At 39.5% G+C, this 144,179-nt stretch overlaps 2 protein-coding genes, 1 long non-coding RNA gene and 1 pseudogene across 5 annotated transcripts; 2 read left to right on the forward strand and 2 right to left on the reverse strand.

The window, feature by feature from the left end:
* Positions 1–448: 448 nt before the first annotated feature.
* On the reverse strand, positions 449–60,263 carry LOC138737619 (protein disulfide-isomerase A6-like). Of its 3 annotated transcripts, XM_069888258.1 has the most exons (13): positions 60,103–60,258; positions 41,417–41,555; positions 41,275–41,332; positions 41,053–41,179; positions 40,856–40,962; positions 34,675–34,799; positions 29,077–29,191; positions 28,119–28,256; positions 27,063–27,150; positions 26,898–26,970; positions 19,807–19,965; positions 10,883–10,976; positions 449–910 (listed from the first exon to the last, which is right to left on the reverse strand). In XM_069888258.1, the coding sequence occupies exons 1-13, from the start codon at positions 60,119–60,121 to the stop codon at positions 845–847; spliced, it is 1,308 nt and encodes a 435-aa protein (XP_069744359.1). In that variant the 5' UTR covers positions 60,122–60,258; the 3' UTR covers positions 449–844. The 3 variants fall into 3 exon arrangements, with proteins under 3 accessions (XP_069744359.1, XP_069744360.1, XP_069744361.1); XM_069888259.1 differs by lacking the exon at positions 19,807–19,965 and having other exon boundaries at positions 60,103–60,260; XM_069888260.1 differs by lacking the exons at positions 29,077–29,191; positions 34,675–34,799 and having other exon boundaries at positions 60,103–60,263.
* A 34-nt stretch (positions 60,264–60,297) lies between these two features.
* Positions 60,298–63,357, forward strand: LOC138737620 (uncharacterized). Its single transcript, XR_011341072.1, has 3 exons — positions 60,298–60,350; positions 61,720–61,777; positions 63,197–63,357. It is a non-coding gene; the product is annotated as an uncharacterized lncRNA (long non-coding RNA).
* Positions 63,358–70,358: 7,001 nt separating this feature from the next.
* kcnf1b (potassium voltage-gated channel, subfamily F, member 1b) lies at positions 70,359–72,120 on the forward strand. Its single transcript, XM_069888261.1, has one exon. It carries the CDS (start codon positions 70,536–70,538, stop codon positions 71,973–71,975), a length of 1,440 nt encoding a protein of 479 aa, XP_069744362.1. The 5' UTR covers positions 70,359–70,535; the 3' UTR covers positions 71,976–72,120.
* Positions 72,121–78,041: 5,921 nt separating this feature from the next.
* LOC138737345 (actin-like protein 7B) lies at positions 78,042–78,953 on the reverse strand (annotated as a pseudogene).
* Between the last annotated feature and the right edge of the window lie 65,226 nt (positions 78,954–144,179).

Raw genomic sequence — 144,179 nt, forward strand, 5'->3', positions numbered from 1 at the left:
CGATCCTTGCATACGATGAAATGGTGCAGCCGAGATAGGTAAACTGGTTGACCGCTTTGAGTTTTGTGTGCCCGATGGAGATGTGGGGGGGCTGGTAGTCATGGTGGGGAGCTGGCTGATGGAGGACCTCAGTATATCTATCTATATATATAAATAAATAAAGTTTCCCCAACTGTACTCTATATACAAAATATATGTAAGCTCTGATGGTGAACAGATCTGTATGTATGGAAGGAGATGGGGGAGGGAGAGAGGGAGGGACTGTTTTGTTTTTGTTGTGTTTGTGAGAAAAAGCTTAATATATTGTATATTTAAATATTACTATGTATATTTTTTTGAAAAAAAAAGCAAAAATAAAATATTCAAATAAAGCTGCATTCTCCCATGAAGTATTCTAAGGATATGTAATTCAAATTTAGGTGTTTTTCAATGAGTAGCTCAAAATGTATTGCATCAAAATAATTTTTATTCTGTAAATGAAGTACAGCATTTCCAAAGAATACAGAAAAGAGAAACTTTCTTGTGTAAATTGTGGATAAATGTTCTGAATGTAAAAAGAGCACAAAGACTCGACAGGACAGAATTGCCTTATGAATTTCCACTCCACTGAGCTTAATACATTTCATGGGTTACATTAAAAATAAACAAAAGCCAAAGAATTTGAGCTGAAAGATACCAAATTCAATGAAAATATGATGACTGGAAAAATCTGTTTAGTGATAAATATTTGCTTAATCAGATAAAGAAATTATTATCTTTTAACTAACAAGGCTTTGAAAGAGTCAAAACAATATTGTATTGATTTTCTCTGGAAGCTGAAAGTCTTGAAGTGGTAAGTGTTGACTCACAACTCATCATTTTCTAACTCTTGAAAACTTGGACCACTTAGGATAGAATCTTCTTTAGGCAACTTTAAAACAGAAATATGCATATATTAACTCCAATTATTTCACTATATTGTATTAAAATAGAAAATGGCAATATACATATCAAGACTGAAATACTTTGGGTGTTTTGCACATCTCCAGCAATAATTTGGGAAAAGAATTTGTGGAATGATTTTTCCACCAAAATGGCATTAACTCTTGCTGAACCCAAAAAATGATGTGCAAGTCTTGGAATTGGCTCATAATATGGAACAATTAAACTAAATGGTTTACAAAAGTGAATTTTAAAAAGCATCAGGATACTTAATTGAAACATACAAGATCACGAGGCTTCTTGTATGAAATGTTTCCTACTGTGGGAGAATTTCGAACAAGGGGTTACTGTTTAAAAATAAAGTGTCCCCTATTTAAGAGAGAGAAAAAAACAAACAATTTTTCTCTCTCAGAGTTATGAATTTTTGGATCTTCAACAAATGGTCATACACCAAGTCATATCGCACAATTGCAGATATACTTTGCATTACAAAACTAGAGTGTTCTTATGAAACCTTTAGTAAGCTGAAGTGGCGTAAAGTGAAGACCCATTCACTACTATTAAAGGCTATTTTCATAAAAGTGAAAACCCATTCAAAACCCATTCAAATCCTTTGTAAAAGTGAACATAGGTCTCTTTGTAAAAGTGAATTTTTGTAAAGTGAGTATTTGTAAAATGAGGTATCTAAACCTAGATTCCTTTGAACATTTCAGTCCAAAATATATAAAAGAAAGTTGAGATCCGACTTTAATACAAAGAATAGAAAGATTATTTCACACCAAATGCTGAAATTTGATTGAACAACATTCTGACAGGGAATGCTAATAAAATGCAGTCCCTTATGGATTATTTTATCTTTGCTCCTTAAAATCTCATCTAAGACTTTGCAAGAGCATATATTAGCTCTTCACATCACTAAATAACATATAGGTTGAAAGGATACATCTGCCAGTCAAAAAAGTTTTTGAAAAATTTGGACAGAATTCAATGTTATATGAGAAATCTTCATTCCAAAGTGCCTCAGGAAAGCTAAGATGGGGAATTTCTCAAATCATAAGGATCCAAAGCAAGAATCACAAACAAGGCAAAAAAAAATCATACCATCTATGCAATTCCGATGTTAATACTTTTTCCTTTCATTGGTGGTAAAGTGCATCATACAGTGCCTATTAGTATTAAAGGAAAGCAAGTGTACTAAAGAGCTCCAAGCTCATGATTAATATCTGAATTAAAATTAGGTTTATTGGCATGAACATGTGTCATGAAACTCGTTTTCATGGCAGCAGTATTGTGCATAACAGGTGCAAAATTGCTACTGGAGTTCTGTAAATATAATATTTAAAAATAAATAATTAGTGCAAAAAAAAAAGTGAGGTAGTGTCTATAGATTCAGCATCTGTTCAGAAATCTGATAGCAAAGGGGAAGTTGCTTTTGTAACTGTGGGTCTTTGTCTTCAGGTTCCTGTATCTCGTTCCTGATGATAGCAATGAGAAAAGGGCATGGCCTGGGTTGTGAGGGACTTTGATTATAGAGGCTGCTTTCGTGAGAGACTGCTTCTTAAAGATGTCCTTAATGGAATGAAAACTAATGCTCATGTTGGCGCTGGCCAAGTTGACGACCCTCTTTAACTTTTTCCTGTCCTGTCATTGGCAGTTCCATACCGGTGATGCAACAGTCTGAGTGCTCTCCAGTGTACAACTCCAGAAATTTGCAAGAGTCTTTGGTTCATAACAAATCTCCTCAAACTTCCAATGAAATACAACCGCTGATGAGCCTTCCTCATGACTGCATTGACATAATGGCCCCAAAATAGATCTTCAGAGATATTGACATCCCGGAATTTGAAGTTCTTTATCCTCTCCACTGCTGACCCATCAATGAAGACTGGTTTGTTTTCTCCTGATTGCCCCTTCCTGAAGTCTGCAATCAATTTCTTAATTTTGCTAATGTTGGGTGCAAGGATCCATCACTCCTGTACGCTTCCTCATTGCTGTCATGGTGTCATTGGTAAGTTTGCTGATAGCATTTGAATTGTGCCTAGCCAGATAGTTATGGGTGAAGCAAGAGTAGAGCAGTGGAATAACCATGTATCCTTGAGGTGCACCTGTGTTAATTGCCAGTGAGGAGATGTTGTTGTTATCAATCCACACTGACTGTGGTCTTCTGATGAACTCAAGGATCCAGTTGCAGAGGAAACTGCAGAGGCAATGCAAAAAAGCAGTCAACATTGTGAAGGATCCCCAGCAGCCAAGTCATAACCTTCAGGAAGAAAGTACAGATGGCTGAAGTACAAGAACAGCCCCCCCCCCCCACCCATGGGAATCTCTTGAATCTCTTCAATAGATATCTTCAATGGATGAGTGAAGGTATCCTATGATGGAATTGGCTTTATTTACTACTTTCGGTAGCTTTTTACATTCCAGGACATTCAAATTACAAATCTAGGCTGTGACAAACCAGCCAGTATGCATTCTACCATGCACCTGTAGAAGTCTGTAGAGTTCTCAACATGCCAACTGTCCTCAGCCTTCATGAAAAATAAAGGTGATGGTGTGCTTTTTTCACATTTGCCTCGATGTGCTGGGTCCAGGAGATATGTGGACTCCCAGGAACTTGAAGTACTAATCTATTCAATCAACGTCCCACCAATGCAGCAAGGTGCCTAGTCCCTGGACTTCTTTCTAAAATCCATCGCTCCTTCTTTTGTTGACGTTGCTCTGGAACTACCCTGCCAGATTCTTGATCTCCATCTTGTGTTCTAAATCATCATTTGCATTTATTCAGCCAATAAGCCATTGTCTGTGAATTTATAGATTGTGTTGGAGTCAAACTTGGTGACACAATCAAGAGTATACAGGGAATAAAGCAGGAGACCAAGCACACAGTCTTGAGATGCCTTTCTTGAGAGTCAGTGTGGAGATGATTGGGGTCTTCCAATAAGAAAGTCAGATCCAGTTGCAGAGGAATGACCAGGGTCCCAGATTCCTTAGTTTGATTTTTGCTGGTACAATGGTGTTGAATGCTGAACTTTAGTTTATGAACATAGCCTTACATAGGTGCTCTTGTGGCCCAGGTGATCTAAGGTAGAAGGCCAATGAGATGGAATTTGCCAGAGATTTGTTGTGACCATAAGCAAATTGAACTGTGTTCAGGTTCTTCCTGATATAGTTGATTTGCATCAAAACCAACCTCTCAAAACACTTTGTCACAGTAGACACAAGTGTTACTGGCTGATAGTCGTTGAAGCAGGTCACATTGCTCTTCTTGGCACTAATATAATGGATGTCGTTTTGAAGCAGTTGAGGATCTCAGACTAAAGCAGTGAAAGACTGAAAATGTCTACAAAATCTCCAGCCATTTGGTCCACGCAGTATGTGAGTACACCATTTGGACAAGACATTACGAGAACTCACCTCGAAGATTCTTTTCATGTCAGCCTCAAAAACTGAAATAAGAATCACCAGGACTTGTTGGGTTTGGGGGGGGGGGGAGTGAGGGTGCGTGGCGTGAGGGGTATCATTGTTTTGCCTTTCCTTTTTCAATATTTTTATTGGATTTTACTGAAGTAGTACCTAAGTAAAAGCCATTAATCAGTAATATATAAAAAAGAATATTCAGAAAAAAATTATGAAAAATAAAATGTATATATAAACTCAATATCATAAGTTAAATAGAAAAAAAAGTAGCAAACACTTAAACAATTACAATATATGGCTAATTGAAAAAAGATTTTTAAAAAAGTACTGTAACTATCATACTATACTACAAATTCTAACCCCTTCGCTTTTAAAGTTATCTGGTAAGTACATACAATTTTATAACCATTAAAAGAAACCACAAACTCACAAAACAAGATCCAAGTGATCTTATAAATTACAAAAATAATTAATAAAAAACGCCAGAGAAAATTTAAATCCATTACAATAGAAGAACATCTGATTTTTTTTCCAAAGTTAGCCATGCCATGATATCTGATAGCCATTGAGTATGAGAAGGAGGGACAGAATCTTTCCATCTCATCAGTACTGAATGTCTAGGAATAAGGGAGGCAAAAGAGACTACATGGTTTTGAGACATAGTTAGATTCAAATCAGTTGTCTTAGTTGATGCAAAAAGGGCAATTATAGGATTAGGTATCAGATTCACACTGAGAACTAAAGATAAGGTACTGTGGTGCAACAAGCAGACACAAAACACAGAAAAGATCTGCGTCAGTGCCCTGATAACAGTAGTGGTGGAGGTGTCAGGGCAAGGGAAAATTGGAGTATTTATCTACAACTGCGAGGAAGTAGACATTCTTGTTCGTGGAAGGTAGGGGGCCATTGAGGTCGATGCTGAGCCACTTAAAGGTCCTTGATGACATGGGCCTATGGCGGGCGGAAGAAGAGCGGTTTGCACTCTGCACAGACCCTGCATGACTCGGTCATGGTCCGTACTTCCTGGACTGTGAACGGAAGGTTCCGGGACTTAATGAAATGATATAGGTACATGACACTTGGGTGGAAAAGGGTGTCGTACAGCTCCTACAGTTGGTCGGATTGTAGGCTGGCTCAGGTCCAGGACAGGGCATCAGGGGAGTCATTGAGCTTCCCCAGCCTATACTGGATGTCGTAGTTGAACGTGACCAGCTCAACTCTCCAGTGCAAGAACTTGTCATTTTTGATCTTGCCCCTGTGGGTGGTGCTGAACATGAATGTCACTGCATGCTGGCCAGTGAGAAGGGTACACCTCCTGCCTACCAGGTAGTGGCACCACTGGGGGACAGCTTCCACAATCACCAGGGCCTCCTTTTCAATGGCAGAGTGCCTGAGCTCAGAACTGTGGAAGGTCCTGGAAAAGAAGGCCACAGGTCTGCACCCTTGGTTGGGGGTAGCCGTGAGGGCAACATCAGAGGCATCACACTCCACCTGGAATGGGGTGTCCTTGTCCACGGCATGCATTGTGGCATTGATAATGTCTTGTCTGATGTGGGTGATCGCCACTTGTGCCTCGGGGGGGGGGGGAGGGGAAAGGTAGTAGCTTGGGCCAGTGTGCGGTCCTTGTTCAAGAAGTAGGGGACCTACTGGGAGTAGTAAGAAGAGTCCTAGGCACCTGTAGAGAGCCTTGAGCATGTGAGGGAGGGGCAGTTCCATTAGGTGTGTGTGCATTTGGGGTCGGGACCGATGAATCATGCTCCACGATGTACCTCAGGATGGCAAGGTGGGTAGTGCTGAACACGGACTTTTCCTTGTTGTAAGTGAGGTTCAGCTCCTCAGCCGTCCGGAGAAATCTCTCCAATTTGGTATTGTGGTCCTGCTGGTCATGGCTGTAGATGGTGACATTGTCCAAGTACGGGAAGGTCGCTCTTAGATTGTGCCGGTCTACCATGTGATCCATCTCCTGCTGGATCATGGAGACCCCATTTGTGACCCCAAAGGGAACCCGGCGGAACTGGTAGAGGCACCATCTGCCTCAAAAGCAGTATAAGGTTTATCCCAGGTGTAGATGGGGAGTTGGTGGTAGGCATACTTCAGGTCATTCGTGGAGAAGACCTTATAGTGGGCTATCTCAATGACCATGTCAGCTATTCGGGGTAGAGGGTAGGCATCCAGCTGGGTGTTCCAGTTGATGGTCTGGCTATACTCTATGACTGTCTTTGGTTTGCTGCCCCCTTTTACAACCAGGATCTGGGCTCTCCAGGGGCTGATGCTGGGCTCTATGATACCTTCCGCCAGAAGCTGCCTCAACTCTGCCTTGATAAAGGTCCTGTCGGCCGCACAATAGTGCCTGATCTTAGCAGCTATGGGCTTGCAGTCTGGCGTTAGGTAGTTGAAGAGGATCTGCAGTGTGGAGAGGCCGCAGGTGGACTGAGAGTGGTTGCTGGTCTTTGTGCTGTGGACGGCGAGCAGGAGGAGTGGGTCACCGAAGGCAAGGGTGAGGCTTTGGAAGTGGCACTGGAAGTCCAGCCCTAAGATGACAGGGGCACAGAGCTTGGGCATGACCAGGAGCCTGAATCCTTGATATGCTTCCCCACCCACTGTCAGATCTGCTGAGCAGCACCCGAGCACTGTGATAGAAGTGGAGTATACCTTTAATTTCAGCATCCAGGCCACTTTTGTGTGTACAACGCTCTCAGTACTGCCGCTATCAAATAGGTATTTTGTACCTTCGCATTGACAGTGATGTCATCATCGAGCGCCCGAGTCCATGGGGAATGCCCTTCTATAGTGTGGTGGACACTAGGACCATCTTGGGGTCTGAATCACTGCTCCCCAATGGTTGTGGCGAACAGCAACTTCCCTCTGGAGCATGGGGCGTGTTGGGTGCACGATTGTGTGAGGCACATGTTGACCACATTGTCCCGCTGGCGAGGTGAGTGAATTGTGCCTGGAGGCCAGCTGGATCATGATAGTGGAACCCAGTGGATGCACGAGGCATGCAGGCATCTTGGAGGAGTCGCTCCACCTCCCCTTCGGTCACCCTGGTCTCGGATGGGCAACCCAACCGGAAGTGAGGCTGGAGGTGATGTAATCTGTGCAGGTGGAAGTTGGGTGGAGGAAGATGGCAGTGACTGTGGTGAGCATATAGCAGTGGTGCAGGAGGGTGGCCAGACCGGAAGTGATGTCAGCATTGAAGGTGGAAGTGGTGGGCCAAGTAATGGCATTACCTGGTCTTCACACATGGCTGCGGTGGGGGGTGGGGTCTCCCAGCTGATCATGGAGAGCCGCAGCATTCCCGCTGGGTCTGGACAGACACACCTTAACGAAGTGGCCTTTCTTACTGCATTGGGAGCAATGCGAGTTCCTTGCTGGGGATTTCTTTTGGGAGTGCCTGTCCAACCCACACTGGGAACTGCAGTACTTACAGCAACAGGCTGCATCAGCAGTGGCAATTGTCTCCTCTCTGTAGGGCTCCTCAGTGACAGCAGTTGTCGGCATCGGCCGTTGGGGGAGTCGGGCACCGAAAACTTCTATAGGGTGGGCTGCAGCTTCCAGAGAGAAGACTAGCTCCATGATTCAGGTAAGGGTGGTAGTACTTTCTTCCAGCAGCCTGTGCTGGGTAGCCCTCGATCGCAACCCTCGCATGCAGGCATCTCGGAGGAGTCGTTCCACCTCCCATTCGGTCACCCTGGTCTCGGTCAGGCACGAGTGAACTAGCCCACGCAGAGCCCCCAGATAGGCATCTGTCATCTCACCCTGATGCTGATCAGGTACAGTGCATAGAGCACATTCAATGGGGGCCTGTATATGCTTTCCAGGACGGCCATTGCAGGTTCGTAGTCCAAGCAGTCTCTGATGGCCTGGAAAGCATGAGGGCCCAATTTGGTGTGAAGTACCATGAGTCTCTTTTGGTTCATGTTAATCACCTCAGCCTGCATCTGGATGATCGTCTCAATTGCATGCTTCCAGATCTCGAAGCGCGTCATGGCATCCGGGTGTTAGGGGTCAATTTCCAGACTCCCGATGGTGAGGATCTTCTCCATGGTCTTTAAATAGTTTACTCCCAAAAACCTGAAGTTCGCTACCATCTTTGCCTCAGCACCATTAATGCAGAGTGTATTTCCCCATTTCCTGAAGCCAGTGATCAGCTCCTTCAGTTTCCTGACATTGAGGAAGAGGCTGCTATCCTGACTCCTTGCTGCCCTTCATCTCATCATTATTGAGATCCTGCAAACCTGTGATTGCAGATAGCACAATCACATGTATAGGAATTATAGAAAGCCACTGATGTTCAGGATTAACGTGGAGGAGGAATTGTCAGCAATCCTCTTTAATTGTGTTCTGAAGGTCAGGAAGTAAAGGATCCAGCTGCAGAGGCAATGTTGATCCCTAGGTCTCAGAGTTTGGCAATTAATTTTTTGAGACTACGGCACTGAAATCAGAGCTGTTGTCAAAAGAAGGGAGTCTGACGAAGGTGTCCTTGTTATCCAGGTGTCCAAGGGCAAAGGGCAGGACCAGGGAAATGGTATCTGGCATAGACTTGTTGTGACAGAATGCAAATTGAATTGTGGTAGATCAAGGCTGTCTGGATAGGTAATGTGGGCCATTCCCAGCCTTTCAAGGCACTTCATAATGATGAATGTCAAAGATATTATTCATTAAGGCATGTTGCTTGGGTTTTCTTTGGCACAGAGATTGGACTTCTTAAAGCAGTTGGGAGAGGTTAAAGATGTCAGTGAATAGTCCTTTAAGCTGGTTTGTGCAAGTTATCAGTAAACAGCCAGCAGCACTGTCCAGACTAGTCACCAGTCTGACATCTGTGATGATGGCATTAGGCACAGGTACACATGAAGCTGTTGAAGTTAACTCACTGACCTTCTGTTCAAAGTGAGCATAGAATGCATGGATCTCATCAGGGAGGTAGTCATTGTTACTTACAATTCTTCCCAACTTCAGCATGCATTCCAACATTAATCAATATTGTTCTTGAAGTTCATCTGGGACTCTAACTTGGTCTGATATTGCCTCTTGGCATCCCTGATGTTCTCTGCAAGGCCATCAGGGATGTTAAGAGACAATTACAATGATGAATTACATTTCAGCTTGTTATTCAGATGAGTTTTTAAACAGTACAACTCTTAATTAAATGAAGTCAGATTCTCTAAAATCTTCAATTATTCAAATTTTTTAAAAAAATTGGTTAAATGAGGATATCCTAAACAAATCAGAAATCATCATTTATCTAAATTTATTTTCAGAGCTGAACTGACTGGCAACCTTAGGCTCCCAGCGGCAGCGGGGATGTCGGGCTCCCAGTGGCAGCAGCAGACGTCGGGCTCCTAGCAGCAGTGGGGATCTTAAGCTCCCAGGCAGCTGCAGGAACCTTGGCTCTGGGCAGGAGGGGGGCCTCAGTGGGGAGGTGAGAATTAAACATTAATCTAATGCTTTAAAAGCCTTCCCTTCTTGTCTGTTGCTGTATAAGCTGTTGCTACTGGGCTGTTTTTACAAAATGACCAGTTCTCTGAAAAATCGTTTATCTGAATTAGGCCGGTCCCAACCATTTCGGATAATCAAAGTTGTACTGTATTTGAATGAGATTCCTGAGGGCTTAAATTTATTTCCTGCTACCATCTCTGATATCGATTTGGGGCTTGTTATAGCAGAGAAAGCTGGATGCTTGATGGAATGTCCATCTCAACATTCTTTTGAAACCATTCCACAATCTCCAATAGCAATAGTTAAACAAGAGTGCTTTAAGAACTTCAGCCAAAATATCATATATTGCAGTCACTAAATTATGCACCAAACATTATAAAATCATACTGCTTACATGAACCAGTCTTGTGCAATGTACACTAATGAAAATTATTCACTTGTGGCATCAGAGTTAACTGGCAAGTGTCCTATGCACAACATCTTGTATATTTTCTTTCAAATATGAATTTTTATGCCTCACATTTAAATGAGGGAAAAAAATGTAGTATTTAAAACATGGTCAAATAGTGAATAAAAGGGCAGGTAAGGGAAATTCAAATCCCATGCATGTTATTTAGACAACCATGTGTCAATTTGCCTTTTTGATTTTGTATAATTTACTGGCAGGTGAGATTCCACTCAAGGTATATTGATTAGCAGGAGCCGGATTCACAGGCCACCATCCTGTTCAGATACCATCAGTGTTTTGAACATTTTACCACTTGACATTAGGCTGCAATAGATATCCCACTTTTTCAATTCTAAATTACATCAAGTACATGGAGTTTGGTACACTGAAAGTTGATTGTAACACGCAATACCTGTTGTTAATGTATAAGGCATGCCAATAATGGTTTTTTTTGGCAGCGTTTGACCTTTGAGTTTGTGAATTTATAGTTTTTTTTAATAATTGCTAATAAATGCCCACATGTGAATTGCATTGTTTTGTTAGCAATAAAACTAAGTTAGGTAATGTTTACTTATTTATACAAAAAAATAAAATATACCAATATATTTTAAGTAATTTATTTTCATATCTAGGGGTAGTGAAATAAAAGAAACTTACTTCTCCTCCCATGCTATCCCAGCGTTTCACTGTTTTGACTTTAGAGAAATCATTACTTATTGGTATTCTGGATACATGTCCCAGTGATAGTTTTCTATTAATTAGCAATAATTAAAACACAAATGTCACTTAAGTAAATTGAAGGAGAAACTTCTTCACAGTTATTTAATTGTTAAAGCATGTAAATAAATCACCACAATTTTAAATCCCGACAAAATATTCATTACGTTATTCAACATGTTGTGCACTTATTTTAATTATTTTAAGATTCAATTTGACATTTTTCAGTGTGTGTTCCAGGTAACACCTTTGCATAATCTTGCTTAGTTCATCATCAGTCATTATTGTGTTTGTGAAGTCCTTAAAGAAGAATAACTATATTTCACCGTCTCTTTTAAAGAAGCAGTAGACCACATTTTTTCAACAATTGTGCAGACTCTGCCATGATATAGAGCAGCAGAGTGAAAAATACTGAAACTTAAACCAGAATATAAAAACCGGTGTTCAATGGCAACCTGTCACCCAACACCAGCGATCGGAAGCAGGGTTCGAATCCCGCGCTGTCTGTAAGGAATTTGAACATTCTTCCCGTGTCTGTGCAGGTTTTCCCAGGGGGCTCCGGATTCCTCCCACTGTTAAGAAATGTAACGGGGGTTGTAGGTCAATCGTGTATAATTGGGCAGCATGGGCTTATAGCTTGTTACCGTGCTGTACGTCCAAATTTAAAATAAAAAAAAATTAAATAAAAAATTTAAATTTAAACAAATTCTTCCTTCTGGCTTCCACCTCCTTCCTTTTTTTCTGATCTAATGTCCTCTCCTATCTGTTGTGTTTGAAAATAGGTTTGAAAGGTTCAAAGAAAATCAAGAAAGGACACATATTATGAACAAACAGTGACCTTTACTTACACACAGGGGAATTCACAAAAAGGGTACACACTCACACAGACTAATATTTACAGCACACAGGCACAGTGTACCAAGAAACAAGGATTTAACTTGTTCAGCACCCAACATGCACAGGCACGGTATTTTTCTTTGGCTTGGCATTGCGGACAAAGATTTATGGAGGGGTAATGTCCACGTCAGCTGCAGGCTCATTTGTGGCTGACAAGTCTGATGCAGGACAGGCAGACATGGTTGCATATATTATACTGTGTAACTAAATGAGGAAATACACGTTTCACTGATCTCCAGTTTTGACGTAGCTTGGGATCTGGGATGGGCCCACTGCAATCATCCCTCCGGAGCTGCCCTTAACTTGCAGCCTGGAGTTCAGCAATGGTCACAACTAACAAACACATACACAGCAATAATAATTAACTACACATCGGGTGCGAATAGATCACTGCTAAACATTCTCAACTCCCAATTAGGGACATGAAGGTTAAACACAGAGTACCCATCAACTCTCTCTATCTCTAGCAGGCACAACACACTAACAAACAGCAAGTACTTACAACTGACAAGTATATCAAATTAACCTGGTCTCCAGTATCGCTCATGGCTCAGGATCCAGAGCAGGCCCATTGCATTCAGTCCTCTGGAGCTGCCCATGGCCTGCAGCCTGTTCAGTGGTCTTGAAGCAGCAGGAAGGAGGGGGAGAGAGAGAGGGAGAGGATGCTTCGCTTTTTCAATACAGGATCCCTCCACATGACCTGTGAAGACTAGCTGGAGAGGCCATATGACCCTCCACATCCACACTGCATTATCAGAATGCATCTTTCTTAACACCTTGCCTTTCTCCTATTATCTCCTAGCTTTTTATATTTCACCAAATGCTTTCTGCATCCATCTGTATTCACCTATCACCCACCACCTCATGGTCCTCCCCACCCCCATCCTTTTATTCTGGCTTCTCAGTCCTGATGAACTAGAGGAAAAGGATGGATAAAACAGGAGGAAAAAGGATTCATGTCACTTGGTACATGTGCTGTTGGGCAATGACCTGTTTTGTGGGTCAGGCAGCTTTGACATTCTTTAATTCCTGGTGCTCAGTTTCAGGTGGAGGATTACTTGAATTCTGTTGAAGAATATATAAACTCAAAAGTTGCAGATGCTGGAATCTTGAGCGAACAAAGAATTGCTAGAGGAACTCAGCACATCAAACAGCGTTTCTGGATATAAATGGCCAGTGAACATTTCGGGTCCAAATTACAGTAATTTCACCTATTCTACCATTTTCTTGATAAAGGACTCCAACCCAAAATGCTGACTGACCATTTCTTCCCGAAGAAGGAACCACGTCCAATGCGTTGGTAATCCTTTACTTCTTATGGATGCTATGTGACTTGCTGAGTTTCTCCAGCATGTATGCGTGATAGCACAAAGTCTCTTCTTTAAGAATATGCAAAGGAAGTGGATAAAAATATAATTATATCAACATTTCTAGGATTAGTGAAATTAATATTCGCTGCTTATTTTCAATATTTAAGATGACTTCTGTTCAAAATTCTAACTACATAAAGCAACATAATCTAAACACATCTTCTCTAGGCAACAATCAAAAAGCAATTTCTCTGCTCCAGTCAGTTTATGCCTTATTTGTGAATGATTAAGAAATATTGAAATAAAAAATAACTAAATTAACCAAGTTAAAATTATATACAAATATATTTTTATTTATTGTTCAAGATATAAAATGATGGGGCTGTCGAGGCTGCTGTAACAGCAACGCTGCTGTTGGTGCGCGCCCAGGAGAGGAAGGAGTGAAGACAATGTGCTGCTCCGCAGGGTCCTACTGCCTGGTCCAAACACCAACAGATCCATACAGCCTCAAAACAAGCAGAAGATGTTTTTTTTTTTTTTAAATCCTACACCCACAGGGTCTGTGCCCAAGATGGAGGCACCTATGCTGGGCAGCATACCATAAGGGGTTGCAGACACTAGGGGAGCAGCGGACCAGTTGGCAGAGCACCAGAAATGGGGAGAACACCCCCCCCCACCCCCGATGAGAAAGAGAAGTCCCTATAGGACAGGGGGCCAGCGAGAGGCTCAGCGGCTGAAGGTGATTGGCGACTTGCATTGAAGTATTCACAGGCTGCGGGGCTGCTGGAGACTGGCTCATGGGTACCAGGCATCAGAACCGGGATTCAAGACGGTGCTAAGGAAAGTGTCTCCCAAAGAGCCTCAGGCACTGAAGTCTTCCTGATCGTAGAATTCTATGTTTGCCTTACAGCAGACAAAATTTGAAGTATATTATTTAGATTACAGCACTTTTTAATGTATTATTATGTGATAATAAAAGGAACCTTTGAATTATATTTTATATTTATGACTCCATGTTTAACACAACACACTTGAGACATTTATCGAACTTGTATAGAAATTTTAATGTTACTGTAAAAGTATACTATAGCATTTAGTTTGATTTCAATTCAAAATTATTTTTATTATATTAGCATTTATGTTTTTGCTGTCTCTCCATCAACTTTTCATTCATCCTGGAGTTGTGGGCCAACAAGTAAAATTTAGTGACTAAAAACACTTCCAATGGTCAAGTTTCTGGTTGAAACAAAAAAAATCTTGTAAATGCTGGAAATCAGAAATGAAAACACAATGATGGAAACACATAGCAATACCAGGGAAGAAGTAGTGTCAATGCTGAAGATCATTCAGCAGATCTAGAGAAGTGAGAAAACAAGTTTGTCAAGCTGCAGTGAGGGGGAGGACTGGAGTGAATTCAGGGAATGTTTCATAGGATTGATAAGTTGTAGAATTGGGGAGCTGAGAATTACTTTAAAAAGAGCAGTTGGGGATAAAAAAGTGAAAAAAATAAACTGTTTGGTTAAAACTACAGACCCTAACCCCATCTCCAGAGGTCTCAAATCAATTGAACCCTCATTTGACTTCTTTCTCTCCCTGGATCTATTTATTGCTAACTGTTGACCCAACAGTGAACTTCTCAATATTTTCATCCCCTTATTCTAATCTATCATATCCTCTGAATTTGCAATACTCAGATTATGGACAGCTTTGTCATTGTCATCAAACATACCAATAAAGGAAGTGCCTTTGTGGTTTGTTCAACTGACTTCTACTTTTCAAAAGATCAACAGATTATCTCTCTCAAGGGTCCACTGAGTATCAGGTCATTTCTTCAGGAGATCTTTTCCCAGAGCCTCCATTTTCATGGTGTCCTAACCCCACACTGTCAACTTCCACTTCCTCCCTAATATCCTTGATAGACCCTTTGTTTCAACTTATTTGAGTTGCATACAACTTCCTACCTTAAATGTAATTTTTATCCCCTTGTCTGGGCCCTTTCCACTTGCACTTAGGATACCTCTGATTCTCTCTGCCAATTTGATAGTTTCCTTCTTCCAATGGGCTTATATTTGGCTTGGACATCCAATCTCTCTATAGTTCCACATACACCAGGATAGTCTGACAACACTTTGCTTCTTCCTTAAACAGATGTTTAATCATTCCTTTGCTACCACTATTCTCCTTCCTTTGGCTGAACAAATTCTCTTTCAAATTCATTCACTTTCTCTAAGTCAAACATATAACTCTGGGAACTTACCATGCCCACCTTTTCATTTGACACATGGAACAGTTCTTATATCAATTTTTTTCAAGATATTTCATTACATTATAGAATTACACTATGTAGAACTCAAACATTTCATGATCTTTTCAGGTAATTTATACACTTTCACATGGTTCATTTCTGACTGTTCCCATTCATGTTATTGCTTTCTCCATCTCAGGGGTATGATTAGGTACTAATATATTTTAAACCCACCATATCCCACAGTTATCTTGATTATACAGTGCCCTTGATAATACTTGGGACAAAGACACTTTTTCCTTTATTTTCCCCTGTGCTCCACTGTTTTACATTTGTAATCAACAATTCATCTATGATTAAATTTCACATTCCAGATGTTATTCAAGGTTATTTGTATACATTTTGGTTTGACCAAGTAGAAATTAAAGCTTTTTGTCTACATCGTTCCCCCATTTAAAGGCACCATAATGTTTGGGAAATTTGGCTTCACATGTATTTGTGATTACTCAGGTATATTTAATTGCTACATTGGTGGAAGTACAAGAAAGCTAAGCTTGCTTCTAGGGTTTTGATCACTTTTGGAGTCTGCACTTACAATTTTTCAGCATGAGGACCAGAGCTTAATTTTAGATTTATTGATAAAAAAATTAAATTTAAAATTTATTAAATTTTCAATTTTTTGATAAAGGTTGTGCCAATGTAAGTCAAAGAAACAATTACGTGGCAGAAAAACAAGAACAGAACAGTAAGAGACACAGCCCAAACCTTAGAATCAACTGTTTGGAACATCATTAAGAAGAAAGAATGTACTGATGAGCTCAGTAATGGATTGGTAGGCCAAGGAAGACTTCCTCCGCTGATAACAGAAGAATTCTCATCAGAATGAAGGAAAATTCCCAAATGCCTCTCTGTTAGATCTGAAATATTCTTCAAGAGGCAGGTGTGGATGTGTCAAGGACTACTCTCCGCAGAAGATTTCATGAACAGAAATGCAGAGGCTATGCTACAAGATGCAATCCACCAGTTCGCCATAGAAACAGTGTGGCCAGATTACAGTTTGCCAAGAAGCAATTAAAAGACCCCGCAGAATTCTGGAAAAACAACTTGCGGACAGATGAGACCAAGTTTAACCTATATCAGAGTGATGGAAAGAGCAAAGTGTGGAGGTGTAAAGAAACAGCCCAAGATCTAAAACATACCACCTGATCTGTGAAACATGGTGGTGGCGGTGTTATGATCTGGGCATATATGGCTGCCACAGGAGCTGGCACACTTATCTTTATTGATGATGTAACTATTGATGGCAGTAGTAAGTTTAATTCTGAGGTGTATAGAAACACTATCTGTTCAAGTTTGAGTGAATGCCTCCAAACACACTGGACTGTTCTTCATCCTACAGCAATACAATGATTCCAATCATAATGCTAAAGCAACAAAAGAGTTTTTCAAAGCTTAATAACTGGAAAATTCTTGAATGGCCAAGTCAGTCACCCAATCTAAATACAATTAAGCATGCTTTTCATATGCTGAAGAGAAAACTTCAGGGAACAAGGCCCCAAACAAGCAGGAGCTGAAGATAGCCACAGTAGAGATCTGGCAGAGTGTCACCAGAGAAGATACTCAGCAACTGATGATATCTATGAATCACAGACTTCAAGCAGTCATTGCAAGCAAGGAATATGCAACAAAGTACTAAACATGATTCCTTTAATATACATACCATTGCTATGTCCCAAATATTATGGTGCCCTGAAATAAGGGGGCTATGCATAAAAAGTTGCTGCAATTTCTACATGGTCTAACCAAAATGTATACAAATAACCATGAATAAAATCTGGGATGCGTACTTTAATCACATGTGAATTGTTTGATTATGAATTTAAAATTGTGGAGCAGAGGGGAAAATAAAGGAAAAAAAGTGTCTTTATCCCAAACATTATGGAGTGCACTGTACATCCCTCCTGTTTCCTGAAAGGAATAATTTCCAGTTTTTCAATCTCTATCATACAACTTCTGCTGATTTCTTCTCTTTGTCACACCAGCTTTCATCTCCTCCATATATCATTTACACTAGATGCATCTTGCCCTGTCCTTCACTTTCAGAATTTCAAAAGGGATTGTTTCTATACTCATTCACTCCCCTCCTCACAACACTTTCCCAAGCTATGGGAAAAACAACATTTATCCTTCTAACTCTACTCTTTCCACAATTCAGTGTCCCAGGCCATAATTCATTTGCACTTCTTCTAATATAATGCTGGCACTAAAATCGACAATAGAAAATCATCAATAAACAAGAATAATGTCCATTATTTAAATGTTCAACCACTACTTCAAGCAAGGGTAGTGGATGGCTCTATGTATTTCCTTCATCAATTTAACTAACAGCATCCTCTGCAATTGCTGTCAGCCATTTTAAGATTTAGTCAGGTAGTTCCCAAAAAATGTAGGACTAAATGTCAAGAAAATGTTAAAATAAATGTCAAAATAAACCCTGTTACTGTCTTTGTTTAGATAATTATCCCTCTGGTTAGTGATTATCTGCTTTTCATTCCCAATATTGTTTTAATATGCACATTTAGAGATTCATTTAAAAGAAGGGTAGTTAAAACGGCACACAACTGTGGTGCCTTTTACACAGCCACTTTATTCTGGGATATTTGCAGCTTTTTTATGCTACACCTTTGTAAAAGGCACCAACATAGAAGTGGTGTGGGGGGGGCGGTTATTCCAGTCCCAGCTTTTTTTCCCAGAAGCAGAGGTAGTAACAGTGCCGCATCACCATCTGTGTAAAAAGGGTGATCCGGGATTCTAGCACCATAATGTGAATGGATGCGTTTGTGTACTGTATTTTTTTTTGGTGTATTTACTGGTAAGCATTTAAAACTTGGACAAAACATGCAAGTAGGACAACAGGAAAAATCTTTTTAATAATATGACCACTGTCCCACTCTCTCCCACAGTCCACTGCCTGCTTTCTGTTGCTGTGGGCCATTCATGGAGAGGGGTGAGGGCAATCATAAAAGTGGCTGGGTCCAGCACCAATCTAGCAAGGTATTCCCAGTACATCACTGATTTAACACTAGATCTACTAGAATGAGTTGCAATTATACAGCAAAGATAAAAGGCAGTGTTGATCTGGCTGACAGTGAGTTGATCACTAGGGAATACCTGACCGGCTGGCACTTTTTTTTAGCCCATCTTGGATGTCTATGCATGCTCCCATAAATGCAGAAGTCTGAAATGAGCTGTAGATTAAATGGGCTGGAGATGAAATCAGCTGGTGGTGAAGTAGTGATTCATCCTCTACTAGACTCACCATTTCATAAGGTGGGCGAAGCACAGATGTGTTGCTGGTAGGAGAATGAGAGATGATTTAATTCATAAGGACATAATTCATGGTTTTGACAGGACAGAAGTGGGATGGCTGTTGGTCTTTCAAAATAGAGGTTGATCATTCATGAATAAGATAAAATGTATCAAAGGGTACTGAATCTGGAACTCTACAGAAGGAGGGTGTGAATGCTCAGTTACTGAATGTATTCAAGACAGTCACTGACAGACCTTCAGCTATTAAGGGAGAGAATATTAGCATTAGGGAGTGACATTGTGTTAAAAGACCAGCTGATGCCACTGCCCACTCTCAGCTGTTTCCAGGTGTCTCTAGTCGATTTGTGCTGTGAGCAAGCTGTTCTGTGGGCTTGTCCTCAGTTTGAACAGTCTAAAATCCCAACGATATCTTTCATTATCTGTAACCAGCCCCCAGTGATAGATAGTGGTGATTAGTAAGGGATTTCTTAAGTGGAAAGAAAAAGTTTGAAAACTACTGCTATAGATCAATACTTGCAGTAGATTTTCCAATGATCTTTTATAAATTATGTGGTATGTTTTATTAAATTGTGTGTGCTATTTTCCCATGCTCTTTTATAAATTGTGTACATGTGTTTTATTCCCATTACAATTTTCATACACTCTTCTATTAATTGTTCATGTTAATAAAAGTCAAGTTTGATCGCAAACCCTTGAGTCCAGACTCATCTCTCTCAAACCTGACACTTTCTCAACACAACAATGACCAGTGCGGGGATCGACATAGAGCCACTGGGAGAGACTCCTGACAGGCCGCCACCAGCCATTTTTTTTGGGAAAAAAGTGGGTTTAACATGCCGTCTAATACGTGATACTAGACGCCGATGCCAATGCTGTTGTGTTACACGTCCTGCATCTTTTGTTCCTGGAATGCTGGCTTGCTGTGTAAAATGACATAATGACTTGGCATTATGTCGGCTTTGTTTGGTTCAGTGTAAATGACCAAAGCCGGCATAATGTCAGGTCTTCTTTATTTTTTCTGTGTACATGTAATTAAAACAAGTCAAAAACTTACTTGATAGTCTTAGTGTTTAAATAATTACCTAAAGAATTCCGATATTCTACGTTCACTAAATGACCCCCTCAGGAGCATATACTTTTTCCTTCTTGCATCAATAGATATTATGTTAGGAAATTTAAGGCCATCGATTCCCAATGCATTTTCCAACTTTGGCTGAGCCCCAGATTCTGTCCACAGCCAGCTAATATAAGAAAAATGATGTCACAGAAAAAAAAAACTTAATTGTTGCATCTTCTTACAAACACATCTTCAAATTTAATTGAAAATTAAAAAAGTTTTAAAATACAACTTAAGAATGTAAATAGAAGCAAAAGTAGCAATATTTTGCCCTTCAAACATGCTCTGGAATAAAGCATTGGCTAATTATGCACTTCTTAAGAACTAGATAAATAGAAGGAGCAGGCTATTTGGCCGGAATGACAGCTCTATCATTCATCAAGATGATGCCGATCTTCTATCTCACTGCCATTTTCTTGCCACAATCACCACATTTCTGACCTTCTTCAAATCCACTTTTCAGATATGCATAACCCTATTCCCTTAATGCCCTCGTATCTATCATCCAATCATTGAATACACTAAATTAATGAACATCCACAGCACTCTGGATCACTTTAGCTGTGAAAGATTGACCATCAATCAGATCATGCTAGTCCAAATGGCCTTCATTTTTTAAATTAACAATTGTTAGCCTTCAGAAATTATCCCAAAGTACAGATATAGCTCTTGCTATTCTGAGGTTCAAAAAGAAATCTAAACATTTAAATAGCAAGATTAGCAGCTTGATATAATTTAGAGGAGGGTAGTTAGAAAGAATCAGAGAAATATTTGCACAAAATTGTCTGGCGGAATGCCTCATTGCCACTGCTTATGAACAAGAACCAAGACTTGGCCTGGCTGGTGCTGAGAGAAGCCCTCCCAGTCAGATTATTACTGTACAACTGGAACATCACCTACAATGTACATTGAGCCTGAGATGAATGCGATGGAGTGGAAAGAGTTGCCATTCTCTTTGTAGAATGCAGATTTGCTAAGAGGGTGTAGAGAAGGATGCAAGGGTTCTTGCCACTGTTCATCCTCAGCAGCAGTGTGTCAGAGGACTCCAATTTACTGGCTGCTGGGGATGCACACAGTCAGACATCCAAAAACTGCTGGAAGACAATCAAACTCGGCAAAAGATGCACTTTGCTCTGCCCAAAATATGTTGGTCTTTCAGTACATGGAGGTGTTGGTGCAAGAATGCTGCCAATTTGCACATTCCAGACTGAGGCTTGGCGCAGCTAATGCGAGAGTGCTGTGGGGAAGGAACACAGTCAAGAGTCCTTCTGTCACCTGCCATTGAGGGGCTGAGACCAAGGGGAAGCCTGTCAAACAATCAAAGGGAGTAACAAGGTGCAACAGTGATGGGAATGGTGTAAATAGAAATAAATGCAACAATGTACAGTGATGGAAATGAATGCTTATGAAACTCAGGGTGCAAGGAGAATTTGAAAAGTTTTTTTGTTTGTACTGTACAAATCAAGAAGAAAGAAGTAATCAGGGACCCACAGGAGGTTGCACACACCCATCTTACAAACTCACCCCATGATTTCCCCTATTATTATACACAATCCATGCTATTGCTGGTTTCAATGTTTCATAATGAGATAAATCTCTCAGTAGCCAGTACTGATTCACTGAGGCAGTTTTGATTAAACCAACCTGTATCTCTTGTTGATGCTGCACAATTGCTCAGCGAAAGGAGGTGTAAGGCAGTCCTAATGGTCAACCTTGGGCAAAGTGTAGTACCTGTTTAACCCTGCAATCAGGGTCATGCAAAGCCATGAATTGCGGATGGTGGATGGTTTTTACAAGCAGATTCTACAAATTGGAATTTATGCTTGTAAAACTAAAAATGCTGGGTAGATGAATCTGCTGATCAATGGCCAGGATTACCCTTCCAGTATGGACACCGTAACTGAAAAAAGCAACAGGAAACCACTTCAGTATTTTTTTCCATGTATAATCATGAACCAAACATCGACTATGTTCTCAGCTCAAAGATAGAGCATTCACCGAAGGGAACAGGGGAAGCAGCAACTACAATTCGGAGGGTCAGAGATCATGACGGATGGAGAGTCATAATCGTCCATGCTGAATGGCAAGGTACCTGAATGAATGTACCTCTTAAAGGGAAGTGCTTTTCAACACTCCCCTTTAAGAGGTACATTTCCTATGACACTCTAGGACTAGTGCCCCAAGTGTCCTGCCACATCAGACCTCCTTGTTTTCATCTCTGCCCTCTAACGTCCATCTGGATATTGTGGGACTCTCTCCCCCTTCTCTTCTCCATGGCATCATAATGTACATTGTTTATGTCTGGTTGCAATGTGGAAACACACCTTTAAACACTATCACTCTACTACCATTAATTTCAGATTTATTCTCAGTGTAAATACATGACATCACATACAATGACTGAATTACCACTAATTGGTAGTGCAAAAAAAATAAACTGTACACAGCGTAAACAAATGAGAGAACTGAAAATAGATAACGAATGTAAACAAACTGACTGTGCGATACAGAGAGAACAAAAAAAAATCAATAAAGTGCACAAGTAGGAGTCCTTAAATGAGTCTCTGATTGAGTTTGTCATTGAGGATTCTGATAGTGGAGGGGTAGCAACTGTTCCTGAACCTGGTGGTGAGAGTCTTGTGGCACCTATTCCTCTTTCCTGATAGCAGTAGCAAGAAGAGAGTGTATGCTGGGTGGTGTGGGTCTTTGATGATTGCTGCTGCCCTCCAATGGCAGCATCCCCTGTAGATGTACTCAACAGTGTGGAGGATTTTGCCTGTGATGTCCTGGGTGTGTCCACTACCTCTTGGAGGGCTGTATGCTCAGGAGTATTGGTGTTCCAATACGAGACCGTGGTGCAGCCAATCAGCACACTTTCCACCACACTTCTGTTGAAATTTGCTAGGGTTTCTGGTGTCGTACCAAACCTCTGCAAACTCTGGAGGAAGTAGAGAAGTTGACATGCTTTCTTCACGATGCCATTAGTGTGTTGGGTCCAGGAAAAATCCTCCGAGATAGTGACTCTCAAGGACCTAAATTTGCTCACACTATCTACCTCTGATCCCTCAATGATCACTTGGATTGTATACCTCTGGCATTCCTTTCCTGAAGTCAACAATCAGCTCCTTAGTTTTGGTGACATTGAGTGCAAGGTTGTTAATGGTGCACCATTTAGCCAAGTTTTCAACCTCCACCCTATATGCTGACTTTCTTTATACTGCCCACTTACCATGGTTTTGTTGGAAAGTTTGTAGATTGTGTTATTGTTGTACTGAGCTACATAGTGCATAGATCAGGTGGCTAAGAGCATAGCCTTGTGGTGCTCCAGTACTGATAGAGATTGTGGAGGAGAAGTTCTTACCAACCTTCACTGATTGTGGTCTGGAGGTGATGAAATCCATGATCCAATTACACAGTCAGGTGTCAACTCCCAGGTCTTGGAGTTTGCTGACCAGTTTTGAGGGGATGATGGTGTTAAATGTTGAACTGTAGTTGATAAACAGCATCCTGATGTAAACATTTTTGCTGTCCAGGTGTTCCAGGGTCTTGGGTAGAGCCAGTAGGCACTTACAAATTGCAGCATTAGGGTAGCCCTCCTCGGACTTGGGTGAGATTACTGGGTCATGTGCACCTTTCAAATAGCAGACTGACCTACCTGTTAAATTGCCAACCCAGCGATTTAACAGTGATCCCACCCCTGCGATGACATGGTGAGAGCTGTGTCATATGATAACAGGGAAATGTTCTCTATGTTCTTCCTTTCCCCTTCCTTTTTAAAGTTTCTGTTCTTGTTATGTTTAAAGTTTCTGTTGCCTTTCTGCCATCAGCACCCCCCTCCGAGCTGTCAGTCGCCCCCCTCCAACTCCTGGCCGTCAGTCAATCATGGCAGTGACACCGCTAGAGAGTGAGGATCGACTGGCGGCCCGGAGCGGGGGAGTTGACTGGTGACCCTGAGCAGCAGGGTGACTGACAACTGGTTGGGGGGTGGGCTGGTGTTTAGGAGAACCCTATCATGGCAGCAGTAATCCCCTCCCCCCCAAATTTGTGGCAGCGGCACATCGAGGCAGCACTGCAACAGCATCCTATATTGAGCCAGCCAGGGGTTTCCCTGTGACGCATGGACGCAAGCGCTCCCCTTCCCCTTTCAAATTGTCAGAGGAGGAGGCCTAGGTAAGTTTTACTGTGTTCCTTGACCTACCTCAGAGGTAGGTCTGGGACCCGGTTGGACCCTTTCAAGTCACCATATACTTGGGTCGTCAACCAAGCAAACCCCAGTTAACCCCATCTGAAAGGGCCTACAGTGAGATTGGATCTGCTGCAGACATATTTCTATAATAGGCGAACTGAAATCGATCCATGTCACTGCTCAGGAGCTGATCTGCTTCATCACCAGCCTTTCGAGGTACTTCATCGCTGTTGATGCAAGTGTTGTGATGGATTATATCATATTTTATATTGTATATAGATATGTTTTTGAAGGAGATAGATTGTGGGGTTAGTGTAGGTCACAAACAAACAGAAACACTTCACTAAACAGATTTCATTTAAAATGAAAGAACTTTTCTTAAAGCAGACACTCTGGGCCCAGTGCCTTTGTGAAGACAATAAGAACTGCTTTGCTGAAGGTTTTCATAAGGAGGTGCAAATAGAAGAACCCAAGCTCAAGACACTTCACAAGTAGGTGTTTATTCGACATGCTCTAGAGTAATGGATTATTGCTTTGAAAGCACCAGATCAACAGGCTCAAAAGTTTTGGTCCGGTTCTGCAATCTGTCTGGTGGTCATGTGGTTTTGCAAGCAGAGAGAGAGAGAGAGAGAGAGAGAGAGAGAGAGAGAGAGAGAGAGAGAGAGAGAGAGAGAGAGAGAGAGAAGAGAGAGGAGAGAGGAAAGAGGAGAGAGACCAAACACGATTTCTCTGAGAGAGAGAGAAAAAACTGGTTTCTGCAGTCATGGCAAGCTGGCAGCCTGTTGACACCCCATTTTGAAGATGGGTTGTGAGTTTGGAGTTCAGTCTGTGGTACACCCTTGTGATCCATACAAGAGGAACTGGCTGGCTAGTGTTTCACCTAAAATAAGGGAAACAAAAGGAACTCTGTGGTGACCTGCAGAAGAAGAGGCTGTCATTTGGAAAACCATGATGGGACAAGTTTCTTCGGCAAGACATTGAAGTGACTGATTGGAGGGAATCAGTTTGTGTGTGCCCAACGAGCAAGAAATCCCTCTCTGAAACCAACAAGGACCTTCCTGAACGGTAACCAGTTAAGCACCAGAGCTGGGTGAAAATTCATAAATGTTAAATTCTGTGCACAGTATAAGAATTGCCTGATACCAGTGAACTTGGAGGAGTGAAAAGTGAGATTGGACTGTGAATCAAATAACTTTTCTGAACTTATACACATTACATACACGTGCGCTCAGAATTAGAAGGAGGTTAAGTTAGGTTAAGTTAATAGTAATAAGTTAAAGTTTGATCTTGTTTTAATGTTTAAATAAAATTAAAATAATGTTTGTTTAAGTAACCATCTGTCTTGGTGAATTTATATTGCTGCTGGGTTTTTAGGGTGCTCTGGACCCATAACAGTGCTACTGGTCAAATAATTGTTAGGCCCTGCTGGAGTGAGATATTGAGTGAGATATGGCAACACATTTTTAGTTGCACTAAGTTCTGAGGGATTCCATTTCAAACGATACAGAAATCGATGATCATCATGAAGGCCACTATCCCAGATAACAACATTCAGAATATTGATTGCAGATGCGATATATTACTTTGAAGACCTCCTCAGAGAAGCAATTTAAAAAATGTCAAATGTTACTCCTCGCTGAAAAGTCTATGTGACCTGAAGCAAAGGGCATCCAACTTGACTAGATCTCACCAACTGCATTTTCTAAAACAATGATCTCTTCAGTTGTCCTCCTCCTCATTCTATTAGACTAACCATTAAGATAAAACTCAAATGCATGGGAACAAGTGTTCAGATTGAATTGTAGAAGACAGAGAATAATTTATATGAGGAAACTGTGACTTGGCTTGAACAGAACTAAACCAAAACTGTTTGATATATACTCTACTGCAAAAATTAAATGCCAGCAGGTTTATAAGCAATTGATGAACCTTAGTGAATTCTACCTCTTAGTTACTCCTCTAGGCATGGTATCAAGTCTTCAGTAATGGTGCAATTTACTGGCTGAGAAAAAGTAAGCTGCCACTTTCTTCACAATTACACTGCCCTCATGACATATTACAAGAGCAGAAAAGTGAATCGTTTGCTTGCTTTGATGATCGTGGTAATCTTGCGTCTTAGCATATGTTGTAATTGTAATGATCTGCTAATGCAAAATTGCACCATCAAATGATGAACTCAAGGGTATTATGATGACTATCGCGGTAACTTCATTATCTGCATCTGCATTAATCATTTGCCTTGATTAGTGGAACTGGAACAAGCCATCATAGTGATCCAACTAGGGTGGCATCGCTAAACTTGACAGGCCCAAACCCACCTACACCCTTAAATGTGCATCCGTTGCAACATGCAACTCCTCAAAATTGTGGTTAGTTGCTGGATAATTGTCTCTGTGGACAAACTACATTGAAAGACTACTCTTCCATGCTTCAATGGGTCAAATCTCAGGATTGTATTCAGACAGAACAAGCAGTGGAAAGGATTGGGGAAAGGAGAGGATTCTCTCTGTTGCTAAATTTTGAGTTCACAATGAAGTTTGAATTTATTGACTAACTCACATCACTGTGGCTTCACTGGTCAACACTAAGATCAGATCACTAAGATGATGTTACATTCTGTTAACTCTTAAGTCTTTTCCATCTATGGAACATTGTTTTTATAATCACCCATATCAAATTTAAAGCAAATTTGCAACCATAGCACCCATAAAAATGAGCTATTTGAAACCAAACAGCAACTTACCTAAAGCTAGACAGATCATTTTGGAAACAAGCCATTTTAATTTACACGAAAACCAGCATTCATCATCTTCTCGGTGAACACTTAATACTATTTGTTGCTTCAACAAAAAAAAAAGAAAATCACTTACCCCCATTTTTTCTTCTTGTACTTGTGTGCTATTTTCATCAGTAAGCTCAGATAATCACTTCTGCCACTATTACCTGGTAACAGAGAGGTTTCATTAAAAAAAATTGACAACAGATAAAGGAAATCAACAATCTATAATTTCGTATCATTCGACTGAATAAGATACCTGTTTCAGAAATATGAGGCAGTACAGCAATAATACATAATACCTGGAGATCACAGACTGTCTTAAAGATTTCTTCATTGACCATTTGCTAAAAACAAATTAAAAGAAAATATATCAAACTGTTAGGCTATACTGATTTGCCATTCTTTTATAAGTCAGACAATAGAGAGGAATATGTAACAATTATCAAGGAGTGAAAATGATTGGCTTCAATCATGCGTTTCATGTTTCAGTGAAATCCTGCTGTTTCAAAACAATTTAAAACCAGGAAAATATCAATAGCTTTAAACTTTTATTTTCTTTGCTATTACAAATCAATATTAGTATTTGTACCAAACTCACATATTTACATTTCAAACCTTTATATTTGTCAGATACCAAGCCCAAAAAAACCCCAAATCTCTAATTATACATGCTCAAACATACAAATTAGATTCAGCTCTTTTGCTCTGTTCTGCTGATTGATAATATCATGGTTGATCTAATTGTAACCTGAAATCTATCTCTTCATCTACCTTCGTTACCCCCTTATCATGTACCTATCTACCTTTGCTTTAAGGATATCCAACTCTGCTTCCACCACCCTTTGAGGAAGGCACTTGCAAAGACCCATGATGCTTATCAAAAAAAATTGCCTGACTGTAAATTGAATTGAAATAATAGCTAGTATTTCACACACATCATAAATATTTAGAACCTTTCATAGGGTAATACAAATTGCTTTAACAGGAGATATATTTTGTTGGCAAAAGTTTACTGTCTTGGAAAGAAAGTAGTATCTGAATACATTTACAGCATTAATTAGAAAAAATAATTTTCACAATCATAATATACTTGCCAAGTGTGTTAATTCATTAAATGTATAGAATTAAGAAAGCAACATCTTATGTATCAGTAGTCGTTTTACAATACATATATGAAAACTTCTCAAAGGTTAAGAAAACATACCATAGATAAAAATGTCTGTAACTCTATTTGACCTTTCTGACAATCTGGTCTCTGATATGTATATGGTTGTTATTTACATATATGGTTCTTTTGAAGCCTATTTCTTACCTCAAATGGCTTATAAAGTGATATCTTAGAATACAGGTTAAGTCCTGCAGCAATAATGCTAGGTGTAGATTTTTCACCATTGTAGTCAACCACTTCTTTGTTTGCTTGAAATATCTTAATCATTGGAACTTGTTGAATCTAGGAAGCAACAATGATTTGTAAGTTAAAATTGAATGAAATAATTACATATGTGCCTTACCAAAATTAGAAAGAATATTGGAAATAAGGTAAAGACCAAGAATGAATTGCTAATACCTTGTTCATGAAATTATTGAACCTGAAACGAATAAATTATTATAATTCACTGAATGTATTGAGTTGTCAGCAGAGGCCAATTGTGAATGGGAAGATGTCAGAGTAAATTGACTATGGCCTTAAATTAAATGAATACACTTTAATACAGCTTTCTGTTGAAGTTTCCTCTGTTGCAATTGTGCATCTCTTGGTTTTGACAAATAGTGTTTATGTTTGAAATGGCTATATATTACTTTGACAGGATTTAAATATAGAGATAAAGCAGCACAAGGCCAGGGATGCTGAAGAAAAGTGAATGAAGTGAAGTACGAGAAATGTACCCTAGCCAGTCAGAAAAACGGAACAAGATTTGCACAGTGCAGGTAAAATAAATTCTAAGAGCATATTTACAGAACAGGGCTACAAAAAAACATTAATAAAAGTGAATCAAATTAAGGTGATGCAGTAGACTGCACGAACTAAAATGGTCTGAAAGGCATCTAATGACTTGTGATACAAGAGGAGGGAAACAGAGAAAAATGACATACCTGTATATAAAGTATGGTGTGAAGAAGATTGCAAGTGCAAGAATATTTTGACAGTGAAAAATTTACATTCTCTCGTTAGATTCTAATAACACTGTGGCTGAATAGTTTTGGAAACAGGTGACATTGCCTAGTTTGTACTGTAAATGTTGATACTGTAATTATATTTAAAAACTCACCCTAAATCGAGTGGCTAGCATCACATTTACTGTAGTATCCACAGCTGCAAGATGGATCTTTCCTTTTGTCCGTCTGGTTAGTTCAACAACTGCATTAGTCCATGCAGGTTCTTGACTAAAAAAAAGTACTTGTGTTCTCAAATGCCAAATTATAAAATTGCAGGAACAAAAATAGGCCAGAATACTGCTTCAAAAAATAACCAAGTCAACAGTAATTTTATTACATTGTAACATTTTATCTTTATTTATGTCTTCATTAAAATCACACACAGTTAGGTCAGTTTCCTTGCTGCAACAGGAACTGAACTATTAACCCATCTCAAAGGCAAATAAACATGATCAACAAATGCCGATCTAGCAATTCCATTAATAGTTCCCATATTGTTATTATTTTCTATCCCTATTGATTATCTCAGCACATCCTTCATTAACCAGTAATGGTGGAAATAAGTAATTCAACCTGACAAATATTTTCATATATTTAATCAATATCAAAACTTTTAGTTATCCACTAATTACCTCTACTCATTCCCTTAAAAATTAGAATCAGAATTTATTGTCATGAGTAAGTCATGAAATTCATTGTTTTGCAGCAGATCACAGTGCAAACATTCATACAAACCACCTTACAATCATAAATAAAAATAGTGCACAAAAGGTCAAAGTAATGCAGTGTCTTTGGTGCAATGATCATTCAGGAATCCGATGGCAGTTGGGAGAAGCTGTCCTTGTGCCACTGGGTGCTCATCCTTAGGGTCCTGTACCTGTTTTCCAATGGTAGCAGAGCAGAGAGGGCATGGTTCTTTGAGGATAGAAGCTGCTTCAAACAACGCCTCTTGTAGTCGTCCATGATGGAGTGAAGTCTGGTGCCCATGATGTCACATCCAACTTAACAGCACTTGAGTTTTTTCTTGTCCTGAGCATTGGCACTTCTGTACCAGACAGCAATGCAACCAGCCAGAATGCTCTCCTTGGTAGACCTGTAGAAGTTTCGAGAGTCTTTGGTGACACACTGAATCTCCCCAAACACTTCACAAAATATAGCCGCTGGTCAGCCTTCTTTGTGATTGCTTTAACATGGAGGCTCCAGGACAGATCAACGGCAATGTTGACACCCTTGATGAGGACTGGATCGTGTTCTCCTAACTTCCTCTTGAAGTCCACAATTATCTCCTTGATTTTGTTAATGTTGTGAGTACAAGGCATGACACCACTCAACCAGCTGATCTATCTCTCTCCTGTACATTTATTCATTGTCGTTTGTGATTCTGCTAACAACTGTGGTGTCATCAGCAAATCTGTAGATAGCATTGGAATTGTGCCTGGTCAGAAAGTCATGGGTGTATATTGAGTAGAGCAGTGGGCTAAGCATGCATCCTTGTGGTGTGCCTGTGTTGAGTCAGTAAGGAGGAGATTTATTTTTTTGAAAATGTTATTTATTATTTGTATCAATACAGACAAAAAGAAAAATTCAATAAATACAATATTAATCATTTGATCATGTGTAGTGAAACAAAAAAAAAACTTAAATTTTCTCCACAACCCCCCTCCCTCCCAAAAGTAAGAAAAAAGAGAGAAAAGAAACACCTACTAGTAGATATATTAATTTCTAATTGAGAGGGATGGATAAGGTGGAAGAAGTGGATGGAAACATATTCATAAAATCCATATATAGTTTTCAAATACTATAAACATTTTCAACTAGATTTCTTAAACTATGTGTAATTTTTTCTAAAGGTATACTATTTTGCATTTCACCGTGCCATTTACTTAATAATACTTCATTATCAACTTTCCATGCTATCACTGTATATTTCTTTGCTACCGCTATTGCTATATTAAATTTTTTTTTCTTGGGATTTATCCAATTTCAATTTTATATCCTTTTCATATATATCTATAGATAGATATATATAAATATATCTATCTATAGATATATATATATCTATCTATATATAGATATATATAGATATATATATATATATCTATCTATAGATATATATCTATCTATCTATAGATATATATCTATAGATATATATATCTATAGATATATATATATCTATATATCTATAGATATATATATCTATATCTATAGACTCAAGTAAAAAAAATTATTGGATCCCGTTGTATCTTTATCTTCATAATTTGTCCTAATAATAGACTCAAATCATTCCAAAACCTTTCCACTTTTTCATAAGACCACACTGAATATAAAAAAAGTCCCTTTTTCTTTTGTACATCAAAAACACTTATTAATTAGCGTTAATTCCATTTAATTCATATGGAGTATAATATAATTGATGTAAAAAATTATATTAAACCATTTGGTATCTAGTATTAACTGTATTCGTAAAACTTGACACAATTTTGACCATATTTCCTCTTGAATTTCTATATTTAAATCTTTCTCCTATCGCATTTTTTATTTATATAAATCTTTTTTCTTTGTGGTTTGTTATAATTTTACATACATATTAGTAATAACTTTCTTAACCATAAATGTATTTGTTATTATATCTTCAAATTGAATTTGTTTTGGAAGTCTCAAATTTGTTTCCAATTTCTCTTTTTAAATGATTTTAATTGATAATATGCAAAAATTGTATTATTATGTACATTGTATTTATCTTTTAATTGGTCAAAAGTTTTTTAAAAATGATAAAAAAACAATCTTTTAACCTCTGTATACCTTTACTATACTAATTATCAAATAAAGAATTATTTAAAATAAATAAAATAAAATAAATTGGTTTTGTTTTAACAACATTTTTGGTCATTGATAGTTTTTAATTCCTCTCTCAATATGGATTCCATTCCATATTTTTAATAAATGTTTTAAAACTAATGTCTCCTTAATTCTTTTGAATAACTCACTATTCCATTTATACAGAATTTGCTCTGGGATAAATTCACTAAATTTATTCATTTCAATCTGATCCTAAGCTGCTTTTTCATCCCTTTGATAACAGGAGGACAAAAATCTCAATTGAGCTGCTTTGAAATCATTCTTAAAATTTGGTAATCAAATTTCCATGTTAATTTTTCCAAACCAATTCGTGGCATCTTTCCTTTCCAAATAAACTCACGTATTTTTTTATTCAAACTTCGAAAGAATGATTCTGGTACATGAATAGGTAATGATTGAAATAAATATTGTAATGACCATAACCATATAACCATTTACAGCACGGAAATAGGCCATGTCGGCCCTTCAAGTCCGTACCGGTTCACTTGAACAACTCCACTAACATCTCTGCAAACTCCTGAGGAAGCAGAGGCTCTCTTCATGATGCCACCGGTGCGCTGGTTGTCGTGCATCTCAAAAATTTTACTAAGATGGATCTTGATTTTTGATATGCCTGCGGTTTCGGAGCTAGTGCTCTGTGTGCCCTTTCTATTTCTTCCTGCATTTCTGTCGCTCCCAGGACCTTCAGGATCCATCCTTTCCTGCATGTCTGTGCCCTCTTCACCCTCCTTCAGGCCCACTATTTTTATGTTGATTCACCTACTATAATTTTCCAACATATCAATTTTCTGAGATAACAACTCTTGTGTCTCTTTAATTTTTTTGTTACTTTCTTCCAATTTTTCTCTCAAGTTATTTACTTCCATTTCTACAGCCGTTTCCCGCTCTTCCACATTCTCTACTCTTTTCCCTATTTCCGTCATTACCAGTTCTAACCTTTGCATTTTATCTTCTGGTCTTTTCATTTTCCTTTTATTTGCATTAAATTCTAATGATAACCATTCTTTTAGTGATCGCATTTGTTCTTCAAAAAAAACTATATCTATATTCTGTTCATCAGTTTTACCTTCTATTTCTCTGTGAAGATCTTGGTGGTCTTCTTCCTCTTCTTCTGTGTCTGTATCTGTCTTCTTCTCTTCTTTGTGTCTGTGTCTCTTCTGTTTTTCCAGATGAGCTGCTTGTTTTCTCGGAAATATATTTATTTTAATACAATTCACTCATCCTATTAGCATTATTGGCAAATATTTCCATCTTCTTAAGACCTCTTTTGACCTTTTTAAAAATGATAATAATTTAACTTAAATTATTTATATTTCTATTATTTTTTATTCCCAAATATTTAATTGCACGATTTTTCCATTTAAATTCATTAACATTCCATGTGGAGAAACATATTTTGCCAAGAGGAAGCATATAGGAGGAAGATAGATTAGCTTATTGAATGGTGTAACGACAACAACCTTACACTCAATGTTAGCAAAGCAAAGGAGATGATTATGGACTTCAGAAGGAAGTCGGGGAACACAACCCAGTCTTCATTGAGTGCTCAGTAGTGGAGAGGGTCAAGAACTTCACATTCTTGAGTGTTAACATCACTGAGGATCAGTCCTGGAGCTTCCACATTGATGCAATCACAAAGGAAGCTTGCCACTGGCTATACTTTGTAAGGTGACTGAAGAGGTTTGGTATTCTGGCTGGTTGCATCACTGTCTGGTATGGAGGTGTCAACAATCAGAACAAGAAAAAATTCTAGAGGGTTGTTAACTCTGTCTGTGATATCACAGTCACCAGACTTCACTCCCTTGAGGATATCTACATGAGACGGGTATCTTAAAAAAGCAGCCTCTATCCTCAAAGACCCCCACCACCCAGGCCATGTCCTCTTCACTCTGCTACCATCGGGAAAAAGGTACAGAAGCCTAAAGATGAGTACTCAATGGCACAAGAATAGCTTTTTCCCTGCTACCATCAGATTCCTGAATAATCAATGAACCAGAGACACTGCCTTACTTTTCATGCACTTTTTTTTAATATAGTAATGTTATAAGATGGTTATAAATGAATATTTGCACCATGATGCTGCCACAAAACACTGAATTTCATGACTTGTTCATAACAATAAATTCTGATTCTGATCAAAACATGGAGCCCATTTCCTTCGCACTGGAGCTGCACATTGTATAAAAATGACAACAATAATGTTTTAAGTGCCAAGTGAAATAAATTATTATCCAGGGCTGTCAGTGAAATTTATTGTTTGTTTCTTGTTAACATTTGCTAGTTTAACTATGCAGGGATGTTCCCTAATTTATAAACAGCGGTTAACTGTGGTGCATGTATTAGAACAAAACATGGTTACCGTGCAGAAAATCTTATTTCATCTTTGTGGATGGGGTCGTGGGCTTTACTTTCTCCTGGAGCACCAAGGCCATTTAGCTCATTAAATCTGTGGCTCTTAATGTGCCTGTATTCATTTGATCTCAGTTGAAACAGAGATGGTTCTGCTCCATTGTGGACATGCTTTTTCAACATGTGTATACTTTGCTCATAGGCAGATTGGGGGCGGGAGGGAGGGTCCAAGTAAATTCTTTTTGCTGTAAACCTCAGAGGTTATGGCAGAGCGGCTGCAGTACAGAACGTTGCTGGGGAAATAAAAATATTGAGCACTTTCTTGGGAGTTCAATATTGGGCGGGTGAGGACAGTGGCACCCGCCTTCAAGTAGTGGCCAGGGCTATGAAGTGAATAGCAAAAATTTAACATTTTTTAATTGTACATAATGCTGATTTAAAATAATCTTTAAATAAAAGTACATGGTGATTCTGTAAAACTTGCAAGGATTTTTATTACCCACCTTAAACAGTGCTCACACCAAGGTGCATAAAACTCCACAATCCATATTTCATCACTTCTAGTCACTTGGTTATCAAAGTTTCTATCATTTAGTTCAAACGCATCTTTATTCATTATTTGCCGACACTATTTCAAAGACAATAAAAATGTTGCGGAAATATTGAAAATAGCTACCAATATAACCATTTACGGAGTGGAAACAGGCCATGTTGGCCTTTTGAGTCCGCACCGGTTCACTGATTTTGTGTGCCCTAGTCAGGCCTTCTGATCTTTTTATTTTCTTATTCAATTTATCACTTGACCGTTATTCTGCCATGGTTGTTATGACTATAGACTGAAATCTACATTTCCATTTGTACGCAATAACCCTTAATGATCATGAATCTATCCACCTCTGCTTTAAACATATTCAGAGGGTCTACTTCTACTGACCTTTGAGGAAGAGAATTACAAAAACTCAGGGAAAAGAAGTTCACTTCATATCTGTATTAAATAGATTAACCTCATTTTTTTTTTTAAATAGTGGCCTCTTGTTTTAGATTCCCACAGAAGAGAAAACACCCTCTCCACATTCAACCTTTCAAAACCCCCAAGAATCTTATTATTTTCAATCATCACACCTCTTACATCTCTTGTATTTTGCAGTCACAAAATTAGCTTTCCAACCTTCTTTGTGAAATAACTTGCCCATTCCAAGTATTAGTGCAGCATATCCTACTCAACTGTTTCCTTTCAATTAACAGATCATAAAAGTGTGTGTGTGGGGGGGGGGGGGGGGGATGTGGCCATGCAAAGGTCTTAGACAGATGTGTTTTGATCAAGATCTCCATGAAGAGTATAAAAAAGATGGTTACAATATGAAAATTAAGAATTTTTTAAACTAAAAAAATAGATAACTACTAAGAAACCAAGTCAGCCAAGAACAAAAATTGAGGAAGTTTCTACTCAGCCAGAAAGGCAGCTGGTGGACCCCGGCAAAGTTGGAGAGTTGGGACAAGAATTAAATATTATCCTGGAGAAAATGGAAAACTGGAGCAATCAATTTGCAGGCGTTGCAACTGTAATGAAAGAAATGACTGAAAGGATGAATTAAATCAAAGAAATCATTGAAGAATTCATGCTAAGAATGAACCAAGCAGAAGTAGATGGTAAAAATGCAAGATAAGCTAAATGTTTTGGAAAAAGATGCAAAGAATTGGTGGGAGTCAGATAGACAAGGTCTGCTGGATAAGATCGATCACATGGAGAATTTTAACGGACAAAACAATGTTCGAATTATCAGATTGAAAGAAGGAATCGAGGGAAGAGATCCAGTGAACTTCTTTGAAACATGGATCCCACTAGTGCTGAGAGAAGACAAATTCAGAGAAAAATTACATTTTGAAAGGGTGCCCAGGACACTTGAATCCAGAAGAGCCAGCAATCAGTGACCAAAACCGGTCCTGGTAAGACTTTTGAATTATCAGCAATGGGAGACAATTCTGGGAGCGGCATACAAATACTCTAAGCAAGATAATGGTCCACCCAAGACTCAAGATTTTAGTACCACTTTAATTAAGCAAAGAAAGGAGTTTGATGATGTAAAAAGACAATTGCATTCCAAAAACTTGAAATATTTAATGATATACTCTGTGACCTTGAGGGTCGAAGCAGCAGAAGGTAATCAGCGATTTTTCAAGAATAAGAACGAGGTGGAAGATTTCCTGTGAAGTTTATGAAAAGACTAAGGTTACCAAAGAAGAAAATGGTGAAGCATATTTACAATGGGACTAAGTAAAGTTGTAATTTTAAAACCATCTTGTATTTATTGTTGAAAAGTAAATGTTATTGAAATGTTTATGGAGAGCTCAGTAAAGAGAAAAAACTTGGGAAAAGTAGTAGCAGGTGGAGATTTTGGTCTAAGGGGGAGAATGGCGCCCAGAGAGGAATATCTATAAAAGATGGCGCTAAAGGGAGGGGTTCTTCTTCCTCATAAGATTCTGTGGGCTTTTCTCGCAGGCTTTCAGGGTTTCCTGTTTGCGTCACCATCAGGGAAGGGACGTGGTAATTGTTTTTTTAAAGGGGAAAGATAACTATTATTTAAACAATCTAAAAGGTTTCATTGTTAAACAATATTTGTTTAAAAATTGATATAGATAGAACATTAAAATTTATTCATCTTAATGTTAATGGAATAAATGGGAGAGTGAAAATGAAGCGGGTCTTGGCACACCTAAAAAAAAATTAAAGGCAGATATAGTCTTTCTACAAGAAACACATCTTACAAAATTGGAATGTGCTAAGTTAAAAAGAGGATTGGTGGGACAAGTAATATCTTCATTTGGCTCAAAAACAAGAGGAGTAGGGATTTTAATTAATAAAAATATACCAACAATAATAGAAGAGACTTTGACTGACCAAGCCTGAAGATTTGTAATGGCACATTGTAAAATTTATGCAGAATCATGGCCTTTTATTAATATATATGCACCAAATTATGATGATGAAGCCTTTATGAAGGATATTTTTTTTAAACTGCAGAGGGAAGACAAAATATACTGGTCAGAAGAGAGTTCAATTTCTATCCAGATAAATCAACCAGAACAGTAACAAAGGCAAAAGCTACATTTATGAAGGATTTAAATTTGGTTGATATATGGAGGTAGCTTAATCTGCAGAAAGAGACTATTCATTCTACTCAAGGGTACATATCTCACATACAAGGATTGATTTGTTTTTAATGTCTGCCCAGTTAAAAAATAGAGTGGTAAAAATGGAATATCTGGCAAGACTTTAAGTATTGCAATAATGGAAAACAAGAAAGCATGTACAGAGAGCATCTCAATGGCACACTGTTGAAAAGGAAGGACTTTTGTGAGTTTATTAAGAGACAGAATTATTTTGTGAAACTAATCTTTCTTCTACTGATAATAGCTTTTTAATATGGGATACACTTAAAGCTTATCTAAGAGGACAAATTATTTCCTATGAAAAAATCTTAAGAAAATATGCTACAGAGTTGGATAGTTTAGAGAAAGATAAAACAAAACTAGGAAAACAATATCAGAGATCAGGGTTATGTGAGAAATATAGATTAGAGAATAAAAAATTGAAATACAGGTAGTCCTCGACTTCCAACCTATGCGAGTCATTTCTTCCCGCACATTATGACCAAAAATTTAATTTTTTAAAATTAAAACTACTGTATACAGTAGTCCCCTCTCCTGGCAGCAGACCAAAGTCCTTGCTCCCCATTCTCTGTGGCAGCCCGAGGTCCCCGTTCTCCGATTCATGACCACACCCAAGTTACAACCAATCCTTCCGTCCCCATTATCGTCTTAAGTCGGGGACTACCTATATAACACATTACAAATGTATAGAACGGAAAAAAACTATATTAAAAACCAAGCAAAAATATTATGAATTAGGAGAATAGATACAAAGTTTTATCTTGGCAGGTAAAGGTACAGGAGTCATCTAGAATGATAAATGCAATAAAAACAGAGGCCTATATAACATTTAATCAAAAAGAAATAATTTAATATTTTAGACAATATTATATGAAACTATCTAAATCAGAATTATGAGATTAAAATGAGATGGATGAATTTTTAACAAATGTTGGACTTCCAAAATTAGAAGATAGAGAATGAGTTGATTTATATGCCCCTTTCACAAGAGAAGAAATTGGGTACTTTACATGCTAACAAATCTCTGGGGGAAGGGTGGAGTTCCTCCTGAGTTCTATAGACAATTTAAAGATTTATTGATGCCTCTTATCATGGATGTATTGGACCAGGCAGTGGAGACCCAGACCCTCTCAGAATCTTTCTTAACAGATATAATTACAGTGCTTCCAAAGAAAAGTAGAAATTCATTAAAAACTTCATCATATAGATCTATATCACTTCTGAATGCTGATTTTAAAATATTGGCAAAGGCACTAGCTAATAGATTGGGACAATATCTACCAAAATTAATACATACAGATCAGGTGGGATTTGTTAAAGTAAGATATTTTTCAAATAGTCTAGGTAGACTATTTAATATAATACATATGGCAAAATCAAAGAAAAATCCAAGTATAATGGTCTCCCTAGATGCAGAAAAAGCATTTGATCAATTAGAATGGTCTTTCCTATTTAAAACAATGCAAAAATTTGGTGTAGGCAGAAAATGTATAAATTGGATAAGAACTCTTTATCATAAACACAAGCCAAAATTATAACTAATAATCAGATGTCAGCAGTTTTTTCCCTTGAGTAGATCCAATAGACACGAGTGTCCTCTGTCCCCAGTGCTTTTTATTCTAGCTATCGAGCCACTGGCATAGATTATAAGAAGAGATCCAGATATTAAAGGCTTCAAATTAAGACAGGAAGTACATAAAATTAGCTTATTTGCTGATGGTGTGCTATTATATATGTCTGATCCAGCTGAATCCTTGATAAAATTATAAACAATATTAGAAAAATATGGAAGAGTATCAGGTTATAAAATGAATATTGACAAGAGTGAGACAATGCCATTGAAGAATTTTGATTAAGAAAGATATAAAAAAGGTAATAGATTGAAATGGAAGACAGACAGAATCAAATGTTTAGGAATAATGACATAATAATTTACTGAAATTGTATAAACTTAATTATACTTTTAGAAAAAATAGATTTACAGCAAAGGAAAGACCTGTCAATTACTTTAGTAGAAAGTGTAAACTGTATTAAAGTTAAGATGATGCCAAGATTACAGTATATTTTTCAATCATTGCCAATTGCACGACCTAAAAATTTCTTTAAATTATTAAATAATTACATAAGGCAAAATGCTGAGAATTTCATTGAAAAAGCAAACATGGGATTGTAATCTGGAAGGACTTAGGCCTCTGGATTTTAAGAAGTATTATTTTTCAGCACAAGCAAGATATTTATCATCCATCTTTGAAGAAGATTGTTCCCCCTCTTGGATCCAAATGGGATTGAATTCAATAAAAGAGGAGACAGCAAAGGAATTTATTTACAAGTGGAATGTTAAATTAATAACAAAAAAGATGGATGACCTGATATTAATACATATGATTTAGAATATGGCAAGAACTAAATGTGTATTGGGGCAAAAAGCAGATATATCACTAAGAACACCATTATGTAAAAATGTGTTGCTGCCTATAAATTTGAGTAACAAAATATTGAATTCATGGTATGATAAAGGAGTAAGATATATTGATCACTGTTATGTGGAGGGATCTCTTATGTCTTTTGAAATAAATACAGAGTAGCTAATGGGACTTTCTTTTGTTTTTTTCCAGCCAAGATCATTCCTAAGAGAAAGATGGGGGAAAAGTTTGGCCCCACTTGAAATTAGTGAATTGGAACGAACAATTTGGCTGGGGAATGCACCTAAATTTATAACTAAGATGTACTATGGTATGGTCCACAGAACGAAAGTGCAAAACAAGGTTTACAGAGATCGAGAGAGAGAGAGAGAGATGGGAGTCGGATCTAGGTGTTGCAATAATGGAAAGATGTTGGTCTGATTGGTGTTTGGATAGCATGACATCAATTATAAATGCAAGTTATGGATTAGTGCAATATAATTTCCTATACCAATTCTATCTCACACCATAGAAGATGCATAAATCAAAAATCTGAAATATCAGAGATGTGAGAGGCATAGCAAATTCACAGACACTCGGTGACTCTGGGGAGAACTCTCTTTTGCTTCACTTTCTCTGACTGTAAGGGGCGCTTCAGGCAATTTCTGCCAATGACTAGTATGTCTGCCTTATAACAGACGAAACAAAATTTTGTGTAATCTGACTTTTTATTAGATGATAAAAATTGAATCTTGATAAGTTGATAAGGTAGACAGCCAGCATCTTTTTCCCAGGGCGGGAGTAGAAAACACCAGAGGACATCTATACAAAGTGAAGGAAGGGAGGAAGGTTTAAGGGAAACATCTGGGACAAGTTTTTTTAATTTTATAAAGAGAGTGTGGGTGTCTGGAATGCATTATCAGGGGTGGTTGTTGGAGGCTGGAACAATATAGGCTTTTAAGATACCTTAGACAGGCACATGGATGAAAGAAAAATAGAGGGTTATGAAGTAGGAAAAGTTTAGTTTTTAGGTATACATAGGTGGGCACAACACTGTGGGCCAAAGGGCTTGTACTATGCTGCAAATTTCGATGAAAATTATCTTATTCACCTGTCTTTCAGATGCACACATCCTGCTTTTTTCCATCAGCCTCTCTCTTATAGTGAACCGAATAGAATTAAGTACTCCATTGGCAATGGCTGCACTTGACCTTCCACCTAATAAATCAAATTATATTGTAGGCATTTTAAACCAAATTATTTATTTTTAAAAATTCACAGTGAAATTTAGAAATATGTTGATTATACCATAATACTTCTCTGGCTTATTCTTGTTAACTCCAAAGAATTTTATGGTGGGAAATTCTTCAATTTCATATTGATGTCCTATAGACACATATTTAGTCACATCTATTGCACCAACTTTAACAATGCCCTGTTCACAATCAAAAACAAAGTAAACCATTATAAATCAAAGTAATGCAGAAGAAAAATTATCCTTTAATATACTTTAAATAATATTCAAATGACCTTCAGGGCACTTGCAACCTTAATCCACTCTGGAGCAAACTGTTCACAATGTTCACACCTGCAATGTATACAAAACTACATCACCAACATGACATCATAAGTATTAAAGTGCATGGCCAACTAAAAACACAAGTTCACTTACCAATGGACATAAAATTCTACCAGCCACAGTTTGTCACTCTGAATAACTTGTGAATTAAAATTTATCGAAGTTAATTTTATCACATTAGTTGATGAGTAGAACGCATTCACAGTAAAAGTCCATGCTAATAAGAAAATACCTGAAAATTAAAAAAAAATTAAGTTTTACAATAATTACAGTATGAAATATATCTTCATAGTCATTTAGGAGCTGGAAATTACAATTCTAATAAATGAGCCTGAAGAGTGCACAGGAAGATTGTTAGCTAAATTTATAGTTAATAGTTAGTTGGAAGTACAATAACAACAAATACATTATGAATGTCAGTAGGAACAGATTAATAGAACTGAGCGAGCTCCCTGAAACAGATCAATATTTTATCATGTCTTAGAATTGAAAAATGTAATAAAAGTAATGATTGAATCAAAGGAAGAACACTGATCTAAAGAAAAAAAGCAAGGTTTCTGACATTTTTTCTTCAGAGAGTGCATCAAAACTGCGCTACCCTCGTGCTTTACTTTCATGGGTCCCTAGTTTTTTCCTGATTTTTGGCAACCCCCTCAGGCTGGCGCTTGGGGAACCCCCCTCCCCATCAATACTCTAGTATCCAAAGATACATACAGATACAGGTCTCACTCACTACTGAACTGAAAAAGTTAAGGGGTATGGACGGAGACATGATTGTTGAGATAATTTTGAATCCTCGTGGCCAATGAGATAATTTGGAATGGATGATAATAAGACCAGTCAGAAAAAAAATATAAATTATAATGTTAACCAAGGATAACAACAATTAAGAGAAACAATGGAGAAATAACAGAGAAACAGCTGAAGAGCAAAAACACATGTTATGAAAATAAAAAGAACAAATTGATTTTACTTGGAAGTTACCACAATTGTGTTTTACACTGACAGTATTGCCAAGTCATATCTTTCACACCAACATTTTTTTCAAACTAACTTTTTAATTATTCCACAAAATATTCCCATGCCCCACTAAAACATTCTTAATCCCCATGCCCCACCAAAATATTTTCACGCCCCATCTTGAGATGGGGTAGACGAGAGGAAGTTTTATGTAATATCACATTTTTGTTTTATTACACGACAATAAAAAAATCTTGAATTTTGAAATACCCATCTTTTACTTTTAATGATCTACCAACTAAGCAAAATTTGTATCGCTACAAGGCGATACAAACTACACACGAAAAGTATTGAGCAAATTATTTCAGAATCAATTCTGAGTTGCTCTTCTCACCCTCATGCACCCCATTCTCCCCTGCTAACTATTTTACCTTTTGCTTTTCTCTTACATCAACCTCTTTAAAATGCTTCTAAGACTAGAGGCCTGTGTCTAATAGTGTGCCGCAGAGATCTGTGTTGGGACCATTGTTGTTAGTTGTATATATCAATGATCTGGATGATAATGTGGGAAATTGGATCAGCAAGTTTGCTGATAACACAATGATAGGAGGTGTTGTGGACAGTAAGGAAGATTTTCAAAACTTGCCGAGTGATCTGGACCAACTGGGAGAAAAGGCCAAAAAAATGACAGATGGAGTTTAATGTGTTTAACAAGTGTGAGGTGATGCATTTTGGAAGGGCAAATCAAGGTAGGTCATACACAGTAAATGGTAGGGCACTGAGGAGTGCGGAGGAGCAGAGAGATCTGGGAATATAGATACATTGTTCCCTGAAGGTAGCGTTGCAGGTGGACAGGGATACAAATAAAGCTTTTGACATCTTAGACTTTATAAATCAAAGTATTGAGTACAGGAATTCTGATGTTATGTTGAAGTTGTGTAAGACAATGGTGATGCCAAATTTGGAATATTGTGTGCAGTTCTGGTCACCTAACTACATGAAGGAGATAAATAAGATTGAAAGAGTGCAGAGGACAGAACCAAGGTGCTCAACAAAGCGATCTCCCAGTCTGCGCCCAGTCTCTTCAATGTAGAGAGCACAACAGGAGATGATCCCTGCAGATTCAGAAGTGAAATGTTGCTTCACTTGGAAGGACTGTTTGGGGCCCCGAATGGTAGTGAGGGAGGAGGAGTGGGCTTAAGTGGAGCATCTTCTGCAGTCACAGGTGAAGGTACCAAGGGGATGATTGGTGGGGAGGAAAGAGTGGACAAGGGAGTTATCAAAGGGATGATTGTGGGGCATCTGTATCCCTGGGTACAGAGTAATCTGAGACCCTGTTTATCCTTCTGAACCTGAATCCTTGACTTCCTCACCAGCAGACAATAATCAGTGCAGATCAGCAACATTCCTTTGCTGACCATCAACACTGGCTCCTCAAGGCTACATGCATATATACTCATGATTGCGTAGCCAAGTTTGGTTCCAATGCAATCTGTAATTTTTCTGACACCACTATTGATGGCTGAATGAAGGGCAATTATGAGTCAGAATACAAGATGGAAATCAATAATTTGGTTGTGTGGAGAAAGAACTAGAATTAGAAGAAGAATATCAAAGAACGGGGGAACAAGACAAATGTAGAACAATAGAAGATAAGAAAATTCAATACAACACTTTACAAACGTAAACAGCAAAGAGGCAATATTAAACACAAAACAGAAATATTACGAATTAGGAGAAAGAGCACATAAAATAATGGCATGGCAATTGGAGGCTGCAGAATTAGCAAGACCTACAAATGCTATACAGAATGAAAACAATACAGTCATGTATAACCAAAAAGAACTAAATGAAACATTCAGACAATAATATAAAAATTTATATAAATCTGACACTCTGGGAGACAAGACTGAAATAGAGGAATTTCTCGATCGTGTGGAACTCCCAAAACTGAATGATAATGATAAACAAGAATTGGATTTAAATTTCACTAGGGATGAAATTGAGAAAGTATTTGGAGCTCTTCAAGCTAATAAAGCCCCAGAGTAAGATGGATTTCCACTCAAGTTTTACAAAGAATTTAAGGATTTGTTAATGCCATTATTCATGGATTTAATAAAACGAGCAGTCGAAACTCAGACATTACCAGACTCTTTCTCGATAGTAATAATGACAGTATTACCAAAAAAGGATAGAGATCCACTTAAAACTTCTTCCTTTCAACCAATATTTCTATTAAACATAGATTATAAAATAATAGCAAAAGCACTGGCAAACAGGTTAGGACAGTATTTACCTAAGTTAATACATACAGATCAAGTGGGATTAATTAAAGGAAGACAAGCATCAAATAATTTGGAGAGATTGTTTAACATAATACATTTAGCCCACTCAAGACTGGATCCTAATATAGTGGTATCATTAGATGTAGTATCATTAGACGCAGAAAAAGCATTCAATAGACTTGAGTGGCTGTTTCTGTTTAAAACATTGGAAAAATTGGGTATAAGGTGGGGATTTATTAACTAGATTAAGGCATTATATCAAAAACCACAAGCAAAAATAATAACTAACAGCCAAATATCAGGAACATTCCCATTAAGCTGATCAAGTAGACAAGGTTGCTCTCTCTCCCCGGCTCTATTTGTTATGGCGATAGAACCACTAGTAGAAATAATCAGAAGTGATCCTGAAATTAAAGGCTTTCGAGGTCAGTCAAGATCAACACAAAGTAAGTTTATTTGCCAATGATATATTAATGTATATATCTGAACCTGGGAGATCACTGTAAAATTTGCAGGAAATTTTAACAAAGTATGGAAGAGTATCATGGTATACAATAAATAAGGATAAAAGTGAAATTCTACTTTTAACAAATCAGGATTATGAATGATATAAAGGAAACAGAATACTCAAATGGAAAAATAAAGGGATCAAATACCTGGGAATTATGCTTGATAACAATTTGAATAATTTGTACAAGTTGAACTACTCTCCCCGCTGGCAAAAGTAGTTCAAGACCTACAAAAATGGAAGGACCTTCCCCTAATGTTAATAGGGAGAGTTCATTGTATCAAAATGAAGATAATGCTAAAAATTCAATATTTGTTCCAGTCAATACCAATATATTTACCAAAAAAGTTTTTCAAGACAATAAATAATTTAGTAAGTCAATTCCTATGGAATAATAAAGTACCAAGAATAGTATTAGAAAAATTGACATGGGAGCATAAACTAGGGGAACTGTGACTCCCAGATTAAAAAAAAAATATTACTTGGCTGCACAGTCAAGATTTCTGGCATCTTTCTTCAATACAAACCCACCAAAATGGGTGCATATGGGATTACAAGGAATGGATGAAACAGTGATTAAAGAGATTATTGACAAATGGAATTTAAAACTAATCAGGAAAAAGACTTCAAACCCTATATTGATTCAATATGGTAAAAATTTGGCAGGATATTAATAAAATAGGAAGGAAAGCTGGAATTTTGTTAAGATCGCCATTATGTAATAACCCGATGCTACCGATGATAATGGGAAATAGGATTCTAAATATATGGCTACAAAAGGGGATTGGCCATATCGTGGACTGCTACGAAGACAGTGTCTTTATATCATTTGAACAAATGAAGCAAACCTCTGGAATTCCAAATGGTACTTTCCTTTGTTATTTGCAATTAAGAGCTTTTCTAAGAGAAATTTGGAGAAATTACATGACTCCTCTGGGAGTAAGTGAATTGGAACACACATTATGGATGGGTAATGTACACAAATTTATTACCCGAATATATTATGCCCTACAAATTGAAGGGAAAAAGCCTGGATTACATTGATCAAGAGAAAGATGGGAAGTAGATCTGGCAAGAAATATACCAGAACAATCTTGGTCTGAATGGTGCAAAGATGAGGTAACCTCGATTATTAATGCACGGTATGGTTTGGTGCAATTTTACTTTTTGCATCAATTATATTTGACCCCACAAAGACTACACAAATCAAAACCAAAAATATCAGATAGATGCTTTCAAGGAGAAATAGAGGAAGGAACATTTCTCCATTCTGTATGGTCATGTACGAAAGTTATTCCTTTCTGGCAAGAAATATCAGAAGAGTTAATTTTCTAGGTGACCCGGAACGATATTTACTGGGACATTTTATAGATATTAGCAATAGCCTCACAGAGTTTCAAAAATCTTTTTTTAAGATTGCATTGGCGGTAGCCAAGAAACGTGTAGCAGTTACATGGAAGTCAGATATACAAATTGCTCTGGCATGATGGATATCAGAAATGAACAGTTGTATACCTATGGAAAAGATCACATATAAGAAACAAATATGATACATTCCTCAAGATCTGGCAACCATACTTGAATTATGTTGGTGCACAAGTACAATAATGCTGTTGTAAATTCATGGTCTTCCCTCGATTTTATATCCATTTTAATAGAATGTAGATTTTAAGCTCTGATAGTGGACAGAAAGACACAATATTCATCTTTTTTTGTGTTAAAGGGAAGGGGGTAGTGAAGGGAGGGGTCTAGAATGTTTATTGTTGAAAATTTTGTATTATTTGACTTCAGTTTGGTTAAGTTAATATATTTAAATAGCATTTGTTATTATATTAATATTCAGATATTTTATTTTATTTATATAAAAGATGTATATTTCATATATGTTTGAAAACCAAAAATTTTTTTTTTAAATTAAAATTTGGTTGAGTGATGGCAGGACAACAGTCTGGTTCCCAACATCGACCAGATCAAGGAGTTCATTACAGATTTTAGGAAAGGAAGGTTGAAGGACAATACACTTGTTTTCAATGTCCACGTATCGAAGAAACTCTCCTGAAGCCACCACAAAAGTCATCTGTGAAGAAGGCACACTAATACTTCCACTTTCTGAGGATATTTGGCATGTAGTCAAATACTCTATCAAATATCTGCAGTTTTACAGTGGAAAGTACATTGAATGATTGCATCATAGCCTGGTTTGGTAATTCAAGAGGCCAGGAATCACCAGGCTGCAAAGTAGCAAACCTTACCAAGTTCATCATGAGCTCTGACCTCCCATCTACTGAAGTCATCGATGTGACATCCATGGTCACAACATCTTCTCATTCCTACCTTCAGAAAGAAGGTACAGAAGCCTGAAGTCCAGTACCTTTTTAGGTTCAAGAAGAATTTTTACCAACAGTTATCAGACACATGAACCTCACCTCACTATCCTAACCATAAACTACTCCTGTACCATCTAAAAGACCTGTCTGCACTATAGAAATGCCACTTCTTTCTTGCCCTAACTGTAACTGTGAATATTTATCTATCTATCTATCCTTTACATTTATTATCTCTTTTCATACTGGGTTAATGTAACAGACAGCATTGTAGATGGTATATCCTCGGGATAAGTTTGGCTGCAACAAATTAGAATTTGATGAATATGTACATTTTACTTGTGTACATGACAATAAACTCATTATCATTATTATTAAGATGTCTGATCGGAGGTAATGCTGAGTGCTGCCTCAGAAGCAATATGATCACAATTTATCACAATTTCAGATAGTTGCTGGTCCAAACTGGAGATGCTGGAAGACTGCAATAAAATTAATTAATTCTGGAAATACTCAGCAGATCAGGCAGTATCTGTGGAAAGAGAAGCAGAGTCAATGTTTCAAGTTGAAGTCTCCTTCACCAGCTCCAAGGTAATAAGTGAGCATTATATTTTGATGTCTCTTGCCATTTCTGCAGGGCCCTGACATATCCACCTGGTAATAATAATATGCAATATTCTAATCAGAATAAGGGCAAATGCAATGTCATTGGTTCAGTCTGCACTAAGGCAAGGCTGGCATATTTAGCAACATCCTTATTTAACTGCCTTAAATAAAATTGATCTATTCACACGCGTTTATCAATTATAAGTGATGTAAACAAGGCTATGGTTCAGCAGAAATGATCATCAATATCTCAAAACATATCTCATTTACATTTTGCCAGTCTCTATATATGCTTTTGGAGACTGCTGTGTTCCCACACTTCATTCCTGTATCTTGTGCTTATTTTTTGTGTGTTATTTCTTCCATCACTAGAATTTGACCAGAGCTTTGATGGGTTTAAACATAGCTTTTTTAAAAAAAAAACTTTATTTAAAGATTTTATCACATGAATAAAACAAAAAAAATTACATTTAAAGAAAAATAAAAGGTTTAAACATACTTGAGGTTCACCTAAACCCATCAGAATATGTGACTATTATGATAACCTGCTTGAATTATTTCCATCCGATTTTAAAATTTAATGCATATCAGATTTTCCAAGTTTCACCACTAGAGTTCTCCCTTTACCCATATGAACCTAAGATTTTCCATAACAAACTGATTTAGGCTGCAGTTTTTTTTGCACCTGCTCACTTTCTAAATTTGTGATTACAGTTGAGGAAAATACAAGCATTATGTTGGAAAAGTTCAAAGATTTCAGAAGCACTTTACTGTAATTTTCTTGTATTCTTTTTATAAATAGCTTTTAAATTTGAAGTCTTTCATTACAAGATTAAAACCCACATGCTCTGGTCTACTGTGCAATAACATAAACACTATATTTATGTCACTTGGTAATCCCTTTGGGGGTTTTCTTTCACTACAATTCTGTCGATCTGCAGGCTTTGCTGTAAGTGGTTGTGGAAGAAATTTTATGAAGCTTGACAATGTCATTCTGTGAAAGTTCATGCTGCAGCTTTGACACTGACATTAACATCATTGGTAAACTGCCCGTTTTATTACAGGATTTATTCAGCAAGATATTATTTAGAAGTTGAGGAACAGAAAAAGTGTTGAGCAATGAGACAGCCTTGCTTGACCCCAGTCTGCACTAAGATTGGATTTTTTATAGACCAATTAATTAGGATTATTGCTGTCCTACTACATGCTTATTATTAATTGAATAATAGCTGACAAAAGAGATGCTAATGGAAAAATATATTTGAAGAAGCATTTGCTAACCTTCATAATCCAGGCAAAGCCATTGAACAACCAGTGATATTGAGTACAAGACTTTGGAAGTTGAACTTCTAGCAGTGTCCTTCAGTGGGTGTAGCCATTGCTATTGCCTTTCCACTTCCTCCACCAAGATCATCACTGTATGATGCAGTTTTGAAGAGCATGCTCTCCAAAAAAGTGGTAATATTCACCATTTCACAGAAGAAAAACATTCCCTGAAGCTACAAGCACACTTTAAAAAGTACAGGCATACTTGATTGATGATAGAATGTAATGACTTTTGGGCAAAAAGCGACAAGGTTAATACCAGCTGCAGACAGAAGTCATTATAATGAGAAAGCCACATTAAAATTCAATGTTGGACACATTCCAGTCATTGCACAGGTTAATTGCAAATTCAATGTCTTTTTTAGTGTTCATGGAAACAGGTGTAATCAAATATGCCCTTGATTTGGTGCCTTGAATTGTGAATTTCATGAATTAGCAGGTGCCACCTGATGCTACCAGTCACTTGAAAAATAACCACCATTTCAAAAGGGTCAAGGACAACCTACAGTAGGGAAGGAAGGATTGGTTTATCTCAGTTGAAAAAGTTATTCAACCTAATCTTACCTTCTATCAGTTATAGATTCAAGATATAATATTCATTTATTGTCATGGAGTAGTACAGAACATGTAATATTACACAAAATTGCCTTCTGCCTGTTACAAGACTGAGAGTCACCATTAGTGTTATCCGGCAACCTTTACAGAAAGAGACGCAAAAGAGAGTCCCCTCAGAGTCACTGAGCACCTAATGCAGAAGATGACCCCTGCAGATTCATTTCGAAAGACCCTTTGGGGCCTTGAATGGTAGCGAGGAAGGAGGTGTGGGTGCAAGTGGAGTACCTTCTGTGATCACAAGGGGCAATTGATGGGGAGGAAAAAGTGGACAAGGGAGCTACGGTTGAGCAGTTCCTGCAGAAGGATGAGAGGGGAAGAGCAGGGAATTTGTGACCTGGTGGTGGGATCACATAGTCAGTAGCTGAACTAGAGGAGGATGATATGTTAGATTAGGAGTCTGATAGGGTGGTAGGTGAGGATAATAGAATCCTGTCCTTGTTGCACTTGCGGGGTAGAGGGGGGCCAGAGCAGATGTGCGGGTAATGGAGAATATATGGATGAAGGCTGACTTGATGGTAGTAGAGAGAAAGCCACGTTGTTTGAAAAAGGAGGACATGTCTGATGATCTAGCATGACTTTGTTCTAGGAGCAAATGAGATAGAGACAGAGAAATTGAGAGAAAGGAATGGAATCCTTACAGGGGATGTGTATATGTATGTTGATGGTGCTCCACGTGCCCACACCTCCTCCCTCACCACTTTTATGAGCCCAAAACAGTCTTTCCAAATAAAGCAACACTTCACTTGTGAATCTACAGGGGTTATCTACTTCATCCGATGTTCCTGTTGTAGACTCCTCTACAAAGGAAAGATTGGACGTAGACTGGGTGATTGATTCATTGAGCACCTCGGCTCTGTCTGCCATTTCTGGCCTCTTCTCCAGATCCAAATATCACCTTTTGTCTGTTGGTCAGTACTCCTCCTCCTGCCAGTTCTTTTATTCATGCCTCAGCTCGTTTTTTTAAGGAGGACTCAGACCTGAAACGTTGGTAATGCATCTTTACCTCCTATGGACACTGGAAGACCTACTGAATTCCTCCAGCATTTTTGTTTTTTTTTAAACTATTATCCTCTCTGATGAGCTCAATACATCCTATGTTCACTTTGAACAAAGGCCAGCAAAATTACGTTGACAGCCTTGGGCACACTTGGACCTATGGTGACTCTTGCAGATGTCATATCGGCCTTACTGAGAGTAACCAGTGGAAAGCAACTTGCCTGGATTGAGTCCAACTGGTGGGAGTACTCAGGACATCTTTAATCTCTCCCTACTATGATCTGAAGTTCCACCTGCTTTAAGAAGATCACTATTATCCCAGTACCAAACAGCAGTGGCTCTGACAATGACCATCATGAAGTGCTTTGTGAGGCTGTATACGGAACACCAGCTCCAGCCTCCCAGATAGCAGTGTTCTAATACCATAAACATACTGCTATCAGTAGCAGACAACAGATGAGCCTGTAGTTAAGAATGTTGTGTAAATGTTTCCTTTAATAGCATTGCAGTATCCTTTTCTAGCATTGTAATTACATAACAAAGTTGTTCTAAGGTTGTTAATTTTCATCTTCTTAGACTCTTTTTACTCCGATTCTATTGATTGCTCAGTTTTGCTACTGCAGTGTTAGTTACCACCATGTAATTGTGGGTAATACACTCTCAAGGCCATGTTTTCTGCTTCTCATATCTATAAGCAAGGCTAGCAACTTGCTTCGGATGATTTCCTGCCCTTACATTTCAGGTCTACTGAAACACAATGCCTAGCACAATGTCATCACCTACACTCAGCTCTGGAAGATCTGAATAGCAAAAATATATGCGTTAGACTGTTCAGAGTTACATCTTTAACACCATAGAGATAATCAAACTCATCTCTAAATTCCTGGATCCAAGTCTCTCCACTTACCTTTGGAAATGGATCCTCGACTTCCTGACCTATACACCACAATCAATAAAGGGTGGCAACAACATCTCCTCTACGATAATCTACAATACTAGTGCCCTGCAAGGCACTATACTCATCCCCTTTCTGTATTTCTTATACACACACACAATGGTGCAGACAAATTCTGCTCTAATTCTATTGAAGACAAAAACACCATAGCAGACCAGATTTTAAACAATATTGGAAGAGAGTACAGAAAGGAAAAAGAGAGCCTCGTGAAGCAGTGTCAGGATAACAAATTCTCCCTTAAAATCTGCAAAACAAACAAGCTTTTTGTTGAGCAGACATACAACACAAGGCTTTCAGAAGTGCAGCAGAATTGCTTCTTCACCTGGAAACATTGTTGGGTTCCTAGATGGCGACCAGTTAAGTAGTGATAAAGGAGGTTGCACCTCCTCTTCTTGCATGGTGCCATGCGAAGTGAATGGTTGGTGGAGATGGATGAGCACCCCAGTGAAGTTACAGAGGGAATGGTCCTTTTGTAATGATAGAGGAGATGAATTTGGTGTTAAAATTTTAATGAAGGTGGCAGAAACTGCTCCTCCATTCACTGGGGAGAGGTTGGCACGAAACCCATTAAAACCCAGGCTCTGGGTCACCGGAACAAAGCACGGCCCCAGGGCTCTAGGTCATTGGGATGAAGCACGGCCCTGGGTCGCTGGGTCACTGAGTTGGAGCACAGCCCCGGGGCTCTAGGTCATTGGGATGAAGCTTTGTTGTGGTTGTGTACCAATTTGCATCATAGGTGGCACAATAGTGCCCAGAACACCAAAAGATGGAAATCAATGATCCATGAATGCCTGAGCAAGCGTCTCCGCAGAGATGTCTGTGACAGACACCTAGTCACCCTTTTATCATTTAAACAGACCACCAGCCTCTTATGCACAAAGTGAGTATGAGTAGGCATCTCCATTTGCCTCAAAAAATTCAGCACTTGGGCTTCATCTTACAATTTTCCTTGGATATTCAACACATTCGAGGGAAGGCAAATGCAGTGGCCAACGCCCTGTCCAAGTGTGAAATTGAGGCCTTACATATGACTACTGCCATCAATTTAATTGCCATGGCTCACGCACGACACACCAATCCTGATCTCATCTGGTATTATTGGATTAACACAGGTCTCCAGCTACAAGATGTGAGCTGGATGAATTGGGTGAAACACTGATCTGTGATTTTTCCACAGGAAGACCTAGGTCTTTTGTGCCAGTCTCATCCTGGTAGAAGAGCATCGATCAAACTGATTACGGAACACTTTATCTGGCCTCAGGTTAAACAAGATGTTGGATTATGGGCAAGAACTTGCTTGCTGTGTCAATGCTCTAATGTCTCCAGACAAATAAAATCCAGGCTGGTAAATTTTACTGTTCCAGATTCAGGTTTCCATAACGTGCACCTGGATTTTGTGGATCTGCTTCCGCCATCCAGGGATACACTTATCTGCTTCTGTGTGAGAACTGTGCTACCAGGCGAAAGGAGGCCATTCCTGTCACCATCATTTCTGTGAAGACAATCGCTTGGGCTTTTGTGGATCATTGGGCTCCATTTTTTTGGTGTTCCAGGCACTGTTACTTCGAACCAAGGGTCTCAGTTCAAGTGGCTATTGTTCCAAGCTCTCACTGATCTTTTGTGCCCTACCCATATTTGCACTACAGCTTACTATCCGCAGGGCAACAGACTCATTGAGCATTTCCATCATCAATTGAAAGCAGAGTTTACAGCAGTGGCAATGCATCTATGTGGAGGAAATATTTTCCCATGGTTCTCCTTGGTGTGCATACGACTGTAAAAGTGGATCTTGGATGTTTAGCGACAGAGATTGTAAATGGCACCACACTGACCTTACCCAGTGAGTTTGTGAATCCAAGTCCAGAGACAGCGTTCATTGATCAGGAGAGTTATGTCGATTGTCTTCGGGAAAACATGACATTGCTCAGACATAAATGGGAAAGATGACACGGTTTCCAGTGACAGATTAAAGCTGGTGTATATCGACGGTCTATGTTCAGTGCCAGTGCCAACGTTGGAGGAACAGTCGCACCCCTGTCAGTCACTGCATACATCACCTGCCTTGTAGTATTGTGCAAGGTTGGGCCAGACTGTCAGCCCTCAAGACCATTATGTAGCAGGACAGATCCAATCAGTCACCTCCTTGCATCACATAGAGGTTAAGTGGTGGGTGGTGGGGTTGTCGCACTCGTTTACTTACTGGTGTCGGGAATGGTGCTGCTGAAGACGTATCGGAGGTTACGTGCGGGAGTAATAGCAGCAGTGGACAGAAGGCTGCAGTTATTTACCCAGTATACAATAAAGTATACCCAGTTAGTTCAGAAGGCTGCATAATTGGTAATGGATCTTGGGAGAAGATTGAGAGCGTCAAGATAACCCAAGTGGTGGAAAGCCAATGTAAAGGTCAGAGGGGTTTGGCTGGGTGGTGTTTAGTGGGATGAAGAATTCAGTGTTGTGTCTGAGAGGAATAAAGATAGTTGACTCCATTTTGTGCTGAAAAAAACAAGTGAGTGTATTCTTTAAATTGTGTGTATACTGGGTAAATGACTGCAGCTATAGCATGGCCTCGGGCTCTGGGTCACCAGGATAGAACACAATGCTCTTTTATTTGAGAATACATTTCTTTGCAAGAAAAATAAATTGTTCAATACTTTTAGTCTACTTTGCAATATCAAAGACAACTTGTGGAAATTACAGAGGGTAAAGAGATTTGCATCTGAAGAAATGACTATTCTGAACACACATCTCTTCACTTATCAGGAAGGCACAAAGGTACAACAGTGATTGCTCTTCCGAGAAAGACAGTGGTGTCTACTATCGCGTCAACTTTCTACAGAAGCTCGAGAGCATCGCTGTATCACAGTGGGGTACAGTTGCTGTAGAGCATTGGATTGGAAGTCAATTTACAAGACAATAAACACAGCAGGGAAGATTATTAGGGTTTGGCCTCCCCCCCCCACCCCCCCCCCATGGACGTGATCTACCTGGATCGTTCTTTGAAGGGGGCTCGCAAAATCATTGAGGACCCCTACCACCCCACATGCAGCACCTTTCAGCTATTCCCATTGGGAAAGAGCTACAGGAGTATCAGAGCCAGAACCATCAGGCTGAGAAACCGCTTTTTAACCACAGGCAGTGGTTAACCACCACTGCTGAACCACCAAACTAACCCTCTGAGACTCTTTTATTTAGAAACAATGTTTATTTATTTTTATATATGTTCTGCATATATATCATTTGCCTGTATGTGTGTCACGTCTGCTTGATTGTTTACATGTTATTATACCGAGGACTGGAGAATGCTGTTTCATCAGGTTGGACTTGTACAATCAGATGACAATAAACGTGAACTTTAATAGTAGAAAAGGTCGCAACATCTATACATGGCATTTGCCATGGGTGTTAAAATCAATGTTGATAGAAATTTAAATTTTGTTCTGCAATGTATAGCTGGAGTTCAACATAAAATGATCCTTTCCATTCTCTCATTTCACATAATGATGAATTCAGATCCAATTTATACACGGTATACTACAAAAGCTTTCTGTCAATATTTGTATAAAGAAAATATTTCATTTCTGAAAGCTTACCCCATTCACTGCTAACATTTAAAAATATAAGTGACTTTGCCATTTGTATCTGTTTGAGGCAATTCCTCAGAATGGCAATTCTCTTTTCAATACATACATTACCAAGATGCACTCACCTCCAGCTGCCTCCCACTGGGAGAGCTGACCTTATATTCCCTACCCCACTCCATTCTGCATATCAACTCATGACTGTGTATAAGGCCCTGTTCTCCAGTTACTAATGCACTTTCTTCCAGCATTTTCCTCTGACTCAAATATCATTTTAACTCTAGTGAAAATGTTTATTTTATGGAAGGGCAATATTTACAGGTAGTACCTGATTTATAACTGAGTTCCATTCTGACCAACTGGTCATATCTCGAAATGGACGTGCCAGAAATTCACTGTATCCATTTTACCATTCATCAAATAGAATATAGTAGCCACCAAGACCATCTCTCACAAGAGGTTGACCACCCCCGACATAAGTGCTTTTTTTTCCATAGATAGGCCCAAAAGTGTAATTTTTATATATATATATATATATTTTTTTTTTTTCCCTTTTTTTTTAAATGCATACTTTTTTTTGGTTGTATGTACAGTTGATTAAGTTTTTTTTAAATTAAATATTTTATTTAAGAAAAATGAAACGACCACAGTTGCAAAAAATGAAATATAACAATGTATCTAGATTTAAACATGGTTACAGAAATATAAACTAAAAAAGAACCTACCAAAAGAAAATTCAAATCCCCCCAAACCTAAAACTACACCCTTCCTTTATCCTAAACCCCCTACCCACCTAAAAAAGAGCACCAAACGCCATTCATTTATCTCCACAAAATAAAACAACACTTCTCAAAGATTAAGAAAAAAAAGAGAACATATATATTAACCCCCCCCCAACCCCCTTCCCTCCTCCCTTAAGTATAAAGTACTACTCCCCTAAAACACAGGTAGCGCTCTCAACCGCTAAGCGATTGATGGTTTTGGCTGAGCTACAACGAGATTACATCTCCCCCAGTCAGATTAACCACATTATAAAAGTCTGTATCTTCAAGAATGATAAGCTTCTTCCAGTTCTTTATTCACTTTTTCATCATCCATCAAAACTTCTTCAGAATCACTCGAATCCGTCTGCTGCGACTCTTCCAACTGATCTTTCTTCCCTTTCTTTTTTCCCTTCTGAGACCCATTTCCATTACCATTTTTTTTCATTTGTGGTGGCGAAGATTGACCTTTCTTAAGATCCGGCAAAGACTTTGTAAAGTCCAAAACTTCTCTACCATCATCAAAAAAATCAAGAGTCATACTCCCCATAGAAAAGTTTCAGAACCGAGGAAATCTAAAGGCAAATTTATAACCTTCCTGCCAAAGGACTGCTTTCGCTGAATTAATTTTTTTTACGCTGTTTAATAATGTTTTGACTAAGATTCGCATAAAAGAATCTTCTGTTTTGAACCATCAAAGGACCTCCATGTTGCTTTGCATTATGAACTGTCAATCTTAAAATTAATTCTCTGTCCTGATATCTCAGACACCTGATCAAAACAGATTGAGATGGTTGACCAGGCATAGTTTTTTTTCTCAAAACTCTATGTGCTCTATCCAATTCCAAACCCTCCGGAAACATTTCAGCTCTCAACACATCTGGTATCTATTTTTGAAAAAAAAATTACTGGTTCCGACCCCTCAAAATCTTCAGATAATCCCACAATCTTCACATTATTCCTATGTCTCTGGTTCTCCAATGAATCAATCTTCTTTAATAAGTCGGCTTTTTCAATCCTCCATCCCATAAAAGAATCATCATACATGTCAATTTTTTTTTACATTGTCTAATATCACTGACACAATCCTCCAACTTAACTTCCATCTACTAAACTTTTTCTTGAACTTTATCCATCACTTTTGCATAATTTGCTACACCACCTTTAACAGTGGAGTTATCTTCCATCACATTAGCCAATTTACTATTAACTGATGTAAAACTTGACGAAATTTGCTGGGACATTCCTTGAAACTGATTTTCAAAATAATCTTTATTTTTAGAAAAATGCCTACCCTGGCCAGCCACGGATGTCTCACATTTCTTCCTCTTGATCACTGGCCAGCTCTTCTTCAGAGCTGGTCTCATGCTGTTTCTCCTCTCTTCCTTTACTTACTCTTTAATTTCTTCTTCTGCCACTTTGACTCTCCTCTCCCCCTCCCTTCGGGTCTGGGGCCCGCTCCCTACAGATCCAGGCTCACTAGACTGACGAGCATCTGGGTGGAAAATACTTGGGATAATGTAGTGTGCGTGTGCACAGATTCTTCAACGTCTGGAGGAGATAGTTGGGAGCCATCTTTTCCAGAACTCCGCGATCTGAGTGCCAGCGTCACTGTCAGGGTCGCTGGCTGTCGATGCTGGGTGCAAGGAGAAATATTTGAGGTCCCCAGTTCCAACTCCAAGGTAGGCTTAACTTCTTCCAAACTTAATGAATGCTTCAAAATTGGTTTCTTCATCATTTGAGCTCTAGTTTTCTTCATTCTTATAGTTAATTGCTGATAATAACAAAACTTAAAAACTTTATATTTTTAAAGGGTACTGAAAAACAGGCTTTTATGCAAATCTGCTGGGAGAGATGTTCAATCACGTCTCTCCCCACGCCATGCCCACCACAGTTGATCATAAGTCACATAGGTCGTAAGTCAGGGACTAAGTGTATTAATAAGCCATTGACCAAAAAGGGAATTTGAACTTTTCCGGCAAAATGACTATTGACCAATAACACTTACATCAACAGTTATAAAGTGTTTTGAAAAGCTGATTTTGAAGCATATCAGCTCCTGTCTGAATGGCGACAGATACTTTCCAGTTCGATTATCGTAGCAACAGGTCTATGGTGGATGCCATCTCATTGGCTCTACACAAAGCCCTGGAACACTTGGACAGTAAAGATGCATTCATCAGGATGCTCTTTATTGACAACAGTTCAGCATTTAACACCATCATCTCCTCAAAACTTATCAGTAAACTCCAAGACCTAGAATTCATCATCCCTCTGTGTAAATGGATCATGGATTTCCTCACCTCCAGACCACAATCAGTGAGGAGTGGTAAGAACATCTCCTCCACAATCTCCATCAGTACTGGACCACCACAGGGCTGCGTTCTTAGCCCCTTGTTCTACTTACTTTACACCTACAAGTATGAGGCTCAGTACCACAATAACACTACCTACATATTTACTGATGATACCACTGTAGTGGGTTGTATAAAGAAAGGCAGTGAGTCAGCATACAGGATGGAGATTGAAAATCTGGATGAACAGTGCATCAATAACAACCTTACACTCCCATCTCAGAGGATCCAACACACTAATAGGATTGTGAAGAAAGCACGTCAGTGCTTCTACTTCCTCAGGAGTTTGCATAGGCTTGGTATGACACCAGAAACCCTGGCAAATTTCGACAGATGTGTGACTGACTGCATCAATCAACCCATACCCTTGAGTGTAAAGCTCTACAAAAGGTAGTGGACACAGCTCAGGACATCACAGGCAAAACCCTTCTCCCATCAAAACATCTACAGGGAACACTGCCATCAGAAAGAAGCATCCACAACACCCAGCACACACTCTGTTCTCGCTGCTGCCATCACGAAACAGGTAGAGGAGCCACAAGCCTTGCACCACCAGATTCGGGAACAGCTGCCACCCCTCCACCATCAGACTCTTCAACAACAAACTCAATCAGGGACTCGTTCAAGGCCTTTATTGATGTTTTTTTTAATTCTCTCCCTATTGCACAGTTTGTTTACATTCATTATCGGTTTACAGGTCTTTATTTGCTTACATGTGTGCGTTGTGTTATTTTTTTTGCGCCACCAATTAGGGGTAATTCTGCCTTGCAGGCAGAGGAAAACAAATCTCAGGTTTGCATGTGATATCACGTGTGCACTCTGACAATAAACCCGAAATCTGTAATTTCAGTGTTTTGGGGAGTTCTTTTTTTAAGATTAGATCCTGCAAGCAAAATAAAAAGCGGTGGTGATGGGCTCGATGCACTGGCTGGCCCAGCCTCCGGGTGTCTCCCTGCCTTAGCTCCTCCCTTGATCCTTCCCATGTGACCCCTGGCCATAAAGGTCGAATCCTCACTCCTTCCCGCTTATTATCCCAGCCTTGACCTGGGCCACCACAGTATAAACCCTATCGTCCCCCTCAGACTTCTGTCTGCGTCATTATTGGTGCCCAACAAAAGCGAACCTAGAATGGTGCATCCCATGCAGCAAGTCCAAGTCGAGAAACAAATCCAACTATGCAATACAAAAGAAATCGGTTAGGTGCACAAGATAATCAAATATCTGGCTTTTAAACACGATCTATGAAACTGGATAACTTGGGCTAGCAGCTGAAAGCAAAATAAATCTGATTTTAAAAAAGATAGCAATCCGGCCTTTTTTAAAAAAAGTGCCCAGTGGTCCTCAGCTGCAGTGGGCACGATTGGATGAAGTTTTCTAACTCCTTGCACTGAGCAGTGATCCTCCGCTCTAAGTACTGTCTGCATGAGCTGGGGTTGGGGGGTCCTGTGTGAAGATTCTGGCGAACGAGAACGTTGCAGTACCACTTGTCTCTCATCTTCAGACCTACTCACCTCCAGCGCCCACGCTCATGTCCAGACCCTCGCCCCGCTCCGCTTCACCGGGTGGGGCGGGAGACACCGCTCAGCACTCGCCGTTCTCATGAGCCTAAAACGCTCGGTCGGGTCCTCGCGCCGTGCATCGGCAACCGTCGAAAAGGCCCGCTCGGCGGGCCGCGTGCTGGCCGGAGCCCGCGGCGTCACGCGTTCGCCGCGCGCGAGCCTCTCGGGAGGAAGCAGGTGTGAGGCCTGGACTTGGCGGGGTAAGAAGAGGAGGGAGGAGCTGGACTGTGGGTGATAGGGAGCGGGGGAACCCCCTTCCCATACCCTCTCCCCATTCTGTCCTCACCCCACTGAGAATAGGAGTGTCATGCTGGCCAGTTTTTGTCCCCATTTTGCCTGCTTCTTCAGTCAGATCACGAGTGATCTTTGACTCCATGTTATTTTTCTGCAGTCTAAATTTCTTAAAGTCTATCCAGCTCTTCCTTGAATTGAGCATTTGTGGTAGAGAATTTCAAAGATTTCTTCCGCTTTAGTGAAGAAATTTCTCATTTCGGTCCCGAATAATCCACACTAGTTGGTCAGCTCCATGTGCTTTCTCAAAGGTTGTCTGTCATCACTTCTCTTCTAAACAAGGCCCACCTTTGTAATCCTCATGGGCCATCCCAGCAATCAATCTGATGAACCTGTATTAACCTATGATCTATCCTTTCTTGTGCATTAATATCAGATCCATAAACAATGTTATAGGGTTGTCTCACCAAAGACGACACTCGGATGAAATCCTCTCGCAATACTGTTTGCTTTTCTAATAGATTGTTATATCTGCAAATTCGATTTCAATTATTTGTGTAAAAAGGCACAACCTCTCACCATTTAAAAATATTCTGCCTTTTAAAAAATACTATATTTTTTTCCAGAATACCCCATTTGCCTTATCCTTGCCAATCGTGCCCTGTCCATACACCCCTGAATCTCCTGCATCCCACAATTTCACCCAACATTGTATTAGTAAAAAGGATATACTGTGGCTGGTCTGCCACTGCGGCCGGAAAAAAAAACACGCTGAATCAAGAAGAATTTCAGTTCACCTGATATACTAATTCAAAATTGCGCGCTTAAGAGGCACACACTTCCCAGTGAGCCTTGCCCCCGTGGGACAGAAGTGGCAACGGCTTCCGGGCCGAGGCTTTTGCATGTGAATTGTTTGTTTGTATGTGTGGTTGCATGTTTTTGCACTGAGTATCGAAGAATGCTATTTTCATCCAGTTGTACTTATACAATTGGAAGATAATAGACTAGAACTTGGACAGTTTACCTCAGGTATCGATTGTATATTCACATTAAAACACACTCAGAAAACAAAATTGAACACCAAGAACCTAAACCTAATGAGCAACCTGACAAACTCAAAATAGGGAAACCCCTGTAAAAATTAGGATATCTGTCCTCATCTTGTATTCCTCCAATATCCACTATGCTTCTTCACTTTGGGATTGCCCAGGTCATATCAAGCAAATAGCCACTGGACGACTAAAGAATAGTGGCTGGCTAAGCAGAGAATAAATGGGAGAAGGAAAATTACAAATTATTATTTTCAAGGCATTTCAAGCAGAAACTTCCTCATTTCAGACAATTGAATCAACACATCAACTATGATCAAGTAAATCATCATAATCTTTTTTCCCAGGTAAGGGAATCTAAAATGCAAGAACATGGATTTAAGCTGACAGGGGAAAGATTTAAAAGGTATCTGAGGGGCACATTTTTTGCACACAGGGTGGTGGATATATGGAATAAACTTCCAGAGAAAGTGATGGAGGTTGGGATAATTGCTGCATTTAAGACATTTAGACAGGAACATGAATAGGAAAGGTTTAGAGGGATATGGGCTAAATGCAAGCAAATAGAACTAGGTTGGTTAGTATGGACATGATGGGCTAAAGGACTTGCTTCCATGCATATCTCTATGACACTGTAATTCGGGGGAGATATGCCAAAAAATCTTAATGTTAGATCTACATGGCTGAATCTACTACTTTTAGCAGGACTTTCCACTCAGAGCTATTGGTGCTCCCATATCAAGCAGTGATGCAGTCAGTCAGCACACTTTCCACCATACATCTGTAGAAGTTTGGCAGGATTTCCGATGACATACCGAACCTCCGCAGACTTTGTGTCATGCTTTCTTCATAATAACATTTATGTGATAGTTTCAGGACAGGTCCTCTGAGATTGTGACACCCAGAAATTTAAAGCTGTTGATCCTCATGACCTCTGATCCCCCAATGATTATTGGGTCATGTTTACCTGGCTTTCCTTTCCTAAAGTCCACAATCAGTTCCACCTTTCTGAGCAATCTCACCAATTACATTCCTCCACTTATTTTCCTGTTACATCATAGATGCCCAATAACTTCCCTCTGATTCTCCAACTATAAGCCTACATTATGGACAATTTACAATCATCAAACAAGGTGCCAACAAGCATGTCATTGGGATGTACAAGGGAATTCCTGTAATCACAGGGAGAAACTGGAAACTGCACGAACATCAGAGGACAGGATTGAATCCAGTTTACTATGTTGCTATGTAACAAGGACATCAGACCAATGGAGCAACTTCAATTTTCAATCATTTTTGGCCAAGTATTCAAGCAGTTATTTTAAAGGAGTCAATTACAACAGTATGTGTTGTTTTTTCAGTGATATTTCATATATTTATTATCACACTGGGTTGGAAAATCAATCTAATCACTGCTCTTGCTTGAAGCAATACTATATTATAATTTTGTAATTGCAGTTCAAATTATATGATTCAATCATATCTATTTATTTGATTCATTCAAATTAAACCTTTAGTTGCATTTCAGCGTCAGAATTAAACATCAAAAGCAGGATAAAATAGTCAGTCAATCTAAGATGTACAAGCAACATTAATGAGACCATACTTTGATGAAGGGTACCGTGATCAAGCTCAAAACTTTGGTTATGTATTTTTACCTTTGCTATATAAAGGACATTGTTTCTCCAACATTGTGTGTTTTAACTTCAACCACGGTGTCTTACCAATTTTTGTGTTTTGCTTAATAAGACCGTTTCTCATTTTAGGAAATATTTTTTGCCCATAGATAGAGAGGAAGAAGTGCTGATAGAGTCATACAGCACAGAAAATGGTCCTTGAGCCCACTACATCTATGTGGACCTTTTTTGCTCATCTACCCTAATTCCACTTGCCTGCATTAGGCCCATACTATTTAACTGTCTCATTAAAAGCCTCTTCAACATAGTAGTTGCGTCTAATTTTATCAACTCTTCTGGCAGTTCATTCCTCAACAATCTACTGACAAAAACTTACTCCCTTTTAAAACTCCTTTTCACCTTAATCTTATGCTTTTTCATTTTTGATGTTAACATAGGAAAATAATTCTGATTATCAATCTTATTTATAATTTAATATACCTCCATCAGGTCATCTCCCCCCCAAGGATAATATGCCTGACCTATCCAAATTCTCCCCATATCTAAAGTCCTCCAATCTAGGCAACATCCTGATGAATGTCCTCTTCAGTATCTCCAGCAAGTAACATCCTTGCAATAGGATAATGATGAGAATTTCTCAGCATTCCAAGTGTGATTGAAATAGTGTTTTGTAAAGTTGTGACATAACATCCCAATTTTTATATCCTAAGCCCTCAACTATGAAAGCAAGCATGCCATAGGCCTTTTTTCCATATTCTATCACTTTCAGGGAACAATGGACTTAGACTCTCAGGTCTCTCTGTTCATCAACATTCCTTGGAACCTTTTCATTTACAGTACATGTCCTACCCCCATTTAACTTACCAAAATGCATCATGTCTCACTTGACCAGAATAAATTCCATCTGCCAATGCACTGCCCAACTTTCCATCTGATCTATACCCTACTGCAGCTTAGACAACTTTCCTAACTATCCACAACACCACCATTTTTTTCTGTCACTCTGATTAATTGTACTCCCTAGAGTCACATCCAAGTTGTTAATGTTCCAAAATCAATCCCTGCAGTACACCTCGAGTCATAGATGTCCAAAGAGCTAAACATCCTTCTTCCTCCAGCTACAAGCCTCCAATCATCAAGCCAGTTTTGGATCCTTTGCTGTTGTGACTTTGTCATTAAGCATCCATTTTTATAATTGTACACATAAAACCAATAAATTGCATTTATTGCAATTCTAAAATAATACAGCAGGCTTCTTTCTCTCAGTAAAATATTGATCAAACATTATAATCAACTGAAATCTGATTTTAAAAAAAATCCTATTTTTAATGTTTGAAAGTGCAGCATTTTTTGTTGCTTTTTTGTCATAATACTCTCAATAAATAATCCTTGCCATTTAATTCAGGCACAGCTTGCAGAAACGTAAGACAAATAGTCAAGTCTGTACAGAGTTTAGAAATATTTTTCAAAATTAACTGTTTTCCAGTGCATTTGAGATCAGCTTGTTATCAGTAGCTGCAGAAATTATTGGTACTAGTAAACCTTGCTGAGATTCCAGACTCCCATAAAATTCAGCCCATGTATGTATCTTGGAGGGTAAAGGAAGTGTTAGTTTTCATAATATAGAATTTAAGAAAAAGCTGGTAATTTTTTTAGAAGGATCGAACTGATGCAGATCCTAAAAGAGGTCTTAGATTTGCTACTATCTTTGGCTTGGCTTCGCGGACGAAGATTTATGGAGGGGGTAAAAAGTCCACGTCAGCTGCAGGCTCGTTTGTGGCTGACAAGTCCGATGCGGGACAGGCAGACACGGTTGCAGCGGTTGCAGGGGAAAATTGGTTGGTTGGGGTTGGGTGTTGGGTTTTTCCTCCTTTGCCTTTTGTCAGTGAGGTGGGCTCTGCGGTCTTCTTCAAAGGAGGTTGCTGCCCGCCAAACTGTGAGGTGCCAAGATGCACGGTTTGAGGCGTTATCAGCCCACTGGTGGTGGTCAATGTGGCAGGCACCAAGAGATTTCTTTAGGCAGTCCTTGTACCTTTTCTTTGGTGCACCTCTGTCACGGTGGCCAGTGGAGAGCTCGCCATATAACACGATCTTGGGAAGGCGATGGTCCTCCATTCTGGAGACGTGACCCATCCAGCGCAGCTGGATCTTCAGCAGCGTGGACTCGATGCTGTCGACCTCTGCCATCTCGAGTACTTCGACGTTAGGGATGAAAGTGCTCCAATGGATGTTGAGGATGGAGCGGAGACAACGCTGGTGGAAGCGTTCTAGGAGCCGTAGGTGGTGCCGGTAGAGGACCCATGATTCGGAGCCGAACAGGAGTGTGGGTATGACAACGGCTCTGTATACGCTTATCTTTGTGAGGTTTTTCAGTTGGTTGTTTTTCCAGACTCTTTTGTGTAGTCTTCCAAAGGCGCTATTTGCCTTGGCGAGTCTGTTGTCTATCTCATTGTCGATCCTTGCATCTGATGAAATGGTGCAGCCGAGATAGGTAAACTGGTTGACCGTTTTGAGTTTTGTGTGCCCGATGGAGATGTGGGGGGGGCTGGTAGTCATGGTGGGGAGCTGGCTGATGGAGGACCTCAGTTTTCTTCAGGCTGACTTCCAGGCCAAACAATAGGTACAATGAAACAAACAAAGAAAGTAAACTCAATGATGAAGTTGCTGATTCACCTGAGACCCCTGCCCTTAAAAACAGTTATGCCAGTTATCTAAAGTTCCATTTGTATCTTTTTGACAATCAGGGCAATTAACCGACACAGAAACTGAGAAAAATAGGAAAAATTTAACAAGTCAAAAAAAGTTAAGAAAACATTGGAAGCAGTGAGGAGGAGAGGTGAAACATTATGGAAAATAGATTGAAAGTGAAAGAAGTGTAAAATTGGAGGACAAAAAAAAAATCCAAGCTAAAAAAATATTGGAGAGATAATTTCAGGAATGTTATGATAGCTTTTTTGGTTTCCTTCAAACATGAGTTTGTATTTTTAAATTAGGATATTTATTATCCTATTATTCTGACAAAGTGGCTTTAGGTTACTGCTGATAGAAGGCTAATTTGTTCCAGAATACACAGGTGCCAAAGAGGTAATTATTGAAGAGGTTAACACTGCAGCACAACAGACAAAGAGCATCAAATTATTCTCCTAATTGAAGAATCACCAGTGAGACAATAGTAGCTTCATGACTTAAAAAAATAATGCTGTTGTTTACAGGACCTTGCTGGAGATAAGCAGACAATAACCCAGTTCCTGTATTAGGACATAAGAAGGAGCAGGTGTAGGCCATATGGCCCATTGAGCCTGCTCTACTATTCAATAGAATCATAGTTGCCTGACCATGGACCTGTTTCCATACTCCTTAATTCCCCTAAAAAATATCTATCTCTTCCTTAAATATAGCTATACTGCTTCCTGGAGCAAAGAATTCCACAGATTAACTACTGTGGGAGAAGTAGTTCCTCCTTATCTCTATCTTAAATCATTCAAACACTTCCTGTCTAAATCAATGGTTATTATTTAAAAGCTAATAATCAATAGATCTTGAAATTTAGTTGACTAATAGTTTCAATTATTGTAAGGTCTGCTGTTTATCCTTTTGTACCATTTTAACTAAAGAAGCATGCAATTATGTGGCATTTAGATTTTTAATTGTTCCTCTACAATGTAAAAAAAAGTTTTCCATGGTTCAGAAGTTTTTTTTATCACAAATTTATAGTGAAGGATATAAGAATTATGGTAAGAACTGCAGAACTTAATTTCTGGTGAAGTCAACTATTTTCAATATGTTGTTAAATGCCTTTCTACTTTTTTTCCCCCTTTGGTTAAAAATTTATGTAAATGGTGGTGATAGCTTTGAAAATGCATTGTTGAATACCAGTCACTGAAGCAACATGCAAATGTAGTTGAGAAGGAAAAAGATAGTTGGCAAAAATACCAAAAAAAACTGCAGATGCTGGAAATCTAAAATAAAATCAGAAAATATTGGAAAACTTCAGCAGGTCAGGCAGTGTCTGTGGAAAGAGAGGCAGTTGATGTTTAAGTTCATGGACTCTTTGTTCCGCCATAGCTTTCCCATCTCTCTCCCATTGAATGTGAACTTATTTTTCTCTCTTGAGATGAGTGAAACACAAAAGCTTGCAGCTTGTGATTGTAGTAAAAACACAGAATACTGGAGGAAATCAGCAGGTCTCACAGCATAAATAGATACATAACTGACATATACATAAAAAGCAAGTAGGCACCTGAATTAAAAGGCAGGGGAGAAGGAAAGAAAGGGCAGAGGGAGGGGCACAGACCAGTAAGTGATAATTAGACATGGATAAGTCTGGAGAGAAAAGGTGAGAATTGATTGGTGGAGGGGGTTGCTCAGTGAACGCAGGAGCTGGAGAAAAGGAGACAGAGGGAAAAGAAGAGAGGGACAAAGCTAGAGGAAAGGAGAAATAGAGATGGGGGAGGGGATAATGGAAACAGGAGGAATTCATGTTAATGTCATCTAGTTGGAGGGTGCCCATACGTAATATGAGGTGTGGTTCCTCCAATTTGAGGTGATCTCAGCTTGGCAGTGCATGAGACCATGGACAGACAGAATATGAGGCTGACTGGCTGCATCATGGTCTGGTATGGGGACACCAATACCCCTGAGCATAAAGTCCTGCAAAAGGTAGTGGACACAGCCCAGAACATCATGGGTAAAACCCTCCCCACCACTGAGAACATTTATAGGGAACGCTGCGGTTGATGAACAGCAGCAATCATCAAAGATCCACACTACCCAGCACATGCTCTGTTCTCACTGCCACCATCAGGAAAGAGGTATAGGTGTGCTGTGTGTGGAGGACACGTAACCTCCCCACCTAACAGAAGCTACATGACCTCATGAGTTGTATATAGCATTTTCTGATTTTATTATAAATGATTGTTGGTTTTCAAGAGCTTTTGAGTATAGGAGCAAGAATGTCTTAATACAATTATAAGGGATCTTGCTGAGACACCACCTGGAGTATTTTATGCTCAAGAAGGCAGCCAACATCATAAAGGACCCAAATCCCCCTGGTCACAGATCTTCTCACTGTTACCTTCAGGCAGAAGGTGCATAAGCCTGAAAAACAGTATCTCAAGTTGAAGAACTATTTCTTTCTAACAGCTCCCAGACACTTGGACCTCCCCTTGGTACACTAATCATATAGATCTGACAGCACAAAAGGATTGTCTGCACTCTTGCAATTCACTTTTTTTTTGCACTAGGATTACTGTGAACATTTATCTTTTAATTTAAATTCATTTACTATTATTGTTTTTTTTTACCTGTTTGCCTGTAACAAGTAAGAATTTTGATGCATATGTACATTGAGCAATGTATATGAAAGTATACTCATTATCATTATGCAGTTTTGGTCTTCTTAGCTATGAAGAGATCTACTTGCAAAGATAGAGCACAAAATAGGCTCATCAAATTGATTCCTGAGATGTCTCAGTAGAGGTTCTCAACCTGAAATGTTGAGTATCCATTTCTCCTTATAGATGCTGCCTGACCCACTTTTGAATGTTTGTTCAAAATTCCAGTCTCTACAGTCTCCTATGCCACTGATTCCTGGGACGGCTGTATTGTCAGATGGGGAGTGTTAGCTGAGCCTGTATTTATTAGGAGAGGAAATCTCCTTGGTATGTTAATGATTTGGAAGACAATCTATGTGGCATGTTTAGCAAGTTTGCAGGTGAAACCAAAATTGGTGATTTCATGGTCAGTGAAGAAGGTTGCGTTGGGTTATAATTGGATAAAGATGGGAAAATGGACAAGGGCTGATGGAATTACTCAGACATTTAATATGCAAAATAATGCATTTTAGGAAGTTAAACCATACAAGGGCATAAATAGTTAATGGCTGAACCCTGACGATTGCTATGAGCCCATGGGGAAAAAGTACATAGTACCCTGAACATGGCAATGGAGGTAGAAAGAGTGGTAAAGGATTATGGTATGCTTGGGATGTCATGTTACAATTGTACAAATGGATGGTTAGGCCGCATTTGGAGTATTGTGTGCCACTCTGGTTACCATACCATAGGAAGGATGCAATTAAACTAGAAAGCGTGCTGAAAAGATTCACAGAAATTGTTGCTTGAACTGGAGGGTGTGAGTTACTAGGAGATTGGATTGACTGGGACTGTTTTAACTGTAGTGAATGAGTTTAAATATAACTTTAGTTTGAGAGATTCCTGAAATTATGGGAGGCACATAGATGAGGCACACAGTCACAGTCCCAAGTGGCAGATACAATTTAAAATAATGGACAGACACATAAATAGGAAAGGTTTAGATGGATATGGGTCAATTGGGATGAGAGTGGACAGACACTTTGCACCAATTGGATTGAAGACCATGTTTTTCCTTGCTGTATAAATTGTTGAATCTACTAAACATAGTGGAATGCAGGCCTATTTAGCTGGTTTAAGTCTGACCGACATGGTCCATTAGTATGCTATTTTCCGCTAATTTGAGGAAGCTACCAACAGGTTCCAGACTGCATACCAATGCGAAAATGCGTTACCATTGTCCAGTGCATGATTTTAACCATTAGGAGAGAATTCACAAGTTGAATTTTGTATTGTAAATAGACGATTGAAATAAGCAGCAGGATGAAAGGCGATGAACCCATTCACCGCACGAAGAATTCGTTGAGCTAAAATACAACAAATGCGTTTTGTATATCTCGGAGAGGCGAGTCTTGGTGTGCCTTGCAGTTGGGTTTCATTGTCATGCAATGAAGTTTGGAAAATCGCATGGTTCCCATTCATTCACCTTGTGAAACACGCAAAAGCTTAATACAGCTTGCAGTGTTCCCTTGACTATGTTCGGACGCAGTGTAGCCGTTTCATCAACAGGGTGCGCATTTGGCTGTAATGTGGTGGATGTGAGGCATTTCAGTCCGCGTCCAGGAGACAGATTATGTTACCTTTTGTGATCCAAAGTGTTGACATTCTCTAAGGCCGTGGATCGCAGTGATAAAATTTGCCCCACTCATGGTGGAACACTATACAGACGCAACCTTCAAGTTGCCAGCTTCCTGTCTGTTTATCTTTTTCAAACTCCACGCTTGTGATGTACAATTTTGCTGTGGTTTCATGAGATTAGCGACCTGAAAGAACGCTTGGTACTCGGTTAACTTGAATATATTCCCATCAATCGGCTGTCAGACGTTGACGTATTTGGATGGCTCTTCTGGGGGGGGGGGGGGGGGAGGTTTATAAGTAGGCGATTCCAACTTTCAGCGCGACAGACTTGGTGGATTTTAATCCCAAGTGCTTCCCTCTAATCGCCTTTAATGTAATGGTTTATGTTACATTTTCCATCTACATCTGACTATATTTTGCAAAATAACCAAACAGTCGAAGCAAGTTACTGAATTCGGACATTCATAAAAGGAACGAGAAGTGTATTTGTTGTTGTTTCGGCAGAAGATCGTTAAGCCATGGGGACGGAGCCCAGAAGCCCAGAGTTGAGTGAATCCGAACCACCGGAGAGCCAGGAGCTGGTGGTAAACATCGGCGGGGTGCGCCACGTACTGAACGGGTCTGTGGTGAACCGTTACCCGGAGAGCCGCCTGGCAGAACTGCTGCGCTGCACTGGCTACGAAGCCGTCAACTCCCTCTGCGATGACTACGACCCAAATAAGAGGGAGTTCTACTTTGATCGAGACCCGGACTCCTTCAAGTGCGTGACGGAAGTATACTATTTCGGTGAAATCCACATAAAAAGAGGGATTTGCCCCATTTGCTTCAAGAACGAGCTCGACTTCTGGAAGATCGAAGTGGACTTTTTGGACGAATGTTGCAAATGCCTGTTGGGCGAAAAGAACGACGAGCTGGAGGAGATCGCCAAGCAAGTGCAGGTTATTCTGGCCGACAGGGGGGAATCGGCCGATACCTGTTGGGGCAAAGCTCAGAAATTCCTCTGGAAACTGATGGAAAAGCCCGATTCGTCCTGTCCAGCCAGAGTGATTGCTGTCCTGTCTTTCCTGTTTATTTTGATCTCCTCCGTTGTGATGTGTATGAGCACCATTCCGGAGCTCCAAGTGATGGACGAGGAGGGTAACCCGGTGGAGCACCCGGCTCTCGACTCCATCGAGACGGCGTGCATTGGTTGGTTCACAGCCGAGTACATCCTTCGGCTGCTGTCGGCGCCCAACAAGCTGAAATTTGCACTTGCTTTCATGAACATCATCGACGCAATGGCCATTCTGCCCTTCTATGTCAGCCTGATCCTCACCACAGTCGGGGCAACTCTGATGGAATTGACGAACGTGCAGCAAGCCATCCAGGCTCTCCGGATTATGCGGATTGCGCGCATTTTTAAATTGGCTCGACACTCGAGCGGTCTCCAGACCCTCACCTACGCGCTGAAACGAAGCTTCAAGGAATTGGGCCTATTGCTCATGTACTTGGCAATTGGCATTTTCGTGTTTTCGGCTTTAGGTTTCACCATGGAGCAAAGCCACCCCGAGACCCTCTTCAAAAGCATCCCGCAGTCCTTCTGGTGGGCGATCATTACCATGACCACCGTCGGGTACGGGGATATTTACCCCAAAACAACCCTTGGCAAGCTCAACGCGGCCATCAGCTTTCTCTGTGGCATCATTGCCATCGCTTTGCCTATCCATCCCATTATTAATAACTTTGTCAGGTATTATAACAAACAGAAAGTGTTGGAAACAGCTGCAAAACACGAACTTGAACTCATGGAATTGAATGCTAAAGCCAGAGAGGGTGAGAATTCCAGACACCAACGTGCCATCATCAAAACTAGTAATCTCTCGCTCAGTAAGAATATTTTGAACACTTGCAGTGACACTTTCATTCCGCTTTTATCGGAGGAAAAACTGCATCGAAATAGGCTTCAGAGCTGCAAATGAACTGATCGTTTGGCCTCGGAACAGACTGGGAAATGTGCAATTGTATTTGGTGTATAGGAATGCCAACACTCGTCTTATCTCTTGTTAAACATTGAGGCAGCAGACAGTTATGACTATGCATGCTTGATACAAAAATATAAACGAATCTGAGATACCTTAAATGTTATTTACAATTATAACCAACGCCCACATAACGATCATTTGGCATTAATGATGACATTTCCATGATTGGTATTCTAGAAAAGAGATTTCGTCACCACAGAAGAGAGATGGGTATGTTTTATGGGGCATTTGTTAAGTAACGTTTGATTATAATTAAATGAATGGAAAGATAGATACTTGAACTGTTACAAAAAGCTGGACAAAAAAATATTCCCGTAGCTTTCCTGGCAAAACTATGGGAACTGGTTTAATACTGTGACTTACATTTACAGTTTTTTTTTAAACACATTTACATACTGTATCATAATCTCCTGACAACGTCTAAATGTAACACATTTCCTGAACTTGTGTAACATGACAAGATTGTGATCATAGTTGATCATAAGCATCGTTATATCTTGTAAGTAATTTGCAAATTCCTAACTACATGTTCTTAACACTGTAGCAAACATGGCTAAAGCTACAATAAGGCGGGCAGAATCAAAATAATGGGCATTAAATTGAGGCTGAAAACTGAAAATACCAGACATGTACAATAGGTCAATCAAGATCTGAAATGAGAAGAGATGAGGCATTTATATCTGTGACATTGGGTGAATCTTCTTTCATCTTCATGCAATGATGGACTCAATGTGAGGCATATAACCAAAAAAAAACTTTAATTTGAGCCCATTTTAATACATTTATGGAAAATTAGTAAAGAATTATCAACAAGATGGTTTAATTTGGCTGGAATATGATGATGATTACTACAATGTTGATGGCAACAAGAAGTGCATGTGCATCAATGTTAGTGGTATAGTTGTAGCTCTACATGAGTTAAATAGTAACATTTTCATTAATTTTGAAACTATTTAAAACTCATTTCTCAATTAGCAGTGAAATTAATGCCTCAAAGTATGGCATTACTATTTTCTGAACAGCTATTTCCATTGTTATCTAACTTCAGTTGTAGATTATGTTATAATTTGTATTTGAAATACTTCAGTCATAGTGCAATTCTATTGACTAGATCTGTATTAATACTTCTTGTTTAATTTTGTTAATTTTTAAAAAATCTTTTAATTATCCAAAAGCTAGGAAAAAATTGTAATTGCTTGAAAATTATTCTTTGTGTTTATAATGCCGATACTAATTGGAGAATCTGACCCACACACAACACATGTGCCAACTTATTGTTGCATTTATCTATAATGTATTCACTGATTAAGACCATAAGATTATAGGAGCAGAAGTAGGTCATTCAGCCCATCGAGTCCACTCTGCAATTCCATCATGAGCTGATCCATTCTCCCACACAGTTCCACTCCCCTGCCTTCTCCTCATAACTTTTGATACCCTGACTATTGCCTATTGATACACCCAAAGGCATAACCTCCATAGCCACCAGTGACAGAAAATTCCAAAGGTTCACCACTTCCTGACTAAAGAAATTCCTCAGCCTCGGTGTTAAGATCTGCACATAAGATTTTTAAATAAATATCTTAATGTAATCTGTCACACTGCACTGTCACCATAGGATATGGCAAATTCACATAGCACCCACATAATGCTAACATAGGAATTTATGACAATAATATCAAAATAAGAAGACAATATATGTCTTTAAATGGGGCTGAATAAAAGATGTGTGCAGTGGTTCAGCTGTACAATATTCTTCATTCTGTTTTAACAGTAGCCCATCATGTATCGTAATTTTGTGTGCAATGCCATGAGGAAACAATTGATTAACCTTTTAAATAAAAACTCATTGTGAAAGTAATAAAAAACAAGCATTCTCAAAGAAACATTGCACCATTGCCTAAATTTAACCTTCCAGCTTATCCAATAATGTGCAATGTAATGAATAGGGCCATTCCTAAATTTGTTGCAGTAGCAATATTCATTATTCAAGGTGGTGCTTACAGATGAGATTTTATTAAAGATTTGTTGCTTAGTTTTGCCATCAATAAATGTTTCAACACTAAGACATTTGGTCAATGGAATGAATTTCAGAGGCCTGGTACAATGTACTGATGCAAATAAACATCATGTTTGGTGCTACTGATGACTTAAATTTAGGCAATGGCAATATTTCTGTTTCCTTGAAAGTTTGTCACCAGATGATTTTGAAGTCTGTGTTTATATGTATGTATCATGGGCTTAACAAATTATAACTCCTTATTCACTGTGTATTCCTTTGGGTGTTATACAGAAAAAAACTTTTTTCACTCTAGTTATGAGAATGAAGTATCCCTCTCAAAATAACAAATGGTCTTTCTCCTGTATTGGGTTTGAGGTCTTGATCTTCAAACACTTTTTTCCTCAATGATCAAAAATGTGCTGATGCATTGAAGGAAATGAGAAATTTCATAATTGATGCTTGCCTTCATTTAGAGGTGACACAATGATATGGGAAGCAGACCAGATTTTCCAGGGTCTTAATGTGGATCTTTATTGTCAGAGACAGTGTTATTAACTTGAGGGATATACTGTAAGTAGATGATCTTTGCTTTGTGGATGTGAAGTGAGATGCTATTTTTTCCAGTTGAAGGAGTCGGAAGGCCAGTTACGTCATTGCAACAGGCCAAACGGAGGAAGGTGTTGGAGCAATGGCATGGCCTTGATCAACAATAGACCAGCAATGACATCTGGTATGTTGTGATCATCATGAAACAAATATAAGATGGACCCAAGTTCCTGTGGGCAGCAAAATTTGAAAGGGATACTTCATTGACCCTCTTGATTGATGGAATCAAATAGAAATTTGGACATCAACAATAACCACATTGTAATGGTCAATGTGATTATTGACATGTAGCAAAGAGAATGTTCAAATAAATGTTGCAGAAGAAATTACTACATAAATTTTGGGATCTGGAAATTCAGGGCCCTATCTATGGATAGCTCTAGTAGAGAAGGACCTGAATTATCTGTTTTCTTTTCTTGGGAATCAAAAGCTTTGAGAGCAACATCACTACCCTAGAAGAGGCTCATTGGGCAGGAGATGTCCAACACATTGACATGATAGACACATTCTTCAGATGGGCAAAGTCAGAAACAATGATCTTAGCCATTGCAAATGAGCTAGTCTAGTGACTAGGTGGCTCCCTCTGCAGGACCCAAGGATTTTAAAGGAAACAACTACAGAGATGGTGGAGCCAATGGTTGAACTTTCAAAAATTGAATTCTAGAAATCTACCAGCAGATTGGAAAACTTAATTGCTCAAGAAAAGAGGTAGATTTAAAAAATAGATATTGATAGAACCTGTTATATTTATAGAACCTATATAGAAGCTATATTTAGAGAACCTGTTATCTTAACATCTGTTATTTGTAATATGTTGGCATCTATAATTTAGGAAAAAATAGCTAATAACTTAGAGAAGCTTAATGTAATCAAGCCAAGTCAACATAGTTTTTAGAACAATAAATCATGTTTCACAAATTTTCTAGAGTTGTTCAAGGATGTAATGAGCAGAGTTATTAGAGGAGAACCTACAGATGTAACGTACAATATTTGGATTGTCAGAAGATATTTGACAGGTGCTACGTAAAAGGATGGTGCATAAGATGTGAGCTCAAGGTATTGGATGAAGTATATTTACATGAATCGAAGGTTGATTATGATAGAGCTCATCAGAATAAGCATTTTATTTCATCTGGAAGGATGTGCCTAATGGAGTGCCACAAAAAAAATGACCGACACTGGAAAAGGGGCAGAGCATAACATATTCAATTTTGCTAATGACATGAAAATACTTGGTATGATATATTACAATCAGGATATTAGGACCATGCAATTGGATATAGATAGGTAGAGTATGTGACAAAAATCTGGCAAATGAAGTTTAAAATGGGAAAATATGAGGCCATGTAGTTCAGTAAGAAAAACCTAATGAGGAATCATTATTTAAATTGAGAAAGATGATAGATTACTGAAGTACAGAGTGATCTATTCAGGTGTTGTTATGCTTTGTGGTGGATTTAAGGTCTTGATCTTCAAGCTCTTTCCTTGGTCTGCCAACGATTGTGTTAATTCACCAAAGATAATGGTGAATTTTCTTGCAAATATCTGCCTTCATTGAGTGGAGCTCCAGAAGAAATGGGAAGCCCAGAACCCTGGATCTCATCCCTGATGGAGGAAACAATCTTTTTTGCCAACTGAATTCCAGAGTCAGAAGAGACAGAATCCTCTGGTAGGTGGAATTGGCAAGGAGGAAATAGGGAAGGCCAACTCCAACAGAGTTCTTTTGAGAAATTACTTGGAGCACAATCTTATCACCAGAGAGGCAGCCACAAGACCTCATGACAACATCCTCCATCAAGACCTGACATCATATAGACTATATGATTGCCTGACTGAGAAATTTGAAGGTCATTTTCCCTGTCTTGATATTCATCAATGACCATTGGACCGAACAGCCCTTAATTGGCTCCATAATCTCCATTGGCCTGGCCCCAAAACAACAACAGGGACAGAAAATATCACAAAAAAAATCATTGGTTTCCCCAGAATGAGAGGTCTTCTCAGACAGTCTGTTCAACAAACTGTCAACTTTCAACCAGCTGGAGAAACCACAATTGTTTTTCTCTGGAGATGGTCTTCCAACTGGAAACTAGATCAAGGATACTTGATTCATCCACAGCTGTTACTAATTTGCCACAATTAATCAATCTCAATAGTAAAATGGATTAACTGGTAGCATGTTGACTGACTTGCTTCTGCTGCCCTTGGGTACCCCTCATGCAACCAGACTGAAGTACCAAAGAAACAACTGTTAATTCCATGCTCACTTGGCATTTGGAAATAGAATCAAACTTTCAAAATCCTCAAAGCAAACTTAACTCTCATTGTAAATGGATACTAAAGAGCAGAATATTTTGCAGGCAGTGGCAGATTAACCATTAGGCTGACGACTGAAGCCTTGAGCCCTGGAGAGTAAGGGGGCCTGAGCCCCTAAGCTTCAGCCTACTCAGTAAACTTATAGAAGTGTAAATTTGAACCCTTGTAAATGTGCTGGTTTATTAATACACTACAGCGCCAGTGATCGGGCTAGGGGTTTGAATCTTGAGCTGTCTGTAAGGAGTTTGTATGTTATCCCCGTGTCTGCATGAGTTTTTCCTGGGGGCTCTGCCAGGATTTCTCTGATATTTATTTATTAAACCTGCCAGTTTGTGAGAGATCCCCGAACTGCACCTGAGCTGGCGGCAGCACTGTCACCGGCCCGTCTTTGTCTGGTTGCTCAGGGTGTTTAAGATTTTTAGAAGCACATTTGCAGTGCAATTCATTATAACGCCAGTGTGTCTGTGAGACCCTAGGCCAGCACACAACTAACAACTTGTGCTTACTGCCTCCTTCGCCCATGACTGCTGGGCGAAACCGAGCTACGGTTGTGCTCAGGCCCAGATGACACAGCCAGATTTCCCTTTCCCTGCGGCCACATTGCATTCAGCCAGTGCTGGCCAGCCAGCGGCATAACTAGGGGGGTGGGGGGGGAGAACGGGGTGAGGGGGGAGCGAGGTGGGACCACCACCCCCCCCCCCCCGCCTTTTCAGCCCGGCAACATTCTGGACCCCACGACCCTCTCCCACACTACATATTTTTGATCTGTGAGACCATGGCATCTGCCACAGAAACTACACCGGAGCTCCCGACGCCCGTCTGGTGTTAGACCAAGGGGAGGGTTCGGAGTCCATGTCAGGCATCAGGAGGTCCAGTCACTGGAGCTCCCAATGCCTGACTCCAACTCTGAACCCTCTCTTCAGCCTGCACTGGAGCTTCCAAGTCCCAACTCTGAACCCTCCCCTCACTGGAGATCCTGATGCCCGTCCAAAGTGTGTGTATGTGGTAGGCTGAGGGGAGGGTTCAGAGTCGGTGTCAGGAACTCCAGTGTAGGCTGAGGGGAGAGTTTGGAGTTGGTGTCAGGAACTCCGGTGTAGGCTGAGGGGAGAATTTGGACTGAGCGCCTCTGAGCAGTGGAATCTCCCCTTACCCAGCATGATGATGTAGCCATCAGGGAGCTCGTACTCCACCAGGTGCTCGTTCACGTCCAGTCTGAGATTCTCCTAGAAGTTGATCGAGGTGTTGTATCATTTCAAGATGTGGAGCCCATTCTCGGTGAACTGGTGGCCCGCCTTATTGAGCAGCTTCAGGAAGTAGTCATCGAGTTCGATGCTGCCGTAGTCAGCCATGACTGTCACTGGTCATATGGGGCATGATGCAGCCTTCGTGCACTGGCATCGTGTGGATGATTCCATGGCCGCATCCCACCACACAGCTGGTGGTGCGGCCGTAGAAGTAGAGTGAGAGGACAGACTTGTAGGCGATGAGCATGGCGGGTGTGCTGAAAGTCTTGAAGAGGATCTCGGCCATGTTCTCCCTGCTACTGGCTGGGCTGAGGGGAGGGTTGTCCACCTTCATGGCATGCTCATTGGGGAGGATCCTCATGGCCTTGTAGAAGATGTGAGCCAAGAGAGCTTCTGCCCCATCCCAGTCAACCATGATACCGTGCCTCAGTGGGCTGACCAGCTTCAGCGTGGGCTCTGGCCTGGCTAGGCCTTCACCCAAGAAGTTCTCCTGGCAGTTGTCACCTGATTTGGTGCTCATCTGCACAGGTCTGCCCACCACCGAGCGGAGTAGAACCAAGGGCAGGGGCTGCTTGGTGTAGTGTAGCCAGCCTTGCAGTAACACATGCCCAAGTCGATCTTCACTGCCCTGATCTTCTTTATCATCCTGCCTGCTTTCACTTCCATGGACCTGCCACTCTGTGACAGCCTAGAGTTGGATTTCTGGGCATTGGAAGGTGGCAGCTGGCTGTCTTCCTTCCTGGGCATGTGTGCCGCATTTTTCTGTATTGTGCAAAGCATTGGTAAGTCTATTTATCAAGTTATTTAATATAACTTCAACATCACTTTATTCTATTCAATGAAGGATGGGGCAGAGGGGCAAAGGCAGCCTAAGGGCTCAGGTGGTAGTTAATCTGCCACTGTTTGAAGTTCCCTTATTGTTGCGACCCTAAAAGAAATCCCAATAGATTTTATTCAGTGGATCTGTGAAGTGCAGTTTATGAATTGGAAATGATTTGAGTCCCTCCTACTCTACTGGGCCTTTATTTTATTGATCATTTCTTTCTTCTTTGGCTTGGCTTCGCGGACGAAGATTTATGGAGGGGGTAAATGTCCACGACAGCTGCAGGCTTGTTGGTGGCTGACAAGTCCGATGCGGGACAGGCAGACACGGTTGCAGCGGTTGCAGGGGAAAATTGGTTGGTTGGGGTTGGGTGTTGGGTTTTTCCTCCTTTGCCTTTTGTCAGTGAGGTGGGCTCTGCGGTCTTCTTCAAAGGAGGTTGCTGCCCGCCAAACTGTGAGGCTCCAAGATGCACGGTTTGAGGCGATATCAGCCCACTGGCGGTGGTCAATGTGGCAGGCACCAAGAGATTTCTTTAGGCAGTCCTTGTACCTTTTCTTTGGTGCACCTCTGTCACGGTGGCCAGTGGAGAGCTCGCCATATAACACGATCTTGGGAAGGCGATGGTCCTTCATTCTGGAGACGTGACCCACCCAGCGCAGCTGGATCTTCAGCAGCGTGGACTCGATGCTGTCGACCTCTGCCATCTCGAGTACTTCGACGTTAGGAATGAAAGCGCTCCAATGAATGTTGAGGATGGAGCGGAGACAACGCTGGTGGAAGCGTTCTAGGAGCCGTAGGTGATGCCGGTAGAGGACCCATGATTCGGAGCCGAACAGGAGTGTGGGTATGACAACGGCTCTGTATACGCTTATCTTTGTGAGGTTTTTCAGTTGGTTGTTTTTCCAGACTCTTTTGTGTAGTCTTCCAAAGGCGCTATTTGCCTTGGCGAGTCTGTTGTCTATCTCGTTGTCGATCCTTGCATCTGATGAAATGGTGCAGCCGAGATAGGTAAACTGGTTGACCGTTTTGAGTTTTGTGTGCCCGATGGAGATGTGGGGGGGCTGGTAGTCATGGTGGGGAGCTGGCTGATGGAGGACCTCAGTTTTCTTCAGGCTGACTTCCAGGCCAAACATTTTGGCAGTTTCCGCAAAACAGGACGTCATGCGCTGGAGAGCTGGCTCTGAATGGGCAACTAAAGCGGCATCGTCTGCAAAGAGTAGTTCATGGACAAGTTTCTCTTGTGTCTTGGTGTGAGCTTGCAGGCGCCTCAGATTGAAGAGACTGCCATCCGTGCGGTACCGGATGTAAACAGCGTCTTCATTGTTGAGGTCTGCTGCCCAAGAAAATGGCAGCTGAAAGAAAACAAGTGTAAAAGGAGCAGTAAATCTTCTGAGGCAATTTTTCACCTAACCTAACTCTCCAGTAGATGAATGGAATTAAAATTATTTATTGGGATTACTTTCCAGAAGCAAAAAAAAAAGATGCCAACCATGAATAGTCTAATTTGAAAGATTTTGATGATGAAATTGGAATTATAATTTCCACTGACTGGTAACATTTGGGCTTTAAAAATAGACAATCAAAAGAACTGTTTAAGTGCAGTGTTGATAAAGCAATGGATTGTCCAACAGAAAAAAATCAGTTGGAGCAGAATCCGCAAAAGAAGGGAAATACATAGATAATGATTTGAAAAAAATTGAAAGTTGAATGCAGGAGATTACATTTATTTTACTAAGCCAGTTTTGGCACAAACTCCCAAATGGCAGTAAAATTCCATTTTATATTTTACATGGAAAATCAGGAAGTAATAGCTGAGTTAATTCTTCACATCAGTTTTTAACAGATAAGCTTCTATACTATTCTGGCACAGAACCCTCTGAGTAATGATCTCAAAATACTTCTGGTTTGAGCTGAATCTTTTTAATTCTTGTGCAACTGGTGCAAAAAAATGTTGGATTGTCTGCCAACTTGCCACTTTTATTTTCAGTTCCACAGTGACATACTTGTACCATAGTGGTATATGCATGTTACTTTTTGCTAAATTACTCTCCCCTTCTGATGGTATAGAATTTGCATTCAGACACAATTTTGTAGGAATCTGCAGACTTCCAATACTACCCCATTCTACAGAGGTTACATACTTTTGGCAAGCCACTCATCACACTGATGTTACAGCCAAACTTGATTCTATCCTCTCCAATACAGTTCTGATCAGCAGAAATTCTGGTACATTTTTCTCATTTCCAATACCAGACAGTGTAAATTAATGCATCATAATTACAGTACTAGTGTCCTCAACGTGAATAGTGCTACATAACCCATGTGTTTAATTTAGGATATTACTGAATATATGTCTTAACATCACAATAGATATTCTATACATATTAGAGGTACACACAGGGAGAGACTCTTAATTTATTATGGACTACTGACTGCAAGGATATCCTCTAGAACTAGATTCTCGCTGCTACCATCGGGAAAGAGGTATCGATGCCACAAGCTTCGTACCACCAGGTTCAGGAACAGCTGCTACCCCTCCACCATCAGACTCCTCATCATCAAACTCAATCTGAGACTCATTTAAGGACCCTTACTTTTGCACTTTATTGATTTTAAAATATTCTCTCTATTGCACAGTTAGCTTGTTTACATTTCATTATCTGTTTACAGATCCTTTATTTGTTTACGTGTGTACATGGTGCACAGTTTTTTTTTGGATTACAAATAAGTGGTCATTCTGCCTCGTCCGCAGGAAAAAGAATCTCAGGGTTGTATGTGATTTCATGTATGTAGTCTGACAATAAATCTGGAATCTACTCTACAATGCAAGGTTAACATATAAATAATGTCTCAATATACTGAAAAAAAAATAGACGGAAGACACCAAGTTTTCAGTTACCTAATGTAACTGAGCTTCATTTATGGCAAGCAGCAGTTCTTTCCTTCAAAGTGGGACAATTTATCAAATATAAATACTGAAATTGTGTAATATTTGTCATCATCACACTGTTAATAATTGGGCAAGAATCTCATAAAAATATAGTAATACAGTAGTTGGGTTGAAAAGATTATTGTATTCGATGCTCTGCATTTTCTCCCATAATAATTCAAATATAACCACAATTTTGAAATAGTAAAAATGATAACAGCTACATATCAATAGTTGAATGCTTTATATGAAAAAGCAGCTTTTGTTTTTCTTTATCTGACTTCGTTGCAAGTCACAAAAACTATGCATATTAAGTAGCTATGAATAAAACCATTATATATATATATATATATATAAATTTTTGTTTAATTGGTGCAAACTTGTTTAACTAATACCAGTAATTCACTTCTCATAAAATGAAGCAGTGATCTAACAATGAAATAGTAATTGCTTTTAAATGAGATCCTCAGCTCCTTACAATGACTCATTAAGAAACTAGTTGAGATGCTGATTTGAAATGCAGTATTGAGGCATTTCATTTTGAACCTAACTATTTCAACTACTAACTAGAAACAAAAGGTGTGAAAAATTACAATTTTTGATTTAAATAGTTCATTAGATCACCTTAAACAAAATTTTCATTTGCAAATATAATACATCATATTCAGATTCTATTGCATGAAAAGTGATCACATAATATCCTGCACCTCACTGCAGTACCCTCATTTGATTTAGTTCATTAGTTTAATAGTCTTTGTTGAAGAACTCACACATTTGGTCACACTCGATTCATTTCATTTGATGCGAAAAATCCAAAAATCAAATCTTCACTTAATCAGAACATTGGAACATTATTTTGATGTGATGGAAAAATGAGCAATTCCTGCAGAAGATGGATCAGAACTTTGTGATGCAGTAAGTATGGGAATATTTGGCAGGTGGCAGTGTAGTGTAGTACATTCATATATCCAATATCCTGGGCAATAGTAACAACCTGAAGAACATGATTCAACTCATGTTTAAAGGGACAATCTACCCATGCACTTTGAAAGAAACAACATAAGAACCTGAGGAATAAAACAGGAATAGGCCATATATCCCTTTGAGCCTGTTCTGCCAGTTTTACTGTCCAATAAGTCTATTCATTGAATATACCTAATACCTGATTATCCACAGCCACTGGGAAAAGAGGATTTCAAGGGTTTAGTACCTGGTGCCAAATAAATATCTATTTTCAGTTTGAAATTGTTGACCTTGAGCTGAGACCATGCCAAGCTGAAGACTTCACAGGTAGAGGGAAGCGCTCCTCAGCTTCTTGTCTATCAATTATACTCAAAATGCTGCATATCTTTTATCATTATAAATAAAATAAATTTTCCATTTACTATGATTAATGGATATTTTACTGAGGTATAGGAAGGTAATGTGCACTCACAGAACAATTTCCCTGGAGCCCCAAATTACACTGCAATCCATAAATACCCGAACAACATATACAGTTCAAACCCAAGGAACACCTGCCCCTTTTACTTGTAGACTGAAAGGCCTATCATCTTGTACAGTACTCAAAAGCACATCCATGAACAGAAAATTGATTGATGAACTTCAACCATAGTTGCAAGGGACTTTTCATACTTTGAGAGGATGGCTCTGGTGGGTTTGGAGAGTGCAGCAAGGAGGTGGTGAGTGGGGAATAGAGCATGGTAAGGTCTTTGTGTAGCGTGAATAATAGCTCTCAGAACTGAAGGGAGAACAAACGCTTTTATTAGCTTATAACTAAGGGTAGGGTTTCAGAGTAATCTTCAGAAGGGTTCTGGGTTTAGGTGGGAAACCAGGGTTATAAATGAGCAGATAGGGGGTGGGGCCATCCATCAGCATAACACACTACCAGTGAATCCCAGTTCACTGCATTCACTCCTTCCTGTAGAATTTAGGGACTGTGAATGAAGACAGAGAACAGGGGTTCAGAAAAAAGTAAAAAAATATACAGTTATTTACAAATTTACAGATATAAGCAGTGGAGTGCTTTAGCACCAGGGGGCCTTGGATTCCTTGGGTCTCCCGCTCCCCTTGTGAGGGAGGAGAGGCAGGCTGGGTCTCCAGCTCAAAGGCAGAGGGGGATGGACTTTCCTCTTGAATTGGATCCCCTGAGGTCCTGACTGGGGGTGGCGAGAATGAGCTCTGTGGCTCGCAGGGCACCTGAGGCATCAGACCCTCTGTTCTGGGGTTGCCAGGTCCCTGATGGAGACAGTGTCCTCATTGCCATCTAGGTACATGGGATTGGTGTGAAGCAGTTTCACCCTTTCCACCAGGGGGTTGGTCTTGCTTCTCCTCACTTGCTTCCTGAGAAGGACTGGAGCAGGAGTGGTGAGCTAGATTGGGAGTGTAGTCCCAATGCTGACCTTCTCTCAAAAGTGAATAGGAGCTTGTGAGGGGTAGTGTTGGTCGTGGTACATAGTAACTGGACGGAATGGAGTGCCATAGGGAGGACTTCCTACCATCATGAGTCTGGAAGGCCTTTTGACCTCAGGGCCCATTTGACAGCCTTCCAGACCATGGCGTTCTCCTTTTCAACCTTCCTATTCCCCCAGGGGTTGTAGCTAGTAGTTCTGCTGGACGTGATGCCCCCCACCAGCAGGTACTGACATAGCTTGTCACTCATAAAGGCTGAGCCCTGTTTGCTATGAATATAGCTGGGATACCCGATCAGGGCGAAAATGGAGTTTAGGGCCTTTATGACAGATGAAGTGGACGTGTCTGGACATGGAATGGTGAACGGGAAGCGGGAGTACTCGTCAATGATTGAGAGGAAGAAGGTGTTCCCATTTTTGAAGGGGAGAGGTCCTTTAAAATTGACACTGAGCTGTTTGAAGGGCTTGGATGACTTGATCAGGTGTGCCTTTGCAGGGTGGTAGAAGTGCAGTTTGCACTCCATGCAAACCTGGCAAGACCTGGTCATTTCCCTGATGTCCTCCATGGAGTAGGGCAGATTGCGTGCCTTGACAAAATGAGCCATGTGGGTGACCCCTGAATGGCAGAGTTCATTATGCAGAGACCGCAGCTGGTCAATGTATGCAGAGGCACAGCTTCCTCTTGATAAGGCATTTGGATGGTTATTAAAGGGCTGTTAGCCGACAGGCAATGTCATAACTGTAGGTGGAGAGCTCGATCCTCCACCTAGCCATCTTGTCATTCTTGATTTTGCCCCTCTTGACATTATTGAACAGGAATGTGACCGAACACTGGTCAGTGAGGAGTGTAAATCTTCTACCAGCCAGGTAGCGTCTCCAGTGCCTTACGGCTTCTATAATGGTTTGAGTCTCCTTTTCCATCGATGGGTTCTGGAGCTCGTGGCCTTGTAATGTCCGTGAAAAAAAATGAAACCGGCCTGCCCGCCTGGTTGAGGGTAGCAGCCAGAGCTATGTCTGCAGTGTTGCTTTCCACTTGGAAAAGTAAATTCTTGTCCACCATGTGCAAGGCGGCTTTCGCAATGAGGAGGTTAAAAGCTGTTTGGGCTTCGGCCACAAGGGGGAAATTAGTGGCTTTTAAGAGAGACCAAATCTTATCAGTATATTGATGGATCCACTGGGTGTAATATGAGAAAAGCCCCAGGCATCTCCTTAAAGCCTTTGTGTCTTGGGGATGGGGAGCTCTAATAGGGGACACATATTATCAGGATCGGAGCCAATGATGCCATTCTCCACCATGTAGCCAAGGATAGTCAGCCGTTTAGTCCTGAACATGCACTTGTCAGAGATATAAGTGAGATTTTGCTGTGTGGAGAAATTTCTGGAGGTTGGAGTCATGGTCTTCCAAGGTGTGGCCATAGATGGTGACATTATCAAGGTAGGGGAAGGTAGCCTTCAACCCATACTCATTCACCATTCTGTCTATCTGCCTCTGGAAGATAGAAACCCCATTAGTGATTCCAAAATTGATCTTCTGAATTGACAGAGACGACTGTTAGCCTCAAATGGTCGGTCCTTGGAACGGATTGGCAGCTGTTGATAAGCAGCTTTCAGGTCGATGGTTGAATAGACCCGATAACGCCCAATATCATTCACCATGTCTGCAATTTGAGGGAGGGGGTAAGTGCCCAGGAGTGTGTATCAGTTAATTGTTTGGTTATAGTCAATTACTAGCCTGGACTTGTTTTCCCCTTTTACCACTACCACTTGCGCTCTCTATGGGCTGGTGTTGTGTTCGATGATACTTTCCTCAAGCAGATCTTGTGTCTAGCAATCCGAAACCTAGGTATTCGACTAGATAATAATCTAGGCCATCTATACAAATTTAATTATCAGCCATTAATGAAGAAACTACAAGATAACTTAGAACATTGGAAAGATCTACCACTAACACTGATAGGAAGGGTAAATTGCATTAAAATGAATATCTTCCCAAGGATACAATACCTATTTCAATCGCTACCAATTCCCTTAACAGAGAAATTCTTCAATGAGCTAAAGAAAATAATAAGGAAATTCTTATGGAAAGGGGGGAAACCGAGGATAGCGCTAGATAAATTAACAAAATGGTACAAACAAGGGGGCTTACAGCTACCAAACTTTAAGAATTATTATAGAGCAGCACAATTAAGATACCTATCAGATTTTTATCAAACAAGGGACAAACCAGATTGGACCAAATTAGAGCTAGATAAAATAGGGGAGAAGGTACCAAAACATATACTATGTAAGTGGGATGAAAAGCTGGTGCAACATGGGAGTTCACCAGTACTGCATCATCTGCTCAACATTTGGAAGAAGATTCATGTAGAAAGGAAAAAAAACAAATTACCAACTACCAAAATTATTATTGATGCAAAATCAACTAATCCCTTTCACAATAGATAACCTTTCCTTTAGAGAATGGGAGAGAAAAGGGATCAAAAGAATAGAAAATTGTTTTTTGGGAAATAATTTATTATCTTTTGAACAAATGAAGTACAAATTTGGTGTAACTCACAGTACAATGTTTGCATACCACTAACTGAAAACCTATTTGAAGGACAAATTGGGAAACAGACTGAGGTTACCAGAAGGAAGCAGCTTTGAATATGTGATTACAGACTCAATGATAATTAAAAGATTAAAAAAAATGTACATCAAACTGCAAGAGAAAGAGAATGAGGAAATAAGATGTAAACCCAAACAAAAGTGGGAACAAGATCTAAACATAAAGATAAAAAATGAAAAATGGGAAAAGCTATGGTCCGGAACTATGAGAAATACAATAAACACGAGGTTACGCATGATACAATATAATTGGTTACACAGGCTATACACCACGCCCCAAAAGTTAAATAAATGGGACCCAACAGTATCAGATAGATGTTTTCGCTGTAAGAAGGAAACAGGAACAACAGTACATGCAATTTGGGCATATGAGAAAGTGGAAAAGTTTTGGGAAGATTTAAATCAGGTATTAAATAAAATCACAAAAAGCAACATACCAAAAAAATCCATAGATCTTTCTTCTAAATAATATAAGAAGTAAAGAATTAGGCCTTGATTTGGATGAAGCACAAAAAAGATTTATTATGATAGCCTTAGCTGTAGCAAAAACATGTATAATGTCAACCTGGAAATCAGAAGAGAGCCTGAAAGTACAGCAATGGTACATAGAAATGAATAAATGTATTCCATTGGAAAAAATAACATAATTTAAGAAATAACGTCACAGTACTCGAACAAATTTGGGAACTGTACATGGAACACAACAGAGAGAGCCTACCGTGGACCTCCACCCACTAAAATGACAGAATGAGAAGAAGACAAAATGAACTGACCCAGTGTGTAAAAGTAGATGACACAATTTTCTTGTTTATTTTCATTGTGTGATGGGTTTAATGTATTGAATACGTTGAACGTTTAGTGGGTGGGGAGGGGGGTGGGAAGGAGGGAGGGAAGGGAGGGCGGAAAAGGGGAGAAAATGACACTGTATATTCAAGAGGAAAATGTTTGTGTGTATTTTGGTTAATATGGTTCATAGTGTGAAAAATAAAAAAAATTTAAAAAAAAGCAGACCCTGTGTCTCAGGCTTTATAAAATCTCGATCTGCTGTACTGTACCTCCTGCTCTTGGTAGCAATGGGTTTGCAGCCTGAGAACAGATTCAGGAAGGTGGGGGGGGGGGTCGCTATTCAGTATGGAGAGGCTGCACGTGGGTTCTAATTTTAGGGGCTCTCCATTCCGAACTGTTACGGGGGAGGGGACCAGAATATTCTAAGGTCATGTTTTTAAGGTGACACAGGAAGTCCAGACCCAACAACACAGGAGCACACAATTCATCAAGTATATACAACTGAAATTTACAGAAATCCCTCCTTCAAACGACAGGTGTACTATACAATGTCGTTGAACACATGTAGATTGCGAATGAGATGCGAGAAATATGCAGTAATTAGAAGGATACGTCTTCAGGTTGTATTTTTGAACTGTCTGTGAGTCTATGAAGCTTTCAGTAGAGCCTGTACTGATTAGGCATTTAGTGGAATGTCCGTTTACCTTCACCATCACTATGGAGTTGCTGAGTTGGTGATCTAGGACCATCAAGGCTAGGTCCCTGGAGACTCCATACTCCTCACTTGAGTAGCCCCCACCGTCCTGGGTTGCCCTGCATGTACAAGATGGCGTCGATCTCGTGGAGAGACAAGATGGCTGCCCTCCTTCTTCCTCTGATGATGATGGCGCTGAGTTTGAATTTAGGAAACAGAAAGATGGCCGCTGACCCTTGTCATGCCATTTCCTCACAGCCAATCTCTGTTGGCATGTAGCGTGGCAAGCGGGTTCAGGTGAATTCAGGGCAGATGGCTTGGTGCTGGAATCAGATCCAGGAGCGGAGGAGGCCGTGGCCTTCCCTGGGCTTCCCCACAACAAACCCTCACCCAATGCCCTTTCTTGCCACAGCTGAAACACAATGAGTCTTTAGACAGACAACGAGATCGGGGACTCTGGCTCTTGCTGCAGAAAAAGCACTCCCTAGCACAAAAAGTGGCAGCCATTATGAAAGGAGTAGCGGGAGCAGTCAATCCTTGGAAGGGGTCACCTGAGTGAGCGAGCTCACTGGCTTCGAGGTCGTCATTCTCAAGCATGGCCTGTTCCAACGATTTGGCCAGTTCAACGTGACTAGCCAGGTTCTTCTTTCCCGACTCGAGCAGTCACTGGCTCATGTATCTCAAGTGGACCCCCGTAACTAGAGTGTCCCGGATCTGTTCTTCCTCATGAACACGGACTGTAGCAGCTTCATTCCTGCACTTCTTGGCAAGTGTCCACAGATCCAGCAGGTAGTCATCGATGGTCTCTCCTGGCCGCTGGTGACATAGAGCGAGTCGGTGCCTCGCTAGGACCTCGTTCTGCGACTTCAGGTACCTAGCCTTCAGTGACTCGATAGCAGCATCATATGTAGAGCAGTCCCTGATGACTGCATACTCCTTCGTTCCTACCCTCAAAACAAGTGTGGACCTCCTGAGTTCATCGGTGTGGAAGACATCTGTGGTCATGTTCATGTAGACCTGGAAACACTCTAGCCAGTATGCAAACTCCTCAGCCACGTTGTGGGACAGAGGGTCTATCAGCAGCATATCTGGCTTGAGTAGCGGTTCCATATTCTAGGGAATAAGCTAATAAAATTGTAGCGTGAATAAAAGCTCTCACGACTGGAGGGAGGACATACACTTTTATTAGCTTATAATTAAGGGTCCCGCATCGGACTTGTCAGCCACAAACGAGCCTGCAGCTGACGTGGACATTACCCCTCCATAAATCTTTGTCCGCGAAGCCAAGCCAAAGAAGAAGAATAACTAAGGGTAGGGTTTCACAGTAGTCTTCAGAAGGGTTCTGGGTTTAGGGGGGAAACCAGGGTTATATGTGAGCAGATGGGGGCGGGGCAGCCATCAGCACAACACCCTAACAGTGAATCCCAGTTCACTGCACTTTGCTAAACATCTGCTGAATTAGATATGCACGAGTTACAATCATCTTTCCATAACCAACCTAATAATGGCATTGACGGAGATCTCAGTTTATGAGAAATCCTGACTCAGAGAGCATGAGAGATGCAATATGAGAGTTGGTGGTCTAGAAGGATGCTTGGACTGATATCACTAAAGTGAAGAAAATTGGTATTGGTGCAATTGCTCATCAAAAGGAGGTGTAAGGCACTCCTTCCATCCAATAACCTGCAGGTCACCCTTAGGCAAAGTGTAATACCTATTAAGCCTCCCAATCAGGGTCATGTGAAGCCATGCAATGAAGATGGTGGATGATTTTTACAAGCAGATTTTACAAATTGGAATTTATGGTTTAAAACTAAAAATGCTGGGCAGATGAATGGCCAGGATAACCCTTCAGTTGCAACTGAAGGTGGCAATGGGAAACTACTTCAGTATTTTTTCCACATATTCTGTCTCAGCTCAAAGATGGAGCCTTCACTGAAGGAGAAGAGGCAACTACAATTCAGAGGGTCAGAGTTCGTGATGGATGGAGTGATATGATCAGCTACACTGAACAGCAAGGCCACCTGAATGAGAAGAAAGTAGCAAAGCTTCTCAATTCTGAAAGGATTGCTTTTGGACTAATGAAAAGAAGATGCTCAGTCACCTTCAGAATTCAGAAGTCCAAGAATGATTATATATTTTAAAAGATGATTAAACTCTACACTACACTCTATCCTTCACCGTTCCTTGCACTGTCACTCACTTTGTATTGCAACTACAGGTTGAACCTCTGTAATCCAGTGACGCTGGGACCTGGCCATTGCCGGACCACAGAAAATGCCGGAAAACAGAAATTGACCCCAAAGGAATCACCTATGTAAACATCTCAAAGGTAGAACAAAGCTTAAAACAGGAAATAATACTGTGGGGCGGCACGGTTAGCATAGCGGTTAGTGCAACTCCTTTACAGCAGCAACAATTGGGACCCTGAACAAACCCCTTACAGAGCACCAAATATTAAAGGTTTAACCTGTATGTGGTGCTTTTAATACATCTCCAGGATGCTTCTTAGGAAGGTTATCAGGGAGCTAAGTTTTAAAATCTTCAAGGAGAGAGAGTTCGAGAGATGAAAAATTTAGGAACAGAATTACAAAAGGAAATGAAGGCATTGCTCTGGATTCCTAAATTCAGTGGGAAAATAAAGAGCAAAGATCTTGGAGATTTGTAGATGAATAGAAAGACAGGAAAGGAGAAGGCCTGGTGGATTTGAAAATTGTGCTACATCTTCAGCTATCTAGATTTAGGCATTTGCTCAGAATCCTTGGTGATAAGGTACTTTCCTTCCAATACTAACTTAACCTTCACAATGAACTTCATCATAGCTGTGAACAGACGAAGACAATAGCATTGTGATGAAGTCAGTTGATTAGAATCCAGAGGTCTGAACTATTGATATGGAAGCGTATGTGTGTGAGCAAGGAGTTGGGTAATTTAAATTCAAGTATTAACATCCATTTGGGAAATGTCTGACTGCATATATGTATGTCTGTGGTCCCATAATTATTCTGTTACCAGGAGTAAGTCCAAAGCAATTTAAAAAAGTGATCACTAGCTATATATCCAAACTGATCTGACTGCAATACTCTCTCCCCATAGTCTCAATTAATCCCACTGCCCTGTACTCTCCCCACAGTCCTGTGTCAACCCCCACACTGATCCCTATTTACAAATAGAAAGTTTACAGGTACACTACAGTATGCCATATAGCTTTGCTAAGTATATCATAAGGTTTTTGCACAAAATCCTCATCGCTTAACACCCAGATTCACAGAATGCATTGTGGACATTAAATGGCACATACCTGTACAGTAAAACCCCCAGTATCCAGCACATATGGGGATTGGTAGATGCAGATAAGTATATTTCCCAGTTGCTTGTGATTGCATGTGTTATTGGCGAACTAACCACTAGTGGTGCCTATTTTTAACTTTAATAATTTTTACCTTATTTTTCTGCAATTTGTTTTGCCGTTGCTTGAAGCTGCCAATTGCTTGAATTCCAGATAACAGGGATTTTACTGAATTCAAATATATGTGGAATTTTTTAAAAAAGTATAAATCATGGCAATTATGTACATTATGATTTGTCTTTAAAAACTATTTGTTCATTAAAGCCCTTTGGGGAAGAAAATTCTGACACTCTATGTGGTCTGGCTTCCATGGAGCCACAGACCCATTATTCAACTGGTTCTTAGCTAAAGTTCAGAATCATAGCAAGTATCCTTTTCCCAGGCAAGAGTAGCTAAAGACAGTAAAGACAGTAAAGTAGTAAAGACAGAGGGCAGTAGAGGCAGGTTCATTAAATATATTTAAGATGGGATGAAGGGGACCGCCTAGGGGTCAATTTAGGATGACAGTAAGTGGTCACCATACCAATGATGTCTACATCACGTGAATGAATATAGCGAAGGACAATTACTGAACTATCAGCGCCTCAGTAAGTAGTAGCGTCAGATAGCACATAAAAATGCTCCTCATTCTACTGCACCCACCTAAACTACTCAAGCACCCACACTAATCCCATTTTATCACTTGTATCCCCATGAACTATCCCACTTCATTGATTCTCCTGTCACCCATCTGCATCAAGGGCAATTTACAGTAGCAACTGATCTACCACCTGCATGTCTTTGACATGTGGGAGAAACTAGAGGGTGTGGGGAAAACTATGCAGAGAAAGTACAAATTCCACGTAGCCAGCACCAGAGGTCAGGATGCTTATTGTTGCAGCACTGTATTTTGAGAGACAAAATAGGTTTTCCTCAAATGGAGGCCTCCTGCCAGTTCACAATCCTTCACCATTGGATTTGCTCATTCAGAAGGTGCAACTAATTCCTCAAATTCTGATAATTTTGCGCATGATTCAGCAATTTTAATAAATATTATTATTCTATTTCTCTGTATTTTCTTTCTTTGGCTTGGTTTCACGGACGATGATTTATGGAGGGGTTAATGTCCACGTCAGATGCAGGCTCATTGGTGGCTGACAAGTCCGATGCGGGACAGGCAGACACGGTTGCAGCGGTTGCAGGGGAAAATTGGTGGGTTTGGGTTGGGTGTCGGGTTTTTCCTCCTTTGTCTTTTGTCAGTGAGGTGTGCTCTGCGGTCTTCTTCCAAGGAGGTTGCTGCCCGCCGAACTGTGAGGCACCAAGATGCACGGTTTGCTGGAGTAACTGCAGTACAAATCCTTCAAAACTTCATAGTTAACAATACAATCATCAATCAGTTTCAGTTCAAACAATATCCCATTGCTTTAGTATTGTGATACAGAGAGTGCCATGGGAACCTACCAGTCAGGAGGACCATTTGTTGAAACTGATAAATGGAAAATAAAATCCATATTGGTCAAATTTGGCTTGTATGTGGCTGGTCATGGGATACAGTACTGACTCATCACTGAAGGCATATCATTCTAATAATATTCACAGCTTCAATACCAGATTCCTGAAACACGCATTCTATTCTAAGCTCCATTACATTAATATTACAAATATTACCAGCTGGTCAAACAAATCAATGCAAATGGACTGGTGAAAACCCTGGTCAATGACCACTGAAAATAGAGAAGGGGAAATGAAGAAGGTGTTTTGGGATGATATTGCAAACCTAAACTGTAGTCTGCCTCAGAAATGAGCTGTCAGAGGTAACTATAGAAGCAGGTTCAAATCCAGGTACATGGAGAGGAAAGTCTTAGAAGGGTATGGACTAAATGCAGGCAAATACGACTAACTGAGAATATCAACCTGGTCAGCATGAGTGAGATAGGCTGAATGGCCTGCTGTGTTGTAGAATTCTATAACATATAAATAGTCCACCATAAATAAAAGAAGGAGTATACCACCTCCCAAGTTGCTTGTCTGCTTGCTCTCTCCTGAACCTGGTGCCCCATCAGTGGCAGAGTCTCAGGGTCCCACTTTGGCCTTATTAGCCACATCAGAATCCTTTAGCTATCCAGAAGGATCTTGCCATTGAAAAATTAAAAACAGCATTGACTTTAACAGTACTGGATGTCTGTTTAAACATTGTAGTAAATACTGCTTCCAAGCATGTGACTTGAAAAATAGTAATTGGTGGATACCTAGTTCATTTCACTTATTTGTTCAATAAATTTAAATATATTGGCAGTACTAAAGTAATCCAGAACTGAGACTTGAGATCAGGATGAAAAATATAGCTTTAATATTCAGTAGGAGTATTAATGATACCTACTTTGTAAAATAATGGACTGAATTTTCCTAATACATATATACCTCACTTATGAAACTAGAGGTTCCTGTGAAACCTTTGGTAAGCCGAAATGGCGTAAATTGAAGACCAATTCGCTGCTATTGAAGGTTATTTTTGTAAAAGCCAAAACCCATTCAAATTTCTTATGGATAGTGAACACAGGTTTCTTCAAAAAAGCCAATATTAGTAAAGCGCGTATTTGTAAAACTGGGTTATACCTGTAGAATGGAAACTGCTGGCTTTTTGATGTGTAACTTTGGATACTCAGAACAATATTATTCTAGAGTTACAAACTTTCGAGAGGCTCTTCCTAACAATTTCCTGACTGTTTCGAAATGGTTGTGGAAATCAAGAATTTATGCATCTTGCTTCTTTGGCAGTCATGTCAAATCTGATGTTAGAGAGAGAGGGGGAGGTTTGGCTGTTAAGTCTTTCAATGGGTAAGATTAGTTCAACCTTTCTGCCCAATTATCAGCGAATTGGTCTTCAATTTACGCCATTTCGGCTTACCAAAGGTTTCACGGGAACCTCTAGTTTCATAAGTGAGGTATATATGTATTAGGAAAATTCAGTCCATTATTTTACAAAGTATGTATCATTAATACTCCTATTGAATATTAAAGCTATATGTTACACAGAGAATGAACAGGTTGAAGGTACGTTTCAAGTTCTGCACAAGGCAAGTGTGTACCTAACTGTGAAGGAGCAAGAATACTTGAAAATTCTGTCCCTTTGCCCTTGGCTAGTCAGAACATGAAATACTGTTTTACAGAGTTCTCATTCTCTTGCACTTCTACTATTTGGAGAGCTTATCATTATCATTGGATCATACAGCATGGAAACAGGTTATTTGGCCCATCACATCCATGCCAATAAGTGAGCACCTATCCATAGTAATCCCATCTGCCAGCACTTGGCCCTTTGACTTGGAACCCTGGGTGATTCAAGTGCTTGTCTTGACATTACTCTAAATTATGTCCACTAGTTTTATTTACCTCTGATAATAGGACGCATTTCCTCAATCTACCCATTCTCTACTCATAACCTTGTATACTTATGTTATATCCCATTTAACCTCCTCTGCTTCAGGGAAGATAGACCTAGCCTCCCCAGATTCTGCTCATAACTAAAGGACTCCCTCTCAGGTAACATCCTGATGAATCCCTTCTGCACCTTCTCCAGTGCTATCACGGCATGGTGACCAGAAATGCATGCAATACTCCAAATGAGATCTGACCAATAAAGTCGGAGCACAACCTCGTTGCTCTTGCATTCATTTCACTTACAAATGAAGGCCTGTGACCCATGTTTTAAAAATCATATTATCTAACTGCATTGCCATCTTCAAAGATCTTTGGGTTTATATGCTTTGGTCCATTTGCTCCACAGTTTTCCCTCAGATGTATTTGGGGAATCTGAGCCTGAATGCATTCCCATGATGGCATTCTTCACTTTTCCTGATTTAAGATTCTTATCAAATCATAGAATTTTTACATAGAGCCCATCAAACTTGTGCAAATTTTCATGGGAGCAATCCAGTTAGTTTCATTACCTTGCTCTACTACACAATCCTGCAAGTACTTATCTAGCTTTTGCAAGCCATGATTGAATCCACTTCCAGCACTCCTTCAGGCAGACCATTTCAAATTTTAACTTTTCAAAATAATTTTCCTCTCAGCTCTTTTGAAATCATCAGAAATATCTAATTCTAGGCAATTTTGTTTCTCTTTTTCCCTTTGTCAATATGTTGAGCATTTCTATTAAATCTCCTCCAGGAAGTCATGCCTGGAATTTCCAGACAACTCTTGTAATTGAAGCCCTCAATCACAGGAAAAATTCTAAGAAATGTTTTCTGGTCATATTCTTCCTAAAATGTAATGTTCAGAAATGGACACAATAATCCTGATGTGGTCAAAGCAAGGTTTTACAGAAGCTTTCACATTAACTCCTTGTTTTCTCGCTTTAGGTTCTGTTTAAATCTCTTCTTCAACTTGTTTTCTGTCTTCAAAGATTTGTGCATATGTATACTCCAGTATCTCTATTCTTGGACCCAGTTGAAATAAATTCTTTATATTTTATTCTACATGTTCACTCTTTCAAAATATGTCACTGGACTTCTCTGTATTAAATATCATCAACCTCATACCATCAATCTGTTTATATCCTATCATAGTCTACCACCATCCTTACTGCTATATCAAACATATAAACTGGGTTTCATCTGCAGATTTTGAAATTGTGTCAATGTACTCTTTGGTGCAAACAAAAAAAAACCCAATGATACTGACTGTAAAGGTTAAAACATTATGTTTTTGATTTTTGTTAATTTTATGACTATCCCTTTAAGAAATATTGTTGTTTGTAATGTTACCATGGTTACTATGAAGTCATATGTTGTAATATCTGGGCGAATGGAGAGTTTATATCTCAGTCTTCAAAGAACAATAAGCTCTCGAAAAACATTTCTTTGAATTCTTCTTAATCTTTTTAATCATTTAATTTAGTTTTAATCATCTATTAATCGTCTGATATTGTTATTTCTTTAAATATAATAAAATGTTTTGTTAATTCATCATTATGAAAATCTTGATGCAAAGTTATGCAAAATGATTATATCATCTAATTAAAGGGTACATAAAGCTGCAACTATGAAGTTTGGTTTATTGGAGTGATAAGATTGTCATTCGGAACATCAAAGCTTATGTTTCTTAAAAGATGACATGTTTAAGAATTGAAAATTACTAGAACTTGGAAAGTGTCGTCTACACTGACTCCCTGGAGAACAATGTCCAATCTGATCAATATTTTTTTCAACTCTACTCTGTTTCTTTCCCCTCAATACAATGCTCCTGTTTTTATGTTGCCAGTACTCAAATGATCATATTATAATGTAGAACAGTGGTTCCCAACCTTTTACTTCCAACTCACATACCACTTTAAGTATTCCCTATGCCATAGGTGCTTTGTTTTTTTTAAAACTTTATTTAAAGGTTTTATCACAGGAATAAAAAGAAAAATTACATTTAAAGAAAAGATATAAAATAAAATAACATAATTACAATGCAACATTAATAACCTAACTAATTAAATCTTACCCCCCCTTACATATATATATGGCGAGCTCTCCACTGGCCACCATGACAGAGGTGCACCAAAGAAAAGGTACAAGGACTGCCTAAAGAAATCTCTTGGTGCCTGCCACATTGACCACCGCATGTGGGCTGATATCGCCTCAAACCGTGCATCTTGGGGCCTCACAGTTTGGCGGGCAGCAACCTCCTTTGAAGAAGACCGCAGAGCCCACCTCACTGACAAAAGGCAAAGGAGGAAAAACCCAACACCCAACCCCAACCAACCAATTTTCCCCTGCAGCCGCTGCAACCGTGTCTGCCTGTCCCGCATCGGACTTGTCAGCCACAAACGAGCCTGCAGCTGACGTGGACTTTTTACCCCCTCCATAAATCTTCGTCTGCGAAGCCAAGCCAAAGAAAGAACATCTACAAGAACTAAAAATATATATATATATATATATATATATATAAACCCACCCTTCCCCTCCCCCAAAATAAAGAGTGAAGAATTAGTAAAATTAATATTATATATTAAAAAAACACACACAAAAAGAAAAAAATATATAACAAATAAAAATAATTAAAAAAAAGATTTATCAGATCTAAAATATCACATCTAAGAACATACTTAAATCAAACTTAATTGCATATACTTAACAAATGGAGTCCACTTCAACTTATAAAAAGACATATTATCTTGGATTGAAAAAGATATCCTTTCCATAATTAAACAAGACTTCATCTCTAAATACCACCTGTCCAAAGTTAGTATATTTCTATCTTTCCAAGTAGACGCTATACATTTCTTGGCCACTGCTAAAGCTAAATAGATAAAAGAAATCTGATAATCATTTAATCCTAAATCAATTAATGATTGCATATTCCCTAATAAAAATATATCAGGATCTAATACAACACAAATATTATATAATCTATTAAATATAGATTGAATACCTTTCCAAAACTGTTGCAATCGGTCACAGAACCAGACAGTATGTAAAAAAGTACTGGCTGTCTGGTCACAACGAAAACAACATTCTGACTTACTAAGACCAAATTTTTTAAATTTTTCTGGTGTTAAGTATAATTGATGTATAAAATTATAATGAATCATCGCTAATCTAGCATTAATCAATTTCCGAATACTGTTTTGACAAATTTCCATCCAAGCTTCTTCAGCTATTGTAGAACCTAAATCTTTTTCCCATTTCAACTTATCTTTATCCCAATCTTTCTTACTTTCATTTTCTTGTATAATACCATACAAATCAGATATATACCCCTTTTCTAGTATTGAAAGTACATATTTCTCAAAGCTAGTTTCAGGCAATAAAGTCATTTGCCGACCACATATCTGTTTTACAAATGATCTTAACTGATAGTACACAAATACAGTATTTCCACTAATACCAAATTTCCTTTGTAATTCCTCAAAAGAACAAAATATCCTTCAAAAAAACAATCAGATAAGTTTTTTATTCCTTTCCTTTCCCATTGTTTCAAAGTGATATTGGAGACCGTAAAAGGAACAAGTTGATTATTATATAATGGCAATCACCCATACCATTTATTTTTAATCCCCATTTTATCAAGTTTACTCATCCATAGATTCAATAAATGTTTCAATATTGGTACATCATAAGTTCGTAACAAATTTTTATTCCATCGAAACAAAAATTCATGTGGAGATTTTTCTAAAATAACTGCCAATTCTATCTGCCCAACTGGGCGGATCCTCCATATTCATTAGTGCACTAAGAAATTTAAATTGAGCTGCCTCATAATAATATTGAAAATTGGGTAATCTCAAACCTCCAAATTCAAAGTTCCACATCAATTTTTTCATTGCTACCCTCGGAAATTTTCCCTTCCATAAAAATTCTCTAACTGCTTTGTATAAATCCTTAAAAAAACTTTTTTTTTAAAATAAGGAATTGATTGAAATAAATATTGCATCCGAGGAAAAATATTCATTTTTATAGTATTAATCCTCCCCAATAAACCTAAAGGTAAGTCCTTCCACCTAATCATGTCTAGTTTAATCTTTCTTATTAAGGGAAAGTAATTAATTGAATATAAATCTTGATATTCTGTATTGACATTAATTCCCAAATATTTAATTTGCTTTGTCCACTTAAATTTTGTAATATTTTTATATATCGAATAATCATCTTTACAAATTGACAAAATTTCACTTTTAGCCCAATTTACCTTATAACCAGATAATTGACCATAATTTTCTAAAGATTCTTGAATTGCTGGTAAAGAAATATCAGGGTCCACCAGGTACAATAAAACATCATCTGCAAATAAATTAATCTTATATTCCTCATTCAAAACTCTCATACCCTTAACATTTTCATTTTGATGTATTAACTGTGCCAAAGGTTCAATAACTATGGCAAATAAAGCATGTGACAATGGACATCCTTGTCTAGTAGACCTTGTTAAATCAAAAGATTCTGAGATCTGTCCATTTGTAGCAGCTCTAGCCTTCGGACTATTATATAAAGCCTTTATCAATCCAATAAACTAAGAACCTGCTGACACAAGAGAAACTTGTCCGCGAACTACTCTTTGCAGACAATGCCGCTTTAGTTGCCCATTCAGAGCCAGCTCTTCAGCGCTTGACGTCCTGCTTTGCGGAAACTGCCAAAATGTTTGGCCTGGAAGTCAGCCTGAAGAAAACTGAGGTCCTCCATCAGCCAGCTCCCCACCATGACTACCAGCCCCCCCACATCTCCATTGGGCACACAAAACTCAAAATGGTCAACCAGTTTACCTATCTCGTATGCACCATTTCATCAGATGCAAGGATCGACAATGAGATAGACAACAGACTCGCCAAGGCAAATAGCGCCTTTGGTCTACACAAAAGAGTCTGGAAAAACAACCAACTGAAAAACCTCACAAAGATAAGCATATACAGAGCCGTTGTCATACCCACACTCCTGTTCAGCTCCGAATCATGGGTCCTCTACCGGCATCACCTACGGCTCCTAGAACGCTTCCACCAGCGTTGTCTCCGCTCCATCCTCAACATCCATTGGAGCGCTTTCATCCCTAACGTCGAAGTACTCGAGATGGCAGAGGTCGACAGCATCGAGTCCACGCTGCTGGAGATCCAGCTGCGCTGGGTGGGTCACGTCTCCAGAATGGAGGACCATCGCCTTCCCAAGATCGTGTTATATGGCGAGCTCTCCACTGGCCACCATGACAGATGTGCACCAAAGAAAAGGTACAAGGACTGCCTAAAGAAATCTCTTGGTGCCTGCCACATTGACCACCACCAGTGGGCTGATATCGCCTCAAACCGTGCATCTTGGCGCCTCACAGTTTGGCGGGCAGCAACCTCCTTTGAAGAAGACCGCAGAGCCCACCTCACTGACAAAAGGCAAAGGAGGAAAAACCCAACACCCAACCTTAACCAACCAATTTTCCCCTGCAGCCGCTGCAACCGTGTCTGCCTGTCCCGCATCGGACTTGTCAGCCACAAACGAGCCTGCAGCTGACGTGGACTTTTTACCCCCTCCATAAATCTTCGTCCGCGAAGCCAAGCCAAAGAAAAAACGAAGAACCAAAACAAAATTTCTCAAGTACTTTAAATAAAAACTTCCATTCCACTCTATCAAAAGCCTTTTCTGCATCTAATGAAACCACTATTGGATAATTCATTTGAGATTTAAATTTATTTATCAAAGTAATTAGTCGCAAAATATTATCAGACGCATATCTGTTTTTTATAAATCCTGTTTGATCTTTATGTATTATTTTAGGTAAATGTTGAGCCAATCTATTAGCCATAACTTTAGCTACAATTTTATAATCTACGTTTAACAACGATATTGGTCGATAAGAAGAAACCTGTAAAGGAGCTTTATCTTTTTTTGGTATAACCGTAATTATTGCATTAGAACAAGATTCAGGTAATTGAAAAGTTTTATAAATTTGCTGTATTACATTCTTATAAATAGAAGATATATCAACATAAAAAGTTTTATAAAATTCTATAGAGAACCCATCTTCACCGGGTGCCTTTCCATTTGGCATATCTCTTATAGCCATTTCAATTTCATTTTCTGTAAAAGATTTATCCAACTCTTGTCTATCTTCTTGATTCAGCTGTGGCAAATTAATATTTTTCAAAAAAGAATCAATTGCATCTTCACTTACATCTTTACACTCAGACGTATATAATTTTTAATAAAAATTGCAAAATTCCTCATTAATTTCTTTTTGTCTAAAAGTAATACCCGATTTTTTTCTAATTACTGGTATAATCCTGGATAATTGTTCTTTTTTTAACTGCCATGATAAAACTTTATGAGCTTTCTCGCCCCATTCATAAAACTTATGTTTAGTTCGACTCATTAAACATTCAAATCGATATGTTTGTAATTCATTATACTTTAATTTTAAATTAGTTAATTGGTTCTTTTGCATTTCAGTAGCATTTTTTAAAAATTCTTTTTCACTAACAGTTATCTTTTTCTCTAAATCTTCAATCTCTCTAATTCTCTCTTTCTTTACTTTAGATGCATAACTAATAATTTGACCTCGTAAAAAAGCTTTCATTGCGTCCCATAAAACAAAATGACTAGAAACAGAGTTAACATTATTACTAATAAAATCCTCAATTTGTTTTTTTTTAAATAACTAATAAATTCTGGTTTTTGTAATAACATAGTGTTAAATCTCCATCTTGGAGTTCTCTGAACATCTTGTGAACTCTGATATTCTAATAATAATAATGAATGATCTGAGACCAACCTTGCCTTATAATCCACAGATATAACCTTATCCTGCAAATGTGTTGAAATTAAAAAATAATCAATTCTTGAAAAGGAATTATGACGTGAAGAATAAAAAGAAAAATCGTTCTCTGTAGGGTTAAGTCTTCGCCAGATATCAACTAAATTCAAATCTTTCATCATATTAGTCACTTGTACTGCCATCTTAGATTTCTTAATTACTCTTGGATACTTGTCCAATAAAGGCTCCAATACCACATTTAAATCTCCCCCAATCATCACATTAGAATTTGTTTGTCCAAGTAATAAAGACACATCTACAATAAAAGCTGTATCTTCAACATTTGGAGCATAAACATCAAGCAGAGTCCAAGCCTCATTAAAAATTGTACAATTCAGTTTTAATAATCTTCCTCCATTTTTCTCTTCATTCTGTAACTGAAATTGTAAATTTTTAAGCACCAGAATTGCCACTCCTTTCACCTTTGAATTAAATGAAGAATAGAAAACTTGTCCAACCCATTCACGTTTAAGTTTCAAATGTTCCTTATCTGTTAAACGAGTTTCCTGCAAAAAAGCCACATCAACTTTTAATTTTTTTAAGTAAGCAAGTACTTTCTTATGCTTAATAGGATTATTTAAACCCTGAACATTAAGAGAGGCAAATTTAAGTTTAGACATTACTTACAATAACACAAAGAAAAAGAGAAGGAGAAAAAAAAAGAAAAGAAAAAAAAGGAAAAAAAAGAAAAACACCCCTCCCCTTATCCCCTCCTAAAACTACAAAAAGAGAAAAAAAAATTAAAGATAATAATAAAAAAAACCCACTCCTTAATCCAAAAATTAATGAAAACAAAACAGGTAGGAGGTTGCAACCACCTCCTCCTGTCTCAACCGCTCAATGCGGTAACTCCCACAAGGTAATGGGTGTGAGATAACTCACAAGTAGCTGATGACTTCTGGAAAATGATGCCCGCCCAGCTCCCTCTCCCAACTCCCATTTCACATTAAACTATCATCATTATCTGAAATCTTCTCAGAAAGAATTTTTTAAAAATCAACTTTATCACTCCGACCACCATTGTTTCCATTTCTTCTTGGAATTCGGTTTCCATCTTGCGTCTCCACTCTCCTTGGAGACCGTGGTGGACTACGTCTTTCCTGAAATTGCATAATTGGCAACAATTGAGCAAAGTCCATAGCTTCCTTAGGATTATCAAACAATTTTGGTTGATAGCCATCTTGAAAAATCTTCAATACTGCAGGGTATCTAAATGTTGCTTTATATCCTTTTTTCCACAACACTTCTTTCACAGGATTAAATTCACATCGTTGAGACATAACTTCTTGATTCAAATCCGGGTAAAAAAAAACACGATTGTTCTGAACCATCAGGGGAGATCTTCTTTGTTGTGCGTTTCTTATAGCCACACGCAAAATTGTCTCTCTATCATAATAATTTAAACAACGAATCAGAACAGGTCTTGGATTTTGTCCTGAAAAAGGATTTCTTCTCAAAGCTCTATGGGCACATTCCAATATTAAGACTTCCAGAAACTTATCTTGTCCTAACACTTGTGGAATCCATTCAGTGAAAAATTTTCTTGGATCTGATCCTTCTATATCTTCTGGCAAACCAACAATTTTTATATTATTCCGTCTAGATTGATTCTCCAAATAATCAACCTTTTTCGCTAAAGTTTTATTCTGAATTTGTAAAGTTTCAATTGTTTTATTTACATCTTGTATTTGATCTTGTACCTCGACTATGCCTTGGTCACAAACATCAAGTCTTTCACTCGTTTCAAGCTTAAAAGCTCCATAATCAACCATCTGTTGGGTATTAATGTCCACTAAAGTATTAAGCTTAGTATTAACTTGAACTAAAGCCTTACCTATTTCTTTTATTGTAGAGGATAACTTAGATTCAAGATTCTTAATAAGCATATCTACTGGAATAGATTCAGGCACAGTAGGATTCTGCTGTTTCTGTATAGCCAAAGGGTCTTCTATTCCTTCCCTTGATTTAACTGCTTTTCTTACAGTATGACTGCATGTGGAAACCCCTGCCACAACCTCCTCAGCAAGTATCTGGAGGCTGATGGCCAGGGTTTTCCTTAACCCATATTATATCAAATGCCTTCATTACATCGATGTCTGTTGAAGTCTTCATTACTGGTGGTGCATTTTGCAGCGCCACCGCTACATCAATCGGTAGACGTCTTTTCAGAGTCGGGTCTTCAGCTGGCAGCGTCCCAGCTGTTCTAGCTGTCAAAGATTCACTGACAGTGCTCACAGCGGGCATTGATTCACGCACACACGCCTGGCTAGCCCTTTGTTCCAAGGGCTGCCGGGCGCCATCTTTAAAGAGCCCTACTGATAAAGAGCGGAGCTCCATTGCCGAATCTTGTACCTCTCTTCCTCGATCCATTCCACGCTGAGTCCTGGCTTCTTGTAAACAGGTAGGCTCAGATAACCTCGGAAAATGCAGTTCCTTAACGATCTGTTGCCGTTTTTTTTTTACTTCTTTTCAGCAGTTGTACCATTAGAAACTAATTCAACACCTCTATCTATTTCTAAACTTTTAAAAAGTTTTAACGGCCACTTATAGACAAAACAATAACAAAGAGTCAGGAGAGGACTGGAAGGCACGTCTGTTCCTTACACCATCTTGCCACGCCCCGCCAAAGGGGCTTTGTGATTAGTAAAGGATTGCTTAAGGTGGTAGGTGGGTGGAAAGAAATAAATTTGAAAACCACTGTTTTAATCATGCCTCATTGACGTTATGTGTATGGTTTCATTACTCCAAAGGAAATGGGCCAATGAGAATTTTTCTCAAGCAAAATATTTTGGTAATAATTGGGTCTAGAGCAGTGGTTCTCAACCTTCCCTTCCCACTCACATCCCACCTTAAGCAATCCCTTACTAATCACAGAGCACCAGTGACATAGAGAGTGGTATGTGAGTAGAAAGAAAAAGGTTGGGAACCACTGGTTTAGAAAATTAGAGAAGAGCAGAGTGAGCTGCCTCAAAGACTATCATCAACAGGACTCACATCTACTGTGATGTAAGACTTTAAGAGGTTGGTTATGACCAGAATTCATTCATTCCCAAGTAAAGACCTGGACCCACTGCAATTGTTCCATAGCAGATGCAATCTCACTGGCTCTCCACTCAGCCCTAGATCACCTGGACAGCAGCATGTACATTTGGCTGATTCTCATTGATTACAGCTCTGCTTTCAACACCATCATCCCCTCAATATTGGTCAGCAAATTTCAAAACCTTGGGCTCTGCTCTTCCCTCTGCAATTGGATCCTTGACCTCATCATTGGAAGACCTCAGTCAGTGTGGATCGGTAACAGCATCTCCTCACACAATCAACACAGGTGCACCTTAAGGATGCATGCTTAGCCCACTCCTGTGGCTAGGTGCAATTCAAATGCCATCTACAAATTTGCTGATGACACCATGCTTATTGGCAGTCACACATGGCAATGGGAAAGCATATAGGAGTGAGATAGATCAGTTGGATGGTGTCACAACAACAACCTTGCACTCAATATTAGCAAAACTGACCTGGAACTCAGCACCTACCTCTGTAATTGAATCCTCAATTTCTTGACCACAATAAGTGAACAATGGAGACAGCACCTCCTCCACACTAATGCTCTCCGCTAGTGTACTCACCCCCTTACTACACTCTTCAATGTTGCGTGGCACAATTCTGCTCTAACTTCATTTACAATTTTGTCGTGACACAACCTTTGAAGTTTGGATCTCAAACAATGACAAGATGGAGTACAGAAAGGAAATAGAGAGCTTAGTGGCATGATGCCAGTACAGCAATCACTTGCTCAAGTCATTAGAATGAAGGAACTCATCACTGACATCAGGAATGGGGTGGAGCTCACGACCTTGTCTGCATCACTGTCATTGGGTGGAGATAGTAGAGAGCCTTAAAATTCAAGTTATAAATATCACTGACAATTTATTCTAGTCCAACCACAGATGCTATGGCCAAGAAAGCCCACATACTCATTTACTATCTTAGAAGACTAAGGAAATTCTCTTACTGATTTGTATAAATGCACCACAGAAAGAATCTTGCCCAGATACATCACAGCTTGGTATGGAAATAGCTCTGTCAAGACTGCAAGAAACTGCAGAGTAATGTGGACACAGCTCAGGCCATTACATAAACCGACCTCTCCTCTGTTGATTCCATTTATACTTCCTGCTGTCTCAGAGAAGCAGCTAACATATTAAAGGATTCATCTCACCCCACTCATAATCTCTTCTCTTCCTTTTTGTCAGGTAGAAATGTGCCACCAGATTCAAGGACAGGTTTCTTCTCACTGTTATCAGACTCATGAACAGACTTCTAATACATAAAAGATGACCTCTTGTTCTCACAAAATTATATCAAAGTGGACCTTGCACTTTTTTTTAACCACATGTTACTGCATTCACCACTTTTGTTTCATTTTTGCACAACCTATTGTAATTAAGAATATATTGACTTGCTTGGAGAGCATGCTAAAAAGTTTTGCATTGTATCTCAGTGCATATGACAATAATTAAAAAAATCAGTTCACTTCAATGTGAAACAGTGAAAAATATGAGTACCTGTATTATCTTTTGAGAAACTTCTGTATTACAATACGCAAAAATGAATTTGATCTCAGAGTAATTACATGCGTATTTGTATATATTATTTTCAGGAAGTAGATTTAGAGATAGAGTAATAGAACATTTCATTTGTCCACTCCTTGTCCACCCACATGTATAAATTTATCCTCCATATGTGGGATTATAATAACATCCTTAATAATTGCTGTCACCAGACAACAGTAAAGTAATATAAAAGGCGTTATACTTGACAGTTCTAATGCCTGCACAAAAGGCAAAAGAACGTTGACAGTGTTATTAATGCCAGGAAGAGATAACCATATATTGTGACAAAAATGGCCCAATTTTCATTTTCTCTGAATTCAAAGATTAAAGATTTATGGAATAGATTGTTTTGAACTTTTAAACTTCACCCACACAACTTGTTTTTGAACTTAATTGTGCTGATCCAGTACTGAGAAAATACAGCTGGTGGATTCTCCTGTGGGTTAACTCCGTGGACAGAATTCTCAGTGCGTTTCTAAATTACATGGCATTCTACTGTTGTACAATTCAAAGACATTTGACAGAATATCATTATTTTCTAGATCCAGATGTAATTAAACCAGGGCTAATAAACAGAAGATTATCAAACAATGATCATCTACGAGCAAGATCCTCGCTACCATGTTCCTCTTATTCCTCTTGCTCCTGTTTCAATTTGTGGCCCTCAACCTCTGGGTCTTTGCTGCTCTTCCTACAGCTTCTGTTACAGTTTACAAAGTGGTGCATGATTTAGAAGAGGATAGACAATTCCACAATATTTGGCATGTATTTCAAGGCAACTCTGCATAGATACTGCCAATGGAATTTCTTCTTCAGCAGATCTTTAGTCTTTTTTCACTTCTACCTAGTCATTATATTTGCTCAGTTGGTGCAGTTGGAGGGAACATTCTCAAGTGTATTTTCAAGAGATATTCTGAATGTACGAGTGCTTTTGCATGTTATAATGGTTTTGAAAATACATCAATAGTCTGAGTAGCCAGAGTTGTAGAGGGAAATACTTGTCCTCCAGAATCTATCCTTCCAGGCAGTGGTGATGACTGAAATCATCTGGCAGTGGGACAATTGTGATAGCTGTTTGGGATGACCCTGTGCTGCATAGGTTTAGCATTAAAATGAGTTAAGAGTGGTCCAGACATGAGAATAAGGCAGGATGAATTCTTGCAGCATTCCATGTACTGCCTTAGAAACCTAAGCAAGTACATGAATGGATTGCTCGTCAAGGAGGTCCAGTTAAGATGTGGTGTAGTTGAAGACCCTACAAGAGAAGATTGTTCACTGATGGGCATTTCTGCAGTGAGGCCTCTGACCAATCATGAATGGCCAACCCCTAGTCACAGTGACATTTCTGGAGTATATTCTGTGGACTTTGATGGGTATTTGAGTGTCTAGCTAAATACTGATGAAAGCAACAAATACACACATGACTGGTTGGATATTGTACCCTTGAGCTCCATTATATATCAGGAAGGGTACAGATGGTGATCTCATCTCGCATGTAACTGGTGGGAAAAATAAACTCAGGCTAGGTTGACCTGGAGATGCACGGCCCCATTTCACAATGGGCACAAGCAGTTCCAGGTGAATTTCCCCCCCCCCCAAATGATTTGCTTCTGAATTAAAGAGCACAAATTGACATTTTTAGGCTGTAGTTTTGTCTTGTTTTTGCAATGCTCCAAAAAGTCGAGATGCTTATTTATCACAACACCTTTCCTTCAAATGTAATGATGTCTCAGGAGTTTGCGGAGGAGCTAGTGGAGTTGTTCAAGTGAACCGGTATGGACTTGAAGGGCCGACATGACCTGTTTCCGTGCTGTAAACGGTTATATGGTTATGGTTATGGTCACTCAGCTCCATTATTCCTCATATATATCCTGTTAAATGTAGCACTCTTCAAGATGATCTCTGAGGCGTTTGATGGGGCATGAAGTGCTATGACCGTAGATACAAGAATTTAAGTAGTAAAACACGAAAGTCTGCAGACACCGCCGATGAAGTAAAAACACAATGCTGGAGAAACTTAGCAGGTTTAGAAACTTAGAAACTTAGTGTCCTTTATATCGCAAAGGTAAAAATACATAACTGATATTTTGGGTTTGAGTCATTCATCAAGGTAGCTTGATGAAGGCCTCAGGCCTGAAACGTCGGTAAACTTTGCTATTTAAAGGACACTGTTTGACCTGCTGAGTTTCTCCAGGATTGTGTTTTTAATGGAATTATAGTACCATGTAAACATCACCACCAGCTCCTTCTCACTAAAGGAGACACTGAACAAGATTCAAGATTCCAGATTCAATTTATTGTCATGTAATAAAGATAACTGGAATGAGCTTGCTTAAAATGAGAAATGAAAATTAATCTGAATACCTTCATTTGTTTGAGATTATTCCTTCAGTTATTGTTCAATAGCATTTTCAAGAGACATGAAGAGTGTGAGAGTGGTTTTGTATGTTAGAGTGCTTTATGAGTACCTATCAACTCTACGGTTTTATTTATTTGGTGTCAAATGAAGTTTCTATAATAATAAAACTCAGAACATTCATTTACAAGATGACAGTGACAGTTAAAATTGTTACCAAAAATCACACGTCATTTATCATGTTACATTATCAGGTTAAAACTGATAAAAGTCCTATTCAATAATAACGGATTGTCATACTCAAATTATCAGTAATTGCATGCTCATTTCCCATAAAATAACACACCAAGGAATATTATTCCCTTGAAATAAGGGAAACAAAAAGGAATTCTGTGGTGACCTGAAAGCAAGAGGTTATCATCTGGAAAACCTTGATGGGGCAAGTTTCTTCAGCAAGTCACTGAAGTGGCTGATTAAAAAGGAATCAGTTGTGGGTGTCCAGCGAACAACAAATTTCTCTCTAAAAAGTGTCAAGAACCTTCCTGAACGGTAACCATTTACCTTTCAAGCACCAAAGCCTGGTGAAATTCATAGATGTTAAATTCTGTGCACATTATAAGAATTGCCTGCAACTAGTGAATTTGGAGGAGTGAGAAGTGAGATTGGACTGTGAATTAAAGAACTTTTCTGAACTTATACACACATTACATGCATGTGTGCTTAGAATTAGAAGGAGGTTAAGTTAGATTAATTTAAGTTAAATAGTAATAAGTTAAAGTTTGATCCTGTTTTCATATTTAAAGATAATTAAAAGCAACTTTTGTTTAAGTAATAATTTGTCTTGGTAAATTTCTATTGCTGCTGTGTTTTGGGTCCTCTGGGCCCATAATATTGGACCAAGTGAACTTCAAGATTCAAGATTCAATTTATTGTCATGTAATTAAAAACACTGTCATATTACATGAAAGTGCCTTTTATTTGCTGTAAGGCAGACAGATTTGCCATTGGCAGAAATTTCATGAAGCGCTTCTTACAGTTAGAAAAGGAGAAGCAAAAGAGTGTTCCCCCCCAGAGTCACCATATCCATTGATTCGCCTTCAGCATTCCCACAGCCTCTGCAACCACATGGAGTCCAGTCCAAACCATTGGCAACCCGAGCTCCAGATCTGACCCTCCAATATGATTAGGAACCCTCCAGTACCCTCAACACTCTCTCGCATTCCAGTTCCGATACCTGGTATTCTTTCAGCCACATTTGAGCCAGTCTTCAGCAGTCTGCAGCCTGGTACGAGTCCCTTGACTGCAGTCTCCAGCATCCATGGGTTCCTCTCCTCGAGTCACCAGAAGCCTGTAAGTCCTTCAGCCACAGAACCCCTCATTGGTCTGCTGCCTTGGTTACCATCCCATGGGTCAACTCCTCTGCTTCTCCTTCTCAGACATTGGGTGGTCTCCCTGTTTTCAGGTGCCCTGCACCAGACCTTTGCTATCCCAGAGTCTGCAACCCCTCGTGGCTGCTGCCGATCATAGGTGCCACCATCTTGGGCGAGACCCTGAGGTGGCGGGATTTTAAATAAAGCTACCATATTTAACAGGCTGTTTAAAGCCTGTACAGAGCTGATAGCTCTGGGTAGTTAGCTCCGTGGGAGCGCTGTGTCTCTGCTCCCTGCTCTCTGTGGGTCCAGATCAACAGTAGCCTGCTGTTACAGGAGTTCCGGGAGCACAGCCTTTTTTTACTGAATTTGAGATCGAGGTGAAAGTATGGAAAATAAACCACATGAACTACCATCCATTACTAGGTAACAAGTTACACACACTATGTTACAAAAGTAATAATCCATTATGTCTTTGGCTTGGCTTCGCGGACGAAGATTTATGGAGGGGGTAAAAAGTCCACGTCAGCTGCAGGCTCGTTTGTGGCTGACAAGTCCGATGCGGGACAGGCAGACACGATTGCAGCGGTTGCAAGGGAAAATTGGTTGGTTGGGGTTGGGTGTTGGGTTTTTCCTCCTTTGCCTTTTGTCAGTGAGGTGGGCTCTGCGGTCTTCTTCAAAGGAGGTTGCTGCCCGCCAAACTGTGAGGCGCCAAGATGCACGGTTTGAGGCGTTATCAGCCCACTGGCGGTGGTCAATGTGGCAGGCACCAAGAGATTTCTTTAGGCAGTCCTTGTACCTTTTCTTTGGTGCACCTCTGTCACGGTGGCCAGTGGAGAGCTCGCCATATAACACGATCTTGGGAAGGCGATGGTCCTCCATTCTGGAGACGTGACCCATCCAGCGCAGCTGGATCTTCAGCAGCGTGGACTCGATGCTGTCGACCTCTGCCATCTCGAGTACTTCGACGTTAGGGGTGTAAGCGCTCCAATGGATGTTGAGGATGAAGCGGAGACAACGCTGGTGGAAGCGTTCTAGGAGCCGTAGGTGATGCATTATGTATTTACTACACAAGGCCACAATAATGAATAGAAGGCAGCAGGTGGCTGGATATGATGAAACACATGGTTCTAAACATGATTAGATTAATGGGTGAAAATAATTGTGGCGAGCCAAGGGATGATGTTCTGTTAAGATATGAGGTTATGAATGATTGGGTGCAGAAATGTGATTAAGTCAGGACCATAATATAAAAAAGGGCAGAGCCTCATAGCAACAGGCATTTCAGAGTCCAGGCTTTGATTTGTCTCAGCTTCTGTTTGAAAATAAAGGCTTAAACTTTTCTGAAGTATTCTCCACATTTCCTGATTCATTTGTGGACATCAAAAAACCACTACAGAATTTGGCACTGTGAGCAGGGTTGGAAAGAGACTCATCAGAAAAGAGGTGGCTGGTCGAAAGCGCTTCCCAGCTCCTTGGGGATGTTCTCGGTACCAACTGATAAAGGGTGGCCACCCGCAAAAAAGGTAAGTGGTTTTTGCTTTGAATTTGGACTAAAATCTGTTGGGAATGGGAGGTCTCCGGGCACACAGAAGTGCCAAATGACAATCAGAGTGTCTCTCTGATCCAAAGAATCTGCTGACAAATTGACCTAAAAGGAGGTTTGGAGAATTGATCAGGAAAACTGTGCAATGGGGTGAGTAGTAATAAGGGGTAGAGTTTGATTAAAGGAAAAATTTCACGTGGTGTTGGTAAGTCCTCGTGGATTCCACCCTAAGTGAGTAAGGGTTCGAAAAGTCGAGGCATCCTGCAGATACCACCCTAAATCAGTAAGGGTCTGCACAGACAGAACAGGTATGTTAGATAAAATTGGGACCAATTGGATAATATAAAACCACAAAGTGTTAGGGAATAAGTAGAAGTAGCATAATATAGCATAGTGACTGTAACGAGTGGACAGGACAGAAATAAAGACCATGACTAGACTGAATGACAGTGTGTTGAACAAAATAGCACAATGAATAAAGCAACTGCAGTTGATTCTGAAAAATGGGAGAGAAAAACAAAAAAAAGCTGTCAACCCAGTGGCCAAGGGAAGGTACCTTCGACATATACATGTGTAATGGAATGGAAGCACTGATCAAAAATTATGTCTAAAGATATGATCTCCAAAATATGAGAATGAAACAGAGAGCAGGAGGTGGAAATTCTGAAGCTTTTCAGGACAGGAGAGAGGCTGGGGAAAGTATGTCCGGCAGTGAGGATAACTGAAGAAAAAAGTAAAAAACTGGAGAAACTGCCTGAGCAGGAGGAGATTTAGGAAAAGAGACCGACATTATGTGGAGTAAATGTAGCTCAGTGTTCTTATTATTCACCCTTGATACAGGGATTTAGGGGTGTGATTTACTTTGTATGTAGAATAATAATATAACCTTTTAGTTCATCTTGTTTTCTCCAATGTATAAAAGTTGATGCATCCCTTTGTTGAATAGAAATCTCCGGAGACTGCTTTCAAGGTTGAAAGAAGTAAGGGTTCTCTCAGGTTAACTTGGGTGTCCAATAAAAAGTTAACTGCACCAGTTCTGTGAGCTGTGTTCTTTGCATCGGGAAGTGGCACCTTCAATACATTTGGCAAACCAGCCAGGAGTCCAAGATTGAGGAATGCTTACTGGAAGGTGTCAGTGACCAGCTGGACTAGTATCTAAAGACTAAAGAATGGGCCCATGGGACACTTTTTCTTAAGGTGTTAGATCAATTGATCTCTCCCTCCCTATAGCATAATTCTGATGGACTCCAGATGAACTAAGAGCATCGCAATCCGAGCACAAAGAGGATAAGGGCTTGAGGATTTGCCCAGTGAGGGAATAAAAATACTGCCCAACATAACATGTTGTCCTAGTTCTGATGACCTGCCTTAGACTGATTAAGAGGGAAAATCCCCCACACAAAGGTCAGGACCCTGAAGTGGGCGCAGAGGAACAAAAGGACTACAAGGGACAAGTGTGTGATAAATTAGGGTAAAATGTCAAAAGTGAGTGATGTGGTGACCCTGGGACAGCCAATATGTTATTTATATCTGAAGTATGGTAGAAATTTAAATTGGACAGTAAGTTGTGCAACTCAGAAAAAGGTAGGAAGTGAGCAGGAGGCCAGAAAAGGGCTGGCCAGGTAAATTTATGATAGAGTTAAAAATATATCAGAAAAGAGACTGTTCCCATCCATGTTCCAATTACACGGAGCAGGAGGAAGAATTTATAATGGTAGTAATACGGCCGTGGCAAAACAACCAATGTGGTAAAAAGAATAAGAGCTGGAGCGATAATGGGAGCCACAGGGGAGGAAACTTTAGGGATCTCAATTACATGTCTGGAATATTGCTTGGTAATCAAAGAAAAGTTAATCATGTATGGCAGCTCCCGCCCTGTCTGTGCAGTATATATTTTTTTAAGGCTGAAATTAAACTTTTCTCCACATAGGATGTGTAATAAAAATTTAATTTAAATAATGAACAGAGCAGCACCAGCTACAGAACGTGAAACTGATTTAGCATTTGAGATTAAAGATATGATAATTACGATTAAAATGGTAACACATTCTCTCAGGAGCCAAATGGTTAACGAACAGAAGGTGAAAGAATAAAACCCGGGGACCTGATGTCAGGCTGAGTGACCTGATTCTTGCAGAATGAAGAGTATGAGGAATCAAAAGGTTCCTTGTGGGCAAGGCCACCCCATATGTACCCTAGCAGCCACAGTGTCCAGACCTGTGTCTCACTAGTTATGGTAAAGAAGAAGGTTTCTGACTTAGCTTTGATGTAAAATTAAGCTGCTGTTATAAACGGTCCCTTCATCGTTTATTCAGAAAGTGATTGGACGTTCAGTGAAAATGAGGTGGTAAAGTTCAGTGAATTGGAAGTCATTTAAGAAATGGAGGGTATAAGAGGCCTCACGAATATAGATAGGGAGGGATTGGACCAGGGCAGAAAAAATGGAGTTGAGGTAAGATTATATTAGTTCAGTGGGGCAGCAGCATGCGGAAACAATAGGTTTACCTGAATAATTGAGTTCATTCATCTTAGGTAGATTGTAATTGTCAACAAACTTAATTTTTTTGTGATTTTGAATGAGCTGAACGAAATACAAGTTTCTGCAGTAACACAACAGTAGCACAGGAAATTAATATTAAAGAGGATTTTTCATTTTGATTTTGCTATGTAACCTCTAGTTATGATTAAATAACCTTACACTCAATGTTAGCAACACTCAGGAAGGGGAAACCAGGAGAACACAAACCAGTCCTCATTGAGGGGTCAACAGAGGAGAGGATAAAGAACTTAAATTTCCTGGGTGTTAACATCTCTGAATATCTATCCCAAGGCCATCACGTTGATATAATCATGAAGAAGGATTGCCAGCAGCTATACGTCATGAGGAGTTCGAGGAGATTTCATATGTCACCCAAGACTCTTGAAAATTTCTACAGATGTACCATGGAGAGGATTCTGACTGGTTGCATCACTGGTATGTAGTTGCCAATGCACAGGACAGGAAGAGGCTGTAGAGAGTTGTGAATTCGGCCAGCACCATCATGGGCATTAGTCTTCGCTCCATTAAGGACATCTGCAAAGAGGCGATGTTGCAAGAAAGCAGCTTACATCATTAAGTACCCGCATCATCCAGGCCAAGCCATCTTCTCACTGCTACCATCAGAAAGGCGCAGAAGCCTGAAGACGAGCATTGAATGTTATAAAAACAGCTTCTTCCTCTTCGCCATCAGTTTTCAGAATGGACAATGAACCATAGACACAACTTCACTTTTTTCTCTTCTTTTGCACCAATTTATTATTTTTAAATAGTGTATTTATGGAAATTTAATTTATAGCAATTTTTGTACCTATAATGCATAATACTGCTACACTAAAACAAATTTTTGTGACACGTTCATGACAATAAACCTGATTCTAATTGCAAAGATCTAGGAGCTAAGAGGGCATAGATAAATAACGATTCCCAACAGAAGTATTCCAACAAAGATTTTACACAGTAATGAGACTGTTGACTTCTCCACTCTCCAGCCTGCTCTCCAACGATACTACAATCTTGATTAAGTGTAGCTGGTAAGCAAATAAAGTTTTTTTTCTGGATCTTATTTAACACAGCAAATTGTTGGTGACTGGTTCTTGACCCTTTGCCTTGCATGAAATATTTTCTCCTTATTGGCCTATCATTGTGTTCATATTTTTAGGGAAGGCATTCGTAATATAATTCCATGTTAGGACTGAGGTGATTTCATTCAGTAGAAACACTCAGCAGGTTAAACAGCATCACTGGAATAGACCCAACTAACATTTTAGATCCAAGAACTCAGAAAACAATAACTTTCAGGTAGCAGGGATGGTGTGGGAAGGGAACATGTGGATCAAAGGAAGTATTTCCAACAGGTTAGGAGCTGATGACCTTGAGTCACAGAGTCATGGAGTAATACGGCATGGAAACAACCCTTCAGCACAACTTGCCATTCAGAACAGATTGCCCATCTGAGCTAGTCCCTCTTGGCCCATGTTCCTCTAATCTTCCTCTATACATGTACCTGTCCAAATATCATTTACATATTGTAATTGGGTTCACCTCCACCACTTCCTCTGGCAACTTGTTCCATAAATGCACCATTCTTTGTGTAAAAAAATAATTGCCCTTCAGGTCCCTTTTATATCTCCCCCACCTTAAACCTATGCCCTCTAAATTTAGATTTGCTATTCCTGGGGAAATGACTGTAACCTTTCACCTTATCTTTTCTCTCATTATTTTATATGCCTTTATAAGATCACCTCTCAGTCTCCTTCAGTCCAGGAGATAAAGTCCTAGCCTATCCAGTTTCTCCTTATTACTAAAGCCTTTCAGTCCCAGTGGTATCCTGGTGAATCTTTTTTTGCATCCCTGCCAGAACATGCACACAGTATTCCAAATGTGGCCTTAGCAACATCTTGCGCAGTAGTAACATGATGACAAACACTTGTTCTCAGACCCCCTAACCGATGAATGCAAGTGTGCGACATGCCTCCCTTACCACCTTGTCTACCTGTGTTACGAAAGGTGGCAGTTAAGTTGTGGTTAAGCTTCATTGTAATGTGTTTCCAAAATTAAGTCCATGGGAAATGCTAGCAGGTCAGCCTATGCAATTAAACATAAAAAAATAAAAACAGAGTTAAAATTATTATAAATACAGCAGACTAACAGAACCTTCTGGCCCACGAGCCCATGGTACATAATTACACCCCATTGACTTACAACCCCGGTACGTTTTGAAAGGTCGGAGGAAACTAGAGCACCTGGAGGAAACCCTCGCAGACACACAGGAAAAATGTACAAACTCCTTACAGATAGTGCCGGATTCAAACTCAGGTCACTGGTGCTGTAACAACGTTGTGCTAACTGCCACGTCAACCGTGTTGCCCTGTGAGGCAGAAATGGCCAGAGTCAGTCATTAGATGATGTTTAATTGAATCTTGAAGGCTGAAAACTGCTCAGATGGAAGATGAGGTGCTATTCTCATTGTAATAGTGCAGGAGACCACAGACACAAAGGTCCAAGTAGGAGTGGGATATGAATTAAAGTGACAGGCAACAGGAGGTTCAGGGTCCTTCTTGCAGACTGATAACGAGTGCTCTACAAAGTAATCATCCAATCTGTGTTGAGTGACTTCAATGTAGAGGAAACCACATGGTGTACATCAAATAGAGCAGCCTAGATTGAAGGATACTTTACCTGGAAATTACATTTGGATCACTGGATTATAGGAAGGCAAAAAATGAAAGGACACATGTAGCAATACTTGCCATTGCATGGGAAAATACTGCAAGATGAAAAATGATTGGTGGTAACAGAAGAGCAGAACTGGGATTGATCCCTTTGAAATGCTGAGCAAATAAGGGAGAAGAGCGGAATATGTAGCAAAAAACAAACTGTTGAAGGAACAAACTACTGGAAGGGAATCTGTACCTGGTGGTGTGAGTGAGTTAGAGTTGATGTAAATTGAGACAGGTCCAAGATGTGAAACATTAAACAATCTTCCACTTTCCATAGAGGTTGTCTGACCTGCTAAGTGTCCCAAATGCACCTCCACAATGAAAAGTCATAGACCTGGAATTCCAACATCTGTAGGGATGTTACACATCATCAAAGAAGGGTTGAGAATCCTTGATCCATTTCCTCTGTCTGCCTGATAACGTCTTGCCATAATGGAGCTCAGAGCTGAGTGCATGTTTCACGAGTCTGATATTGGACATGCAAATGAGGTGACATGCCCATCCAAGTGAACAGAGTCCATGGGCTCCGTACAGACGGTCTTGGCCTGGGACACAATGCTGACATTGTATTTACTTATCTAGCCGGTGGATTGGGAGACAGCTTTGATGGCACCACTTCAGAGATGTGAGTTGCATGCTAACAATGGTCCGTGTCCCAGAGGACAAAGGAAGGTAACGATCACTAATATCTGGCAAACTATAGCTTTGTGCCAGGTTTGAGGTCTTGCCTGATGTTGCCAAAGTCTGTGGTGGAGAACAAAAGGTGAAGATGAACTTTATCATTAATGTCTGCTTTAGCTGGATCCAAAGATATGGGAACTGATGCACGTTATCAGAGGTTGATGTTGTGTGGCAGAGGCAGCTTGGTGCTGGGCTCATGCTTTGTTGCTGTTCATTTTAAGGTTTATTTGTTCATAGATTTCAATGAGCAAGTCAAAAATAATTTAGAGTTTGGCTTCCGAACATGCATAACTATAGCTCAATGTCTGACATTGAAGTGACCTTGATTCTGGAATGAAGTTTTTAAAAAATTTTTTTTATTTTTCACACTATAAACCATATTGACCAAGATACATACAGAGATTTTTTCTTTTGAATATAGACAGTGCCATTTTCTCCCCCTTTTTCCCCCCTCCTTTCCCTCCCTCCCTCACCCCCTTTCCCATTTATTTGAAGTTTAATCTATAAGATACATTAAACCCGTTAAACAATGTTGTCACTCAATAAAAATAAACAAAAAATTTTACTGAGTCAGTTCTTTTCGTTATCTTCTCCTTCTGTCTTTTTAGGTGGTGGAAGTCTATGGTAGGATTTCTCTATTGTATTTCATGTATGGCTCCCATATTTGTTTGAATATTGTGATGTTATTTCTTAAATTATATGTTATTTTTTCTAATGGAATACATTTATTCATTTCTATGTACCATTGTTGTATTCTCAAGTTGTCTTCTAATTTCCAGGTTGACATAATACATTTTTTTGCAACAGCTAGGGCTATCATAACAAATCTTTTTTGTGCTCCATCCAAATCGAGTTAAAATTCTTTATTTCATATATTACTTAGGAGGCAGATCTCTGGGTTTTTTGGTATATTGCTTTTTGTGATTTTATTTAATATCTGGTTTAGATCTTCCAAAAATTTTTCCACTTTCTCACATGTCCAAATTGCATGAATTGTTGTTCCTGTTTTCTTTTCACAGCAAAAACATCTGTCTGATACTGTTGGGTCCCATTTATTTAACTTTTGAGGTGTGATGTATAGCCTGTGTATCCAGATATATTGTATCATGCATAACTTCATGTTTATTGTATTTCTCATAGTTCCGGAGCATAGCTTTTCCCATGTTTCATTCTTTATCTTTATGTTTAGATCTTGTTCCCATTTTTGTTTAGGTTTACCGTTTGTTTCCTCGTTCTCCTTTTCTTGCAGTTTGATGTACATGTTTGTTATAAATTTTTAAATTATCATTGTGTCTGTAATCACATATTCAAAATTGCTTCCTTCTGGTAACCTCAGACTGTTTCCCAATTTGTCCTTCAAGTAGGTTTTCAGTTGGTGGTATGCAAACATTGTATCGTGAGTTATATTATATTTATCCTTCATTTGTTCAAAGGATAATAATTTATTTCCCGAAAAACAATTTTCTATTCTTTTGATCCCTTTTCTCTCCCATTCTCTGAAGGAAAGGTTATCTATTGTGAAAGGGATTAGTTGATTTTGCGTCAATATTAGTTTTGATAGTTGGTAATTTGTTTTATTCCTTTCTACGTGAATCTTCTTCCGAATGTTGAGCAGATGATGCAATACCGGTGAATGCCTACGTTGCAACAATTTTTCATCCCATTTATATAGTATATGTTCAGATATCTTCTCCCTTATTTTATCTAGTTCTAATCTGGTCCAATCTGGTTTTTCCCTTGTTTGATAAAGTTCTGATAGGTATCTTAATTGTGCAGCTCTATAATAATTCTTAAAGTTTGGTAGTTGTAAGCCTCCTTGTATGTACCATTCTGTTAATTTATCTAGTGCTATCCTCAGTTTTCTCCCTTTCCATAAGAATTTCCTTATTATTTTCTTTAGCTCCTTGAAGAATTTCTCTGTTAGGTGAATTGGTAATGACTGAAATAGGTATTGTATCCTTGGGAAAATGTTCATTTTAATACATTTTATCCTTCCTATCAGTGTTAGTGGTAAGTCTTTCCAATGCTCTAAGTCGTCTTGAAATTTTTTTCATTAATGGATGATAATTTAGTTTATATAGATGGCCGAGATTTTTATTTAGTTGTATACCTAGGTATCGCATTGCTTGTGTTTGCCATCTAAATGGCGATTCTTTCTTAAACTTTGTGAAATCCGCATTATTCATTGGCATTGCTTCTCTTTTATTTGCATTGATCTTGTACCCCGATACTTCTCCATATTCCTTCAATTTCCTATGTAATTCTTTTATTGATATTTCTGGTTCTGTTAAGTATATTATAACGTCATTTGCAAATAGACTGATTTTATATTCCTTCTCTTTTATTTTTATCCCTCTTATTTTATTTTCTGTTCTTATCAGTTCTGCTAGTGGTTCTATAGCTAACGTGAACAGTGAGGGAGATAGTGGACATCCCTGCCTTGTTGATCTGCTTAAGTTAAATTGTTTTGATATATATCCATTTACTGTCACTTTCGCCAATGGCCCCTTATATAATGCTTTAATCCAATTAATATATTTCTCTGGTAGGCTGAATTTTTGTAGTACTTTTAATAAATAATTCCATTCTACTCTGTCAAAGGCCTTCTCTGTGTCTAAAGCAACCGCTACTGTTGGAGTTTTATTTCCTTCTACTGCATGAATTAAGTTAATAAATTTACAGATATTGTCCGTTGTTCGTCAACTGGACCAAATCCAGTTTGGTCTAGATTTACTATTTTTGGTACATAGTCGGCCAATCTGTTTGCTAATAGTTTAGCTATGATCTTATAATCTGTGTTAAGTAGAGATATTGGTCTATATGATGCTGGTGCTAGTAGATCTTTCCCAGTCTTTGGTATTACTGTAATTATTGCTGTTTTGCATGAATCTGGTAAGTTTTGTGTTTTATCAGTCTGGTTGATTACTTCCAGGAGGGGAGGAATTAATAAGTCTTTAAATATTTTATAGAATTCTATTGGGAATCCATCCTCTCTTGGTGTTTTATTGTTCGGTAGTTTTTTTTAATATCTCCTGTAATTCTTCTATTTCAAATGGTTTTATTAATTTATTTTGCTCCTCTGTTTGTAATTTTGGTAGTTCGATTTTAGTTAGAAATTCATCTATTTTGCCTTCTTTCCCTTCGTTTTCAGTTTGATATAGTTATTCGTGGAATTCCCTGAAGTTTTCATTGATCTCTGTTGGATTATATGTAATTTGTTTGTCCTTTTTCCTTAATGCCAATTCCATTCTTTTAGTTTGTTCTGTCTTAAGATGCCACGCTAGAATTTTGTGCGTTTTTTCTCCTAGTTCATAATATTTCTGTTTTGTCTTCATTATGTTCTTCTCCACCTTATATGTTTGTAATGTTTCATATTTTATTTTTTTGTCTGCCAATTCTCTTCTTTTAGTTGTATCTTCCTTTATTGCTAATTCTTTTTCTGTATTTGTTATTTCCCTTTCCAACTGTTCTGTTTCCCGATTGTAGTCGTTCTTCATCTTAGTTACATAACTTATTATTTGCCTTCTGATGAACGCTTTCATTGCGTCCCATAGTATAAACTTATCTTTCACTGATTCCGTATTTATTTCAAAGTACATTTTAATTTGTTGTTCAATGAATTCTCTAAAATCCTGTCTTTTAAGTAGCATGGAGTTTAATCTCCATCTATACATTCTTGGTGGGATGTCCTCTAGCTCTATTGCCAATAACAGGGGTGAGTGATCCGATAATAGTCTAGCTTTATATTCCGTTTTCCTAACTCTCCCTTGAATGTGGGCTGATAACAGGAATAGGTCTATCCTTGAGTATGTTTTGTCTCTACCCGAATAATATGAATATTCCTTTTCCTTTGGGTGTTGTTTCCTCCATATATCCAAAAGTTGCATTTCTTGCATCGATTTAATTATAAATTTGGTTACTTTGTTCCTTCTGTTAGTTTTTTTTTCCAGTTTTATCCAAGTTTGAGTCCAAATTAAGGTTAAAATCCCATCCTATTAGTATGTTCCCTTGCGTATCTGCTATCTTCAAAAAGATATCTTGCATAAATTTTTGATCTTCTTCATTAGGTGAGTATACATTGAGTAAATTCCAAAATTCTGAATATATCTGACATTTTATCATTACATATTTCCCTGCTGGATCTATTATTTCTATTTTGATTGGTACATTTTTATTAATTAATATAGCTACTCCTCTGGCTTTTGAATTATATGATGCTGCTGTTACATGTCCTATCCAATCTCTCTTTAATTTCTTGTGTTCCACTTCAGTTAGATGTGTTTCTTGTATGAATGCTATATCAATTTTTTCTTTTTTCAGTAAATTTAACAGTTTCTTCCTTTTGATTTGGTTATGTATTCCATTAATATTTAAAGTCATATAGTTCAACATAGTCATTTCATACTTTGTTTATCTTTCCTTTCTGTTTCCTCATCACCACCTTCCCTTCTTATCCATTTCTGCATTTTTTTTGAACACATTATAAGACAACATTTCTAAAACATAAAATATTTCCACTATTCTCATATCTAAAATTCCTTTAACCCCAATAGTCCCTCCCCTTTCTGAGTTGCCCTTTGTCCCTTGTCGGGCAACCACATCTCCTCTCTCCATTTGGATTTGCGAATCCGCTCGCAAGTGTCAACTGATTTCGCAGTGACTGTTATTCTTCCCCACCCAGCCCCCCCAGAAAAGATTTTAATCTTCATATATAACAAAGGTCACTCTCTTAATTCCCTCCTTACTTCCTTTCTTCCCTTTCTTTCCCTTTTTAGTTCTTACTTATACTCTATTTATATATATGTATATATATATATATATATATATATATATAGAGTTTGTTGTCATTTTTGTTCTTGTTACATCTCTTCATCTCTCTGTCTGTTTTGTAGTTGTTCTGCAAATTTTCATGCTTTTTCCGGATCCGAGAATAGTTTGCTTTGCTGCCCCGGGATAACTATTTTAAATACCGCTGGGTATTTTAATATAAATTTAAAACCTTTTTTCCATAGGGTCGTTTTTGCTGCATTAAACTCCTTCCTCTTCTTCAGGAGTTCAAAACTTATATCTGGATAGAAAAAAAATTTTTGACCCTTGTATTCCAGTGGTTTTTTGTCTTCTCTTATTTTTTTTATTGCCTTCTCCAATATATTTTTTCTTGTTGTATATCTTAGGAATTTTACTAGAATGGATCTTGGTTTTTGTTGTGGTTGTGGTTTAGGGGCTAATGTTCTGTGTGCCCTTTCTATTGCCATTTCTTCCTGTAATTCTGGTCTTCCTAGGACCCTGGGGATCCAATCTTTTGTAAATTTTTTCATATTTTTGCCTTCTTCATCTTCCTTAAGGCCCACTATCTTTATATTGTTTCTTCTATTATCTTTTCTTTGGCTTGGCTTCGCGGACGAAGATTTATGGAGGGGGTAAAAAGTCCACGTCAGCTGCAGGCTCGTTTGTGGCTGACCAGTCCGATGCGGGACAGGCAGACACGATTGCAGCGGTTGCAAGGGAAAATTGGTTGGTTGGGGTTGGGTGTTGGGTTTTTCCTCCTTTGCCTTTTGTCAGTGAGGTGGGCTCTGCGGTCTTCTTCAAAGGAGGCTGCTGCCCGCCAAACTGTGAGGCGCCAAGATGCACGGTTTGAGGCGTTATCAGCCCACTGGCGGTGGTCAATGGGGCAGGCACCAAGAGATTTCTTTAGGCAGTCCTTGTACCTTTTCTTTGGTGCACCTCTGTCACGGTGGCCAGTGGAGAGCTCGCCATATAATACGATCTTGGGAAGGCGATGGTCCTCCATTCTGGAGACGTGACCCATCCAGCGCAGCTGGATCTTCAGCAGCGTGGACTCGATGCTGTCGACCTCTGCCATCTCGAGTACCTCGACGTTAGGGGTGTGAGCGCTCCAATGGATGTTGAGGATGGAGCGGAGACAACGCTGGTGGAAGCGTTCTAGGAGCCGTAGGTGGTGCCGGTAGAGGACCCATGATTCGGAGCCGAACAGGAGTGTGGGTATGACAATGATCACGTTGCTCTCCATTGCAGGCAAAATCTTCACTAGGATTCTACTAAATAGAATAATACCTAGTGTCGCTGAGAATATTCTCCCAGAATCACAGTGCGGCTTTCGCGCAAACAGAGGAACCACTGACATGGTCTTTGCCCTCAGACAGCTCCAAGAAAAGTGCAGAGAACAAAACAAAGGACTCTACATCACCTTTGTTGACCTCACCAAAGCCTTCGACACCGTGAGCAGGAAAGGGCTTTGGCAAATACTAGAGCGCATCGGATGTCCCCCAAAGTTCCTCAACATGATTATCCAACTGCACGAAAACCAACAAGGTCGGGTCAGATACAGCAATGAGCTCTCTGAACCCTTCTCCATTAACAATGGCGTGAAGCAAGGCTGTGTTCTCGCACCAACCCTCTTTTCAATCTTCTTCAGCATGATGCTGAACCAAGCCATGAAAGACCCCAACAATGAAGACGCTGTTTACATCCGGTACCGCACGGATGGCAGTCTCTTCAATCTGAGGCGCCTGCAAGCTCACACCAAGACACAAGAGAAACTTGTCCGTGAACTACTCTTTGCAGACGATGCCGCTTTAGTTGCCCATTCAGAGCCAGCTCTTCAGCGCTTGACGTCCTGCTTTGCGGAAACTGCCAAAATGTTTGGCCTGGAAGTCAGCCTGAAGAAAACTGAGGTCCTCCATCAGCCAGCTCCCCACCATGACTACCAGCCCCCCCACATCTCCATCGGGCACACAAAACTCAAAACGGTCAACCAGTTTACCTATCTCGGCTGCACCATTTCATCAGATGCAAGGATCGACAATGAGATAGACAACAGACTCGCCAAGGCAAATAGCGCCTTTGGAAGACTACACAAAAGAGTCTGGAAAAACAACCAACTGAAAAACCTCACAAAGATAAGCGTATACAGAGCCGTTGTCTTCTATTATAATTTTCCATTATATCTATCTTCTGAGCTAACAGCTCCTGTGTTTCTTTAACTTTTTTTATCAGATTCTTCTAATTTCTTTTTTAAGTCATCAACCTCCATTTCTATGGCTGTTTCTCGTTCTTCCACCTTGTCTACTCTTTTTCCTATTTCTGTCATGATCATCTCTAATCTATTCACTTTTTCTTCTGTACTTTTTATTCTTCTTTTTATTTCACTGAATTCTTGTGTCTGCCATTCTTTTACTGTTTCCATATATTCTTTAAAAAAAATATCCATGTACTTGCCCTTCCCTTCATCTTCCATTTCTCTGTGTTCTTCCTCCTCTTCTTCTGAGTCCACTCTAGGATCTGTGTCTTTTACCTCTGTCTCTTCTGATCTTCTTGTTGGGTTGTTTATTTTATTTTGCTGGGTATTTTTGTTCTTCTTATTTTTATTAAAAGTGTCTTGGTGTTGGTCTTCTTCCTCTGGGTTGGTCATCTGTTGTTTCTTTGATTTCCTATTTTTATTCTCTTCCTTCTTGTTCCCGTTATTTTCCATGTTTTCCTGTTGAGAGTCTTGCTGTGGTGTTATATTTGTCTGTTTCAGCTGTGGAGATTTACTCCTCAGCTGGTCCCCTCTCCCTTTGGTGTTATGTTTGTCTTGTGCTTCGCGGATGCGCACTTTTGTTTGGCTCCATGAGCCATCTTTGTAATCCTGAGTTCGGGGTTTCCACTGACCTCAAGGAGTGGGCTTCTCTCTCCACGACGAGCTTCCTCGTACTGGTAAGGCCTTCACCTTCCTCTTCCGACGTCCTTCCTTCTTCTTTTCTTCCCGTTGTTTTTGGTTTTTCTTTCTTTGCTGCCATTTTCTCCACACTTTCACGTTCAATTTGTTATGGTTTTTGTGTTAGTGACTTTGTTTTTTCTCTACCTTTTTTTTACTTTTCTGGAAAGGGCTGGAATTCCCTTACCGGCCACTACTCCATCACGTGACTCCTCCTGGAATGAAGTTGACTCGTTTCTTATGTATCCTGTAGATTAGTTTCACTTCAATGGAAAGCTTGTTGGAAGGGAAGTACCATATTTTGGAAAGAAAGATAGAGGTTTCCAGGATATACAGTAATTTTTGATTGAGAAAAATGTTCAGGCATTGACTTAGCCTTGTTTGATCCCAGTTTTCACTGAGATTGAGTTTTTTTTGGGGGGGGGTCATCAGTTGGAATCAGAGAGTACATGTCATCATGTTGCAGCTTGGGGATCAATTTCTATAGGCAACCAAATTTCTCCACAGTCCCTTTCGATGGTCCGAGTCCAAACTGGGGACTGAGGAGGCATTATGAATGGAAATCCTGCCTCTTAATTTTTTTTCATGGAAATTTTTATTTATTGTTCAAAATAAATCATAAAGTCAAAATCAGAATACAAATAGATACATAATATTTATCCCCTATAATCCCCCATCCCCAACCCCCCTCAAAACATAGAAGATAGATAAAAGAGGAGATCAACTCATACACTATCATCAACTATTGCCATGGTTTGGTGAAACCCCAACATGCATGGGGAAAACAAAACTATTACAAATTCAGACCCATATATTTCATAAATGGGCTCCAAACCTTAACAGAAAAGGAATAATTATCACTTAAATTATACATTATCTTTTCCAATGGAACCCAAGACCTCATCTCCAGATGCCACCGTTGAATACTTAAATCAGTCTCATTTTTCCAAGTAACTGCCAAACATTTTCTTGGCACAGCTAATGCCAATCTCATAAAGGCAATTTGAAACTTATCCAATTTTAATTCCAAACTCAATTTTTTAATATAACCCAATAAAAATACTATAGGGTCAAGCAAATTTTTTAAATTTAAATAAAACTTCTAAAAATTCCTTAATTCTATTCCAAAAAGGTTTCACAATTTCAAACAACCAAGTAGAATGTAAAAAAGAACCAACTGGCTTATGACATCTAAAACATAAATCAGAAAAAAATAAACTTATATTTCTTTAACTTCTCCAGAGTTAAATATAACTGATGTATAAAATTATAATGAACTAATCTATATCTTACATTCACTAATTTAGTCATACTATCCTCACATACTATCCAATCATCATGAAAAATCGATATAGAGAAATCTTTTTTTCCATCTAAGCCTTGATTTATAAATATCCGTCTTGAGCATTTTATGTTGTAATAAAGCATACGTCTCAGATATAAATTACTTCTTACCCCCTTCTTTAAGTAAACTTTCAAATTTAGACCATCTAGGCAGTTGTAATTTATGCCCAAAGTTATCTAAAAGTAAGGCTCAAACCTGATAGGATATTTGGAGAAATTCAGTATTTCTCCTTCATTCTTTGAAACTAAATAAAATCTCCAGCTTCATAACAATCCTCTACCAACTTAATACCTTTCTGTTCCCATATTTTCAAGAGCTGATTATTTAATTTAAAAAAACGTTTATTCTGATACAAAGGAGCTTTAGCTAAAATTTTACCTTCAGTACCTACAATTTGATTTTTCTTACTCTATAACTCCATTAAATGTTTCAATATTGGTAAATTAAAATTCTGTAGATGCTGAGAATTCCATTTATAGATAAAATGATCCATTCTCTTCTCATTAATCTGCGACAATTCAATCTTAGGCCAACCAAAAGATTTGTCCATTTCAAAGATGGTAAAGCCAATTCAGACAAAAAAGTGTCGATTTTAACATTATCTTCCGATACTTCAGAAGTATACAATTTCTCGTAAAATAAACAAAATTCATCATTCATTTCCTAAGGTTTATAAGTAATCAACGTGTCAAGTCCAATAGTATTTATTGTCCTAGAAGCCTGTTCAGTCTTTAATTGCCACACTAACACTTTGTGAGCTCGTTCACCCAACTCATAATAACGTTGTTTAGTCCTCTGCAATAACTTCTCAAACTTATAAATTTGTAATGAATTATACCGCAATTTCAAATTAATTAAGCGAACCTTTTTGGTTTCCATGGCATCTCGTTGTCCTTTCTCCAAAATCTCTATCTCTTTCTCTAAGTGATTTGTCTCAGCCAAATGTTGTTTTATAATTTTAGCTGTATAACTAATAATCTGTCCCCTCAAATAAGCTTTCAATTCATCCCACAAAACAAATTTACTATCAACCGAATCCACATTTATTTTCAAAAATGACTGTACATGATTTCTCATAAACTTAATAAAGTCAGAATTTTTAAGAACAGCAAATTAAATCTCCATCTATACACATTCTCCACTATCTCACAACCAGTACAATTCATCAACAACAAAGAATGACAGACAAAATCCTAGTCTTATATTCAGCCTTAAAAAATCTTTCTTGCAATTGCACTGATACTAAAAGTAAATCTATTCTAGAATAAGAATCATGCTGGGATGAATAAAAATAAAAATCCTTCTCAGTAGGGTTTAACTTCCTCCAAATCTCTACCAAGTTCATATCTTCATTACCGTCATTAACTGTTTGGCCATCTTTGTTCTAACTACTGATTTTGGAGATTTAGCTAACAATGGATCCAAACAACAATTAAAGCCACCTCCAACCAATATTTTATCATGTGCCCGATTTAAATTTATAAAAAAGTATCCACCATGAATTGTTCATCATCTATATTGGGAGCATAAACATTCATTAAAGTCCAAGCTTCTGAAAAAAATTTGTAATGAACAGACTGCCAGCGGCTTCAAAATCTGAATCCAATGCAAAAGATAACTTTTTATGAATTAAAATAGCAACACCCCTTGCTTTGGAGTTGAAAGAAGAAGCTATAACGTGGCCAACCCAATCTCTCTAACTTTTAATATTCCTTTTCAATCAAATGAGTCTTTTGCAAAAATGTAATATCAATTTTCAACTTTTTAATATAAGATAATACCCTCTTTCTCTTAATCAGATTATTAAGCCCATTAACATTAAAAGTAGCAACATTTAAGATATCTATAGTAAACTATATTTACCCCCCACAGTGGCGAAGCCCCCCCCATGCCCATGGCTCATTTCAAATATAAACAAAGATCTCCTCAAAGAAAAGATAAAGAAATCCCCATAATAAACCCCCCAAAAAACTACAACAATATAAGTGTAGTACCCCCCGCCCATTACATGGGAGTGACAAATGCCACAAAGTGGCCGACGACTTCGGAAGAATTGGCAGTTGAACCACCTCCCCCCAAGCAGAACAAACAACAAAAAAGAAACATAATCACTTCAAGTATAATAAGCCACTTCCAAATCACGGTTAACTTGATCATCATCAATACCAATGTCAATAAACTGTTGAGTCTCCATCTCTCGCTTTCCATTCTTTCCTTTCAGAACCGAAACAAGCTGTTGAGAAAACTGGTCTTTCCCCTGTTTATTGACAGGCAAAGAATTATCGAAGGTAAGAGCTTCAGCATCAGTATTAAAAAAATTGAGCCTGATAATCCCCATAAATTTTTTTCTTAACACAGCAGGATAATGATAAGCAAATTTATAGCTTTTCTTCCACAAAACAGCTTTAGCCGAATTAAATTCTTTACGGCACTTAACAGCTTGACTCAAATCAGCATAGAAAAAAACTATTATTCTTAACAATCAAAGGACCCTGATTACGTCTAGCATTCTGTACTGCAAGTCTTAAAATCAATTCTCAATCTTGGTAATGCAGACACAGAATCAGAACAGACCGTGGCACTTGGTTTCCTTCTTCTTGCTCAATGAGCTCTGTTCAGTTCCAAGTTCCAAGCCACTCCAAAAATGAACTGTTTCCAAAACCTCAGGAATCCACTTTTGAAAAAATTGAACTGATCTGAGCCTTCAAAACCTTCTGGAAGACCAACAATTTTAACATTATTTATCTGACTCTGATTTTCCAAAACATCAAGCTTCTTCAACAAATCACTCTTCTGAACCTCCCAACCAGTGAACAAATCCTCCAACCGCTCCATCTTTTCTTTACACTGCTCCACATCATCTTTGCAATCAAGGAATGCATCTTCAATCTTTTTAAATTTATCTTGAACCTTATCGACTGCTCTCAAGCACTTATTAACATCCATTTTAATAGAAGACTTTTCACCCTTCATATCAGACATTTCACCTTTCATCTCAGTTAATTGCTCCTTGACTACTGAAAATCCTTGGCTTATCTGCATGGCCAAATTCTCCATTTGGTTAGATAAGTCAGATAAGGCTACAGTAGAATATGATGGGTCTGATTTAAACTTAAAAGTTCATCTCAATACAGGCCTATCCTTAGTTGGGTCTTCTTCTTCCTCCACATTATTCCTCCTCCTCTTCTAATCCAGCGACATCTTCCTCTTCTTCCTCCATCGAAACCGAGGTTGGGATAGCCCGAATACAGACCTCCCCCCACCAGCCCAGAGTCGTTGGACTGAGGGAGGTTGGGACCCCCACAGCCTGGGCTGAATCAAACATTTCGTGCATGCGTGGTTGATCATCCTGCTCCAGAGGAGATTGATGTCAATCGCCGGTACCATACTGGTCAGCGGTGCGCAAGGTAGGCACTGGCATGGTATGGACCCTACATGTTGACAATCACTGCAGTCGGGGCTGTGCCGAAATCGATGCTGGAAGCTCCATTTGTCCGGTAGTGTCCAGCAGTTCCAGGCTGTTTAGTTGCCTTTTTTAAAAACTATTTGAGCTTTAATCTTTCTCATAGCTGCATGTAAAGTATTTCAACAATATAATTATCAGTTTAAAAATTAAAAAAAAACTTTAAAATGGGTTTTGAATAGTTCTGCCAGGGAGAGGTGTTTTCCCACATCTTCTCCCTATGCCATCATGCCACAGCCCCTGCCTCACAAATCTGACAGAACGTTTGGAGGATATTATCAGGAAAATTAATCAAGGCAACGTAGTACAAGATTGCATCTTACAGCGGTGACTCTTTGCGAGCAGCTCGGAGTTCCATTCAGAACTTCTACAAATCAAACACAAAACCAGAAACACAAAATCAAATTTACCCGTTAATATGGACGTCCTAAGATCACAGGCAGACCTCAGAATCGGCAGTCTCTGTCGGAATGTAGGATCTTTAGACAGCCAGCACTCAGGAAAGTTTTAAACAGCCAGCAATCAAACACCACTGGAGTCACAAACAGCGGACATTCAGCACATTTAAACATCACAGGTGATTTAAAGGGACAGCACATGGACCATTTAAACACTGCAGGAAGTACCAGCAGCGGACCCGTGGGACAGGTAAAGAAGACATGACCACGTGGACACAGAGGGGGATAAAGGTCAAGCTGGAAGGCCGGTCCCTGAAGCTTCCACTCCCTGCCATCCTCCTGGCCAACATGCAATCCTTGGAGAACAAACAATGAATTCCAAGCCACACTTCAACATCAGACAGTCATCAGGGAGTGCTGCATGATGTGCTTTACAGAAACATGGACAAAAGCGGATATTCCAGACATGGAGCTGCAGCCCAAGGGCTACACCCTCCATCGTGGTGATCAAACACCAGTGTCTGTATAAACCAGGTGAGACGGCCTTTGTGTCATTGTGGTGCACAGACGTAACAGTCATGCCCCAGTCCTGGAACATCTGGCGATCAAGTGTCGCCCATTCCACCTGCCGAGGGAATTCACTGCCGTCATCATGGTCACAATATACATTCCACCCCAGGCTAACGTCAGGCTGGAAATGGAACGACTGAGTACTGTGATTAACAGCCGTGAGACAGCACATCCTGAGGCCTTCCGATCATTGAGGAGTATTTCAATCAGGCCAACCAGAAGAAACCTCTGACAAACTACCACCAACACATCACATATGAGACCAGGGGAACCAACACACTCCACCACTGCTACACCACTATGAAGAATGCCGACTAAGCCATACCATGACTGCACTTTGGCAAGTCTGATCACCTGGCTGTACTTCTATCCCAGCTACAAGCAGAGATTGAAGACCACAGCACCAGTGGTGAAGATGGTTAAGGGAGGTGGAGAAGTGTCTGCAAGACTGCTTTAAATTGGTGGACTGGAACATATTCAAGAACTCATCCTTGGACTTGAATGAATATGCAACAGGTGTTACTGACTTCATCAAGACCTATGTGAATGAGTGTGTGCCCACACGCAACTACTGGGTGTTCCCAAACTAGAAGCATTGGATGAATCAGAGGATTGGCAACCCACTGAGGATGAGAACAAGGGTGTTTAAGGCTGGGGATCGAGATCTTTACAAGGTCGAGGTACGACCTGCGGAAGGGCAACTCTGAAGAAAAGTGGCAATTCCAGAGGAAGCTAGATACAGAGAGAGAGATACACACCAGCTATGGCAGGGAATGCAGAACCATTACAGCCTACAAAGTGAGGGTGGTCACTATAGATGCCTGTGATGCTTCACTACCCAATGAGCTGAACACCTTCTATGCCCGCTTTGGAAGAAGAACCAAACAGGGTCTACTAGAATCCCTGAAAAAGCTGAGGATCCTGTGATATCTGTCTCTGAGGGCGACGTCAGAAGATCATTCAAGAAGGTGAACCTTTACAAGACATCAGGCTCTGACGGCGTACCTGGCAGGGTACTGAAAATCTCCATCAACTAATTAGTCGGTGTGTTCACAGACATTTTCAACCTCTCATTGCTGCAGTCAGGGGTTCCCATCTGCTTCAAAAGGGCATCCATCGTCTCAGTACCTAAGATGTAGCCTCAACGACTACTGCCCAGTAGCACTAACTGCTACTGTGATGAAATGCTTTGAAAGGCTGTTCATGCCAGAATTAACACATACCTAAATAAAGATATGGACCCACTGCAATTCGCCTTTCATCACAATCACTCCACAGCAGATGCAATATCGCTGGCCCTCCACTCAGCTCTGGATCACCTCGAAAACAGCAACTCATACATACTGCTACTCTTAATTGACTACAGCTTAGCCTTAAATATCATTATTTCCTCAGTGCTGGTCAAGAAGCTACAAACTCTAGGCCTCTGCACCCTCCTCTGCAACTGGATCCTTGACTTCCCATCAGAAGACCACAGTCAGTACAAATTGGAGACAATGTCTCCTCCTCACTGATTATCAACACAGGCACACCCCAAGGATGTGTGTTTAGCCTACTGCTCTAGTTATTCTAAACTCATGGACTGTGTGGCCAAGCACAATTCCAATGTTCTCTACAAGTTTGCTGATGGCAGAATCACAAACGGCATAGAGGAAGCATACAGGAGGGAGATAGATCAGCTCATTGAATGGTGTAATGACAACAAGCTTGTGTTCAGTGTCAGCAAAACCAAGGAGATGATTGTGGACTTCAGCAGAAAGTCAGGGGAACCTAACCCAGTCCTCATTGAGGGCTCAGTAGTGGAGAGGGTCAAGAACTTAAAATTCCTGGATGTCCACATCTCTGAGGATCTGTCCTGGAGCCTCCATGTTGATGCAATTACAAAGAAGGCTCGCCAGCCTCTATACCTTGTGAGGTATCTCAGGCTATTAAGTTTATCATCGAAGACTCTTGTAAACTTCTACAGGTGTGCTGTGGAGTGCATTCTGGCTGCTTGTATCACTGCCTGGTTTAGAGGCGCCAATTCTCGGGACAAGAATAAACTCCAGAGGGTGGTTAACTCGGCCTGTGACATCACAGGCACCAGACTTCACTCCATCGAGGACATCTACATGAGGTGGTGTCTTAACAAAGGCAGCCTCTATCCTCAAAGAACCCCACCACTAAGACCATGCCCTCTTCACTCTGCTACCATCGGGGAAAAGGTACAGGAGCCTAAAGACGAGCACTCAACGGCACAAGGACAGTTTCTTCCCCGTTGCCATCAGATTCCTGAATAATCAATGAACCAAAGACACTGCCTTACTTTTCATGCATTTTTTTATATATAGTAATGTTGTAAGATGGTTATTATATAAATTTTTCCACAGTGATGCTGCCGCCAAACACTGAATTTCATAACTTGTTCATGACAATAAATTCTGATTCTGATTCAGTACATGTTGACTTAAAGACTTTAGCAAGGCTTTTGGTTAGGACACTCTGAATCTAAGGCATTTTGGCAACTAAATCAAAATTGGTTTTGTTATTGGAGACAAGGATAGTAGTGGAGAGTTGCTTTCATGGCTGGAAGTGGCCTTGAAGGATCAGTGTTGGGACATGTGTTGTTTGTCATTGATATGCTGGAAAATGGGTAAAGTAGTGGCAGATGTAACTGAATCCAGTATTGTGTGAGGGACACATTATACTGGGAAGGCATATACAATAAATCTCAGGGACCCCAGAAGTGCGATGAACAATGGAACATGGATGAATGTCTGCAAACTCTTTGGACAGCATATCATCCGATTGCAAGACAATGATCCCAACATACTGCTAAAGCCACAAAGCAGTTTTTCAAAGCCAAAACTGGAAAATTCTTGAATAGTCAAGACAGTCACCTGACCTAAATCCAATTGAGTATGCCTTCCATATCTTCCATATGCTGAATAGAAAATTTAAAGGGTCAAGCCTCTGAAACACTCAGCTGAAGATAGGTGCAGTAGAGGCCTTGTAGAAGATACTCTCCACCTGGTGATGTCTATGAATCACAGATGTCAAATAGTCATTGCATGCAAGGTATATGCAACAAAGTAGTAGGGCATGGCTTCTTTTATGTACTTATCATTGCTATATCCCATACATTATGGTGACCATAATGAGGGAACGATGTATAAAAAGTGCTGCAATTTCTACATGGTCAAACCAAAATGTACACAAAATACTTGTTGATAAAATCTGAATGTATACCTTAATCACATGTGAATTGTTCAAATACAAATGTAAAACTGTGGAGCAAAGGGCAAATAAAAGAAAAATTGTCTTTGTCCCAAACATTATGGAGAGCACTGTAGTTACTTACTTTGACATTACTTGGCTTTTCTAATAATACTGTACTTATGCCCAATTCATCTGATATTATTCAATGGCCTGTTTCCAGATATTTTTAGATGTCTTATTTTAATAATTTTAACCTTTTCTAATTAAAAAAAAAACTATTAGTCAACAGAAAGTTATCATGAAGTGAGTCATACTAATTTTTAGCTGAAATGCCATTAAGGATAATTTTCCGACACATTTATAATAACTGGCTTACACTTATCTATCTGAAGACAATGTCAATTTAAGTTCTTCAGTGTTGCATTTATGGAATAGGGATTTGAAGTTATTCTAATGGGGACAAAGCAGCACAAATCATATTGTTAAAACTTTCAAACAATTAAGATTGTTGGTTGGTACCAGAGCATCATTTAAGTAGAATGGATGATGACTGTTAGTGATTCAGTTTCCCTTTAAAATATCCTGATATTATCTGAATGATTTTCTCAGTGAAAGTCCATCACGCATCTTTTATCACCAGGGAGGACCAGGCAGCAGTCATGTTAGAGCCATCACCTGAAAGTTTCACTCCAAGTGGCTTATCAACTTGTTGCAAGTCAGTTAAAGCAGCTTAAGGATAATAAAAAGGATAATAAAGTTGGTTAAATGATAAACCCATGTAAAGTCATTCTTCTTGAAAGAACAAGCATAACATAAGAAGTGTATGAGTGATTAAGAAAAGACAATAGTTCATAAGCCTGGAGAGGTTAAATCCTCCAACACCGATGTATCTTACTGGCAATCTAGCCAATAATTGGAAACACCAAACAGCGATTCAAGATTTATTTAGAGGCTAGAGGAGTGAGAGAGACCGATGGAAAAAAGATATCATCTATATTTTTGCATGTGATGGGTGAAGATGCCTTGGACATCTATAACAGTTTTCAAATTGATGAGGCAGCTTTCATGTTGGACACTCTGATGACAAGATATGAGGAGTATTTTGTCCCAAGTAAAAATGTCACCTATGAGAGATTCAAGTTTTTCTCCTGTGACCAGAAACAAGGTATGAGCTTCGACCAATACATAGCCAAGCTTCACACACTGATTAAGTCCTGTGAATATGGAGATTTGAAAATAAAGACAGGATAGTTTATGGAATCCCAGATAATGGACAGAGAAAGACTGTAGAATATTTTTTGTCTTTCTGGATGCATCAAAGAATGTCAGAAGTACTAGTTCTGTAGTTAGAATGGTCTTCAGTTGTCCCCATTCTTCCTCGTGGTAGTCTGTTCACTTGAATTCACATTTGTCCTGTAACAATTTCCTTAGGCGCATTGTTTTGGAAAGCAAGTTTGGTATGAATTTACCAATGAAATTGATCATTCCCAGCATTCTCAATACACCTTTTTTTGTCAGTGGGTCTGGGCATCTCTAAAATTGCTTTCATCTTGCTCTTGTCTGGCTCCACACCTCTCTCTGACAGTTTATCTCCGAGAAAGGTGATTTCCTTCACACCAAACTGACATTTTTTTCTCTGTTTAACTTTAATCCATTCTTCTGGATATGTTGTAGCACTTTGATAAAGCTCTCATTGTGTTGTTCTTGTGAGGATCCCCATAGCATGTCATTCATGTACACATGTACTCCGTTTATGCCTTCCATTGTCCTGAGGAACACTTCTGGAGCTGAGGAAATTCCAAAGGCCATCCTCAGACAGGAGTATCAGGCAAACAGTTTATTAAATGTATAGTATTTTGTGTTTTCATCGTGCAGTTTTATTTGCCAGAAGCCCTGGGATGTATCCAATTTAGTGAAAAACTTTGCACCAGCCATTTCACTTGTAATTTCATCTCAGGTTGGAACCTGATAGTGTTTTCCCTTTATATTGGTATAAAGGTCCATGTACATGCTTAGGTCACCATTCTTCTTTTTGACATACACCATTGAATTCACCCATTCTGTGGGCTCCTCTGCTTTCTCTATGACCCCGAGTGCCATCATTCGGTCAAGTTCCTGCTTGAGCTTTTCTTTTTGTGGTGCTGGAACCCACCTTGGGGCCTGCACTACTGGCTGTGCATCCTCTTTTAACTGTATCTTATAGGTGAATGGTAGAACTCTAAATCCCTTGAAGATGTTGGGAAATTGATCCAGTATTTCCTCTACGCTGTTAAGTGCATGGACACTGTTAATGTGATACACCCTCATGACCAGTTTTAAATCTTCACATGCTTTGTCTCCAAGCAGTGATTCATGTCCATCTGGGACTACTGTGAACCCTTGAGTTAATATGTACCCTTTGTGTTGATGCTCTGTCCATTGTATGCTTTGAGCAGTACAGGATTTGCATGGATGTATGATTTTATCTTCATTGCCCTGATGTCGTGATAAGAGATCAAATTGACCTCTGCTCCATGTCTAATTTGAAAGGAGTATTTGTTCCATTTGTATGTAATGACACAGTCCATTTATCCTGCTTGACACTGTTCACTTTGTGAACCACCATGCCCATGAAAAGTGTATCACTGAGAGCAATTTATTGTATAGTGTGTACAGTGTTTTCTATAGTGTGTACTTTTGTTTAGTTTACCTTTGGAAAAGCGTAGTGATTCTGCCCTTTGCACTTGTTACAGACTTTTCCATAAGCTGGGCATTGCTTTGGTGCAATCTTAGTGCCACATTGTTTACAATTGAATGTCTCTCCATCTTTTTGTTGTTTCCTGTATCTCATTTTTTGCTTGTGTGTCCAGACACTATGGCTACGACCATCCCTTCATTTTCACTGGCTTTTACACCATCACTGAACTTTTTTGCATGCTGCAGAGCTAGTTCACTGGCGTGGCATTATCTTCACAGCTCTCACCAAAGTAACTCTATCTCTCACAGCAACCTCTCTCTCACTTTCTTATTAATAATCTTAAATACAATTTGATCATGGATCATTCAATCTTTCAGTGATCCAAAACTGTTTTTAATTTTAAGTCTGTTAAAGTATCAAAGCTCTCTTCCTGCAGCTGCGTGCACGATCAAAACACACACCTCTCAAATGTTTAATTTTATTTTGGTGAACAGTAAAATTTGGTCTTCTGCCTCGGCAAAAACAAATGTGTTGAAAATCTCTGAGCTTGAGGTCCCATCACAATAAGTAGCATTGCAATCATCCATATATCTAGTTGGATATTGTTTCTAATTGCTTGCAAGTAAAGCATAAACCTTTGCTTAAACAGCCTCCACTCGATATTTCCAGTCCAATTTACAGCATTAGGAGTTTTTAAACCATCCATATTTTCTCTGCTGATATCAACTGTTACTCGTTATACACACTATTTTTTTTTTCTCTTTCACTCCGGTGTACAGCAGAACTTGGCTGCTTCTTCCACTCTTAACTGTTTCTTCCACTTCTGGCTGTTTCTTCCACTCCTGGTACTACGTGATGTTTCTTTTATTACAATAAAGAAACTTGGGCTCTTTTTTCAAACAATTAAATTTATTAAATAAGCAGCCAGCACTACAAACAGAACGCACATGCAGACCTCATGGCAAGGCATCCATCTTGAATCAACTAAAGATGCAACAACATTCGCAAGATGTAACATTTCACAGATGCTACACACTTTGTCTCTGACTCCTCCTGGTGGTAGCTCTCTAGCACTACAGTATGGTTACCTTCAAACACAAAGGGCGATATCTAAAGTCGCAGCTACTGATTCTAGATAGGAGAGTACAGTCAATATTAGGACTGAGTGCATGTGAAGAGCTTGACATAGTGAAGAGAGTTTTGATAGTGGCTTCACAGACTGACGATGAGCACACAAGACTCATGGAAGAGTACACAGATGTCTTTGAGGGGCTTGAATGTTTACCTAGCATACACAAGATCCACCTAGAGGAGCCACCTAGTGGCTCCTGTTGTCCATGAGTTCAGGAGAGTTCCATTTCCACCTAGAGACAAACTTAAACAAGAACCTACCACACATGGAACAGATGGAAGTCATCCAGAAAAGTGAAGAACCTACAGATTGGATCAGCTCACTGGTCATCGTGCAAAAGAAAAATGAAGCATAGCATATATATTTGGACCCAAGAGAAAGAGAAAGCATTTTAAATTGGTGACACAGGAGGAAATCATGTCCCAGTTTGCAGGTGCCAAGTGGTTTAGCAAGATCAACATGTCCTTGGGGTTTTGGCAGATGAATCTCAATGAAGCAAGTTTGAGACTATACACTTTCAGTACTCCACAAGGAAGATACTGCTTTCTTCAGCTGCCATATGGGATCTTGCCCACCAGAATTCTACCATAAAACCATCCACATGATCTTTGAAAGTATACCTGGATTTAAGACCATGATGGATGATGTCATTGTATGGGGGCCAACCAAGGATGAACATGAATCATGAATAAGCAAGTGCTTGACATGACACAAATGTCAATTTCAAATTAAATAAAGAGAAATGTAAGTTTGGTGTAAAGACACTGACCTTCAAAGGAGATGTCATATCTGAACAGGGAGTGAAGCCTGATTCAAGAAAAACATTAGCCATTGAGAATTTTGCAAGACCCCAAAACAAAGATAAGGTGAGACATTTCTTGGGGATGGTGTCTTACCTGGCTAAGTTCATCCCTTGCCTGTCGACTGTGTTAGAACCACTTAGATCACTTCTTGAGCAGAAAAATGAGTGGATTTGGTTTCATGAGCAAGAAGAGTGCTTCCAGGCTCTCAAAAAAGTCCTAACAGAAGAGTCTGCACTAATATTTTATGATCCAAGAAGGCGTAGCAGCATGAGGACACATAGCAGCCTGTGGTCTATGCATCAAGGGCTTTAACAAGTGCAGAAGCCAACTATGCACAGATAGAGAAAGAGCTACCTGCCAGCACTTATGCATGTGAAAGGTTCCATCAATATATTTTTGGACAAACTTTTGAAGTGGAGACAGACCATAAACCACTGGATTCAATTATATTCAAACCACTGAATGACTGTCCCATGAGAGTACAGTGCATGTTGATAAGACTGCAGAAATATGATGTGAAAATTATCTACATGCCAGGAAAATACATTTGCAGCTGATGCATTGTATCGGGGAGTTGACAAGAAAGCAAAATCCGACCAAGAGGTTAATGCAGCGATACAGTTCTATGTTGACATGATTATCACTTCACTTCCAGAATCCTGGGATAGAGCAAAGCAGATCAGGAAAGCAACAGAGACAGATGAAGCAATGAAAGAGCTCAAGATACAATACAAAAAGGATGGCCGGCAGCTAAGAATGATTGTTCAATGAGTATTCAGGATGACTGGGCATGTGGAGACGAACTGCCAGCTGTGAAAGATATAGTCTTCAAAGGGAACAGGTTTGTGATTCCATCATTGCTACACAAGGAAATGCTCCAAAAGATACACAAAGTATATCTTGGTGAGGGAAAATGCAAACATAGAGCTTACTGGCTAAGCATGAACCAAGACATAAACCAGGCTAACAATCAACATCGAGCCAAACAGTTATCGCCTTCATGAAAAGTGTGTTTGTGAGGCATGGAGTTCCTTGTGAAGTCGTATCAGACAATGGTCCACAATTTTCGAGCAGTGAATTTGAGTCCTTTGTCAATATTTGGGATGTTTCGGCATGCAACTTCAAGCCCACATCACCCAAAGTCTAATGGCCTAGCAGAGAGTTCTGTGAAGAGCCTCATGAAGAAAGCGCATGATGGACGAAAGGATTTCCACAGAAGTCTAATGATTTACAGAAGTGCACCATTACCGAATGGCCTTTCTCCTGCCCAAATGTTGATGGGTTAACGCAAACAGACCAAGTCTTTCCAATGCGTGAAAATCTGTTGGTGCCCAAAGGACCACACAAGGTCAACCAGGCTAAAATGGAAGAGAAAGTAAAACAGAAACAGTATCATGACAAGACTGTAGCCCCTTTCAGGTGGCCACAAAACCCAACTGTAAAACCACACATAATACTCCTGTGTGGCTGTCGGGTGGCCATCTGAAACCAGAAAAGCCGGCCAGGAGGGTTACTTACTTAACCCTTCTCCGAGAGGTATAACTAGCCTGTTCGGAGTATCGATTGTGGCAGCTGAAAGTGGCCCGGGCTGACGAGGTTGAGGTGACATCGTCAGCCATCGACTCCTGAGACAAGGAATCCAGACTCCTCAAATTTCTTTTTGCACCCTCTCCCACTGGCGCTGCCGGTCTCCCCCCCCCCCCCCCCCCTCGCCCACCTGATTCCCGCTGCCGCTGCCGGTCTCCCCACCTCACCCGCCCAACTCCCACTGCTGGTCTCCCTCCCACTCACCTGCCCAATTCCCGCTGCTGCTCCCGGTCTCCCCCCCTCGCCCGCCCGACTCTCTCTGCCGGTCTCCCCCCCACCTCGCCCGCCCAACTCCCACTGCTGCTGCCAGTCTCCCCCCCCCACCCAACTCCCTCTGCCGGTCTACCCCCCTCCGACTCCTGCTGCCGCTGCTGGTCTCCCCCCCTCACCAACCCGACTGCCACTGCTGCTCTCTCCATCCCCCCTCACCTGCCCAACTCCCGCTGCCGGTCTCCCCCACCCCTCCCCCCGCCCCCACGATGTTCATATGTCCCTGGACCCTGAGCCATGTGAAGTCCTTGAAAGGGAATGCGTTTTGCCGAAATTCAGAACCGAGTTACATGTGCACGAATAATTTTACTATCAGCCCCGATTTTCCAGAATTAAAAGCCAGTTAATTGATCGATTTTTAAATTTTCACAATTAAGTAGAAAAGATTCAAGGACACAGTTCCAATATGATCTTAATTACATCTAATTTTTACTCAGAAATAAGAAAAGTATTGTCGCTTTCTATATGAAAGCGGATTGGAGTGAACGTCAGTGGCTTTAGTACAGAACGTTAACATTTCTCAAGCAAACAAATTGATTTAGTTGTCAGTAAATTGCAAAAAGAGCAATACATAAGGTTGTTGCCGAACTGTTTCATTTCGTACATCCAAACTGCTGGATGGGTCAGGTCTCCAGAATGGAGGACCATCGCCTTCCCAAGATCGTGTTATATGGCGAGCTCTCCACTGGCCACCGTGACAGAGGTGCACCAAAGAAAAGGTACAAGGACTGCCTAAAGAAATCTCTTGGTGCCTGCCACATTGACCACTGCCAGTGGGCTGATAACGCCTCAAACCGTGCATCTTGGCGCCTCACAGTTTGGCGGGCAGCAACCTCCTTTGAAGAAGACCGCAGAGCCCACCTCACTGACAAAAGGCAAAGGAGGAAAAACCCAACACCCAACCCCAACCAACCAATTTTCCCCTGCAACCGCTGCAACCGTGTCTGCCTGTCCCGCATCGGACTTGTCAGCCACAAACGAGCCTGCAGCTGACGTGGACTTTTTACCCCCTCCATAAATCTTCGTCCGCGAAGCCAAGCCAAAGAAGATATGACAAGTATGAAGCCGTGGTAAAACAGTGAAAATCAGGAGTCGGCAGCGGGAGTCAGGTGGCGGGGGGAGACTGGCAATGGGAATTGGGTGGGTGAGGGTTGGGGGGAGACCGGCAGTGGCAGCGGGAGTCGGGTGGGCGAGAGGGTGGGAGGAGACCGGGAGTGGGCGAGGGTGGGGGGGGGAGACCGGCAATGGGAGTTAAGTCATGCCTGAGTTGTTTGTCAGGCATGCCTTGTCGCGCTGCTGTGACGTGAGGTCAGCGTGGGCGGGACTAGGCCCCTGTTCGGAGTAGCTGGCTTTCGCTGCTAGGCGACTAGCAGTCAGCTGGCACGTTTAGGTACGCAAAGCCGTCCATTTCTTGGCCACCTGAACAAGCCAGCTGGACACTGCTAGCCACGCCTGCAGGCAGATAATCTTCGGCGGAACATCTGAAAGCGACTTGTGGAAAGCTACCAGTCCTGAAGCCTGGAGTCACAGTGTAAATTTGAGATCGCAATTCTGGCGCATGGGCCTTTCCAGGATTTGTGCAATAAGGAAATAGATCCACATTCCTACCAGATCCTGACAGAGGGAGGGACACATCTGAGAAGGAATCGCATTGATCTATGACCACAAGCTCCAATCCATAGTCATAACCCATCACCTGTCAGTACACAAAAGGGTCCAGCACAGGAAGAAAAGGAACATGTGGTTCAGAGTCCACAGAAAACTACCAAGTCTTATGGAGCAAATGCAAGCAATACACCAGTAGAAATACATAGCAAACAAAAAAGGATTATTAAACCACCTCAGAGACTGATTGAAAGCTGCTGAGTGGAAAGAGACTGTCCACAGAAGGTAGATACTTTTGTTATGTAGATATAGTATTGTGTTTTTGTTTTTTGAAAAGAGAAAAGATATGTTATGTGTGTTAATTAGAATTACATTTCCTAGCATGCAATGCATGTGGTTGGGCAGAAACAGGAAGTGACATATGAAGGGAAGTTGGTTGGAAGTCAGATGAAGCAGCTCAAGGAAAATAAAATTGGTTAAGTGTAAAATCCATGTAAAGTCATTCTTCTTGAAAGAACAAACATAACAGTTATAAGTCATCGTATTTACTTTTTTTAATGATAACTTTATCCAATTATTTTGTCCAAATTAGCTGTAAATTCCAGATGACAATTTCAGATATTTTACCTAAATAATATTGTTAGTTGCATGGTAAAGTTTGCAGAAGAAGTATATTATCAGAGTAAAATAAAAATCATCACCATCTAATTGTAGGTTGAGAAATGAAGGTTTCAAATCTGACACCAGAAATTTCAGCATGAAACCTTAGGCAGGGCCTCCAGTGCTATACCTCAGCTCTGCTGTCAGAGGTGCCCACTTTCAGATGAAGTATTAAATTGAGCTGAGCATGTCCTCTGTCTGTGGAGCTTATAATTATTATCCTGAACCACAGTCTGCAAAGCAGATGACCACATTGATGGTTTATGAGAGCATTGGTTGCTGGTCCCTTCAACACAACATTGAGCATACTTAAAACTACAGTGTGACACCCTGAGGCCCTGAATACTTCAATCTTTCCATAAAATTGCTTATCACCTGGCCCCAGAAGATTTGGGGTCTGCCAGTTCTCAGTTGCTTGCAGGCGACAGTGCACCTACTTGTGCGCTTGTGCACTCTCCTCCACATTTTATTTTATTTTATTGACATCAATGCTACTATTATAATGCGAGTTTAACTTGGATGATGGAGGAAACCACCCCTTAATCATAGTGGGAAAATAATTATCTGGAATGGAATAAAAAGTCGTGTCAAATCTTATTTAGGATGAAAGACATACATCTCATATACAGAAAATTACTTTCTTGACATTGACTTCAGAGGTGTGATAAATACCTTGCTATAGGCTTTAATAAAGTCTGAATTCATCTGAATAATACAATGGATCCTGTTAACACACATTTAAAGAAATAATGAATGCAAAGAACTGTCATGTAATGTAAAAAAAACCTGTTATTGATCCATATTTCAGTTGTTCTGGAAATCAATCACTTAGAATGTATGAACAAATGTTAATTGCCAGCA

The sequence above is a fragment of the Narcine bancroftii genome, chromosome 6 (genome assembly GCF_036971445.1).
Source record: "Narcine bancroftii isolate sNarBan1 chromosome 6, sNarBan1.hap1, whole genome shotgun sequence".
In the NCBI taxonomy this organism is placed as follows: Eukaryota; Metazoa; Chordata; class Chondrichthyes; order Torpediniformes; family Narcinidae; genus Narcine; species Narcine bancroftii.

What these genes read in the sequence shown, in the direction of transcription:
- LOC138737619 (XM_069888258.1), bottom strand. An exon ending in GTAGAATTTTATGTCCATTG is followed by an intron (nt 41,333 to 41,416) that starts GTAAGTGAACTT and finishes TATACATTGCAG; the next exon opens with GTGTGAACATTGTGAACAGT. An exon ending in AGAATATCGGAATTCTTTAG is followed by an intron (nt 10,977 to 19,806) that starts GTAATTATTTAA and finishes GCTAATTAATAG; the next exon opens with AAAACTATCACTGGGACATG.
- kcnf1b (XM_069888261.1), top strand. Translation starts at nt 70,536, where the DNA reads ATGGGGACGGAGCCCAGAAGCCCAGAGTTGAGTGAATCCGAACCACCG.